Genomic DNA, 121,896 nt, shown 5'->3' with positions numbered 1-121,896 from the left:
TCAAGTACGTTTCCTGCCCCCACCCCTTTCTGGACTTCTATAATGTGCAAGTTAGTACACTTCACACTAACATACAGATCCCTTAGCTTATCCACTCTCCTTTTCTGTTTCTTGTGGTGTTTTTTGTTTTTTTTGTTTTTGTTTTTATGTTCAGCATGGGTGCTTTCCATTACTGTCTTTAAAATTGCTGATCCATTCTTTGGATCCTCCAATCTACTGATGATTCCCTTGAGTGTATTTTTCACTTCAGTTATTGTATTCTTCAACTATGATTGGTTCTCATATAATTTCCATCTCTTTGTTGAAAGGCCACTCATCCATTCTTCTCTGAAGTCCAGTGAGCATCTTTATGATCACTGCTTTGAGCAGAGAGTATCAGGTAGGTTGCTTAACTCCATTTTATTTTTTTCTGAGGGTTTGTCTTGTTCTTTAATTTTTTAAAAAAAGATTTTATGTATGTATTTATTCATGAGAGACAGAGGCAGAGGGAGAAGCAGGCTCCTTGCAGGGAGCCCGATACAGGACTCAAACCCAGGACCCTGGGATCACGACCTGAGCCAAAGGCAGATGCTCAACTGCTAAGCCACCCAGGTGCCCCCATCTCCTCATTTGGTTTGATTTTCTGTATTTCTATGAATTAGGCAGAACAGCAGCTTCTCCAAGACCTGAAGGAATGGCCTTGTGTGGTCATCTCATGCCTAGCCAGTTAACTTTGGTTAGCTGGCTAGAGCTGTAGCAGGTGCAGGCTGGGTCCTAGGGCACTCAGCATTGGGACAGTCCTGGTGGGATGGCTAGAACTGAAGTGGGCAGACTGGGGGTAGTGGTGTCTCAGGGCACTCTGCAGAGAGCGTACCCAAAGCCAAAGTGGGTGAAGACTTGTGCAAAGGGCTCCCAGTGTTCTCCACACTGGGAGTAACTGTGTTACTATGTGTTACTGTAACCAGAACTGAGATGTGCCAGGATGGAATGTCTTGGGACACTCCTTCCCCGAGGTTCTGGCAAGATAACTTGAGCCAAAGCAAGTTCAGGCCTGGAGTGTTTTGGGATGCTTTGCACAGTGGTGAGACAGCTTTAGCTATCGTGGGTGATGTTTAGGGGTGTCCCAGCATATGTTGTACTGGGGCACCTTCTGCAGTGTTCTTTAGGGGATGGTCCAGATCCTTCTTCCATCTGCGCCATCAAGGTAAAGGGGGGATATAAACAGTGGCACTCCCTTGCCTCTCAGAAGACCCCAGAGTACACTCTCTGCAGCTCCCCCACTGTTTAGTAGAGCTCTAGGACTGGTTCCTTTATAGTCTAGTTGCTCTTTAAACCATGTTACGCTTTGTTTTTTTCTGTGCCACAGGTGCCAGGGCTGGTATGGTTTAGGGGCCCAGGGCTCGCTCTGGGCAGTGGAGTGGCTAGGGCACCCAGACTCTGCCCTCTCTGTTGCTATCAAGGTGGAGGGGAAACATAAGCAGTGGCATTCACTAGCTTCTCCAACATCCCACTTTGGGACAGTTAGTTCCTTTATATTCTAGTTGCCCTTTTAAGTCATGACTTTTTTTCTGTCCCCCCTGGGCAGATAAATCTAGTCACAGTCCCTTAGTAGACCTCCTCCCCACTGCAGCTGACAGTATGGGGATTGTGGTTATTGTTAGTCTCCTGCCATTCTCTATGTGGTCCCTCTAACCCTCGTTGTGCAAGAGCTCTCAGTCGGCCCTCAGATGTTTTTCAGGAGGAATTTCTCTATAGATAGGTTGAGACTTGGTGTGTCCATGGAGGGGGTGAGTCAAGGGTCCTCCTGTGCTACCATGTTGGATCTTCCTCCCATTCACTCTTCTACTTCCACTGCTGCCACTCTCACTGCTCTCAGAATGGAAAGGGCTAATTCCTACAAATGTACCCCCCCTCTAGTTTTCTTCTTAAATCAGACTCAAGTCCTATCACTGCCTCCTGCCTCTACTCCAAAGTTCTGAACATTTTGACAAATCCTGCTTGGCTACCAACTCAAGTTCCATTGCTCAGCCTGGTTCCTCAGCCCCAAAGCTACTTTCTTCCTCTCTCCCTAATTTACCATTATTCTATTTGCTCTGATGCTCTTTCCCTAAATATGTTCCCATTTCAAGCCTTTGCTAAGATCTTCCCCTCCAAGTAAAATCCCTTTTCATCCATCCCAACCTTTAGAAATCCCAGCCATCCTTAAGGCTACCTGCTCCCCCTACCATGGGTCCTGCCCCTGCTCTCTTTCTCATTTGCCTACTGCTTGGTTTTACTGTCTTATGATTGGAACCAAATTTGACTTTATGTTACTTGAGTAGATAATTCTACTGAAAGCAAGCTACGCACTCTGCAAATACAATAAGAAATAGTTTTAAGTTAAAACACCAAATTTATTGCATAATATTGAACTATATGCACACACATAGAAAATAAACATTTCATTTAACTGTATATCTTTTTTAATCTTGTATTATAAAGACTGAAAAAACTACCAATTTAGCAATTGAAATAAGTTTTAAAAACAAAAAAAAAAGCAAAAATCTACATCCTTCATTGAGATCTGATGCTGTATCACGGTTCATAAATACTTCATTTTATATAAATAAGTCTTTCCTCTAGTGACTAGGAATTTAAAATTAGGCTGCCATGGATTCTTTGATCATGTAGAATTTTCTTATCCCATGATGAAGAAGGTTGAGCATGTCGCTATTTTTGATACATATTTGCTCTAAACACAATCCCCCTGAAATCCCACTGTAAACAAACATTTCAAATGCAATAAACAAAAGTCCCATAATAAAGAATGTCCTTAAGTGTTAGCAATTAGGGAAAAGGAAAAAAAAAATAGAAATTTTGCAATTTAAATAGAAATTAAAAAAATAGACCGCATGCATCCACTAGGAGAGGAAGGGAGCATTAAGTCAGGTAACAATGGGGCGAAGTGAATAAGAGAGAAAGGGAAGGAGAGGAAGGCAAGAGAAGGTGGCAGAGGGCATAAATTGATAGGGAACAAGAACAAGAAATTTATTATTTCTACTTTCCTTGGAGAAGATACTCTTAAAAAAATTAATGCAACTTGCTCCAAAAGCGAGATAACCGAAGGAGTGGGGGGGGGTCTATCACCTCACCTTATCGTCGAAGGGACTCGGCTGAACAACAAAACAAAATTCGGCTCAGCTGCAAATGCTAAGCTGCTCTGCACATCTTTGAGTAGGTCCAGGAATAGGCAGAGCCAGGGGGAGATTGCTAGTCCCTTGATAACTTCTTTTTAAAGCAAGATATGTTCCTAAAGGCTTCCATAAGTTCTCAAGAGTTCAGCCAAAATAATGGACCCAGATTCAGCTTGCTGGGATTGGGACTTTCTGAAGTAAGTAGTCCTTTCCTCCTAGTCCTTAGAGCAGGGCTGCAACAAGCATGTCCAGGTCTGCAGAGAAAGGAGCCATTCTGCACGTGCAGGTGAGAAAGGACGCATCAGTCCAAATCATTCTTGCAGAGGAATGAGAAGGACGGGAAGCACTGTGAGGAAACAGCAGGGCCGAGAGAGACATTTGGGAAGTGAGAGGTTAAAAATCCACTGCCATTTTCTCCAGCAGAGTGCAACATATTCACAAGTGCAAGCGACACTACTAGGTAATTTGGTTTAAAGACAAAATTGCCAATTTGTCACCCCATCCGCAACCCCTGATTTTTCAAAAAGGTGGCTTTACTGCTCACAAGCCCAGAAACACATCGACCAGGTTCAGGATTCAAAAGTCCCAACCCACTTAGACAATAAAAAAATAGAACTCCCTCCCTGCTGTTTTCTGTGGTGGCCCCCATGTGGACGCTGAGGACGGGAGGGCAATCTGGGGCTGGGGGGGGGGGGGGAGCCTCAAGCCAAGCTAAACCCTTCATAGTTGTCAAGGGCCTGGGTCAGCCGTGCACTCAGGATCTCCTTGCTGCTGTATTTGGGGAGATCAAGAAGGTTGTAGCAAGTGTGGGCCACGGGCAAGTACTCCTCCCCGCTGGCTGTGGACTGAATGACGATCTGCAGGCTGGCCATCCCGTAGATGGGAATCCGATCACTGCCTGTCAGGAACACTGAGAAGAAAGGGAAATGGCATTACCAGCACCGCAGCGAAGGAGCTGCTCTCCGCAGCCCTCTGCAGAAAGGAAAGGAAGGCATGACACCCTGTGGCTCGCCCGAGAAGTACACTGTTATGTACCAATACGTACTGCAAGATTAGTTTATGCTCGTTCTTATAAAGCTGAAGAGACTGCCTTTACAATCCTGTTTTTTGGGTTTATATGGATAAAATGCCTGTTTTTCACTGGCTCATTTCAAACCCTGATTATACATGGACACAAAGAATCCATCAAAAATGTAAGATGCCCAGAAATACCCTCAAATAAAAAAAAATGGGCTCAGTCAAATGTACATCCTCATAAATGTTATGAGCCTTCAAAGGAATCAGAGATAGAGAAAAAGAAGAGCTGACCTCAGGGGGAAAGCAAGAAGGAGACCATCATCTGTGTCCTCAAGGTCTCCTCTTGCCAAAGGTCTAGTGAATGTACCCCTCCTGAGTTAGTGAATATCATTTGGGATCTGTTCACTCCTTTCCCTATTTTTCATTTTAAACCAAAAGAGCTGACAATGATGTTATGTGAGACATTTCACTCTTGTCTTGTAACATGCTGTGACTTGGCAAAGAAAAGAGAGAGACCAATGCAGCTCTCTTTCCATGTTTTCTAGCACTATATAACCTCAGACTTAAACTGCTGAAAATTACTACAAACAAATTGGTGAAGGGGCACTTTCAAAAAACCTATTACCTGAGGCTACGGTATATAACCATTTTTGCCAAAATCTGTAGAGACTGAAAATTTCCACAAGTCTAATGATCTCTGAACAGAAAAATGTCTTTTACGGAAATCTCCATGACTACAAGCAGGCTCCTCTTGGTGGTTACAGCCCTTCAAGCTCCCTTTACAAATTTTCACCTGTCATCTGACTTATATGCCACTCATTTTCAAGAGCCAATGTAATTAGGTGGTGGAGAAGCAGGGCTTTTTTTTTAAGCATCCCTGTGTGGGCCCCCCTTTTCCACTTCCTCTCATCCTTACTCCATGGGAGCTGTAGAATCTGGGGGTAAATCTTGCATTAATATTAATATATGCTCACTCTTATAAAGCAAAAAGGATTGCCTTTCAAATCCCATTTTTTTTTCCCATTGTTTTATATAGATAAAAATCTTATACTGGTCACTGGCAAATTGCTGACCCTGATTATATATGGAACAAAGATTTCAACTATTTTGAAAAGCCTGAATTTTATTCACATAAACCAGGCTTCATTTTCCTTTCCAAATGTATTACCCTTCTCAAATGCCACCAGCCAGTCACAAAGGACCATATATTGTATGATTCCATTTCTGTGAAATGTCCACAGAGCCAGAAAGATTGGTAAGCAGAGGGGGACATGAGAAGTTGGGAGGAAATGGGGAAGGAGTGCTAGTAAGTTCAGGGTTTCCTCTTGCAGTGATGAGCATGTTCTAAAAATTACTGATAGTTTCACAACTCTGTGAATATACTAAAAACCACTGAATTATACACTTTAACTGGGTGATTTGTAGGCTTTGTGAATTGTATCTCAATGAAGCTATTCTAAATCACATCTCCCCAGTTACATCTGTGGCAGACACTGTAAAATTTTCAAAAGCCTAGAGAGATCAAGGGAAGTTAATCCAATTAGATTTTATCAACGGATTACTTCATCACACTCACATATAAAATAACGAGTTTTTTTTTTTTTTTTTTAAGATTTTATCTATCCGTTCATGAGAGACACAGAGAGAGGGAGAGAGACGCAGAGACAGAAGGAGAAGCAGGCTCCTCGCAGGGAGCCCGATGTGGGACTCGATCCCAGGACACTGGGATCACGCCCTGGGCCCAAGGTAGATGCTCACTACTGAGCAACCCAGGCGACCCTTAAATAACACATATTTTTAAAGCAACTGAAAATCAGTGAGATGCTTTTCTTTCTTCTTTCACGCAACACATCCTGTTAGGTAACAAACATGGAAGAACTGTTTGCCTGAGATCTCATTAAGACGTGTAAATATATTTCCCTTACTCTTTTTCACTTAATAGGGTGGGCCTTAACCTAGGGGTATATCATCCTATTTACCACATGCGACACCATTCTAACATGACTGATACTTACAGAGAAACTTCTTCTTCTTTTCCAATGGAAATTCATGAAATGTCTCCCAAAATAGTTTCACAGTGGGATGTGTGGCTGAGTAGTCACCCTTGTAGATGGCAGTCTGCCCACAAAAAACAAAAAGAAGAACACTTACCTTAAAGAAGAATATTACAGAGGACATACATTTATGTACCATCTGCGGTTGAGAGTAAGAACTAAGCTCTGAGACAAGGAGGCCTCCACTTCTGACTCAACCACAGAACACCAGGGAAGAGTGCAGACTCTGGGCAACCCCAGCCTGGCCACCACAGCTTCCTTGGAGGGAAAGACAGGGCCCTTCACACTGACCTCTTCTAGTTCCTGCCAGTTGTAGTTGCTGTTTCCCACCATCATAGCCCGCAGTTCTGAAGGCTGGAAGAGCTCAAGCACCTTGCCACCGCACACCTTCAGGAAGCCACTGGAGAAGGCCGTGTACCACTCATGAACTGAGATTTGGAAGACGTAATTCACGTAAGCGTCCACAAACTCCTGCCTGCCAGAAAACCAAAGAATGAGAATACATTTAGCCTTAAGTCTTGCAGAATTTCTGAGGTTGAGAGAGATGAAAAATGGGATTACATCAAATTCTCATGCCAGGAGGCATCCCGTAGATCGCCACCCAGCCCAAGGGTTCCACTGAGTTGGGTGACTTGGGGGCAGAAGAGAACAGGTTGGATGCAGAGGAGGCCAGAAAGGGAGAACCATACCACTGACTATTTTACCTGAGGAGCTCCAGTTCTCATCTTGCTAACTCTACTTAGACTTCAGTTTAGAAAAAAAAATACAACCTTTTTCTGCTTAAAAGAAAAAGTCTAATATAACAATTGTAGGCCTCTTCCCTTCTCTTCAGAAATGAGTAAAGTTAAATAATCTCCTATTGGTATCCTCGCCTATTCTAAAAGGTAAAAGGTAGAATACTTATCCTTCATAATTCCTTTCTGGAAGGGACTGCCTCATACAATGGGTTCCATCTCACTAATAATCAGTTAAATGCAAATTAAGACAGTAACTTCCTGCAAGTCTGACTCACAGCAAGCTGGCCTCCTGGGCTGCTTCTTGTAGATGAGGGGTTGGCTTCTTGGGCAGGTTTCTGCAGGCTGCAGGGCAGAGTTCTATTTTTATACACTGTCTGGCCATTGTTCACATGCATTCAGCCTCTCACTGGTGGGAATGTCAACTATGAACTGAGACGTAAACATCTGGGAGAGTAAGTTGCCGATATCTAGAAAAGTTGAAAATGTAAATACCCTTTGACTGAGCTACTCCAGTACAGGGTTGGTGGGGGGTGAACGTGTGGCCCAGGGAGACTCTCACATGAGTGCACAAGATAAGTACACAGATGTTCACTGCAGCATTTTCTTGTAATATAGAGAATTGGAAGACACAAAACTAAATATCTATTAATAGGAGAAGGACCAAAAAAAGATGGTATGGTCATATGACCAAAAGCATAAAGCACAGCACTTGAATGGAATTAACTAGGCCCGATTTATCAAAATGAACAGATTCTCAAAAACAACGTTTGAGTGAAACCCAAGTTTTTGAATGTTAAGTACAATATGACAGCATTTACATAAGTTGCATAAAAAATAGTTTTTTAACATTTTTCTTTCCCTGGTATCAGTCCCATCTTGGATCAATTTAACCGCATCATATGCAACCAAACCAACTACTGACTGCTCAATTGGTGGGATGTCATTCAGTGTTTTCAAATATTTATAACAACACTATCTATAGGAGTCAGTGGCTCTGCTACTTACATTTTGTGACCCTTGGGTAAGTTATTTAATCTCTCTTTGCCTCGATCCCTTCAACTGTAAAATGGGAAAAAATAAGAGTATACAACTCATAGGACTGTTAGAAAAATTAAATGAGTTAATACATGTAATGGTCTTAGAACCAAGGCTGCTTGGTAAATACTAGCAATTATTACATGGTTTGTGGCTATAAGATTTTATTTTGAATGTGAAATTGTGTATTTGGTGTATGTAAAAACTGTGGGGTAATTTTTAAAAATAAAAGCAATTAATTGGTCTTAATACACATTATAAAAGTATAAAAACATGAAAGAACAGGCATCAAATTCATCAGGATTTTATCTGTGTGAGAAAGAGTGGAAGAGAGGGAGGGAAGGAAGGAAGGGGATGCATAGGAATTTTGGTCACCGTTTTCTTACATTACAAAATCTAAAGCAAATACTGTTTACTTTGGTTCATAGATACAAAGATGTCTGTCATTTTAGTCTTTGTACTTTTCTGTATTTTAAATTTTTCTAAAAATTAAAATTTGACATTATGAAGACAGATCCTTTCTACTTATCCTTCACTGTAATGGACTACTTCATAAAACTACCCTTGAACATCTTAGGTTTCCTCCAAGCAAACACTTCCCCCATGCTCACCATACACCCATAACTAACCAACAGGTGGTGTCATACAGCAGGTAAGTGAAGCAGACAAGAATTCATTCCAGGCTTTGCCATGTGCTGTATGCTGCCTACTAAGCCTCTCTTTTCTCATCTTTGAAACAGGCTAAATGTTCAATTTTTAAAATAAAAGCCACTAATATAAAAGATTATTGTACATCTTAACCACAGATGCTAAAAGTTTCTTACACTGCATTCAATGCACTACTTACCTAAAACCCATTAGATAAAACTAAGAGGATTTTCCTGGCACAACTGCCTAAGAGAAACACCATCAACATATTTTATTACAGACTGTGATGGTTAATTCTATGTGTTGACTTGGCGAGGCTATGGTAGCCAGTTATTTAGTCAAATACCAGGAAAGACGGTGCTGGGAAGGTATTTTTTACATAGGATTAACATTTAAAGCAGTAGACTTTGAGTAAAGCAGATTAGTCTTCAAAACGTGGGTAGCCCTCATCCAATCAGCTGAAGGCTTTAAAAGACTAAGGATCCTCCGCATCCTCCAAAAAGAAAGGAATTTGACCTCTAGACTGTCTTCTCACTCAAGACTGTGACATCCACTCCTGCCAGAATTTTCAGCATGCCGGCCTGCCCTGACTATTTCCAACTCGCCAGCCTCACAATCATGTGAGCAGATTCCCGAGGATCAGTATCTCTTTCTCTTTCTTTCTTCTAACATACACACATACACACACACACACACGTTGCCTTTGAACTGGGACATCAGTTTTTTCCTGCCCACAGACTGTAACAGAGCATCAGCCATTTCTGTCTCAAGCCTACCTGCCTTTGGACTGGAAGAACCACGACTGGCTCTCCTGGGCCTGCAGCTTGCTGACTGCAGATCCTCCGCCTTGTTTCCTTGTATTTATATACATGAACACACATGTGCATATTTGCACACAAATATGTGCTCCCCACATATTCTGCTTCTCTGGAGAACCCTGACTAAATATATCGTGTAAATATCATCTAAATTAGATATGGACGAGACTCAGAGATGGATTAATCCTGAGGTACAATTTTTCCACAGCTGTGAACCTGCAGAGGAGCGTAGGAGGGTGTGTGTGTGTGTGTGTGTGTGTGTGTGTGTGTGTATAAGTATATATATATCTCCTACTGGTTCTGTTTCTCTGGAGAAGCCCAATACAGATTCTGGTAGGTGGAAGTGGAGTACTATAATAGCAAATACCTATAAATGTAGGATGACTGTAGAACTGGGTAATGGGTAGGGGCTGTCAGAGTTTTGAGGCAGTTGATAGAAAAAGCCTAAACTGCCTTGAAGAGACAGTTGATAGGAACAGCAAAGGAGATCCTGGTGAAGGCTCAGAAAGAAAAGAAGAGAGTGATAAAGAAAACTTTTGTTGTCAGAAAAATAAAGAGACATCATAAACATCATCTGGCTAGAATTTGAATATTAAAATGCTTCTGGTGAAGTCTCAGATGGAAATGGAAAACATGTTATTTATTGGAAATTATAGGCAATTCTGTTATAAAGTGGCAAAGAATTTGGCCAAATTGTGTTCCAGTGTTTTTGGAGAACTTGTAAGTGATAAACTTGCCTATTCTGCTCAGGAGATTTCCAACCAAAGTACTGAACGTGTGGTCTGGTTTCTTGAAACTGCTTATTAGTAAAATGAAAGAGGAAAGGGATAAACTGAAGAAGGAATTGCTAAGTGGAAAGGAATTAGAACTTCAAGGCTTGGGAAATTCTTAGCCTATCCAGATAACATCCTCTGGAAACAGGGCGAAAGGTGTGTCTGAAAAATGGTTTGCTGAAGAGATCAAGCATGTGACTCATGAATCCTATCAGTCATCTCAGGAGAAGGTAGGAATAGAAATGTGGTTATCCAGGAAAGATTTGTGAAGAACGCTCTTGTATGATGGCTTGGACCCCCATGAATTGCCTGGGAAGCCAACAAAGTTTAAAGAAAAAAAATTAGAGCAGAAATACTACCAGTTTGCACCAAAGAGGCAGAGATGGACAGAAGGAAGGAAGGCTGTTGGACTTCTGGGATTCTCCTGGTAAGAAATGAGCATACAAAACTATCTGGCTGCAAACAAGTGTTATCTTTAAGAAAAGAGAAGAATGGCCCAAAGGCAAATCAGAGTCCAGTGAGCCTATCAATGCCACCATGGACATAGGTTGAAGAACCAGGGCCAGTAACTTCTTGGCCGTAGAGGGTGGGGCCACCACTCCTGTGGGCCAAAGGACACAGCCTGGATCCAAAGAGGATTATTCTCCAAGCCTCAAAATCTAGGGAAATTTTCCCTGCTAGGTTTAGGATTTACTTGGGACCTATGACCTCTTTCCTCTGAATGTCTCCCTTTTACAATGGGAATGTTCATCCTATGTCTGTGCTCATGATCATATTTGGAAGCAGGTAACTTGTCTGGCTTCACAGCTGTGGAAGAAGTTTACCTCAGGATTAATCAAACTCTGAGTCTCACCCATACCTGATTTAGATGATATTTATTCAATTTCCTATTCATATCTTAGCCTCATTCAGAGACACTCTCACAGATATACCCAGAATAGTATCTGACCAAATATCTGGGTACCCAATAACCCAGTCAAGTTGACACCTAAAATTAACCATCACAGATGAGACTTTAGCACTTAGAGTTGATGCTGGAATGGGTTAAGACTTTGTGGGACATTGGAATAGGGTGAATGAATTTTATAGGTGAAAGGACATGACTTTTGGAGGCCGCAGGATAGAGTGTTATGAGTTGGATTGTATCCCTCTAAAATTCATGTACTGAAGTTCTAACCCCCATTACCTACCTCAAAAGATGACCTTATGTGGATATAGGATCTTTACAGAGGTCATCAAGTTCAAACAGGATCATCAGGGTGAACCCTAATCCAATATATGCCCTATAAGAAGTGGAAATTTGGACACAGAAACATGCACAGAGGGAAGACAAAGGGAAGAGATAAAAGAAGATGACCATTTGCAAGCTAAGGGGAGAAGCCTCAGAAGAAACCAACCCTGTCAATGCTTTGTTCTTGGACTTCTAGCTTCCAGAACTGAGACAATAAATTGTTAAGGCACTTAATGTGGTGAACTTTGTTATAGCAGCCCTCGCAAACTCATTCAGAGACTCTAATTTCTGTATGTCATTTAGTATTCCTCTCAACACACTCTTTCCTTTAACAATGATTATCAATAGTTATAAGTGTTTAGTAGGTGCTCGTCACAGCAATACATTCTTAGATACACACTAACGCAATGAATATTCAAAACTACCTTTGAGTGAATTTAATGGCATGAGAATTATGTCCCAATAAAAATACACACAAATTAAAAAAAAAAACAGCTTTGTAGGTTGTAGAGATAAATTTTCAGTAATTTTTCATTTTCAAAAATTTTCAGATAAATTGTCATTATTCCAATTTCAGAACTAAATCCAAGACAAACAGCTAGTACATGGGCAGGGGCAGAACTTGAAGCCAGATGTTTGAATACAGACCTGTGCTCCCAACCACCTCATCTAAGTGCCCTCCCTTTCCTCTAACTTGATTCTTTTCATTTCCTTTTTTTTTTTTTTTAAGATTTTATGTATTTATTCATGAGAGACACACACAGAGAGAGAGAGAGAGAGAGAGAGAGGCAGAGACACAGGCAGAGGGAGAAGCAGGCTCCCTGCAGGGAGCCTGATGCGGCACTCAATCCTGATCCCGGGACTGCAGGATCATGCCCTGGGCCAAAGGCAGGCACTAAACCACTGAACCACCCAGGGATCCTGATTCTTTTCATTTCCACTGTGACAGCAACATGAGAAATTATCATATGCTGAGATAAAGGTTTCACAACATGATAGCTCATCTACATTATTCACAATTCTGTGTTACGGCAGCCCCAACTGTACACTAGAGTCCATAAAGCCCACAAGAAACAATCCTCAATGAACTGACATTTTAAGACATAAATTTAAAAGAGCAAGTACTATATCCATTGCCAACGGTTTTTTAAAAGTCTGAATTCAAACTGTAGTAAGGGTCTTAAAAAAATGTTTTTGCTAAGCTGATTGTGAAATTAATATAGATAGGTAAAGTAACTAGACGAGCCAAAACAATTTTGGAAAAGAACAAAGTTAGAGCACTGGCATTACCTAATTTCATGACTTATTATAAAGTTACAGTTGCCAAGTATAGTGTTGGTAAAAGGACAGACACACAAATCAATGAAACAGAATCAGAAAGCCCAGAAATAAACCCACACAAATAAGGTCAATTAATTCTCAACAACTCTGCAAAGCAATTCAGCAGATAGCATTTTCAATAAATGGTGCTGAATCGACACAACATCCATATGCCTCACACCTATATAAAAGCTAATGATCATGGTCTAAAGGTAAAACTTAAAGTTATAAAACTTCTGGAAGAACACATAGGGTGCTTGCTTCAGCAGCACATATACTAAAACTGGAATGATACAGAGAAGATTAGCATGGTCCCTGTGCAAGAATTACACACAAATCTGTGAAGTGTTCATATTTTTCTTTCAATAGTTACTCTGAATGTAAATGGGCTAAATGCCCCCAATTAAAAGACACAGGTATCAGACTGGATAAAAAAGCAAGACCCATCCATATGTTATCTACAAGAGACTCATTTTAGACCCAGACACCTCCAGATTGAAAGGGAGAGGGTGGGAAATCACTTATCATGCTAATGGACATCAAAAGAAAGCTGGAGTAGCAATCCTTGCATCAGACAAATTAGATTTTAAACCAAAGACTGTAATAAGAAATGAAGAGGGACACTGTATCAAAATTAGAGGGTCTATCCAACAAGAAGATCTAACAATTCTAAATATTTATGCCCCTATTATGGGAGCAGCCAATTATATAAACCAATTAATAACAAAATTAAAGAAACACATTGACAATAACACAATAATAGCAGGGAACTTTAACATCCCACTCACAGCAATGGACAGATCATCTAAGCAGAAGATCAACTTGGAAACAATGGCTTTGAATGACACACTGGACCAGATGGACTTCACAGATATATTTAGAGCATTCCATCTTAAAGCAAGAAAACACACATTCTTCTCGAGTACACATGGAACATTCTCCAGAACAGATCATATACTGGATCACAAGTCAGGTCTCAACCAGTACTAACAGATTGGGATCATTCCTTGCATATTTTCAGACTACAATGCTTTGAAACTGCAACTCAATCACAAGAGGAAATTTGGAAAGAACTCAAATACGTGGAGGTTAAAAAGCATCCTACTAAGTAAGGAATGAATGACTCAACCAGGAACTTAGAGAATTAAAGAAATTCATGGAAATAAATGAAAATGGAAACACAACTGTCCAAAACCTTTGGGATGAAGCAAAAGAGGTCCTAAGAAGGAAGTATACAGCAATACGAGCCTTTCTCAAAAAAATAAGAAAGGTCTCAAATACACCATCTAACCTTACACCTAAAGAGGTGGAGAAAGAACAGCAAATAAAGCCTAAACCCAGCAGGAGAAGAGAATTAAAAAGATTAGAGCAGAAATCAATGAAATAGAAGCCCAGAGAACAGTAGAACAGATAAAAAAAACTAGGAGAGAAAAGAGAAAGGACCCAAGAAAATAAAATCATCAATGAAAGAGGAGAGATCACAACCAATACCAAAGAAATACAAACAATGATAAGAGACTATTATGAGCAATTTTACGATAACAAATTAGGCAGTCTGGAAGAAATAGATACATTCTTAGAAACATATAAACTACCAAAACTGAAACAGGAAGAAATAGCCTGAACAGACCCATAACCAGGAAGGAAACTGAAGCAGTCATAAAAAATCTCCCAACAAACAAGCATCCAGGGCCAGACAGATGTCTTCCCAGGGGAATTCTACCAAATATTTAAAGAAGAATTAATATCTATTCCTCTGAAGCTGTTTCAAAAAATAGAAATGGAAATAAAATTTCCAAACTCGTTCTACAAGGTAATACCTCAATCCCAAAATCAGACAAAGATCCCACCAGAAAGGAGAATTACAGACCAATATCCCTGACAAACATGGGTGTAAAAATTCTCACCAAGATACTAGCCAATATGATCCAACAGTACAATAAAAGGATTATTCACCATGACCAAGTGGGACTTATTCCTGGTCTGCAAGCGTAGTTCAGCATCCACAAATCAATCAATGTGATACACTACATTAATAAAAGAAAAGCCCATACAATCCTCTCAATAGATGCACAAAAAGCATTTGACAACGTATAACATCCATTCTTGATTAAAACTCTGTACACTAAAGAGATGGAACATACCTCAATATCATAAAAGCCATATATGAAAAGCCCACAGAGAATATCATTCTCAATAGGGAAAAACTGAGAGCTTTCAGCCTAAGGTCAAGAGCATTACAAGGATGTCCACTCTCACCACTGTTGCTCGACATAGTACTGGAAGTCCTAGCCTCAGCAATCAGACAACAAAAAGATATAAAAGGCATCTGAACAGGCAAAGAAAAAGTCAAACTCTCACTCTTTGCAGATAACATGACACTCCATGTGGAAAACCCAAAAGACTCCACTCCAAAATTGCCAGAACTCATACAGGAATTCAGCAAAGTGGCAGGATACAAATTCGATGCATAGAAATCAGTTGCAATTCTATACACTAATAACGAGACAGAAGAAAGAGAAATTAGGGAATTGATCCCATTTACAGTTGCGCCAAAAACCGTAAGATACCTAGGAATAAACCTAACCGAAGTAAAGTATCTATAACCTGAAAACTATAAAACATTAATGAAAGAAATTGAGGAAGACACAAATGGAAAAACATTCCATGCTCACGGACTGAAAGAACAAATATTGCTAAAATGTCTATGCTTCTCAGAGCAATCAATACATTCAATGTAATCCCTATCAAAATACCATCACCATTTTCTGCAGAGCTGGAACAAATAATCCTAAAATTTTTATGGAACCAGAAAAGACCCCGAATAGCCAAAGGAAAGTTGAAAAAGAAAACCAAAGGTGGTAGCACCACAATTCAAGACTTCCAAGTTCCATTATAAAGCTGGAATCATCAAGACAGTATGGTCCTGGCACAAAAACAGACACATAGGTCAATGGAACAGAACCCAGAAATGGGTCAACTAACCTTCAATAAAGTAGGAAAGAATACACATTGGGGAAAAGACAGTCTCTTCAACAAATGGTATTGTGAAAATTGGACAGCCACATACATAAGAATGAAACTGGACCATTTTCTTATACCATACACAAAGATAAACTCAAAATGTATGAAGGACCTAAATGTGAGACAGGAAACCATCAAAACTGTAGAGGAGAACACAGGCAACAACCTCTGGGACCTGAGCCACAGCAACTTCTTGCTAAACACCTTTCCAAAGGTAAGGGAAACAAAGGCAAAAATGAACTACTGGGACTTCATCAAGATAAAAAGTTTTTGCAGGATCCCTGGGTGGCATAGCGGTTTGGCGCCTGCCTTTGTCCTAGGGCGCGATCCTGGAGACCCGGGATTGAGTCCCACATCGGGCTCCCAGTGCATGGAGCCTGCTTCTCCCTCTGCCTATGTCTCTGCCTCTCTCTCTCTCTCTCTCTCTCTCTCTGTGACTATCATAAATTTAAAAAAAAAAAGTACTTATAAAAAAGAAAGATAAAAAGTTTTTGCATAGCAAAGGAAACAGTCGCAAAACCAAAAGACAACTTACATAATGGGAGAAGATTTTTGCGAATGTTTTATCAGAAAAAGGGCTAGTATCCAAAAATCTATAAAGAACTTATCAAACTCGGGCAGCCCGGATGGCTCAGCGGTTTAGCGCCGCCTTCGGCCCAGGGCGTGATCCTGGAGACCTGGGACTGAGTCCCACGTCAGGCTCCCTGCATGGAGCCTGCTTCTCCCTCTGCCTGTGTCTCTGCCTCTCTCTCGTTCTGTGCGTCTCTCATGAATAAATAAATTAAATCTTTAAAAAAAGAACTTATCAAACTCAACACCCAAAGAACAAAAAATTCAGTCAAGAAATGGGCACCAACAGACATTTCTCCAAAGAAGACACACAAATGCCCAACAGACTCGTGAAAAAATGCTTCACATCATCAGCACAGAGAAATACACCTCAAAACCACAATAAGATACCACCACCTCACACCAGTCAGAACGGCTAAAATTAACAAGTCAAGAAATACCAAATGTTGGCGAGGATGTGGAGAAAGAGGAACCCTCTTACACTGCTGGTAGGCTGGACAGGCACTCTGGAAAACAGAACAGAGGTTCCTCAAAAAGTTAAAAATAGAGCTACCCTATGACCCAGCAATTGCACTAGTAGGTATTTACCCCAAAGGTACAAATGTGATCCAAAGGGGCACCTGCTCCCCACTGTTTATGGCAGCAATGTCCACAATAGCCAAACTATGGAAAGAACCCAAATGTCCATCAACAGAAGATGTAGTATAAATATACAATGGGACATTAGCCATCAAAAAAATGAAAGCTTGCCATTTGCAACGATGTGGGTGGAACTAAATTTCACTATTATGCTAAGTGAAATAAGTCAATGAGAGGAAGACAATTATATGATTTCACTTCCATGTGGAATTTAAGATGCAAAACAGAGGAACATAGAAGAAGAGAGGGAAAAATAAAACAAGACATAATCGGAGAGGGAAACAAACCATAAGAGACTCTTAACCACAGCAAACAAATAGGGTTGCTGGTAGGGGGATGGGGGAGATAGGGTAATGGGTAATGACCATTAAGGAGGACTCATGATGTAATGAGCACTGGGTGTTATATACAACTGATGAATAACTGAACTCTACCTCTGAAACTAATAATACATTATATGCTAATTAACTGAAATTAAAATTAAAAAAAAAGATTTTATTTATTTATTCATGAGAGACACAGAGAGAGAGAGAGAGAGAGAGAGAGAGAGAAGCAGAGACACAGGCAGAGGTTGAGAAGCAAGCTCCATGCAGGGAGCCCGATGTGGGACTTGATCCCGGGTCTCCAGGATCACGGCCTGGGTCGAAGGTGGTGCTAAAACCGCTGAGCCACCCAGGCTGCCCAAAATTAAATTTTTTAAAAAACAAAACGAACAAATCTTTATGATCTTATATCTGGCAAAGATCTCTTAGACATGACACCAAAAGCCCAATCCATAAAAGAAAAAAGTTATCAAAATTTTGAATTTGTTTTTTGAAGAAAAAGACAAACTATGGACTGGTAGAAAGTATTTCACAAGGACTTGTATCTAGAATCTATAAAGCTTTTTAAAAATAAGAAAGCAAAAAACTCAGAAAATGGACAAAAGCTATAAACTGACATTTCATCAAAGAAGATACATGAATGACACATACATCAGAAGATACTCAGCATCATTAGCCATTAAGGATACCATACACAGCTAGCAGATTAGGGGGGAAAAAACCCAACAATACCAAATGCTGTTGAAGATGTGGAGTAACTATAACTCGTACATTGCTGATGTGAAAGTAAAATGGTATAGTCACCTTGGAAAACTGTGGAACTTTCTTAAAAAGTTAAATGTATATTTACCATATGACCAAACATTCTACTTCTAGGTACATAGCCAAGAGAAATAAAAACTTCTGTTCCCTACAGCATTTTTTGTAATCACAAAAAATTGGAAACAACCCAAATGGGAATATTATTACTCAGTAATAAAAAGGAACAAACGACTAATGTACAACATCACGGACGAATCTCAAATGCATTATACTGAGTCAAAAAGGCCAGACTCCAAAGTTCACACACATAGGATTCCGCTTATAGGACATTCTGGAAAAAAAATTTTTTAGAGATGGATCAGTGATCACCAGGGCTGACAGTAAGGGAAGGACTGTGATGGAGTATTTTGGGATGATGTTACTATTCTGCATCTCAATTAATGTAGTGTTTACATGATTGTATTTGCCAAAGCAAAGGATGAATTTTATTACACATCGATTAATTATATTCTTATTATACATGAAATACATCTATTTATAATATATAAATCCTATCTCAATAGAACAGACCTAGCTTAACACGAAATTTTAAGATTTTTAAGACAACATAAAAATCCTGAAAGATGAGCACATCCTATTTGTCTCAAGTAAGTCAAATAGGTCATATGGATTTTATTAAAAGTGGGGCTTTTTTAAAAGTCTGTCACAATTTCTACACTATAGGAGTTAAAAGGCCCACTTTCTGTCTCTGATTATGCCAATCAAGTAATACATATAGTAACAAAATATTTACTTCACTTTAGTTTTCTGCTTCTAAGTTCCTTATCTTTAAAATGTGAAAAGGTATTCCTAACTTCAAGATAACTGCAACCATCAGGAGATGATAAACAGAATATATGGGTGTAGGAATGCTGACAATACTGACTCAGTCTTTGGCTTTCCATCTTTCTCATGTTTGCTCAGTGACCATTCTTGGGGGGCTACATGTTTTAGGCCCCTTGGAAATTAATCTACATACCTTAGAATTCACCACCAAGGCCCAGATGGGGGAGGCTTGTTTTGGCCTCCCATGAGGAGGCCCATGAGGATGGCCCATGAATCTGTTAGAGATAACATGGTTCTTTCCCCTTCATTTTTTTTTTAAAGATATTCATTCGTTCGTTCGTTCGTTTGTTCATTCATTCATTCATTCATTCACGAGAGACAGGGCGGGTGGGGGCAGAGAGATAGAGGGAGAAGCAGGCTCCTTGCAGGGAGCCTGATGTGAGACTTGATCCCTGGACCAGGGTCATGCCTTGAGCCAAAGGCAGACACTTAACCGCTGAACCACCCAGGCGTCCCTTGGTCTTTCCCTTCCTGATGCAAAGGTGGTGTCACAAGATCCAATTAAAGGTGAGCTATCAGGTGCATGCAAGCCCTTTGAGATGTATGCAAACCCTCTGACTCACCATAATGCTCTCCTGTGTGGCTCCTCACTCTCTAGAATCTGGCACTATGGTCTGGATTTTGCAGAGAGTAACTATGCAGCTGCCATGGATCATCCCCCACCCAATCCCCTCTATTAGTAAGTTACCCTGAACAAAGCTCTGTGTAAACTGTTTGGAGTGGCTTGCTTCATCTTCTGGTCTCAAAGTGCCTTCTCAGTTTGGGGAATCATTCTCAGTTTGGGGGATCCTTCCACCTCCTAACAATGGGAGATATATAGAATATGTATAATGTCACCAACTAAATATAGATGTATTATCACATTAAATTCAGTCGGAGCTAAAACGGATATGTCAGCCTTACCAATAAAACCCAGTCACTACAAATGGTAACAGAAAAGGGGAAAGTAAATTACTGGAGCAGAATTAAGAAAGTAAACAGACAACAAGAATCACCAATACATAAACAAAAACACCCTAGAATGTCTGCTAATGGGAATATATTGGGCTTTTTGTAAATGGTTCCTTTCTTTGGGGAAGGGCACAAAAATGTCCTTCTTAAAAGGGAACATTAATGCAGGTTACCTTGCATATTCATGAATGCAATTATTTTGTTAAAAAAAAAAAAACACACCAAGTGGTTGCTACCTGTCAGCATTAAGTGCTTTACATATTAACTAATATTCATAAAAACCGTAAGATAACATCAAATGTACTTTGGGAAGTAATTTCCTAACATTCATACGCTTGATGGAAGAGCTTTAGTAAGTCCCAATTTGGTGAATGAAAAACATTTAAATCAATTCCTGTCGCATTTGAAAACATTCCTACGGAATCCCTGGAAGGATCATTCGTCTTCTTCCATACCTCAAGTATGTGCAGTCATCTTTAATTCAAGAAGCTACATTCGGCCTGATAAAAGCAAGGGGGAAGAAGTAACATAAAGCGACTACTCACCCTGCTATCAGAAAAGGAGACTTCTCTAGTTAGGACCTTTCTGAAAAAGTGTTCTCAGATGCAAATCAGCAGCAAGACCACAAAGCGGACTGAACCGTGGAGTGCACTGGGGACCACGTCTGTGAGCACACGGGGGCGCCCCTACGAACAGCCGCACTGAACACACGCTTTACCCCGGGCGCGGGGGGGCCTTGCCGGTCTTTGGCGGTTCTCCAGCTTTCCTCCTGCCCTCAGGACAAGGATCTGAGGGAACTTCCAGAACACACCCCAGAATACCAAGGGTCCTTAGACTCCCTATCCAAATGGCTGCAAAACTGCTTCCAGGGTGCCTCTCGCTAAGAGACGTGCCGCCAACACACAGGGCACTAAGCTGAGGACGACCGAGGCCGCTGGGTGGGCATCTGCCCGCGTGGGCTGCCCTCTCCGACACAGGCCCCCGTCCCCGAAGGGCGGGCAGAGGAGGGTCCGCTCTCCCGTGCCTCCGCCGTCTGGAAGGGAGGCGGCCGAAGCCACTGACGCCAGACCAAGGCCAGCTGTGCGGTGCTGCAGAGGCCGAGACCGACAGCCCCGAGGTGGGGTCCGAGGACGCGAGCGGGGCAGAGCGGCGGACTCAGGAGGGCGGAGGCCGCCCAAGCGGCTCCCGAAGAGGGGGCCTCGGGCACCTGCTGCCGTTCCCAGCCCAGCTCCGCGGGGGCGAGCGCCTAAGGAACGGGCTTGGACGTCAGCCGCGGTGCCAGGGAGGCGGCGGGCAGCCCCAGGGCCCGCGGGCGCCCGTCAGCTGACGGCAGAGCGCCAGTCGGGGGCGGCGGCAGGGGGGCGGGGCGCGGCGCGGCCGACGTCACCGGCGCGGCCGACGTCACCGCCGCGTGCCGCAGCCGCAGGACCGCTCTGGCGCAGCGCGGGCGCGGGTGTCTGCGGGAGCCACGCTAGAGCTCCGCGGCTGCTGCTGTAACATGGCTGACTCGGAAAACCAGGGGCCTGCGGAGCCGAGCCAGGCGGCGGCGGAGGCGGCGGAGGAGGTAATGGCGGAAGGCGGCGCGCAGGGGGGGGACTCGGACAGCGCGGCCGGTCCGACGGCCGAGGAGCCCCAGACCCCCGCGGACAACGCGCCGAAGCCCAAAAATGACTTTATCGAGAGCCTGCCCAACTCGGTGAAGTGCCGAGTCCTGGCCCTCAAAAAGCTGCAGAAGCGCTGCGATAAGATAGAAGCCAAATTTGATAAGGAATTTCAGGCTCTGGAAAAAAAGTATAACGACATCTATAAGCCCCTACTTGCCAAGATCCAAGAGCTCACCGGTGAGATGGAGGGGTGTGCATGGACCTTAGAGGGGGAGGAGGAGGACGACGACGAGGAAGAGTACGAGGATGAGGAGGAGGGGGAGGAGGAGGAGGAGGAGGAGGAGGAAGCTGCGGCGGAGGCTGCTGTGGAGGCGGCGGCTGCCAAAGATGAGGGTCCCCACTCTGCAGTGCCTGATGACGCCAAGAAATAAGCGGGGCCAGAGATGGAAGAGGAAGAGTGACGACGAAAACAAAACCCCCTATTTTCTTTCTTTTTTTTGAATATTGGTGGACTTCTAAAAATAAGGCTCAGGTTTGGGACCAAAATACAATGTGAATCAATTTTGACATTCCTAAAATTAAGTTCAATTGAAGCAATCAGATCCTGGCCAGCCCGTTTCACATTTTTCATTTTGAACACAATAAGTGTATCAAAAGGTGTTGAAGAAAACCAGTTAAATTTAAAATGATTTTTTTTTTTTTCCATGATCTCTTCTGCACGGACTGCAATTGAGGCTTAAGGGTGTCAAGTAGATGTGAAGAATGTCACTTTGAAACCTATTCATCCCACCATCATCACACTACACACGGAACACCCAGACCAAGACTGAATGAACATGTTCTCAATGCTTAATTCTTCAGTTTCTTTAGTCCGGACATTCTCCAGTGCGGAAAAAGCAGAAGACTCTCATCTTTAAGTCTTTGCTTTTGTAACCCACACATCAGCTTTACACTTCAGAGAAGAGTGATGGAATTGTGGAAGCCTGTGATGGAGATCATGACAGTACTGTTTAATGAGGTCTGGAAAACTGCCACTTCACATTCTAAAGAATGTTCTGAATATTTGAATTTAAGACAAGCAACATGGTTCTGAGAAGGAGGGTGTATAACCTGTATAATATTGTCAACGTATGTGTTCGTTATTTACAGTCTTATGTTTATGTGTGTTCTTGGTAGCGTCTGTTTACAAAGGTGGAAAAAAAAACCCAAAATGTTTTAAGTATTCAATCCCTTTACCTAGCTTTCTAGAAATATTAATTTACTTGAAAAGATGTAGAATGTAGCAAATCCTGTAAAGCATGTGTATTCAGTGTTTTATGTAGTTTGATCCTTGTGAAGTCTTTTTGTCATGTAGCTTTTAGAATGTAGCTGTGAAAATTATCAGAACTCTTCAATGAAGCTAATGTTGGAAAAAATAAATACTTGAAGAACCAATACAAGTGTGTGTCCCCACCCCCAGCTCAGAAGTAGAAGGGTTTAAGTTTGCTTGTATTAGCTGTGCCTTCATTATTTTGCTATGTAAATGTGACATAATAAATTTAAAAAATGGTGCATATTCAAATTTTAATGCTTGAAGACAGACTGGCATACAGTTAAGGATTTTCAGGAAGGACACATTAAATGTAAAGACTCCTAAGCTTCCTTGTGGGTTTTGAATTTTGTGTGATTCAGTGATCTATAAAAAAACATAAGCATAAAGTTGTTTACCACTGTAGTGTTAATAAAACAGTATTTTCAAAAAACAAAAGGACTCGGAATACTCTGCCTGCCTGCCTGGAATCAAATCCCAGCTCTGCCTCTTACAAGCAACGAACCTTACACAAGTCAGTTGATCTGTTTCAGTTTCTCCTTCTATAAAAGGGGATAGTAACAGCCTCTTCCTCACAATTATGGAGAACAAGTCAGCTAATACACAAGTTCTGTAGGATAAGGTCTGACACACACTCAGTGCTCAAGAAATTTCAGCTATTATTATTTAATTATTGTTTTATTATTACATGAAAGATAAAGACACTGATTGGAAATTCAATCTTCCTTCCCTCCCCAGGTACAAAAGGGGGAGAAAACAGACATCATTGTATTCTTAAGTTTATCGATTCCTCCTCAAAGAATGTGGACTTTAATTTGAAAACAGGAAATTCAATAATCTATCTCATTTTGGTTTCCTCAATATATAATAAGGTTTTGATTTCCTCCCAGAATAGATAAAAGACTTTTACATGTGATATTATGCATATGCAAAACAAGGCTACTTCAACCTTAACATCTGGGCATCCTGAATGAAGCAAAATAGTCTAAAAATTAACCCTCCCCCCTAAAACTTAAAAATTCAGATGCATTTCTTCCATTTCACTTAAGGGTTAAAATTACACAAGTGAAATTATGCCACTTTTCCTTAAGGACAGGAAGGCAGCTCCGACCTGTTGCTATTGGCAATAGTAGAGTTAAACCTTAACATAATGTTAATCATCCTTAGGACCAGGCCAGCCGAAAGAGAAAATCAAGGTAACATATTATGCAAGAAGTCAATGATTATCTTAATTATATGATTATTTTAATAGAAGCAAAAACTAATAAAATTCAGTATTTCTTATCTCTAGGGATAAGAGACTCCTTTAATATTTTTCTAAATCCATCTAGTAAAAAAAAAAAAAAATGAATGAAACAAATAAGGAGTCTAACTACCTGGGAAAATTTTTTTTCTAAGCATGTAATTATATATAGAAAACCCAAGAAAAATGACTGAAAATTATTAACATTGACTAAATTCGAGCAGTTGACCAGCTGCCAGATAAATATACAAAACTATTAACTATTTCTAGGTTCCAATATTTAATTAATTTATTTATTTATTTTTAATTTTTTTTTAATTTATTTATGATAGTTACAGAGAGAGAGAGAGGCAGAGACACAGGCAGAGGGAGAAGCAGGCTCCATGCACCGGGAGCCCGCTGTGGGATTCGATCCCAGGTCTCCAGGATCGCGCCCTGGGCCAAAGGCAGGCGCCAAACCGCTGCGCCACCCAGGGATCCCTATTTCTAGGTACCAATAATGATCAAAATATATGGAAAGACTCTTTCACAATAGAAATAAAACATTTATAAAAACCTCAAATAAAAAATAGGTATAACCTATGTGAAAAGTGAAAAAATCAGAAAGAAATGTAAAACAGGGGATCCCTGGGTGGCGCAGTGGTTTGGCGCCTGCCTTTGGCCCAGGGCACGATCCTGGAGACCCGGGATCGAATCCCACGTCAGGCTCCTGGTGCATGGAGCCTGCTTCTCCCTCTGCCTATGTCTCTGCCTCTCTCTCTGTGTGACTATCATAAATAAATAAAAATTAAAAAAAAAAAAAAAAAGAAATGTAAAACGGGCCTTTGGATGGTAAGACTGAATACCACAAAAGTGTCCATTCTTCCCAAATTAACTTTTATCACACTTCAAATCAAAACCCAAACTGAATCTGGAACTTAATGTAATTAATCTAACGTTTACCTATAAGAATAGCTAAGGAAGCTAGCAATATAGGAACAATTCAGATTTTTACCTTAGACTACAAGTTCCACCCCTCCCAAATTTTAAGTGAAGAGAATACATTATGTATTTATCAATCATTGGACAGGGAAAGGCTGAGATTGGTGATAAAAGACCAAAAGAAATAATCAACAGACACAACACAGAAATTCGTAAGTTATAGAGATTTAAACACAAGCACTCCACATTTTCAAAAGCAAACAACTAGGGATACAATTTACAATAAATATGAATGGCAAAGGGTTTAACAATCTTAATATAATAAAGAGTTCCCACAAATTTTAAGATCATTTAGTCTCAATACAGGAATACATAAAGAATGCCAGCAGACTAGTTTAAAAAGAGGAAATACTACAACCCTGGTTGGGGCAGAAAGACCCAGGGGCAGGCAGGGGTCTGAGAGGGCAGACCTAAGTTGACCCAGGCTCCGGTGAGTTCTGCAACACATGCATTTCCAGCCGAGTGCTCTGGCCAGCAGTCTTCCTTCCACTTAGGGTAAGACTTTAGCTGTAGGGTTTTCTAGCTACCAGTCACACCACTGTTGGCCACTTTTCCCAGGACACTGGGACACTCACGATGCCCTTCACAATGTCAGGCAGTTTACAACGTTTCCTAACTGGGTTGATATTTACCCTGTTTCCTGCACTGCTTATTTGATAGTTCCTCAGGCAACCATAAAACCTGCATGTTAATATCTAGCAGGATACTCTGCCTTCAAGGTGGATCAAGCACTATCACTCAGTGTTAATCCATTATATGCCCAAATTTGTCAGCAATACACCAAATAACTGGCAGGAAGAAAAGGAGCACACATTACACATTCAATTTAGTCTCTCAGAGCATTACGCAGAAAAGTGTCGCATTCCTGATGCTCACTACCAAAGCATGACACAGCAGTTCTCCCTGCCTGAGAGTTTCCTCTCAAGGCAGACACAGAGACACATTTGCACGTGCATACACATGTACACAAACACTTTTTATTGAGGAGAAATTCACATAACATAAAATTAGCCATCTAAATGAACAATTCAGTGGCATTTAGTACATTCACAATATTGTCCATTTCTATCTAATTCACAGTCAAATGCATCAAAGCTCTGTAGAATACGAAAAGTAGCCTGTGTGCAAGAAACGCAAAATTTTACAAATGCAACAGAATTTAATTTTTTTTAAGAGAATACTCAGTGTTTATAAGGATTAGGTAAAATGAGTACTCTCATACACTTATAATATACAAGTTGATATATAATTCATTAATAAAATCAATTTAGCAAAAACATCTATCAACTGATTCAAAATGATATACACTAATTCAATTTCACCCTTGAGATCTTATCATTAAAAAGCAATTTTAAAGGCAAACAAAGCTTTTTACACAAAAGATGCTTCATGGGTCTTATTAAAAATTAAGGAAGAGGGAGAGAAATAGAATTTAGAAGCCAAATACCCCAAAGTGAGAGAACAGAACATACACATTCACATGGCAGACTGTGTAGTCATCATGAAGGGTGTCCGTAAATATATGGTAAATATAAGCATTGTCTCAAGCTAAGTTTAAAAATTCCAACATATAATTTTATATATATAGTTTATTTTTAACTATGCCAACTTTGTTTTTTAAAAACTCCGTAGTTGTGCCTGAAAGGAAAATAGCAAACGTTCTAAGTCATTTTTCTTCCTAGGTTGGGGAAGAGGGGTGGAGCACAAGCTCTCACTCACAATGCCTGGCTCTGAATCCTAGATTTCTAGCTGTGTAACCCTGAACAAGTAACATATGCCTCTCTGTGCGTGCCCCAGCTTCTGCATCCGTGAAGTGGGGAGCATTCCGTGTGAAGTACTTAGACAAATATAAGCACTCAAGAAATGTTACTGGCATTTTAATTATCTGCTATTCCGAGAACAGCCCAATGAGAAATACAAAGTAGATCTTAAAGTCCTATAGACTATCTTGAGAGATCAACTCAAGTCTGTCAGCAGTCCTAATTTCAGCAGACCTTAAGGAACTCAAGGTGTCTGTCACGTATGATTTTTTTCCCTCAGGTTCTCACTATGGATTCTGGGTGCCCTTTGGAGCACTTGCATGCCTTACTAGGTGGTCTTTTTATTATTTTCCCCATCCCTTCCTTAATATGGCAGAAATGGGAGAAGACCTCTATTGTATTTAATTTGACTACATTAAATTGAGGTCAATTTGGGGGAATCTAAAATGATATGTGGATTTTTCACTAATGGTAATAATACCATGTTACACAATGTGAGAAATACTTCACCATGAGTAGTCACTATGCAGATGTGATTAGCAGCTGCGGGAAGATTTAGCTATGATGTAGCCACTAGCATTCACCCATGAATGTTCTTTTACTTGGATGCTTGTAACTCATTTGATATCTGCAGCTCTTGTCCAAGGACAGAATGCAATTTTAAGATCAAATGAAATATAATAAATTACGGATATAGAATTAGTATCTTTCTAGCATTTTTCTCCAGGGCAGTGGTGACAGCAAATACTTCACTGTTAACAAAACAGCTTCAATACCAGCAGTATCTGTGTATTCTACTCTCCACAAGTTAAAAATCCAGCAGGCATTATTTTTATAGTTCTTTTATCTAGTTTTCTTAGGTCCATCTAAGAAATTCCCAAAAAGGACCCCAACTCCTAGGGATGAGATTATGACATATACTAGATAAAAGGGAAAAACAGCTGGAATGATTAATCTTTCACAGTTGTATGCATTTCTTACCAGGATCTCAATAGGCTTTGCTGGTAATATTTCTGCTTTTGCAGAACAAAATAAAAAGAAGAGAAATGCACTCATGCCTTTCCAGTTGTGCTTCACCATGACAGTGATACTAAGCAATGTGGCAATAACTATACTAGGTTCTCAGAAGCCTCTCCAATAGGTAACTGTGTGACAGAAATAAGGTCTGCCTCCTGTCACTAGTGCAAAGGCATGTACCACAGTGCCTAAGACAGAATGGATGAGTTCACTGTGTGCTTGCTGAGTGCTAGTGACCCAGAAAAGCCAAAACCTAAATTTCACCAAAGACAGAAGTTCCACGTGTTAATCTCAAACACCGTGTGTTGGCAATCAAAACAGGAGTCCACCACCTTCTGCCTGGCAATTTTTAAAACTACAGCAAGTAAAAAGACTTGAAAACTTTTGAAGCGACTTTTTAGAAGTCATGTAAATAGGAGCTTCATAATACAAGTAAGAGAATGATGCGGGCTCCCTTCTTTTTACTCTTGGATTTAAGTATTGCCTTTCTTTTAAGGAAACTCTGTGGCATCCAAACATCCTTATTGAAAATGTGTTGTAGGAGCAGCCCTGAAGTCAATTAGTAGCAAACAACTGCAAAGTAAGAGAAAAGGAACCCACATGTTTTTTAAAGATTTATTTATTTATTGGAGGGAGGGAGAGAGAGAGTGCAGGAGAGAGGGAAAGAGAAACTTGAGGACTCTGCGATGAGCACAGAGCCCAACAACACAGGGCTCATGACTCTGAGATCACAACTTGCCAGAAAACAAGAGTCCAATGCTCAACTGACCGGGCCACCCCACCATCCCCCTCCCACATGCCTTTTAAACAAAAGCACACTCTTCCACACTAATTCTGAGTACCATTCTTAGGGTTAAGCACTGTCCATGAGTATGTATGTGTCAGCACAGATATAAACAGTGGAGAAAGCATGAAAAAAGAAAGCTTGCCAGGAACCTACTTCTATCATGCAACTCCTCTGCTCACAAATCAACAGTGGCTTCTTATTACCTGTTGAATGAAGTCTAAAATTCTCTAATTTCCAAAGACTTCCACAATCTAATAACCCCCAAGGCTAAGCTAGTATGGGTCCCCCTAGCAATGTCCCCCAACCAGTACTCATACCCCACACACTCACCACTCACTGTTCCCTCCCTAAAATAACAGCCAAGGTTAAGCGATCACTCTTTGGAGCACCTTTCACTTTTTACTGTAATCTTTGTCTCTACTTTCTGTTACTCAATCTTAGGAAGCTTTCCAACTTAGTTCTATGCCGTATCTGTCCTCCCAGTCCAAGTTGACTTCTCTGAACTCTTCAGATTCAATCACCCAATTTAGTCTATTGCACATTTGAAATATGGTTGGCTCATGAGAACAGCTTACTCCCTAAAGAGACTGTGTTATATTTCGGTTTTCCTGCACAGTTTGTCTCTCAACTATGCAGTCAATTCAATTGTTGATACAAAGAAATATCTATTGAATAAGGACAGACAGTGAGTATGATAGGCAAGGAGAAGCAAAGACAGGAAGAGGGAAAAATTCAGACCCAGAAAGAGAGGGGAAAAAAAAGCAGACAAAAAGTACTCAAAGAGAAATACTTTTATGAAGATACAAAAGAATTGTTAAGTCCCAAGAACTGCCTCAACTACAGACTGCATTCCAATGGCCTACATCTGCACTAGATCACTGCACAACCCAGTGTATCAAACACACAGAGCTCTATGATGACTCATCACAGTATAAAGACATTCTGAATGCTCCTTCCACAGGCCACAGGCCTAGCCCATTATTAGCTTCTATAAAATGATGCACATATTATCTTGTATAAAACCTGATGCAAAAGCTCAGACATCCTTTGAATACATATCATATATATAAAAACAACCACTAAAACTAAAAGAGAAATCTTCTGGTTTGAAAAAAACACTCTATGATCTACCATAAATTTCCCAATTCTAAAAACATCAGACTACAAGGAATATAGAAGTCTGTTCTTATTTGAAAAAATAAACATCATTTGCTGTGAACAACATATTAATGCTATGCAGATAAAGACAGGACAGTACGTTTAGCTCCAAGGGATTCTTACTGAGTCTTGGTTGAAACACCTACTGGACACAAGACTAGCCTCTATATTAGGTTCCTGGAATCAAGCTAATTTCATTATCTGAGCCATTTTTGTTGGGTACTTATTTTCCCCAATGCTGAGGCTCCCTGGATAGTCCGGAAGGTTTACATGACAAAGAAGGTTACTGAATATTACATTAGACTCCTCTAGCGGTCTTTAAAAATGTGAAAAGATGCAAGAAGAAGTCTCTCCATTTTTCTAGATCTACAACAGTTATCTCCTGAATCTAGGCCTGGTGCTTTCTCTAATATTAAAAATTAATTAAAATCTGCAAATTCTTGCTCCATCACCCTTGCATCCTCTGAAGAAGGGATTAAGATTTAACTTCTATCTTGGTCTTAAAAGTGCAGAGAAATAATGTAGCAACATCTGCAAGGGTCCAAAGTCAGGACTAACCTGTTATCCTTGCACACAGTTACTTTGTCTCCCCCAGGTATCAGCTTCTTCTGTTCAATCACTCCATAGCTTTCTCGACAAATCTATATTTAAGGAGGAAAAAAGAGACGTTTCAATTCTGTTTACCACTTATCTTCCTAGAATCCAAATGACTGAGAGAAGTTTTAGGAACAAATGTAGCTTAATCATTACCTATTACACAGAAAATTCTTGGGAAAAGAGAACCTGATTCAGAAAACATCAGCACCTTAAAAGATAACCTGTGTTTTAAGGCATGCAATTGCCAATAAATGCAACCAAAGAGCAAACAATATGAACTCTAGAAAAGAAATCTATGTATCAAGAGTAAAGAGGGCTAGTGCTTCAGTGATTTTAAGTTCACAGATGAATCATTCATTTACTCAACATATTTACTTAATTCTTTTAACAATCAATTATAACTAAAATAATACCTGCTCAGAAAAGACCCTGAATTTATTCTTTGATCTGGAGAACAACTATGTTCATTTATGACTTGTGAGCATGAGGAAGGGGAACACCACAATCAGAAGTAAACTGTGGAAATCCTTACCGTGAAATTGAGGCAGAAAGTCTCCTCAATATCTTCCCCAGGGTAATCTAAAAGTTCTTGAAGACTCCTAGTCATAGAATAATAGAGAAAGGAAAAGAGGCGCGTTAGACACTGTAATAGTGTTTCTACCTTAGTCATGTATCCAGATTGTTTGCAAGGAAAAACTAAAAGAAGATTCTAGGATAAACATAAGTCCAGACTGACAGAAAATTGTGTTACTTATACCCTTAAATAAATAAATAAATAAATAAATAAATAAATAAATAAATATATATATATATATATATATGGCAGGGGCTCCTCCTGGGTGGTTCAGTCAGTTGAGCATCCGACTCTTGGTTTCAGCTCAGGTCATAATCTCGGTCCTGAGATCAACCCCGGCACTAGGCTCCATACTCCGTGCAGAGTCTGCTTGTTCCTCTCCCTCTGCTCCTCCCCCTGCTCTCTCTCCCTCAACCCTCTCTAGAATAAATACATAAAGTCTTAAAAAAAAAAATGCCAGATCTGTAAGACATTCGTTAATTGTTCTCTTTTCCCACTGACAAGTCTTACTAAATTTATGAAGAAACTCAGAAAGATTTGTATCCGACACACTTGGGTTCTTTTAACTCTGATATTGCTTGGAAATCTAAATATGAGGATATGGTACTATACTGGCCCTGCAGAATGTCTTCATCCACATGTGTCAGACTAATCCTTCCATCATAAGAAAGCCACAAAGTTACCTTATCCACATAGGAATCTTTTTTTTTTTTTTTTTAAAGATTTTATTTATTTATTCATGAGAGACAGGGAGAGAAGCAGAGACACAGGCAGAGAGAGAAAAGAAGCAGGCTCCATGCAGGGAGCCCGATGTGGGACTGGATCCCAGGACCCCAGGATCACGCCCCAAGCTGAAGGCAGATGCTCAACCACTGAGCCACCCAGGCATCCCTCCACGTAGGAATCTTTTTTTTTTTTTTTTTTAAGATTTTATTTATTCATTCATGATAGACATAGAGAGAAAGAGAAAGAGAGAGGGAGACAGAGACACAGGCAGAGGGAGAAGCAGGCTCCACGCCGGAGCCTGACATGGGACTTGATCCCGGCACTCCAGGATCGCACCCTGGGCCAAAAGCAGGCGTCAAACCGCTGAGCCACCCAGGGATCCCCAAAGCCGTAAAAATATGGAACGCTTCACGAATTTGCGTGTCATCCTTGCGCAGGGGCCATGCTAATCTTCTCTGTATCGTTCCAATTTTAGTATATGTGCTGCCGAAGCGAGCACCCACGTAGGAATCTTAACGGCTTACTTGTCAATGCAAAGGGCTCTGTATGGTAAAGACACTCTATTACCTGCCACACTAATGAACACAAACATATACTCTTAAAACAAGACTTACGTTTATGCGACAATGATCATATCCTAGCTTTTAAGAGAATATGTTCTTGTAATCAAATCTCATCCACACTTCCTTCTTTAGTGAGCTCCAAGTCCAATTCCATTAAGAGGTGCCCAGGAAGAAAATTCTTAGTGTGGAATTTAAATCCACTACCAATTAATCACCCAAAATCACTACTTCAAATAAATTCTTCTCTGTCAGGCTGGCTAAGTAAATCACACACTTCAACCACTCTCTAGCCTTCTTAAGGTACCCCAAAATTAACCCTGCCAGAATTAATAACCCTTGGCTATTTTTCGATATTCCTTCTACATGTTCTTTTCCTCTCTCTCTGGGTCCCCACCTCTCTCATCCTTTATGGTTTCTCAGTATTGGTGTCCTACATGTGGTGTGGCAGTCTCACTGCCAGAGGGGACCTTAGAAACAACCCCTTCTCTATCTCCATCTTAAAATCGGTATTCTTTTTCCATAAAACGGGCTGTTCCTTCCTTTTAAACCCAAAGGATTATACTGTTTACAGAAATCCAAGGATATGGTGTTTCTTATATATCTGATCTTATGCTACCTGAAATCAAGGCAGAAAAAGTCAGAATCAAAGGAGTTTTAAGAGCCAGAAAGAGAATAACATAAAAATATGACTGCACTACTCTGGAAAACAGTCTGGCGGTCCCTCAAAAGACTAAACACAGGACTACCATATGGCCCCAGCAATCCCACTCCTAGGTATACACCCAAGAGGAAAGAAAACTTATATCCACATAAAAAGCTGTACAAGAACGTCCACGGTAGCATCATCTGTGACAGCCGAAAAGTGGGAACCATCAATTTCCATCAGCTATCAACTAATGAATGGATGAACAAAATGTCATACATATGGATATCCAATGGATTATTATTTGGCAACAAGAAGAAATTCAATACTGACACATGTTACAACATGGATGGAACTTGAAACTATGTTGTGCCAAAGAAGCCAGCCACAAAGGAACACATATTACATGACTCCACTTATATGAAATAATCAGAATAGGCAAGTCTACACAGACAGGAAGTAGATTAGCTATTGTCTAGGGCATGGGGGATGACAACTAAGGAGGACCAGGTTTCTTTATCAGGCAAGACTCTAAAACTGTGGTGACAGCTACACAATTCTGACAATACTAGAAGTCACTGAATCATATACTTCAAGCAGGTGGATTGTATGGTATATAAATTATATCTCAATTAAATTTTTTTTAAATGCTCTCTTTTCAGTCCTTCCTTCCTCTGTATTTCTGGATCATGACAAATCTCTGAGTCTTTATCTTTTGTTCAGAATAAGGAAAGCTGAGATTACCTTGTACCCCTGGGCAACCACGACCTGCCTTTCCCTTTTCCTTTGCCCCCTCTACCTTCAGAGTGCCACAGGCAATGCCTCAAGCAAGGAGTAGTGCACCTGCATCTCGAGAGCCTAACCATATGGTTTGATAAACTCAAGCTTATGCATGTGGTATTTCCAACCTTTAATCCCTGTGTCAGAGGCAGCCAGAACAGTTGCCCACACCGGTCTGCCCATCTTCTAGCTCTGTACCTTCCTTCAGTGGGTGACAGCTCCTTTAGGTCTTCCAAGCCAGGCTTTACATTCAGTAACTTCTTGTAGAGAGCCAATGGGAAGTGGAGGTCAACCACAGTGGAGTTGTAGATGGCTAGTCCACAGGTTATGCCAATCAAGTGAAACCAATTGTGCTCTACAAAACACTTTTCAGTACATACACAAACATGTTTAAAAAAAGAAATGCAATGCTTGCAGCCCTCAAAACACTCTGCCATTTGCCTCACAATTTTTTCAGTATTAAAAGAATAAAGACCTCATAAATATTTAATTACCTTCTGAAGCAGAGAAACACCCTGACAAAAGTTCAATTATCCCACCAAAAACTGCAACATAGACAAAGTTAAGCAAGTCACAGCTCATCTACTAACAGAGAGAATACTGTATAATCTTCTAGAGCAACACTGTCCAATAGGATTTTCTGCAATGGTGGAAACAGTCTTCACTGTATGTCATACTGCAGCCACTAGCTATACCTACTGAGCACCTAAAAATGTGGCTAGCACAACTTTGGAAATAAATCTTAAATATTTCATTTTAATTAACTAAAATTTAAATATAAATAGCTACATGTGGCTAATGGCTACCTTTTTAGAAGAGGGCAGATCTAGGGAGAAAACTCCAATAAGAAAAAAAGAACTAAATTATAGTTTGGTTAAAATTAGATGCCATTTAAAGCTTAGCTCTCCTACTGAATTTTCAAAAATAAAGTGTGTACATGTATCTGTGTAAGTATTTACACTCATACCACTATTATTATTAATGTAAGACATACTTGACTACCACTTCCCACATGTCATAAAACTCATTTCTTCACCATGCTGTGTTCTTTTTATCCTTCAAAAAATAATAAAACCTGGATCCTACCTACTAGAAAAGGAAATAGGGCTGATGGGTGACAAAACACATGAGATCTTGGCAACAAGTGAAAAATGAAGACTAGATACATTACTTAGATTGTTTACATTATCTTTGCTATACTCCCCTTTATAAATTCAGAAGTCAAGGGATCGGTGTGACCACAAAAAGAAAGTCTAACACAATCCATCTGTTTAATTGCAGTATCACTAACTTACCGTATCTGAAAACCACAAGAGATTTGAATCCTGATAGTAGGTAAACATTCCATAGATAGGATTCAAAAGTTCTTTTAACAGTAAAAGAAAGAACTCCTTTGTAACACCACCAGCATCCACTGCTTCTTCACCATCAAAGATTACCTTAAAATAATGAAAGTAAAATTAATACTTCAGGAAAATCTTTGATGTTTTATCTTTTTTTTTAGCAAACTCTTTCCAAAGTCAGGACCAAGGAAGAAATATATAACAGAGAATACATTAATGCAATGAAAACTGCAAGGTGTATGTGCTGATTATTAACACTTAAAGACACTTAAAGACACACAAAATTTCTACTAGGTACTCCAAGGAATATAAAGGAAGTTAGAAGTTTACCATCTATTTGGGGCAGTAAGGCAAACATAAGAGAGTCAACTGGAGAATATATTTTCTTTTAAAGATGTTATTTACTTGAGAGAGAGAATGAGAGAGTACGAGCAGGAGGAGGTGCAGAGAGAGGGAAAAGCAGACTCCCTGATGAGCAGGGAACCCAATGCAGGGCTCCATCTCAGAACCCTGAGGTCATAACCTGAGCCAAAGGCAGCAGCTTAACTGACTGAGCCACCTGGGTGCCCCTATATTTTATTTTCAGAGAGTCAAATATATTGAGAGGTTCATGTCCAGACACACAGAGAAAAGCAATGATTAAATTGAGTAAAGGAACACTTTCTTTTTTCTAAAGAAATCTCTCAGTGGGGCTCTTGAAGTAACTGATGCTTATGGAAGGAAGGAGAACATTCTAAGGAGGTAGAGACTTGGGTTCTGTGAGGGCTATAATCAGATCTATACAGGGCATCCTGGACCCACAAGGATTATCACAGTAACAGCTACAGCAAGCCAACGAATGAGACAGAAAGCCAAATGAGATTTATTGAGAGTTTGTTACATGCCAGCACTTAAACTCTATTAATTTAATCCTCAGAACAGCCTCATTCGTAGGGATTGCTATTACCATCCTCACTTTATAGGCAAAGACTCAGACACAAGCTAAAACTAGCATTTGAAAAAGTATATCCTTGTGGTTGAGTTCCCGGCTGCTAAGAACAGGACAGGAGAAAAGGTGGGGACAGACACCAGGATTCTGATGCCAGGGGAATACTTAACTCAGATGTACTGTGAAGCAGTAAGTGTCTCATCTGATTACTGATTGAAAACAGGGGACAAAAAAAGAAAAAAAGAAAACAGGGGACAAAGGGAGGCCCCCTCTTTCTGCAATATCAAAAATCTAACACAGAAGTTCCTGGGAGAACTCCCAGGCAGACTGAGGAGACCAATGCCCTTCACAGGATGTTCTGGAAAGGGTGACAATGGCATGGAGACCATCAATTTCTTGCCTACTACCTTTTGGAAATCAGAGTTTACGATAGGAATGGCAACAGAGATCTGGAAATCATCTGAGGTGAAAAATAAAGGGCTTAAGAAAATTATTTCAAATAATCCATTAAACACTAATCGAACACTTACTGTGCGCCAAGCATTGTGCTAAGCCCTGGAAATACAATAAGTAGTGACACAAATACATAGTCTATGAGGAAAGAAAAAATTTAATTCAGTCATTTCAGGGAACTAAGAGTGTCTATTATGATAGGTCAACAGCTTCCCAGACAATTGCACTACCTTTCCATTCTACATTTTTTCTTCTTTCTCTTCAATGTTTGACAACCAAAGACTTCCTGGATGCTGACTTGATAGTTTCACCTAGTTGAACCTTTAGTTTTGCTCTTGTTTCTGGTAGAGGTGGGGCAGGTACACCCAAGAGTGGACGAAGAAAGCCCTATGATCCCTCAAGTAATCCACCGGCATTCTTAGTGTATGTTATGTTGAGATGTTCTGTTTGATGATTTGACAGAAGGAGGTGATTAAATTCTTTTAAAATGAATGAAATAATGAATGGTTGTACTCCACAGTTTTAGTAATAAGACCTTTGCTGTTTCATTGACACTATTTAAAGAAAACTCTGGAAATATTTAGAGGAATAAAATGAAGGGCTCACTTTGAGAGGCTTTTTCAAATCAATATCAGAATGAATGCTCAGCTCTCTTAGGGCATCTCCAACGAGGTTGTTCCTGCGAACGTGAAGGACCAGGAAGGGGCTTCTGGCCAGCAGAGGCTCCAAGGTGAGAAGCATGAAGACATTCTGCAAGTTAGCTCCGTTGACCGCCACCTGGAACAGCAGACCCAGGAACACAATTACTCAGAGTACACGTGTGAGTGAGGATGGGACAGCAGCCTGCTGTGCCTTCGGACCTGGGATGCATAGGGAGCAGGCGACTGCATCTCCATTTTGTTCTAATTTTTCCCCTTAACTTTTCCAGATTTTCTAAGTTACTCTTGTTTATAAAACACACAAATCTTCCTAATGTGAACCAAAAGAAACTAAATCAAACAGTTTATGAACCATATGACCCATAACCAGTTCCACGAAAATGACTGAGACCAGCTAATTAAGACTGAGGTAATTGTCAGAGTAGAAGAAACATGATGGAGAATTGGTAAAAACCATGACTTTCAAAATGGCACTAAAGAAACCTAATTGTCATTTGTTAAATAGCTTTTGTTCTTTGAAAACTGTTTACTTTCTCTAAAAAACCTCTAAATTAACAATATCATGGATAGGTCACTGTGAAAACGGACATATGTACCGGTGCACACAGAGAGTGAGAGCCAGAGAGAGAGGGATGAATAAGGTAATACACCAACAGGAACTGGTAGATTTGGATTATTAATTCATAAAATGTCTTTGTAGGCTTATTAAAACCAATTATATTTTATAATAAAAGTGTATATTTAAAATAAACAAATCTCTGTAACTTATGTTTTTATTCGATAAAGAATTACCAAGCTCCATTTAATTATTGCCCTATCTCTACCAGGGCAGCAAATGATGGCCTGCAGACCAAATCCAGCCCACTGCCTGTTTTTATACAGCTCTTAAAATAACAATTTTTTTTTCATTTTTAAGTAATTGGAAAACATGAAAAAAAAATGTTCACAAGTGAAAATTATATAAAATTCAAATTTCAGTGTACAGAAAATTATACTGGAAAAATGCCATGCTCATTCATTCACTTATTGTCTATCACTGCTTTCTGTGTTACAACATGAAATAGTTGAATAGTTGAGATAGACTGCATGGTCCACAAAGACTAAAATATTTACTATATGGCCCTTTATGAAAATGCTTGCCAACCCCTGATCCGGGTAAACATGCATTCATGTATGTGTGTTATACTCAACATAAAATTGCTGAAAAAACTTATAATAGTTCTAAAAAGTTACAATGGCCCTGTTATACCCTCTCCTGTTATTAAAAGTTACAACTAAATGCTCAGGATGAAGAAAACACAGTAAGAAGAGGAAATTATTTTTAAAATATGATACCTGCATCTGTAGTTCAGCATCAGTCTGCAACATTTTGGTCTTGGCTTGGGCATCAAAGATGAAAGGGTAGGAACAAAGCGTTACAGTATCCTACAATAAAACATATTATTGGCAATATAATAATGTTCCATAGAGAATACTGCTGGAAAAATATATAAGTAAATGAAAAAAGGATCATTTACCTGTATTATAGATGGTCTAGTCTTCTGGATAAAGAAAAATAAAAAGTTTTCTTACTTGGATTGTAAAACCTGAACTTTCTACCCCTTGCAAATATAAAATATAAGTAACAAAACATATAATCAATCCCACTATTTGGTCATGCAGAGAGTAAACACCATTTGAATGGCTGATTAGATTTTTGATGGAACAGACCAGATGTTTTGATGGGTATAGACTGAGAAAAAATACAAAAACAATTAAAAAAAATTTTAAGAGACCTTTAATGACCAGTTCACTGATTCCATAATTTATAGCATTAATAGAATGCTCTTTTATAAAAATCTAATTCCAAAACAGAAGCTTTACAATCTTTACTTCAGACACTAATTTTGTTGGGTAAAATGGATGATACAGACTGCATTTTACTTGTTACATCTCCTTCTTACACACACACACACACACACACACAATTGTTATGATTAGGAAAAACAAATATTTAGAAACCTGTCCCTGACTTAGCACTTAGACCAGAGCTTAACCTATAGAAGATATTCCATCAATATGTGAATAAATCTAAATAAAATTTTGAGGACAGGAATAACAATCACAAAAGAAACATATCTACAAGGTTTGTTACCATTTCATTTACCAAGAAAAAAACTTTTTTTCTGAAAGTTGTTACATTATGTAACATTTATTGATTTAATAGAAACAAAACCATCAACAATATACATTCTATTGATCTGTAGCAGTATTTCTCAAATAGAAAACTGCAGACTTATTCTCAGAGATTTGAGAGTGCTCAAAGGGTTCTATGAATTTTTAAAAATTCTGTGGGTTCTTTAAAATGACATTCTAAACAAAATTAATGAAAATGCATGAATAACCTCCTTATGATGATATTCACTTATTTTAATGATTGCACTGGTACCACATTATATATACTTGTCGAAGGGAAATGAAAAAGAAGAAAAGCAGTCTTCCTTTGTAAGTGATGCATCTATGCCCAAAAAAAGGCCAGAATAGTCCAGGCCTACTTCATGAAGGAAGGTTTAATAGCTTCTTAAAAGAGAATAGAGCTGAGTCATCCCAGGGCTGACAGGCCGGGGAACTCCGGCACCCAAGGCCTGGGAGCTGGCAGTTCCTCTCCACAATGCAATGGGTTTGAATAAGACATTTCTGCTGCAATATTTAATCATGAGGCGAATATGCATTTTATTGATTTTAGAGTTGTCTGTACTTCAATTTGCAGATTTGGTTTGGTTCTATAATTGTTTAAAGGCTACTGAATAACAAGTGTATAACTACCTCCTTTTGTGTTTGTGTGTATTCGATAAAATCATTTAATAGCAATTTTCATTAAAATCCATCCTGCTAATCCTTTGGAACTAGGTTCCTTTAGAGACCTCAGAACATTTCTGTAAACTAAGAAACCCTAACTGGAGAGATGATTCTAGTCCAGTGAGACAAGGTATGGAATCAAGCATATGTAAGCCAGGCTAATTTGGCTCATTCTCATTATCTATATATCTAATTACTTTGAATTTAGGAATTGAAATCACTAAAATTTTAAGAAGTCCGCACACCATAAAACAGCACTTCACAAAGTTATCTTCTAAGTCTAGGAACCTGAAGTAGAAGCATCCTAGGGAAGGGAGTTTACAAGCTGTGGCAATATGCAGAATTTTCTAATCTTTCTCTCAGAATAGATTATTTAATCTAAGCATTATTTTTTTATTCTCAAGAGAAAAGAGATCTTTAACATGTGTTGGTCTATAAAGCACAATAAAGTTTTGAACACTTCAAATGTAAAAGTGACTGGGAGAGAAATGACCACAGTGACTACAAAAACAGTTGCTGGCATTACAGCATCCCAACATACTTAGTATTCAGAGATACTGGTATTTTTGTTAGAACAATATAGCGATTTCAGACGTCAGTCAGCAGTTCTGTCTGTTGATCCTGGCTCTCGCCAGGCCCACTGCAGTTTTCCAACTATCCTGCTGCCCTATTGCTGAAAACCCCACAACAAGCCCTCCCAGGCCCCTCAGACATCTACCTCCTCAGTCCTGGTCCCTCCCCTCGCCCCTTACCAGATGCCTTCACCCCTGCAAGAGCCCACTTTTGGAAGTAGGCTGATGTCCCTTTTGCAGAAGGACAGAAATTAAATTGAGGGCAAGGTTACTATCCTCTCAGGTAGGGGAGTTGGCTGCAAAAAAGTCCAGAACTGCCTGAGTTAGGAACCAGAGCCAAGGCCAGCTGATGGTTGATAGAACTCTCCTCCCTCCAGGGGAGAGCCACAGTGCCAGGTCTAAAGGAGGCACAGGAAGGAAGGCTCTTCACTCAAAAGAAGGAACAGACCCATATGAAGGTATATTTATTTTTATTTTCAAGATTTATCCATTTATTCTAGAGAGACAGTGAGAAAGTTGGAGGTGGGGAGGGGCAGAGGGAGAGAGAATCCCAAGCAGATTCCTGGCTGAAAACAGAGCCAGATGCAGGGCTCAATCTCATGACCCAAGCTGAAATCAAGAGCTATTTGCTTAATTGACTGAGCCACCCAAGAGCCCCTATAAAGGTCTACTTACATATAGAAAGTCTATAATTTTGTATTAGTCTGTGTGTTTTTGTACTTGAAATATAATTATTTGATTTCACAGATTTTTACTTTGTAAATGCTAAATATTTTAAAAATGTTATTAGTACTGGCATTTCTGTATTACATAACAAAAATGTTCAAAGAGCAGCATTATGATTTTACTCTATGGCTGCTCTCCCTAACCTAGAAGGATGTGTACGAACTGTTAAGATATGAGATCCTGTCAGGGAGGAGGGGCATCCACTCCCCCAAAAACGAGTCTAACAAACATAAAACTAGCAAAGTATTAGTGATGGATATTTCAAGTGTTCCTGCTTGAAACGGGGTTATGCGGCGACCTTATCTCACTTTCAAAAGTGTATTAAACAGGGGATCCCTGGGTGGCTCAGCGGTTTAGCGCCTGCCTTCGGCCCAGGGCATGATCCTGAAGACCCAGGATCAAGTCCCACATCAGGCTCCCTGCATGGCGCCTGCTTCTCCCTCTGCCTGTGTCTCTGCCTCTCTCTCTCTCTCTGATGAACAAATAAATAAAAAAATAAAAAAATAAAAAAACACAAAAGTGTATTAAATAGAAGCACCAAAAAATCACATGGTGCAGAATGGGGTAGTTGCGGTAGTTGGGAATATCCTTTTCTTCTTTTTTTAATTCCAAGTCAACATTTCCTAAGTGTGGCTATGGCTGGGGACAGGAAGTACTGTACAAACCCGTGCGGCATGAGAACAACACACAACTAACACTGCCTTGGGGCCTGCCACCAGGCGTGCCTGCAGGACCACAAGCAAATCTGGCTTCCCAGCATCACTGCATACTGAGGCAAAATAGTTGTGGTGTCTCGCCCATGCACAACCCGGTACCTGAAGCCAAAACACTGTCCCCATGGGACACATCCAGCAAGGTGTCAAGTGGATTCTAGTTTTTGCCTCTGAAGCATTTACTCTGTGTCACTGACTTTCTCCCTTGTGCTGCCCTCTGTGAGAGCCCACGAAGTCACTCATTCTACGTGCTCTTTGGTTTTCAAGCTTAGAAGATGGTGGTTTATTAACTAAAATAAACAAACCACTACCACTTCTTTAAAATGAGCAAATATCAGAGCACCTGGGCAGCTCAATCAGTTAAGTCTCAGGGTCCTGAAATGGAATCCCACATCATGCTCCACACTCAGTGTGGAGTCTGCTTATCCCTCTCTCTGCTCCTTCCTTTGCTTGCTTTCTCTCTCTGGAATAATTTTTTTTTAATCTTTAAAACAAACAAAATCAGGCACTTTAGAATGTTCCTTTTGTACTCCATAGTCCTTTACACATAAGTGTTACACAGTTTTGTAATGCCTTTTTCACTGCTGCCTCTGCACTGAATACCCCACAGAGGTAGCCACCACGTGCTATATATGTTTCCATCCCTAGTGACCAGCAGGCTCATGACATACAGGTGCCCAAGAGCGGCTTACTGAAAAATAGTTATTGAGGGCTTATTATATATGCCACACACTAAGTACTCTGCCAAGTAAAAGGGAACAACTCTCCCTTCCCTCTGCCACATTGCATGCTTTATCCCATCTAATTCTCATGATAGTGTCATAATTCTTATTTACAAATAAGGACACCAGGACTATAGAAATTAAGTAACTTGTTCAAGGTGACAAAGGTAGGCTACCATTGAGATCTGAATCCAGTTCTTTTTGACTATAACATGTGCTCTGAACTATATGCTAGACTGCCTTGGCTACTACCACGCTAAAAATTTAACATGTAAAGCTATTTATTATGGTGTATATACACGCATATGCACACACACATGCAAGCACACAGGAATATTATTCAGCCATAAAAAAGAAGTAAATTCTGCCATTTGCAGCAACATGTGTGAATGTGAAGGGCATTATACCAAGTGAAATGAGCTAAACAGAAAGACAAATACTCTATGGTATCACTTCTGTGTGGAATCTAAAAGAAAGCCAAAGCTGCTCACTTAAGTACTGCCATTCACAGACTGCAATCATGATAAGCTACATTTCTAACACCAGCAACTGCTTTTTCAGTGGCAAAAGGAATTAGCATTCATTAGAGGTATTCTATTCAGCATCCAGTCACAGAAAGGGTAGATTCAAAGTCAGAAGAATTGGCTTTTATGAAGCTAACTAAATTGCTTAAGCAATTGGAAAAATTGTTTAACTTCTCTGGGCCTCCAATTCCTCACCTAGAAACAAAACAGCCTAAATAATTCATAAAGCTTATTTCAGCTCTTATTTCCCATGACTAATTACTTATGAGTTGATAAAACAGAAAAGCTTTTTACAATTTCTAAATTAACAGGTGAAAGGAGAGTTCATTGTTAGCTTGCATGTTAAATTTCCCATGTAAACCTAACTTAGAAGATTCGACCCCATTTTTATTGAAGAGTATTTTGTTTTATCAAAGTTATCATAAAGCTTATTAAAAACACATTATTGTGTCTAGCCCTGATCATCTATTATTTGACAAGGAAAATAATCTTCTAAGTTAAATAAACCTATTTACAGGCCTTGCTATTACATACTGATACTGACCTCCAAAAATGCTACATGGAAAAATACTGCCTCAGTGTTGGTGATGAATCTGTTAAACTGGCAAGGAGTCACATCAAATGTATCTGCCGCATGTTACTTCACTAAATACAGTAACCAAATCATCATTCTGTTTCTTGACATAACTCAATTTTACACTTACTCCACAGATAGAAGGTCCTAAAAACCCTTGCATAGATCCCAAGCCAGTCTGCAATCAAACTGAGCACTTCTTCCCAAGTCATGGTGGCAGGCAGGAATCCACAGCCCCTTGGATGGTATATCTAACATATGGTGACAGCTAGGTCAAGGATATGTGACATCTTCATACCCAAAATCCCAAATCAGAGGTGGCCTTCAGAGTTTAGGAGCCAACATAAGACACTGAAGAAAGCAAGCTATTAGAAGATGGTAATTAGCAAATGATCCTTTCCTCAATGTCAAAATCAAGTGGCAGTGGGGACTGTGCCACATATAAGCCTCGTCTAAAGAGCCACTATTGAACTCCAGCCAATTGATACCATCTGGGAGGACAAGTTAAGTTGCCAGATCTTCCAAGTTTCAAGAAAAGATAGAAATTCATTTTACGCATCTTGACATTTTTGTGGTAAAAGACACACAACATAAAGTTTGCCATCTTTACCATTTTTAGGTATATAATTTAGTAGTGTGAACCGTATTCACATTATTTTGCAGATCTCCAGAACTTTTTCATCTTGCAAAACTCAAGTTCTCTCCTTACTAAACAACTCTCCACTTCCCTTAAGCCCCAGCAACCATCACCCTACTTTCTGCTTCTATAGCTATGACTACTTTAGATACCTTGATTTTTAAAACGTTGGCAACTAATTAAGATTTGTGCCATTCTCACTGACTACCCATTTATGACTCCTTACTGACCGTTTATGATTTCTCAAAGCACTTCCAAGATTCAAGAATGCAAAGCCAAAACACTGTGACATTAACACCAAAATGAAGGACAAACTATAGGGCTCAGATGTGCTCCTCTTATCTTTATTTGTACTCTGAGAAAAGACTAAAGCTTTAAAATATGCTTTACATGAATTCTTACCATGCCTGCTTGATGCAAGAACCACATGAGGTAGTCTTCCTGAATGTCCACAAGGTTGGAAATCTCAGGAATGTAAAATGTATCATATTCCACATGCTTCACTTTGAGATTTACCTAATAAAGAACAAATAAGAAAAACTGAAACTCAGACAACTGAAAAGGGGCTCTCCATGGACAACCTCAGTAGGACATTTGAGCCTACCATCTATTATTCACCCCTCTCCCCACTGGCTCCTCTCTATGCTCACCTTATATAATTTCTCCAGGAGCTTGAGAGCTGCTGTAATATAATTGTTAAACAGTACAGGAATTAAGAATGTCTTTCTTCCTCTCAGTAGATAAACGACTGCACCTTTATAGAGGTTTACCAGCTTCATGAAATATTTTGGGCATACCTGAGACCACCAATTATCTTTAGAAAGAAAGAAAAGACATATTTCAACATGTATCCTTGATCAAGTATTTATGTCTTCTGCCTACTAGCTAAAAACTGCTCCAGCTAGAATATGAACATTAGTCTAAAATACAGTTTCCCAAGACTGATTTTAAAAAGAATCCATTAAAGCATTTCTGGAAAGAGCAGGAGCTGTACAAGAATCCCTAGAGCTTTTTTTTTGGTAAAGCTTGATCTGATTTTTCCTCAAAGACTCATTCAGAAGCTAAAATTTCAATTCCAAAAAGGTCCATGTAAATAAGATGCTAAAGCACATGCTGTGGGCAAAAGCACTCAGATATCATCATCCTTGCTGCCCTCAACTCACCCTCCATTTACATCCTGTACCAGGGATACAAGCAACCACACACCTGTGAAAGCAGCACCAGTATGGCAACTGTGCCTTCCCTTCAAGAAGCATAATTAGTTGAAAACTACTATTTCTGTTATTTCCCCAAACCATGATGTCTCATAACCAGACAAGAAGGCTATACTGGTGTCTACTTGTCAGAAATAAATTCAGCCATACTGAAATACTTAAAGGATGAACTGACAGGGTGCCTACGATTTTTAAAAAACATTTCAGCAAAAATAAAAAGGCGGTGGTAGGGGGGAACACATAAAATAAAAACGGCAAAATATTGATAATCATGAATTTCTGTGTGAGTGGGTACCTGCAGTGTTTTCTGTACTTTGGGATATTCTTTTACATTTAAATTTCTTTATTTAGAAGTTAAAAACAAGTGTAAAGCTGAACAACTCTGATCTCTTTGTGCTAGCCCACCTGGAAAAAATTTAAATTACAAAAAGACCCAAACTTAAATGTCAGTAATATTCCTTTGGAGACTGCCATCTCTCCACCTCATAGTCTACTAGAATACCTGAAAAAATATGCTCCAGTTAAAAAAAAAAAAAAAAAAAGCTCCAAAGGGCTTTGATCTTAAAAAAAAAAAAAGAAAAGAAAAACTAACATATTCCTAGTGCTTTCATTAGTCTTTCTGTTTTTGTATCTTCTGCAAAGGTGGAAACAATACGGAAATACAGAAAAGCTGGTATTCCATCCTCAGGAATACAAGTCTCTTTACTCATGGGGAGACAGACTCAAGTAACAACCCAATCCACATGGGACGCAGAAGTTACTGAGCTACAATGAACACCTAAAAAAATTTACCAGGGGAAAAAAATAGGAAAAAGCCAGGTGACAGATTTTCTGCACTTGATTAATAAAAACATCTCAGGCGCTACTCCCATGAGAGACACTCTCCAATTCACTGAGGAACGGAAGGTTCTTATCTCAGCAAAGTGTCCGTGGCCTGCAAAAATCAGTGTGGACTCAACTGTCCTAAAAAAGAAAAACAGAACAAACATTTGGTAAGTCTCCACTAGGTAATTTTCTTCCTCTCCTCTTTTGGAGACCTGCGCATCACACCAAACTGTTCATTTCACTCCCACCCCCTAAATTAGGTATAGGAGAAAGAGCAACAGATGGACACTACATTTTGAGGCACTATTAACTACTAGCAAACGTAGGAGGTGAAAAAATAAAGCTGGATAATCTAACCTTGTGAATATTTAAAAATCAAGATTAGTCTGAAGTGAATCATTTCAAATAACCTAAATAATGGTTCTATTTGCTCATATTGCAAATATGGCGAGTTAGAAGACAGGAACAAAGAAAGATAAGATTTGAATGTTAAGCATATGAAATGGCAACAGATTCTTGGATCTCAGTCCACTGAGAGCCAGTGGTCACACTAATAAAAGTCCAAAACCACTGGTATTGAGTTTCGCAAATTCACCTAGTACTTTGCTAGGGTTTGTATCCAGCCGCAGAATGGCCATAGCCAGGGGAATAGTCAACGTTATATAATACTTGGAATCCTGGAGCAGAGGGAATTCGGGTAGTATTAAATAGATTCTCATGGCTTCAACATCTGGTGGTGAACTCGACAACTGAGGAATCAGGCAACTTTCAAAGCTGTTCAAGATCTGTATGAGAGAAAAGAATACTGAGAAATTCTAACATGCATAAGATCTAGTTACCTTATCTCTAAATTCACAAGTTCTTTGATAGACTCTCAACTGCCATTCACTCAGTATACACTGAGAACCACACTGGAGGTGCTCAGGAGATACATCAGTGGAATGAAAGGCCAATGCATGCAGACCTTGCTCTAGAAGCATATTTCCTTGGAAAGATTTAAGCTAAGAAGAAAGTTAAAGGTAGGTCAAATTCCCAAAGTGAGTATTTCAGAGTTAAGATTTATACAAGATTTTTGCCTTTGTATCTTACTCTTTTGTTTCTCTTGAAAGCTGTATTACTGCGCACAAAAATGCATTTTAAAAATATACTCTGTAAATGTAAAGAACTTACCTGCTCTAGAATCATTGAGTGCTGAGAGCTCATTAACTTCTCAAATAACACTCTCGTTGAGTTCAGGTCAATCCCAGGGATTTTGGGACTTGTTTTAAAATGTTCATCAATTCTAAACAAAAAAATTTAAAGTGTGTAATAAAAGAAAAACAAAGCAAACACTCTAATAGAAATTAGAAAAGGGAAACAAAATAGTCTGTCCATACTGATTGGATTTAAATTTGACCTGGTAGACAAGCTGCATAAAAATGCCACACTTCAAAAAAGCCCAACAGAATCAAGCTCTGGAACCCTTTTTACAAGATGATCTTAAATTTTTCAAGTGTTTTTTCCCTCAATTCAAAGTACAAGCAACAATCATCATTTCACTTTGAGGTTATCCTGAAATTTAGAAGCAGAGTGTTACTTCCCTGATTTACTCTTGTATTTTTGCCTTTTTCTGTAATTGGGATGCCCTGAACTAGATAGATGTAAATGCTGTACCAAGGTGCAAAAAACATTCCTGGTGTAAACTGGCCCACTCATCAACAAATGGCAGGTAGAACAAACCTCCTTGTTAAAAAGCTTTTCATAATCAAGTATTTTTTTAAAAAATCAGAACTACAACAAAGACAAAGTTAATGTCTCTCTTAGTTTACACAAGGGATACAATTACATACACTCAGAGACTAATTTCACTGCTACTGTTTTTAACCTCCTAGCAACTAATCATTTTTTCTAACCTTAAAATTTTAGCCTTTTAGAGACTTAGAGAATGTCTCTTCTACATTTCCACTCTTGAACATTACTGTATCTATTAATTACAAAAGAACTATCTGCAAAACAGGCTTCTGTTTATGAATAATGGACATATTCAAATAGTTTTAACACCATCTGACAGCAATGTTGTAATTTGTAGAAACAGAAGTAGAGTTTCTAACATTGAAAAAATTATAATTGTATGTATTAAAACCTAAATAGTCAAATAAAGAGATGATTGGGCTTTGTTTGTTGGGTCTTTTGTTGTTGTTACTATAAAAATAAATCTACCCCAAACACACAAATTAATTCTAGTGTCCTTTATGAAACCTTCCATATGCTTAGAGGTATTTTCTGCCATGCTGTTAAGAAAAAACAAAATATTTTATCTAAATGTATTTATGCTTTGTAAAAGTGGTCTTCACTTTAATTGGTTTCCTATGAGGCATTTTGCAATTTTGCATAAGCTACATAAGCAGGAGTCCTGAAGTAGCACAGTTGGTCAGTCAAAAAAAAAAAAAAAAAAAAAAAAAAAGCTTTACCCACATCTCAATGGAATTCATGATACTAAGGATGAATAACCTAACAAATCTGGCCAAGGGCCATTCCCAACCTTCACAAAAGCTATCCTTCTAGAACAAGGTTTCTCAGCCTTGGTGCTATTGACTTTTGGAGCCAAATGATTCTTTGTTGGGTGGATAGGGTAGTGAAGTGCTTAGCAGCATCCTTGGTCTTTATCCACTAGGTGCCAGTAGTATACCTTTCCCCATTGTAATAATCAAAAAATGTCACCAGACATTGCCAAATGTCCTCTCAGAAGATAAATCAGGTTGGTTGAAAACCACTGTTCTAAAAGACCAATGTTAGCACAATCCAGAACACTTTTCCCTGAAGGGAAAGGCTAAATATTAAATATGAAATAAACTGGATGAGCTCATTTCCGCTCCCCTAATGATACAAGTAAATGACTTGGCAATCTCTAGCTGTAACTGAAGAGAGTTTCTGAAGTGACCTCTTGTAACCCAGTTAGAGACAAAAATTTTTGGTGGGGGAGGGAGTGAGATTCACACACAGAATTGAATTCTCAATCTTCTTGGGATTTCATCCACCTAGTCACTGGCAAAAATGGATGAGAAATGGTCATGACTTGGGATCACCAAAGATCAAAACTCATGACAAGAGCTTTGTGCTGCCTGAGATAGATACCTGAGGGAGACATTTACAGAAAAGATAAGGCCAGGCACAGAAACACTATTTACTAGCTAGAAATTCAGCCCAAATGTAATTTCTTGGTGAGCTGGCCTAGATCTGAGTCCAAGAAGCTCCTGAAGCTTCCTTGGAATATCCCCCTAAGCTCGCTCTTTTTGAGAAAAGAAAAACCTATGGGAAAGCAAATCAATGAAACTGAGGAGATTACTTAGAGAATTAAGAATTTAAGAACAAATGCAGTATACATGTTGGGGGTAACATTTCAGAATACCCTAAGAAATCTTTCTATTGATTATTACATCAACTCCTTCTGTGATAGTCTCTCTGCTAATCTGCTTCTTGGCCAACCAGGCATCAATCAGCATTGCCGTTCCTGACATCCTCTCATTCATCATTATTAGGTATTCCAATTTTTGCACATTAACTTAGCCACTGAATTAAAGCTAACCACCATCAAAGAGAACAGAAGTCTTTCACGGCCTTTGCTGAGTATTTGCAATCACATATGGGTATTTTTTTAAGATTCTAAATCACTTACTTTTTTTCAAGAAAACTTCCATTCCAACAGGCTGCAGAAGATAATATCTGAACAACACCACTGCTCAGAAAGAAAAAGGTAGGCAAACCTTTAATAATTACCAATAAATGGTTATTCAAGCCTCAACAACAGGTTAGTCATCTATTCCAGGATTTCATTAATAGCAGCTCTTCCTTACCCAGATAAAGCCTTGGAAAATGTACATTTGCTGTGGAAAAACACTGTATCTCAAAATGGATGAGTACTTAAGTTTTCCATAAGTCATGTTAAAAGTACTACTGAAAGAACAGCTCTTGCACCTGATAATGATCTTGAATATTTTTCTACCATCAACCACCTAAGATACTCCCCAATTCATCTCCAAATACAAAATATAACCACAAAAGAAAAGCTGAGCTGTTATCTCCCAAACACAGAAATTGTCTTTGCAAAATAATAAATGAACAGCCATTTCCTTCTATTGTGTTTCCTATCTGAGAAAGAAACTGAAAATAAGTGAAACAAGTGTTTATTCCTATCACCTAGATAGCAGAGGTTCTGGGGAAACAGCTAGAAAGCAAATGCATATGAAAAGTCCTAAACCCTTTCAGTTAGGATATGGAAAAGGGAAGAAATACATCAAAAACATGGTTAAGGAGGGGGCTGCAGTAACTTCTGGTAATGATAGAATCTGGCTCAAGCAAGTTCTCTAGAGATCATTTCTTCCATCCCCTCATTTTATAAATAAGAAAACTAAGAATGAGTAACTGTCAAGGCCCCAGCAGAGGGGAAGCCACCCTACACCTCCCACAGTGAGTCTAGTTCCCTTCCCTTACCCCTACATCCTTCCAGGCTGAATTCCCCATCAGAGCCACCTAAAGTTAGGGAAACTCTGAGGACCTCCATGAGCTGCTTGAGGTCATTCCCAATGAGCCCCTGGTGCACCCCAAAGTTTACAGCCCTGGTCATTTGCCCTACTATAATCTATGTCGTAAAGCAAAACGTATTATGCACATTTCAGTGTATACCACTGAGTACACATAGTGTGATTCATTCATTCCCAAATATTAGATTCTGTAGAAAAATGGAAATGCTAAGGAAAGTCAATGAGAACGTATTAAAACATGCAGGACAAAATTATCCTTTAAAATAAACTTGATAAAAGATCTCAATCGTTTTTACTTTTATTTTCTCAATCTGACATTAAAATACCATATCAACTAATCATTTTGAATGTGAAAATGCTAGAATTTATTCAAGAATAGGTAAGATAACAGCTGTCTTACTTTTGGGTTGCTTTGTAATATGCATATGCATATGAAATAACTCTTGGGTTAAACAACCATAACACTGAGTTTTTTTAGCAGAAAGGCCAACTCACACCTTCATCAGTCAGGATTTTTAAGATCTGAACAAGGTAAGTTTAAGGCACACAATCTGAGAGATTGGGGGGAGCCACCTATTATGTTATCTGAGACTAAGGACACCAAATTCTCAAGAAATATGTGCAAAAAAAAAAGAAAAGAAAAGAAAAAAGATTCCCTAAAATATAAAACTCCATGTATATTCACAACCTCAAAACGAAAGTAAGGAAAATTACTAAGCTAGAACATTCCAATATTCTCTGGAAAAAACAAAATGAAAACAAGGGGCCACATACTTCATTGTATTTGCATTGTTGTGTTCTGAGAGTTTTTGTCTCCAAACTGCTATGGTCTCATCATTTATTAAACTGGTGTAATGTGCTTGGTTCATCGTCCTGAAGTCAACAGCAGGGGAAGAATTCTGGAGGATTAAATAGAATAGTAAAACAGAGAAATTATGTAGGATGGATTTTTTCTCTTTCTGTTGACATATTCTCCATTTGGGTTTCACAGGAGCTGGGGTGCACTGCCCACATCCCCTTCTTCACTCTCTCAGCTGCTGAGAGTGTCAGCTCCTAAAAGCTCCTAGCTGGGCTGCTCTCTGAGAATTCCCCTGGCTATTGGTTCACTCCATCAACATGGGGGGGGGGGGGGGGGCCGCACGAGGGGCAGGCAAGGTTAGCACAAAGGCCTGGCCCCCTTGTCGCCACTCAGGACTGGCTGAAGGGCCAGCCCAACTTCAGAGCTCTCAAGGAGACTGGCTGAAGCCTGTTACACTGACCTGCAGCTTCCCTTCTGCCCAATCCTGCCTCCTTCATTCCTATAAAAGCCTTTCTAGAGCATGCTACCCTGAAAAACTTTCTCAACATAAATCTGTCTCAGAGACTGTTCACCAGATAAACAACCCCAACATGGCTTCTCCACATTTCTTTCCCCTCTGCTTTGAAGCACTGTAACATCAGTGCATTTAAAGCATTCGTTTGCCTTAACTGTTCACTCAACTCTGACAAAGTATATTATTAAAAAGTTCAGTTATAATGTATAGTGCAAACAATCTATGAAAACTTAATGCCTCTTAATTTCTTATTGAAGGTATATAATTATACATTTATAACAAAGATGGCAGAAAGGACTGTCAATAATAGTCTTGAAAATTCCCAATGCTGCACAGCATTATATATCCTTTATTCAGTGAGCTCTAACAAAAATAAGCACTTTTATTTTCTAAAATTTATCTTATTCAACTGAAATTCCCCAAATCCTGTTCTTGATCTAAAACTAAGGAAAGCCGAAAGTGCTTTATACCCTCTATACCTGCCACGAGAAAAGAGGGGAAAAAGTTCTATTAAACCATTCATGTTTATCAATTCATAAGATGATTCTTTTTTTCTTCTTTGTACCTACACATGAAAACACAACTTCCAAAGTAAATTTTCTTGGTCACTTTCCCATAGTTGTGAGTTAAGGTATCATAATAAGGGGAAAGGAGAAGGGCATTTAACAAATCAGAGATGTTTGCCAACATTTTTGATTGTTTGTGTCTTGATCATTACTTTACTAAAATGGCCACAGACATCTATCAGAGGACAAAAATCATCTTGAATGACACAGAGAAGAATCACAAGACAAAATGGACACTTGAGGGATCCCTGGGTGGCGCAGTGGTTTAGCGCCTGCCTTTGGCCCAGGGCGCGATCCTGGAGACCCGGGATCAAATCCCACATCTGGCTCCCGGTGCATGGAGCCTGCTTCTCCCCCTGCCTATGTGTCTGCCTCTCTCTCTCTCTCTGTGACTATCATAAATTTAAAAAAAAAAAAAAAAAAAAAAAAAAAGGACACTTGAGCACACACAAGCAGGACTGCCTCTTCACCTTGGTCCTAACACCACTGTTATCTACATTTTAATTACTTTCCCCATTTACAGGGGTAGCTGAACAGAAACTCCAGCACATACTTTCAATAAAATATAAACATGGAACTATTTTTTCATTCTTCATTGTATGTCCAATAAACTATAGGTGACTTGAATGAAGTATAATCTCAATCACTTAAAGACTCAAGAAAAGGTTATCAATTTTCTCTACCTTCTAATTATATACAGGCCAAAAAAAATTTCATCTAGGGTCAGTGTTTCTCAACTTTGGATCACCAGAGCTTACAAAATCTTGATAGCTAAGTCACACTCCAGGCCAATTAAATCAGAATCTAAAGACACCAGTGTTGTTGTTCTTATTGTTTTTAAAGTTCCTAGGTGATTTCAATGGGCAACCCAAATTGAGAATAACTGTTGGAAAAAAGAGAATTGTCACCTAGCAGGCTTGCAGGCAGACACACATAAGCACACCTAATATCCCAACCATATTCCCTCTTCAATCCTATCTAGCGAACAACAACATGAAAGCAAAAGGAGGGGCTATGGTTTGCACTCACTAAATTGCCAAGACATGGGATGCAAAGTGGCAAAACAATATCTATACAGAACTCCTGCCCTCTCTGCTATTACCTCAGACCTGGCATTAGTTGAGTAAGTTGCATTTATAAAAATGGAGCCTGTCAATACACAGATGCTTCTCTTAGGTCTTTAAGTGATTCTTCGAGTGTTATGGTGACAGGGGAAACACATTATTTCATCAGTCTCTGTATCTAAACAAATATTTATGCATAAGTAAAAATGTACAGCCTTCGTTTAAAAAGAGCAGTATCTTCCTAGTGATAGTCTATTTTTAGTTTCTTTTTTGTTATCTTACAGTTTTAATGCATACTACTCTTACCAGCTGTTTAACCCTTAACCTGCCCTATTTCTTTAGAATTACATTATTTTATATCCTTTTCATCAATGTTTGTTTTCCAGTCCCAACAGTGCTAATTACAGTAAGTTTTAAATCCAACTACTTAGATCAGATACTGTATTTCTAAAAGTAGTAAAATCGAGTTTTATGGTGGCTTTCACAGGAAAATTAAAATTGGATATTACTCAAGTCAATTTCTTAGGGAAACAAATACTTCAAACTCTACTCATGGACCATAAGTTACCACCTTGCAGAGATTCGGTGTTCTTCATATTTCATTTCATTGGCATTTTGAAGACACAAAAAATAATCTCAGCATTCCTTAGGATTTCTCTGTGAAGCACTAAGCCGGGCCTAAAATAGGTCTAAAGCAGCAGTTTCAAATCACCCCAGATGGCAGCACTAAACAGAACCTTCTCCAGGCTTCTGACCTGGAAAATATCTAGTTGTCAGTTTCCACCATCCAACCTGCAGCCTTGGGCTCCGGCACAATCTCTTCTACCAAATCACAGAATTATACTGCCTGGGAGGCAAGAACATCATGTACTTAAAGACAGCAAAGTAACGGATGAATGGGGAGAATTTCCAGGACTCAAGGGGTCCCCTTGTCTCCACACTTCCTATTTTCTTCCCAAGCAATTCTGATTCCTCCGTCATCATGAACAGCTCTTCCCTGTGCCTCCACAACAGGATAAGGATCAGTGCACCATACATGGCTAGTCCTCCCTCCATTCTTATAGAATAAAAGTAGGTGGGTGAGGAAGAGGAGGAGAAAGCACAATAGCAAGGAAGGGAGTGGAGGGCATAAAACAAATCTGTGTCCCAGGTTTCAGAATGATTCCCCTTGTCCAGGAGGAGGGGAATGGATTACAGCCCTGATGCAACAGATACCTGGACCATATTCTCCTCTACTTTCAACCCTGAAAGATACTGGAATGTCATTCTTCCTTGACTTACCCACTACAGTGATGTAGGAGACGATGTGAAATGTTAGTGTGGTGCTATGAGCAGATGATAAATAACAAATGATATCTGAATATTATGTTATCTCTTTTATATTTAGCATATACTCAAACCCACTAATTTCTCAAATACCTAGCATTTGTTGCTACCTAATGGGGAAAAAATGGAAAGTCAAAAAATGCCAAAGTAAGTACAAATTCCCTAGGCCTCTTTAAATATCTTTTGGAACAAATGTAAACATAAATGATTTTTAAATTATACATTAGAACTCTATGATTAAAATACCAAGAAAATTATTGGCACTTCAAGGTTGCAAAATGGAGAGGACATCAAGGCTTACCTTAATAAGATAAAATTGGTAGCAACAAAGAGTAAAATTGCTCTAATGTAATTACTTGTCAAATATTGGTTCACCATTATTCCACCCCCAAAATAATAGTCGAAAATTTTTTTTACCTCATATTTGGAGCAAAGTACAAAAGTTTGGTCTCCTCCAGAGAAGATCTGCTTAACAATATGATATTTAAAGCGATCTGTCAAAAAAATTTTCAACAGCATATTTTTCAGAAATAAAACTTTTTCCTTGATTCCCCTTTTCTAATACTCCAAACTATGCTTCAGAATGGTCTCCTATTCATTTATGTCAGAGAGAAATCTCTCCTGGCTCTCTGCCCCAAAGTACCCCTACCTCAGTTAAAAATAAATGTAAAAAATGGTATCCTCACTCCAACTCTATCCCACCCCCTCCCCAACTGCAAGCTAATTCTGATGTTGTTTCCAATTTTCACTCTAATCTTTTAAGCCACTGATGTGAAATTTAAAAGTCACTAAAATCAACAGTAACATGCCCAAGAAATAATTCAACATCTGAGTGTCATGTTCTTTAGCCCCTCCAGGATGAAGCCTGTCATATAAGGACCTCCATTTCCTACTCCCTGCATTATCCCCCATCACATCATATTCACAGTGACCCTCCAGTACCACCACACTGCTTTCATTCCTAATATACCAGAATATTCCCTATATCTTTTCCTTCCACCACCCCAGATGCACGCTGTCCTTTCCATGATGGTGCCTTCTAGAGCACAGCTGCAATGGTGCTCCTGGCATCATGTGATTCTGTGCTACTCACCACTGCCCACTCCCTCACAGTCCTCGACCTGGCTAACTCCAAATCATCCTTTAAGACACAGTTCAAACTTCCTCTAGCCAGAACATTCCTTGATGCCTTCCTCTGTGCTCCCAAATTACCATGAAGGGTCCTAAAACCATATCATTTATATAATGAATTGAAATTTACCTACTTGCATTATAAAATCATTTTGGCAAACATCCAAATGCAAATTTATGATCACATAAGTTAGGTTCTAATTAAACTTCAAAAATTGTGAATTCAAATTAACCTATACAACACTTGAATTTATTAAGTTGCTTTATTTCTTAAATACATGCATTCCTGCCAGGTCTACAATGCCTTGGCATGAAAGAAATTCACAAATGACAGAGAAGAGGACACCTAGCCATTCTTTCACTTTTGGGAACATCATCAAAACCAAATCTTATTTATTTTATACTTCAAGTTCCACTACATTTTTAGATGTTCATATATTCATTCCATAAATCTTTATTGACTGAGAAGTCCATGCCAGGCCCTGTGCTGTATGCCAGATTTACAAAGAGGAAAAGAGTCCCTGCACTTAAGTTTCTTATAATCCAGTAGGAAACTTTTGGTAGTTATTGTTTAAAAAAAAATCCTAAATAAATAAATAAATAAATAAATAAATAAATAAATAAATAAATAAAATTTTTTTAAAAAGATTTTTAAAAATCCTAATCAAGCCGTTGTCACTTTATAGTCTTCAAAATCAAGGTTATTATTAAATCACACTTCTTTTTAATGACTCTCTAGCTTCTTGTTAACCGCTGGATTTATTATTCCAAGTCATTCATATGAGTGATTGCCTTATTCTGATTTCCAACAAAGCAGACACTGTGCTATTTAACTACTCTTAAGAGGAAAAAAAAAAGGTATAAATAGAAATCATGTTATGTTATGACCAGAATAGCAAAAGCAAAGGGAAAAGCATTAAGAGCACAGGCTTTAGAAGGAGGCAGATCTAGGTTTAATTCCTGCCCCCAGAATCTATGAGATGTTGGGCAAGTTACTTAACCTCCTTAAGACTCAATTTCCTCATCTCCAACATAGAAATAATAACCACTAATTCTTCAGGTTGTTTTCAGTGCTTAGCATAAGTAATGGAGCTTGGTTAAGCATTCAATAAACATTAACTTTCATTATCAGCAGTAATAATAAACAAAATTTATACACCACTAGCAAGGTCCTTAGCGCCAAAGTAACATTTTTTGCTTCATCTCAGTTGAGATCTCCAGGATCTCAATTATAGAGCCTCATACATAGTAACTACTCAAATAAATGTTGATCAATGTTAAAAGAAAAGATCTCATACTCATTTCCTCCATAAGACTCCAAGGTAAAAAATAGGTATGTGCTAAGTCATTCTTTTGTCACTTAAAATACCATTATATTCCAAGGAAAATCACTCTTACCAGCTCTGGCAGAAAGCTGGCCACTATGAGCGGCCCAGTAGCCTTTCACAGGGGATGGGCACTTAACATTACAAGTGTGTCCCGTTCCTAATTGACCTTTCGCTCCACAACCAAATGCATAGATGAGTCCAGAAGAAGGCACGAAGGCTAGGGTGTGTTGTCTAGGGAAAAATAAATCAACTTATCAGCACAGTTTCTACTGATAGGGATATGCACTCAGACTGTCTTTTAACCCCCACATGTGAGCACAGCAATCCCTATGGATGCCCCCCAGAAATACCACCCCACATTTACACTTGTAACTGTTTTTGCAGTAGTAAGCTCTCTGTAATATCATCCTCTGAGACGCTAGGCAATGACGAAGATGGCAAGACTTGGAAAAGGCTGAATGGCCTGCTGCATTAGGCCTCTGAGATGACAAGGAAGAAGCAGGGTAGACTGGGCAAAATTTCCAACAAGTTCTTTGAGGCTCTCTCACTTTCCTTTCTTCATGTCTTCCCATTCTGCTAATCTTTATCCCAAAAGAAGCCTAATGTCCCCATCTTGCTCTACTCATCTAAACCCCATCTTTGCCGCACTCTGCCTAGGTTGGACTTGCTCCAAACTTTCACTATAGCTGTGTATACAGTTAAGATCTCTTAAAATGCTGGTGGTTGGAGGGACACCTGGGTGGCTCAGTCAATTAAGTGTCTGCCTTCAGCTCAGGCCATGATCCCAGGGTCCTGGGATGGAGCCCCAGGTCAGGTTCCTTGGCCAATGGGGAATCTGCTTCTCCCTCTGCCCCTCCCCCTTGGCTCATGTTCTAAGTAAAAATCTTTTTTAAAAAATGCCAGTGTTAGGTTTAACTACATGCTCTGTCACTACAAAGACAAGATTCATTTCTAGGTCTTAATAGACAGTTGGAAGGTCTTCTAAGCACTCACCTGCCACAAGCAATCTGCGTTACTTCACTGCCCATCAGCTCCAGAACTCTTCTTGGATTAACCTCATCATTCATGGAATCATGGCCAAGTTGCCCACAAGAACCCGCACCAAAGGTAAACACACCTCCACTCTAAAAAGGGACAAACATCACACAACTGCATTTTATCTCTAAGTTTGAGTACTCTCCTCTAAAGCCTCTGTACACAAGATTCATATCACAACAGTCTGTATAAGAACACTACACTCACTTGATCCTTCACCAAAATGACTTCTTTAGATTGTTCATTAAATAGAAAAATAATTTAAAAAGGAAATTAAGGGGCACCTGAGTGGCTCAATTACATAAGCATCTGTCTTCGGCTCAGGTCATGATCCCAGGGTCCTGGGATGGAGCCATATCAGGCTCCCAGCTCAGTGGGGAATCTGCTTTTCCCTCTCCCTCTTGTGCTCTCTCATGCTCGCTCTCTCGCTCTCTCTCTCTCTCATAAATAAATAAATAAATAAATAAATAAATAAATAAATATTTTAAGGAAATTAAGACTACATCTTTATGAAATAAAGACAATACTACTCAAGGGAACATGTGTCATCTGTAAATTTTGAAAATTGTTTAGAAGTACAATGATATACTAGGAAGCAAAACAAAATAAGGAGGAACAGAGACAGGTGAAGTGAGACAATTTTGCACAGTCATTCAGATATAATAAATTAAATGCTCCACAAGCTCCTTGGCAAGTTAGCTACTTTTTAAATAGCCATACGTGAACAAATGCTAAGGAATTTTATTAAAGAAAATCTATAACAGTATTTGTTCAACATAAAAATACATTTTCATTCCCTACATGACAGTTTTAGAAAAATTAGGCTGAAAATTTTAAAACATTAAATACATTGTTCTGTATTTTTCACACATTTGTTTTAAAGGAAAACAGAATGTTGCTATATACTATATTTTAAGGTTATCTATATTGAATATTTATATATTTAAACCATCACTACTCTAAAAGATACTATCAAAAATAAGCAATAATAATCTTCTATGCCATCTCCAACACCAAAGCATCACAGAACAAACCAAAACACTGAGTCCCTTACTTTTGTGAGTACCGCTGTATGTTCTTCTCCACAACTAATATAGACGACTTTTTGCGTTCGTAAGAGTTTCACGTGGCAGGGAGACTCTCGATCTTAAATAAGAGAAAAATCAGAATGTCACTACCATTTGTCTTTGAGATGAAACATACACAACTCTCTTAGCATGAATTTTGGGTCCCCTTGGATTCCTGACTCAGACTCAGCTTCCTGCCTGCACATCCATTTGAATGTCTAACAGACATCTCATTTTTAATACATCCAAAACCTATCTCATTGTTTCCCCACACTCCCCAACTCTGTCCACTCTCCACACCCCCACACACCCCCACAGTTTCCCACATTCCATAAATGGCAACTTTATCCTTCCACTTTTCCTCTATTTCAACCATACACCCAACAATGAGCAAAACCAACGAATTAGTCCCACGGTCAAAGTATATTCAAATCCCACTTTATTCTCACTGCCTCCAAACTGGTCTTCCAGCCTCCTTTCAGCTAGCATAGCTAGCTGTGCTAAGTTAAATTAGATCACTCTTCTCCTAAAAACATTCAGTGCTTTCCCCTTTCACTGAGGGAAGCCACCATCTTACTTTTGCCTTACATGTCCCTACATCATCAGGCCTATATTACCTCCGTGACCTCCAGCTCTGCTACTCTCACCCTCTCTCATCTCACTCTTGAATACACCGCCAAGCTTTCCACATTCGAGACTCTATACACCCTGTTCCCTTTGACTGAAACATTCTTGGTCCACATAGCTACATGTCCTCTTTTTCTAACCTGACCTCCTACAGGGCTCCACTCAAATGTCTTATCAAAAGGCCCTCTCTGGAAACCTTATATAAAACAGGAAACTCTCCTCTCAAACCATCTGACATACTATATTTCCACCCACTAGCATGCAATCTCCACTAAGCCAACAGTATTATCGGTTTTGTTCACTACTGCACCCTTACAACCTAACATGGGGCCAGCACATAGATTCTCAAGAAGCATGTGTTAAACAAATGAACATGCTTTTGAAGCTAAAGAGGTACGTATAAAGTGTCTGCTTACCTTCTTCATCACTGAGCCCTAGCTGCCCTGCATTATTCATCCCCCAGCCAAAAACTGCTCCTGAGAGAGACAGGGCAAAGCTGTGGGCTCCTCCTGCAGCCACCTGAGCCAGGGGGATGCCCTCCAGGGACCTCACCCTCTGCGGGCTGGCTTGGGAGGGGTATTCCTTTCCCAGACCCAGCTGTCCATGGCTGTTCTTTCCCCATGTGAAGAACTGACCATCTGAAATAAAAACAGGATAACTGGTATTACCAGACATGATACAAATTCCATTCACAAAAAGAAACTCATTAGAACAACAGAGTCATCCAGTAGAATTATCTGTTAGTTGCTCTGATTCAACATACCAAAACCTCCTGAGAGCAAGGGACAGAGATACCATTAAGACTGCCAAAACCAAAATATTCACTTGTCCTTAGAACAGAGAAACTGAGTCTTATTTGCCCTTCAAAGGCTATTAATATTTATACAAAGATAAGAAAAAATGAAATGTTTAAGACAATTCAGTTTTGAGGAACGCCTGGGTGGCTCAGCAGATGAGCATCTGCCTTCCGCTCAGGGCGTGATCCCACGGTCCTGGGATCCAGTCCTGCATTGGGCTCCATGAGAGGAGTTCTCCTTCTGCCTATATCACTGCCTCCCTCTGTGTCCCTCTCTCATGAATAAATAAAATAAAATCTTAAAAAAAAAAAATCAGTTTCGAATGGGCCAAACTCCAGGCTTAGATCCACTAGAAGAGCTGAACTATTTCTAACCACACCAAGTTCATGAAACCCAGGGCTCATAAGGTCTAGATTCAACCTGGACTATCCCACAGAGCATCAAGCATGACATGTTGGTACAGACTTCCCTTCAAATTTATTCTAATATGGATAGCAAATCTAATATGGATTTGCTGGCTTTGGTTTCCCTGACTCCTTTTTTTTTTCCCTTTATTTGGGAGCCTGAGTGACTATAGCTAAGAAAAAACAATCTTCCATATGTTTAAGAGCAGTTCTTCCTCCTACTCATTCTCTCCTGAGGGAGCAACAATGACCACCTTCTTCATCATCCACAGCCCAAGGAATGTATGAGCTACACAAAGGCTGCCCAAGAAACGCCACTGTCCAACAGGAGTGTGTAGACGCTAACCAGTTAGTTAAAGGTGTCCAGTTAGATAACATCACATACAAGGCAAAGAGAAATAGTTCCCAAATCAACATAACATTAGCATATATTTCAATGCTACATTACCAGCTGCAAGAGCCAAGCAATGCCAGTTGCCACAGGAAACTTGTAATATCGTCTGCTGGTTCAGCTTTTGTATTAACCTAAAACAGAAAAGGCTTTCTTCTTAAGAAGGTATTCACAAACAGTAATCAGAAATATTCCCAACAGTTGTAATAAATAACATCTTTCCTAAAAGACTTTTTAAAAATAAAATACATAATCTTACATGATATAATTCTATTAGGTCTTTCACTAACTTCCTACCTTCCTACCTCTTATGCAGTTATTGTTTAAAAAAAAACAAAATTAAAAAAACACTTCTGCACTTAAACCCACTGCCACACTCTGTTAATTCCACCTGTCATCTCCAACTGAAGAGCAAACAGAATAAGCTATAGAAGAGAGATCCCTAGGAATGTGGCTGCCTTCTATATGGCTCTCAAAATGAGGGTAATGCCATGATCCAGCAATCCTACTTCTGGGTATAGATCTATAAGAATTGAAGGCACAATCCCAAAGAAATATCTGTACACCCACATTCAGAACACCATTATTCACAATAGCCAAAAGGTAGAAGCAATGCAAGTGTCCATCAACAGACAAATGGAAGGGATGCCTGGATGGCTCAGAGGCTCAGTGCCTGCCTTTGGTTCAGGGCATGATCCAAGAGTCCTGGGATCAAGTCCCACATCAGGCTTCCTGCATGGAGCCTGCTTCTCCCTCTGCCTAGGTCTCTGCCTCTCTCCAGTAGCAAAAAGGCAAATCACTTTATGAGTGCACTTAAGAGAGATATCCAGAATAGTCAAATTCATATACATCAAGTCTGATGCTGCTTGCCAGTGGCTGGGAGAGGAGAAATGGGGAGTTGTTATTTAACGGGTACAGACTTTAATTTTTGCAAGATAAATTTTTGTAATTTTTGGAGATTGTTTACACAACTATGGTAAGGCACTTAACACTACTGAACTATATGCTTAAAAATGGTTAAGATGCAAAATTTTATGTGAGGTGTACTTTACCACAAATTTTTTTTATCAGAATTCTTTTTTTTAAAGGACAAAACCCAAATTCTCTAGAATGGGAAAGAGGAAGATCATAGGAGTACTTTTCAAATCTTACTCCTCTGCTTGCTCCTATGAAAGACAGGGACAAGAACAGTACTTATTTCACATAGCTGTAGTAAAAAATGAATGAAAAAAATCCACACAACGTGCTTGGTGCTGCCCCACAGAACTGGGCACCTGGGAATATCTCCTGCTCTCTATTACAACAGCTTGCAAGTTGCCCCGATCCTCTTCATTAAGTCCATGCCATGGGAACAAAGCAGTCAGATGGACACACTCTCAGGAGAGGAGCATCTTAGAAGATAGATGCCCACTGGCGGAGAAAGAGATTATTTAGGGTGACAAGTAGATACTGCTTTTGTAAATGTTTTATTTTCTCAGATACGCAAAGCTTATAAAACAGAGTCCCAATATGCATATGTACCAAAAAGAATACAACTGTTTTTTATTGACGTAACTACAGATTCACATGCACTTGTAAGAAATAATACAAAATAGCCTTTGCATACTTTGTCCAGTTTCCCCCAGTGGTGACATTTTGTGAAACTATAGTAAAAATTATAACCAGGATACTAACATTAATACAATTTACAAATTTTATTTGTACTTCCCCAGTTTTATCTGTACTCAATTCTGTGTATTAATTTTATCACCTGTGTAGGTTCATGTATCTACCACCACAGTCAAGATACTGAACAGCTGCAATACCATAAGGATTCAACCATGACTGCCCTCCCCCTATCCGTAGCCCCTCACAACCACTAATCTATGCTCCATTTCTAAAATTCTGTCATTTCAAGAATGTCATATAAATCAAATCATATAGTAGGTACTCTTTTGGAGTTGGCTTTTTTTTTTTTTTTTTTCCATCTCAGAATAACTCCCTGGACATTCATCCAAGTTGTTACATGTATCAATAGTTTGTAGAACCCCACTATTTTTTTAAATTGGAAAATGCATTACTGCCTAGGGGACCAATGTTTCAGAAATTTTATGTAGTAACAGCCCTTTTTTTCCTGGCCAGTTTCTACTCAAATTCCCCACAATTCTCTCTTTATGAGTCAGCCATTACCTTTGTCACAACCTTCATCAGTTACAGAAAGGAAGCAGGTCAAAAAAACAATAGGAAAATTACAGCCTTGAAGTGGAGAGGAGATATATATATATATATATAAAGGTATAACATACAATGTGTTTTACCCATGCATCTCCTTATCTCCTCCCAATAACTTCGTAAAGATACATAACTCCACTTTTAAGATAAGAAATCAAGGTTTAGATAAGTTAAACAATTTGCCCAAAGCCACTTACCTAATTAATAATAGAACCAGTATTAGAATGTGAGAGCTGTTTGACTTCAAAGCTATGTTAATTTCCACAATACAAAGGTATGAATTAAGAAATTTACTTCAATTAAGTTATAAAATCATACACAAACCAAAGCCTCAGAAATCATCCATAATCCAGACATAACTAATGAAAATTAAATTACTATAACACAAATTACTTTGTTTTTAGAAATGAACTCTCTGTTCAACTGAAATATTTTTATCATTTATGTTATAAATCTTGTCCTTAATATTTACATAATTTCATTAAAACATATATAGCACCCTTTTTTTCTTCCCAAAAATTCAACTAATTTTTTGAAAAATGAATCCAAGATACTACTTGTTCTAAATCAGGAAATAATTCAAATCACTCATACTTCCATGTTCCTCTTTTCCTTAAAACAGCTTTTGATTAAAGTGACAAAAATCTAAGAGGAGCAAAAAAAGGAAGAGGAAGAAGAGTATTTTGTCCTTTAAAGGGGACAATAATTGGACGGGGAGGAGAGGTTTAAATTTATTATTTAAACAATAAATAAGCAATAAATGTTCTGGACATTCTTAACAATGGTGATACAAAATGAATAATCCAGGTCTCATGTCATCAAAAGTTCCCAGTATTGTATGACAAATAGTCATTAAATACACAGTTATAGAGACTATGACAACTATGACAGTACAAGGTTTATGTTATATGTATATAACAAGTTATATATGTTTATAATTATAAAAGAACAAGAATTAAGTGAAGGAAATAAACTAGGGGCCTCTTTGATCACCAAGAATCCTCTACAAACTGAGACTCCACCCTAAGAAGTCCACCTCAAAGTAACTTCATTATTTTTGATGTTTAGTGGGTGAAGCATCTGTTAGATAATTAAATTATCTAAAAGTCAGAAATTAAGTAAATATTTAAAAGACTCAAAACCACTGTATTGGTATTTCTGTGTAAAAAAAAAAAAAAAAAAAACTTATTTTAGGGCAGCCTGGGTGGCTTAGCGGTTTAGTGCCACCTTCAGCCCAGGTCGTGATCCTGGAGACCGGGGATCAAGTCCCATGTCAGGCTCCCTGTATGGAGCCTGCTTCTCCTCCTGCCTATGTCTCTGCCTCTCTCTCTCTCTCTCTCTCTCTCTGTCTCTCATGAATAAATAAATAAAATCTTTAAAAAAATAAAAAATAAAAATAAATAAATTTAAAAACCTTATTTTAAACCATATGTAAAATAATGCTTATAAATGGCTATTATTAGAGTAACGGGTCAACCTTTTGATTCTACTGTAGAGTTTTTAAATGAGTAATTGATTTAGGCTTATAATTTTAAGTGAAAGGATAGTAAGTCCAGCAAGGGAAAATATGCTTTTTTTATTCAAACATTTATTGAATGTCAAACACCATGCTAACAACTAGGTTACTAGAATAAAGTGCAATTCCTGAACACCTCACAGTTTTTACCTGGAGATAGACACTTCTATAAATAATTACAATTTTTGTGACAAGTGCTATAAAGTATAAGGCACACTAGTGTGGCACAAAAAAAAAAAAAAAAAAATAGGCAGAACCAACACAGAGTCTAACAAAGCAACAGCAGGAGATAGTATTTATAAAACTGACATCTGAAAACTCCGATTCCTGTCTGTGACATTCTTACCTGGGCACTGCCACCGAATCCTCAGTAGTCATGAGTCCTAGTTGACCATCACTCCCAGCACCCCAAGAAAACAGCTGACCCCGGTCACTGAGGGCCAGACTATGTGACTCGCCACATGCCACATGGACAATGTGCTGGTCTGCCAAAGCTCCAATTTGCTCTGAAAGAGACCAAATCAAGGAGGAAAATGTACAGCCTAGAAACAGGAATCACACAAAATTTTCATACACAGAATTATACACCTAGGACCACGAAATCTATATATTCATAGAGATTAAAATTGTATACATTTCTTAAAGCTATCAATTTAGATCCCAGCCTCACTGGGTAGCATATTTGCCTGTAGCAGCACATACATCACAAATGTTCCCTCATCTCACTGGTGCTTCTCTCCAGGGAGATGCCTGAAGGCTTACTACTTGGAGATATTGAACAAAAGAGGCCCAAAATATGAATGGGAATGAGGCATATTACTTAAGCAGTAGGACTGAGTAAAATTCTGCCTGGGAACAAGACTCCCTTCCCAGAGCCCGCCTGCCCTAACCCAGAAAATACCTTTCTTCCCACAGTTCCAGAACACAGCCTCATACACATCTAGCCAAGAAAAAGGAAGATTTCTCTGAGGAAAAAAAAGGCCAAAAGAGAAGATCCCACATCTGTGAGTCCCCCAATGAAAAGTCCAGCTTCCTGTTAGTTAACAAGCTTTGCCCACACATAGCTCTGCTCACATTTTAGAACCACACTCTTAAATATAAAAGGTTGGCCAAGGATTATCACATATGAGGAAAATACTACCATGAAAGAAAAAGAGCAAAATAAACAGAAAATGAATCTGAAGATAAAGATCTTGCTGGAAGCAGAAAAAGAAAGTTATTAGAGAAATAGAAGACAAGGACCATTCAAATGTTTGAGGAACAAAATCATCTTAGCAAATAAAAATACGGCAGCATAAATTTAAAGGAAAAAAACTTTCAAAAGCAGGACAGGAAATCAGAATTGAAGAAATTCCCACAACTATACGGTCAACTATCTTTAACAAAGCAAGAAAGACTATCCAATAGAAAAAAAGACAGTCTCTTCAACAAATGGTGTTGGGAAAACTGGACAGTGACATGCAAAAGAATGAAACTGGACCACTTTCTTATATATATCATACACAAGAATAAATTCAAAATGGGTAAAAGACCTAAATTTGAGACAGGAAACCATCAAAATTCTAGAAGAGAACATATGCAGCAACTTCTTTGACCTTGGCCAGGGCAACTTCTTACTAGATACATCTCCTGAAGCAGAGGAAACAAATGAACTATTGGGACTTAATCAAAATAAAAAGCTTCTGTATAATGAAGGAAACAGAAAACAAAACTAAAAGGTAACCTACAGAACAAGAGAAGATATTTGCAAAGACCTACTTCAGAGCAAAGGAAGAATTTTCAGGCATGTAAGGCTCTCAAAATATTTACCTCCAATGCTGTCTCTCTCAGAAAGTTACCATTAAGATAATGCCTCCAAAAGAAAGGAAGATACAGGATTCAGGAAACAGAAAGCTTACATACGAAGAGGTAAAAAACATTTCTAAAACTGCTATTATGTAGTAGGCACATGAAGGAAAATTGAAGCAATGTCTTCAAGGTGAAAAGTTAAATATAGTCTAATGAGTTTTATATTGTTATGAGTTTACAGTTCTGTCAGATAATACAGAGATTGCTATGCAAAGGATAAAAACAAACAAAAAGATACAATTAACTCCAGGAAACACATAAAGTGTTTTATAGGCAACAATAGCAATCACTGAACACAGAACCATAATAACCAAATAAATATAATTTACATAATCAAAAATTTAATTGTCAATTGATTTAAACAATCAACTATTTGGGAAAGGAGTATATCTAGAGGTGAGGAAGAAGAAAGAGTGGGTGGGGAATATAAAGGAATGCTAATCTTCCCTAGTGGCTCTACATTAGGTACAATACTAGGGGAAAAAAAAATGAAGAAACAGCATTATAAGCATGTCATTTAGAAAAGGTAAATATTAAAAGAAAGAATGAAAGAAAGAAAGAAAGAAAGAAAGAAAGAAAGAAAGAAAGAAAGAAAGAAAGAAAGAAAGAAACGAACGAGCTAAAATTGTTGACAGAAATGGTCTCTGCTAGTAAGACTCCAGGGTGGACACAAGAGAGGCAGGCAGCCACTGTTTGACCTAAACATAATTTGTGTAAATATATTACTTGGAAACAAAAGCTTTTTTTAAAATTAAGCAACTGAAAATATGCTCACATCCGTGAAATCTCCTGAAAGATGCTTTAACTCCTGTAGCTCCCATTGCCCAACTTCTTTAACCTCTATTCATTATTAGACCCTATATCCCAACTCAGCTTTGCCTCATGCACTACAAACAGTACAGTCTTTATTTTGGAATAAGATAACAAACTCCTACCAAAGTACCTCGGTTAATTCGGACTCTATTCCTCTGCCCAAATAACCACCTTTACCACAGTTCCAGGATTTGGGCAGCTTTATGTCCTCCTGGGCCTGGGTACCTGGCCTGACACCTTGGCCATGACTGAGGTCTAGCCCCTAATACCTGACTTCCTATGCCAACTATTAGCCTTTCCTGTGCGGATGTTAGCATTCAGCCTAACATGACATTAATAAGTTTCTCCACTGTCTGACAGGACACTCACTCTCTACCTGATCGGCCACTATTTTCTCGCCTCAAAACCCATCAGTAGCATTCCTCTTGTTTATCACAGCTGAACAGCCTCAAAAGGGCATGTCTAAATTCCAAATACCATTTACTCCCAACCTGGCCAAACCCAAGACAAACCAACTCCTATCCATATTAGCCATCAAAACAGACGTCAAACCACCACTGCCAAAACAAAAGCTACAGCCCCAAAGGCAACATTCAATAAGTAATACAAAAATTTGTGAAGAATCAAATCAGTGACTGTCCTATGTATACAAAGTCCAACGTATTTTATATCTTCTATCCAGAAAACTAAGCTCATCTGATTCAGACTGAGGATCTGTTACAGTGAAATTATAATCCCTCTTCTAGAATTCACTCCCTAGGTCAGGCCAACATGGGAATGAATGCTTCATTCACACCTCTCACTGAACACTCCCTTGCTCCAGTTGGGAGCATTCAGGCTGCAGTGCACATTTTCACATGCAATCTCTCTGGTTCATTTTGTCAAGACTTTATGCTATATTTTGCAGATCATGACAGAACTTCAACCCACACATTAAAATAATTAAACACACTGAAAAACTATTTGGCATTTTTTGAGGCTAAAAGTGTATTTTCTCTCTGATCCTCTCATAGCAACCCTTTAAAGTCTTTAACATCTTTAGCAATATTCTTGACTCTGAGTGAACCAAGGTAATAGGGCAGAACAGTGACAAATGTGGAGTGTTGCTTAGAACAAGTCAGCAGTAAAAAAAAAAAAAAAAAAAAAGAACAAGTCAGCAGTTCAACTGGACTTATAATATTATGATTATTTCTACTTGGTTTTTGAGCCCATCATAATTTTTAATGTATTTTCAAGTTAATGGTGAATTGGGCATTAAACCATCAAAGGGTGGTCACAGCAAAGGATGATATGAGCCTAGGGGATAGACGCATGATGCCAACACTTCCTTAATCCGGCAACAACTCTGTGAGGCAGGGTTATAATAAGTCCCAGCTCAGAAAACATGTAATTTGGCCAAGATTCACAGCTAATGAGTGAAGCTCTAGATTCCAGCTAGAACTGGATTCCAAGTCCTTCTGACTTCAGAGCCCATTATACCCACTAGGCTGTAATATTTCCTGTCATGGAAAAAGATTAGATAGATATTAAACTGGTAAAAGTAACAATGAAGATATGGAAAATGGGAAATGGACGCTTTTTCCTCATTGTTCAGGTGAGAAATATATTCAATAGTTTGCAGTTAGGTGGAAAGTATACAGAATATACAAAATTAGTGATCAATAGTTGCCACTAAACTTTTAATAAAACTATAATAAATTAAATGACAGCAGTTGGTATGATAAAAGCCAATAAATTCTCATTACTGAAATATCTCCTTTCTTAGTTTCCCCAAATTATCTACTCTAAGATTACATTTTTCTTTAATAGAAGAAAACAAAGGGCCATCCTGTGAGAAATTTTACCCTGCCATCCTGTGAATTCTTTTTTTTTTTTAATCCTGTGAATTTTAAGTAAGTCCTCCCATTCACTCAACCCTGGTTCCTGTTCCCCTTGAACTCACCCTAGTGCACATGCTACCTCTTTCTGCTACATTCTGCTCTCCCCTGGCAGTGTTCCCTCAGTACTATCAACCCAGCCTGAGAGATACAGCTGACTTTTCCTGAAAATCTGGGATGGTGGAAGTAAACACTATCTCAGCAAACCACTCAAAATAGAATATAATCCAAATTCTCCTGCAGATCCCAAAAAGAGTACTTCCTACTGCCTGACTCTCTTCCTGGAGTCCGCTGTCTTCCCACAACATGACTATGCTCTCTCTCCATTGCTTGCTTCTGTATCTGTATTGTCTGTCCTAAGCCATATTCCAACTACTTTCTTAATTATTCTCATCTAAACATTTGGGGGAGGGGGAGTCTAGGCTATGCTTAGTGGAGTCTCAACTCTATAATACAACTCACATTTAAAGTGATCCCCCGCAATAAGAGTTATCTCCACAAGAGGAATTATGTCATTTCTGAGTCAAGAGACTCAAACCAGAGTCTGTTTTTCAAAAACAAATGTTTTAATTTACTGTACAGTAAAACTGATCTTTTATTATGTACACGTCTATGAATGTAAGGACATGTCACACAGAAGATATGGGACAGTTCCATCATTCCAAAAAAAAGTTCTGTGAGCTGTCCCTTAGTTACATACTCTCCTCCCTCCCTAACTCCTGGCAACCACTGATCTGTTTTCTAGCACTATAGTTTTATATTTTCAATACTGTCACATAATGGAATCCTATAATATCTTTCAAGACTGAATTCTTTCACTCAATATAATGCCTGGAAGACTTATCCAGGTTGTAGCAAGTGTCTCATAGTGTGTTCCTTTCTATTAGCAAGTAGTACTCCATCATATTATGGATGTACCACAAAGCACTATTTCCAGTTTTACGGAGATGCCATAAACATTTGTGTATAGGTTACTGTGTGAGAATAAGTTTCCATTTCTCTGAAGTAAATGCCAAGAGTATTTTAAACTTCCTAAATTATTTTCAAAGTCAATTTCTTATGTATAGTATATGGTTGGGTTATTTTTTAAAATCTAGTATAAGTTCTATATTTTGATTGTTTTGTTTCGACTGTATTTAATAAAATCATTGATATGTTTGGATTTTTTACCTTTTTATTATTTGTTTTGTTTGTTCCCTCTGTTTTTCATTGCTCTTTCTTTTCATTCTGGCCTTTGTTTACATTTTTAAAATACTTTCTAGTATTCTATTTTAATTCATTGTGGGGTTTTTACTATAACTCTTTGTATAATTACCCAAGACCCAAGTAATTGCTCTAAGGATTACAATATAAATAATTATCTTTTCAGAGCCTACTTAGAATCAATACTATTTCAAGTAAAATGTAGAAACTCTACCACTATATAGGTTCCTTTATTCTACCCAGCCAAGCTACGGCAGTCTTAAATAGTACATCTGTGCACATTGAAAACTCCATCGTAATGTTATAATTTTCACAATCAGTAAATCAAGGAGAGAATAGTTTATTACATTTACCCATATATTATCTACTATTTCTGTTGCTCTTTACTCATTCCTCATGTTCCAATATTCCTTCTGGTATCATTTCCCTTCTGTCGAAATAACTTCCTTTAACAACTGTTCAGTACAGGTCTGCTGGCTATGGATTTTCTGACTTTTCCTTCATCCGAAAATGCCTTTGTTTTACACTGATTTGTAGGGAGTGTTTTTTGCTGGATACAGAATTCTGGGTTGACTTATTTTTCTTGCAGCACTTTAAAAATGCCGTGCTTATGGCCTCCATAGTTTCTGGGGTGAAATCCATAACAATTTGAATGACTATTCCCCTACAGGTAATATGTATTTTCCCCCCAGTTGTTTTCAAGTATTTTCTTTGCTTTTAATTTTCAGAAGTTTGATGATGATCTTCTGGGTGTGGATTTCTTTCAGTTTATCTTGAGTTTATTGCACTTACTGAATCTGTTTATGTCTTTTGCCAAATTTAGAAATTTGTCAGCCATTATCATTTTCAGCACCACATTCTTTCTCCTCTCCTGCTGGGATTCCCATGACATTAACATCAGTTCTTTTGTCCTAGTCTCCCAGGTCCCTGGAATCCTGTTTAACTTTCTCCCTCATTCTGCTCTCTGTTATTCAGACTGGGGAATTTCTACTGTCCTATCTTCAATTTCATGGACTCCTTCCTCTGTCCCCTCCATTCTGCTATTGAGGCCATCCAAAGACTTTTTCATTTTGGCTATCTTATTGGTTCTTTATATTATCTATTTCTTTGCAGAAAATTTCATTTTTCCATTTAGTTCACAAGAATTTGAGCCAGGTGGTTGGAACATTTGTATAATAACTACTTGAAAGTCTTTATCAAATAATGCCAACACCTATGTCATTCCAGCACTGGCATCTACTGATTGTCCCTTATCATCACATTAGTTGAGTTTTCCTGTTTTGTTTTGAACATTTTATTTTTACTTATTTGAGAGGGGAGGAGAGGAGGAGACAGTGAGCAGGAACATGGGAAGGGGCAGAGGGAGAGGGAGAAGCAGACTCCTCGCTGAGCAGGGAGCCTAATGTGGGGCTCAGTCCAAGGACCCTGGAATCATGACCTGAGCCAAAGGCAGACACTTATCTGAGTAGGTGGCCCTTTTCTGGTTTTCATGTGTTGAGTGATTTGGGATAGTACCATAAACATGTTGAGTATTATAAGACTCTGGGGTCTTATTTAAATCTTCTGGAGAACGTTGAAAATTGTGTTTTAGTTTTCAAAGTTTATGCAGTGCCATTCAAATTTGTGCTCTGCGTGTACCACATAGTGGCCAGTTGGGAACACGGGTGGTGATCTATGTGCTAAATAGGATAAGATACACACACACTGTACACAGCTCAGGTGTGAGCCCAGGATTTCATAGATGATTATATGCAGTTGCTGTCTCAAGCTCCTCTTCCCCTGAAATCTATGAAACCTGCTCAAAATTTTCAGGTTTCCTGGGGCTCCTTTGTTGCCCTCTAGCCTATACACCGCACTTCCATAGCTGTACCTGCCTCTGGGGCCAAATGGCAGGAGGACCAGAGCAAGTAAATGGTGAACTCAACGGCAACCCCGTGGTACTCTGAATTCTGGTCTTCTTTCCTAACCTACCTGCCATCATTTTCTTTTTAGAGCCCTCAAATAGCTAATCCATGCATTTTGTTCAGGTTTTACACATGTGCTCAGCAGGAGAGATAGAAAAGAATGTGCTTATTCCATCCTGCCTGAAACTGGAAACCCAGAGCCAGAATTTTATTTTGATTTTTTTAAAGATTTTATTTATTTATTCATGAGACAGAGACAAGAGAAACGGGGGGGGGGGGGGCAGGCAGAGACACAGGCAGAGGGAGAAGCAGGCTCCATGCAGGAAGCCCGATGTGGGATTCAATCCCGGGACTCTGGGATCATGCCCTGGGACAAAGGCAGATGCTTAACTGCTGAGCCACCCAGGCATCCCCCAGAGCCAGAATTTTAAAATAACATGTTTTTTTCCTGTATCTGTGGGCTTTAGGTTTTGCTTTTGCTTTTGTTTTTTGTTGGTTTTGTTTTTTGGTTAATCAGAGAAAGTCCACAAACTATCTTTGTTCAACCTGGCTAAATTAAAAAAACAAAAAGAAAAAAACAAAGGCACAGCTCTCCCAACAAATGCTCCAACTAAAATTATATCTAACCTTCCTCTACAGTGAAAGGCTGGATTCCTGGAGACAAGTGGTGTCTGAGCAGCTGATATTTCATTTAAATTATCCAGGAATATCAAACATTTACTTGCTTAATCCTATGTATGACTGCCCAAGTTTAAACAATCATTAAGCCACCTTTTCAACTAAAGAATGAGAGAAAAAAAATCAGTTATAATAAAGTTCAGAGTAGAATTTCTCAGTTCAGAGAAAGGTGACTTTACCTTGGGCTTTAAAGTTCAACTCTCTACCTACCTAAACAACAACTACAAAAACAATAAAACCACTTACACACTATGAAAAATGCTTCTGAGAATATTTTCTTCTGAAAGCTATAAATTTCAAATTACCATATATGCTTTCGGGTGCAATAAACCAGTTACAGTAAGGCAGTCAGAACATATGGAGGCCTGTCACAAGCAATGGGAGGGGAGAAGACTGTGTTTGTGAGTCATTAGCACTACACTGGTCAGAATAAGATCAGCTGCAGTGACTCAGTTATTTTCAAGAACTCAAAATTGTCAATCATGACATAATCAGACGCTTTAAAAGGACTTTAATAGAGAGGCATGGGTCTGGTCCAAGAAAGCGAGGGAGGAAGACCCTGAACTCACTTCCTCCACAGAACACTCCAAATCCACACTTATTTATAGACTGATTCCTCCTGAAGAACTGAGGGCTGATTCAATAGCTTCAGCATATCAAAAGATGGACCATAGAGAACAAGAAATAGAGGAGACACAGTGACAAGGGGAATGCCCACCCCAACACTGTGAACTGCAGCAGGAAGGTATAGTTCCAAGGGGCGATGGGCAAGTGTGTCCACCAAGGGGCAAAGGAAAAAAGCCTCAGTTCAAAAGAGCAACTAGTACGTAAAAGATCCAGCTCTAGAACTTCACCAAATGGTGAGGGAATTGCCAGGACTCTCTCCAGGTTGGAGGGGCTAGTGAGAGCCATGGTTAATGTTCCCCTCCACTCTGATAGTGCAAACGAGGACAGGATCCAGATGCCATAGCTGGCCTGCCACCTCAGTGAGCACAGGGCCGCTAGCGCACAACACTCCTGGATGCCCTGGGGCCCAGAAAAAAAGAGCAAAGAGAATATACAAGTAGCCCTTAAACCCTGCCAAACAGCAAGGGAGCTGCTGGAACTCTTTCCAGGTCTGAGGGGCTGGAGAGCACCATGGTTTACATTCCCCTTCCACCTTGAAAGAGTGGACGAGAACAAGGTCCAGGCAGCCTAAGTGTTCTTTTTTTTTTTTTTTTTTTTTAATTTTTATTTATTTATGATAGTCACACAGAGAGAAGAGAGAGGCAGAGACACAGGCAGAGGGAGAAGCAGGCTCCATGCACCGGGAGCCCGATGTGGGATTCGATCCCGGGTCTCCAGGATCGTGCCCTGGGCCAAAGGCAGGCGCCAAACCGCTGCGCCACCCAGGGATCCCAGCCTAAGTGTTCTAATGCCTCAGCAAGCCCCAAGCCCCTAGCCCACACCAGCCCCTAGCCCACACCAGCCCAGCCACCTCACTAAGGTGGCCCCAGCAGACACACAGAATGACAGCCCTCGTCAGTGCTCACTATAGCTCCAGCCGATGCACCAAGGTGACACAGGCACAAAGCACCCTAGAACACTCCAGACCTGCACCACTTTGGCTTCAGATGACTTGGCTAAGGTTCCCTCGATGCAGAATGCTCCAACATCCTGGCTAATGCTAGCTTTGACTCTGTCCATCCCACTGGCAGACCCACCACATGGAACACCCCAGAACCCCAGTCCATGCCTGCCTCATTTCCAGCTGCCCTACTGGGGCACCGTCTACAGGAACCCAGAGCCTGTACCCTGCCTTGTCTCCAGGCACCTCACCAGGATGTTCCCTGTGTCAAGTGCCCTGGGAGATCTTGGCCCACATCAACCTTGGCTCCAGTTGCCCCACCAGGGCGCCCCCTAAGCTGAGCATCCCAGAACCCGCCAGCTCACACTCACTTCAGCTTTAGCAGTCCTGCCAGGGAAACCTCTATATAGAGAAACCCAAGACAACACAGCCATACCCAATTCAGCTCTGACCATCCCGCAGGTAGCCCCAGCACAGTGTGCCCTGGAACCTCAAGCCCATGCCAGCCACAGTTAAAGCCAGACAGGCAAGGTCACCAGTACACAGGATGACTACACACAAGGCCATGCCTTCAAGTTCAGGAGAAGGAGCTGTTCTGCTTAATCCATAGAAACAAACACAGAAAGCCAAGCAAAATGAAGAGAGAGAAGAATATGCTCCAAATGAAAGAATAAGACAAAACCTCAGAAAAAGAACAAAATGGAAATAAGCAACATGCCTCATAAAGAGTGTAAAATAAAGGTCATAAAAGGTGCTCACTGGACTAGAGAGAAGAATGTATGAACTCACTGAGAACTTCAACAAAGAGGTAAAAATACAAAAAAGAACCAATCAGAGCTGAAGAATACAATAACTGAAATGAAAAGCACACTAAAGGGAATCAACAGTAGATTAGCAGATGGAAAAGAATTCATGTTCATGAATTGCAACAATACTGTTAAGATGTCCATACCACACAAAGCAATTCCTATCAAAATACCCAACAACATTTTTCACAGAACTAGAATTTTTGTGGAACCACAAAAGACCCCAAATAGCCAAAGCAATCTTAAGAAAGAAGAACAAAGCTAGAGGTATCACAATTCCAGATTTCAAGATATAGTACAAAGCTGCAGTAGTAATCAACAACAGTATGGTACTGCCAAAAAACAGACACACAGGTTAACAGAACAGAATACAGAGCCCAGAAATAAATCTATGCTTATATGAAGTCGATTTAGTCAAAGGAGGCAAGAATATAAAATGGGAAAAACACAGTCTCTTCAATAAATGGTGCTGGGAAAACTGAACAACATTTGAAAGAATAAAAAACAGACCACATTTTCTTACGACATATATAAAAAAGAAACTCAAAATGGATAAAAGGCCTAAACATGAGACCTGAAACCATAAGACTCCTAGTAAAAAACACAGTAATTTCTTTGGTATTGGCTTTAGTTAACATTTTTCTAGATAAGTCTCCTAGGGGGATCCCTGGGTGGCTCAGCAGTTTAGCACCTGCCTTTGGCCCAGGGCGTGATCCTGGGGTCCTGGGATTGAGTCCCACATCAGGCTCCTGGCATGGAGCCTGCTTCTCCCTCTGCCTGTGTTTCTGTCTCTGTCTCTCTGTGTGTGTCTTTCATGAATAAACAAATAAATCTTTTTTTTTTTTAAGGATGAGATCTTGCCATTTGTGACAACACTGATGGGCATGGAGGGCATAATGCTAAATGAAAGAAGTCAGACAAAGACAAATACCAAATGATTTCTCTTATATGCGGAATCTAAAAAACAAAACAAATGAAACAAAAAAATAGAAATCAACCCATAAATACAGAGAACAAACTGGTGATTGCCATGGGGAAAGGTAGAAGTATGGGAAATGGATGAAGGGGAATGGGAGATAACAGGCTACTAGTTACAGAATGATTAAGTCATGGGGATAAAAGGTTTTGTACTTTTACAAATGTATCCTAAAAGAACAGCGTATATTACATTACTATTAACAGAACAAAATAGAATTATATTAGGATTATATGCTATGAATAGAAATATGTAGTCATTAAAAGATCAGTATAAATAATCATCATAAAAATATTTATGAGACAAGTGAAAAAAAGTTACAAAGTAGTAGTACGATACGACTTCATTTTTTTTTTTTTTCGACTTCATTTTTTTAAATTAATGTTTTAAATACTGGAAGGATATATTTCAAAGCAATAACTGTTTTCTGTTCAGAATGGTAGAATTAAAGAGTATTTTCTATTTGCTTTTTTTATAGGCAATTAAATTATGAGCAATATACATGTACTACTTATATAATATGAAAAAAAGCTTAAAGTGTTTTAAAGACTCTACCACTTCTCTGTCCTATTCACACTTTCTTCAACAATTCAAATTCTTTTCAGTTAATGCAATTTAACAATAGGAGACCATTTTCAAGCTTGCAGGTTATTTTTCCAATTTTAGAGTGTGTGCTACCTTATAAAGTATAAATGTAAAAATCTACAATCATAACGCAAGATCAAATGCTTCTTGAGGGGCTTCCTAAAGATACATAATCCCACTGATGCTTATAGCTTTGGATAAAATTTTATCACAACAGGCAAAACATCTCTGTATTGAAATTCATCTACTTTAGGTTGGTAGTTTTCTGTCCATTTTTTCTTAAAAATTGTGTGTGTGTCTGTGTGTGTAAAAACTCCAAACAAAGGTAGACTGTACTGATGTGCAAGACCCAACTATATTCTGCCTTCAAAACACCCACTTCAAATATAAAGACATAGAAAAATGAAAAGTAAATGGATGGGAAAAGATACATCATGCTAGCTACTAATCAAAAGAAAGCTAAAGCTATTATATTCATATCAGGCAAGGTACACTTCAAAGTAGTGGATATTATCAGGGATAAAGAATGACATTTCATGACATTAAAAGGAACAATTTGTCAATAATCTTTAATGTGTATATATCTAATAATACAGTCTCAAAATATATGTAGCAAAACCTATCTGATATTTATAAAACATTCTACCCACCAATAGCAAAACACATTCTTTCCAATTGCACACAGAACAGTCACCAAAATAGACCATATTCTGGTCTACAATACAAATCTAAATAATTTTACGAGGGCTGAAATCATACAAACTACGTATTCTGACCACAGAGTACTGAACTAGAAATAAAATGAAAAATTTCAGTAAAATCCCCATGTATTTGGATATTAAACTACATACTCTAAATAATCCAAAGGTCAAAAAAGAAATCATAAGGGAAATTATTAGAAAGTACTTTGAGTACTAAGAACAGATCCAGTAAGAACTGGTAGACTGCTAAATAAAGTGAAGCTTAAAAGGAAGTATTTAGCATGAAATGCTTATTAGAAAAGAATAAAAATGACAAATCAGTGATTTGAATTTCCACATTAAAAAACTGAAAAAACATAGTAAATTAAGTACAAAGTAAATAGAAGAAAATAGCACAAACCAATGAAATAGAAAACAAAAAGAAAAAAAAAGAAAAATCACTGAAACCAAAAACTTACCCTTTGAAAATATTAGTAAAATTGATTAACCTCTACCCAGTCTAATCAGGAAACAGAGAATACACAAATTATTTATATCAGAAAAACAGATCTTACAGACATGAAAAAGGTAACAAGGGGACATTACAAAAAATTTTATGCCCCAAAATGCGACAACCTAAGTGAAATGGACAAGTTCCTTGAAAGACACAAGCTATAAAAACTCACCTAAAATAGGTAATCTGACTATTCTAGATCTTTTTTTAAAACTGAAATTGTAACTAAAAATATCCCTAAAGAAATCTCTAGGCTCAGATGGCTCCAGTGGTGATTCTACCAACTACTTAAAGAAGAAATAATAACCTATAATAAGCCTAGATAAAATATAAATAAACTCAGAAAACAATAGAGGGAATACTTCCCAACTCATTGTTTGAGGCTGGCATTACCCATAGAACAAAACCAAAAACATTAAAAGAAAATCAGTAATGCTGATGTACAAACCTTGCCAAATTTTTAGAAATCAAAACAACATGTGAAAATCATCAAGTGAGATTTATCCTAGGAATGCAAGTTCAATTTAACATACACAAATAATCCATGTAATTTACCACTCAACAGACTAAAAATGAAAATCTGTTCAATCACTTCAATAGTTTGAGAATAGCATTTCACAAAATTCAACACTCATAGTTTTAAGAAAAATTAGTAAGTATTAGGGATCTTGATAACTTGATAAAAGGAATCCAAGAAAAACCTTTCAGTGTGAACAAAACACATGGTTAAAATGAATATTTTTCCACTAAAATCAGGATCAAGACAAGGATATCTACTTTTATCACTTCTATTCATCACTGTACTAGAGATCACTCAGTAAACTAAGGAAGGAAGATGAAATAAAACACATAGGGTCAGGAAGGAAGAAATAAAACTGATTTGTAGACAACACTATCACTTATGTAGAAATTCATAAGGACTGCACAAAAAAAATACTACTAGAACTAGTAAGAGACCTTAAAAAGGTGATTTAAGATCAATATACAAAAAATTAACCATATTTCTATATAATATTATATAAAATTCTATATAATTTCTACAGAATACCAAAGAAATTGAAACTTAAATTGTTTTAAAAATACCATGTATAATTACATCAAATATATGAAGTATTTAGAAACGAAATATGTGCAAGACCTATTTCTTGGGAAGTACACAATATTGCTAAGGAAATAAAGACAGCCCAGAAAATGGAGATGTATACCATGTTCATGAATCAGAAGATTCAATATTGTTAAAATGTCAATCTCCCCAAATTGATCTAGAGACTCAAAGTGATCCCAATGAAAATCCCGGTGGACTTCTGGATAAAAACTGAAATGCTGACTCTCAAGTTCATATGCAAAGCCAAAGACCTAGAATAGCCAAAATATTTTTAAATTTTTTTATTTAAATCAATTTAAGTAACATATACTCTATTATTAGTTTCAAAGGTAGAATTCAGTGATTCATCAGTTCTATACAACACCCAGGGCTCATTACTTCAAATGCTCTCCTTAATGCCCATCACCCAGTTACCCCATGCATGCCCCTTCCTACTCCCCTCCAGCAACCCTCAGTTTGTTCTCTATAGTTAAAGTCTCTTACGGTTTGCCTCCCTATTTCCATCTTATTTTATTTTTCCTTCCCTTCCTCTATGTTCATCTGTTTTGTTTCTTAAATTCCACGAATGAATGAAATCATATGGTATTTGTCTTTCTCTGACTCACTTATTTCTACAATAGCCAAAATATTCTGAAAAAGAAAAACAAGGTCAGATTTAAACTATCTGGACTACGTACTTTAAAAGTTTACTGTAAAGCTACAATAATCAATACAGTGTAATACTGATTAAAGACAGGTATGTAGATTAACAGAACAGAATGTCCAGAAATTGATCAGTACACACATCGATCAGTACAACTAATTTTCAAAGGTACCATGGTAATTCAGTAGGAGCTGATCCATATGCAAAAAATAAACTTTGACCATTATCTCACAAACATACAAAATATTAAATTGAAACAGAACGTAGACCAAAATTTAAGAGCTAAACTATAAAATTTGATGGAGGAAATTTAGGAGAAAAAGCACTGTAATCTTGGGCTAGGTGATATTCTTAAAACACAAAACACAGGGCAGCCCAGGTGGCTCAGCGGTTTAGCGCCGCCTTCGGCCCAGGGTGTGATCCTGGGGACCTGGGATCGAGTCCCATGTCAGGCTCCCTGCATGGAGCCTGCTTCTCTCTCTGCCTGTTTCTCTGCCTCTCTATCTCTCTCAAGAATAAATAAATAAAATCTTAAAAAAAAAAAAATGAATCCTAAAAGTAAAAATTGATAACTGGATTTCTACAAAATAAAAATTTTTGTTCTTCAGAAAAAAAAATTTCTTTGCTCTTCAAAAGATACTTGTCAAAAAAATGAAAAGGAAAACCACAGATTGGGATATTTGCAAAATATCTGATAAAAGTCTTCATCCTGAATATATAGATAACTATTATATCTCAAGAATAAGACAAGCAGTGGAATGCCTGGCTAGTTTAGTCATAAGAGCAAATGGCTCTTGATCACAGGATTGTAAGTGTGAGCCTCACACTAGGTGTAGGGATTCTTAAAAATAAAATCTTTAAAAAAAAAAAGATTAAGGAAAGCATTTTTATTTTTTTTAATGGGAACATACTCGAATATTCATTTTGCCAAAAATAAGACACATGAACAGCTAAATATAAGCACACAAAAAGTTGCTCAAGATCATTAGTCATTAGTGAAATGCATACTAAACCCACTATGAGATTCTATTCCAATGGCTAAAATTTAAAAGATGGACAATAAATACTAAGTGATGGTAAGGATGAACTGCTGGTAGAAATTTAAAATAGTACTGTCACTGTGGAAATCTGGCAGTTTCTTATAAAATTACCATATAAATCAGCTCCTATGAATTTACTCAAGAAAAATTAAAAATAGGTCTACCAAAAGAAATTGTACTCAGATATTCTTAGCAATTTTACTCAAAGCAGCCCAAACTTGGAAAAAAAAAAAAGTCCATTACCTGAAAAATGGATAAACATTATATCCATAAAATGGAAAATGGAGTACTATTCAGCAACAAAATATGACAAACATATGCAATAATATATGAATCTCATAAGCACCATTTTAAAACGCCATAGACAAAAGATTATATATGATTCCACTTATATAAAATCCTAGAAAAGTCAAAACTGTAACAATAAAAAGCAGATGTAGGGAAAAAACACAAGAAAGGTTAGGATAAAAGAAATGTTCTCAATCATGACTGTGATGGCCACCTGATCCTCTATGACTGGTAAAACTCCTTATGGGAGCCTGATGTGGCACTTGATCGCAGGACCCCAAGATCATGACCTGAGCCAAAGGCAGGTGCTCAACCACTGAGCCAACCAGGCACGCCAAGAAAGCTGGTTTTAAAATGCAATACAGGGGATTCCTGGGTGGCTCAGCGGTTTAGTGCCTGCCTTCAGTCCAGGGTGTGATCCTGGAGTCCCGGGATCAGGTCCCGCGTCGGGCTCCCTGCATGGAGCCTGCTTCTCCCTCTGCCTATGTCTCTGCCTCTCTCTCAGTCTGTGTCTCTCATGAATAAATAAATAAAATATTTTTTAAAATAAAATAAAATAAAATAAAATGCAAAATAAATAAATAAATAAATAAAATAAAATAAAATGCAATACATCCATCAAACTAAACTACAAGTTTATCATATACAAGATTCTATATATATTAGAAATCAAAGACAAGATATAATTCTATTTTCCCATATTTTTATTTAAATTCTAGTTAGTATAATGTGCAATATCAGTTTCAGGAGAATTCAATGATTCATCAGTTACATACAACACCCAGTGCTCATGACACATGAGCTCATGAGCTTATGACAAGTGCTCTCCCTAATACCCATCCCCCCACCTCCCTCCATCAACCCTGTTTGTTCTCTATCATTAAGAGTCTCTTATGAAAAAAATAAAAAAAGTCTCTTATAGTTTGTGACCCCTCTCATTTTTTTCCTCCTCCCATGTGTTAATCTGTTTTGTCTCCTAATTTCCACATGAGTGAAATCATATATTGTCTTTGACTTATTTCACCTAGCATTATACACTAGCTCCACCCTTGTCATTGCAAATGGCAAGATTTCATTCTTTTTGATGGCTGAGTAATACTCTAGTGTGTGTGTGTGTGTGTGTGTGTGTGTGTGTCACTTCTTTATCCATTGATTACTCAATGGACATTTGGGCTCTCTCCATAGTTCGGCTATTGCTGATAATGCTGTTATAAACATCTGGGTGCATGTATCCCTTTGAATCTATATGTTTGTATCCTTTGGATAAATATGTAGTAGTACAATTACTGGGTTGTAGGGTAGTTCTATTTTTAACTTTTTGAGGAACCTCCAGGCTGTTCTCCAAAGTGACTGCACCAGTTTGCATTCCCATCAGCAGTACAAGAGGGTTCCTCTCTCTCTGCATCCTTGCCAATACTTGTTTCCTGTGTTTTGAATTTTAGCCATTCTAATAGGTGTGAGGTGGTATCTCATCATGATTTTGATTTGCATTTCCCTGATGTTGGACATCCTTCCATGTGTCTCTTAGCCATCTGGATGTCTTCTTTTGAAAAATGTCTATCCATGTCTTCTGCCCACTTCTTAACTGGATTATTTGGTTTGGGGGTATTGAGTTTCATAAGTTTTTTTATACATTCTGGATACTAACCCTTTATCAGATCTGTCATTTGCAAATATCTTCTCCCATTCTGTAGGTTGCCTTTTAGTTTTGTTGACTGTTTCTTTCACTCTGTAGAGGTGTGGTTGTTTTTGTTTTGTTGTTTTTTTTAAGATTTTATTAATTTATTTGAGAGAGCGAGCACGTGCGTGGGGGTAGCACGGGAGAGGCAGAGGGAGAAGCAGACTCCCCACTGAGCTAGGAACTCAACTCAGGGCTCAGTCCCAGGACCCCAAGATCATGACCTGAGCCGAATGAAGATGTTTAACCATCTGGGCCACTCAGGCTCCCCTGTGCAGAATTTTTTATCATGATGCTCTCACAATAATATATGTTTGCTTTTGTTTCCCTGGCCTCCAGCAACGTGTTTAGTAAGACACTGCTGCGTTTTCCTCTGGATTTTGATGGATTCGTTTCACATTTAGGTCTTTCATCCATTTTGTGTATTCATTTTGTGTATGGTGTGAGGAAATGATCCAGTTTCATTCTTCTGCATTGTTGCTGTCCAGTTTTCCCAACACCGTTTGAAGAGGCTATCAAATAAAATATGATTCTGCATTCAAGTTCCCTCTAACTGAAGAAGAAAACAGGGCCTATAAACTGATGTTATAGCACACTGTAATGAAAGGGGCATGTGCAGTCTACTAAAGGCAGCCCATGTGACAGGCATCTAATCCAGCCTATGCATGGGGGAGAGAGAGTTAAAGGAGGCTTCTTGGAAGAGGGAACATCCCAGGTGTGCCCTGAGTGATAAACTGCCAGTTATTAATTCACCCACCTACCCATCTATCCATCATGATTGAAAAATCTCTAACAGAAGACAGACTATTATAGTGAGGGAAATCCAATGACAAAATTGTGCACAGCATATTATGAAGACAAAGGATGAATCATCAAATCAGCCTGAAAGGGCCTAGAGACAGCTTCATCAGAGTCAATATTCAGAAGGGAGTCTTTTCTGAATACATACATCTGGCTCCATCCTAGCCCTTGAATCAGCAAATTTAGGAAGACCACATGCTTTCTGGTTTTTTTAATTGTCCAACTGATTCTAATATTAAGAAATATTGCATTAAAAGTCTTCATGACACTGGATTTGGCACTTGGATTTCTTGGCTATGACACCAAAGGCACAGGCAAAGAAAAGAAAGATGAATTGGACTTTGTGAGAATTCAAAAAAATTTTATGCATCAAAAGACACTTTCAATAGAGTCAAAAGGCAACCCAAGAACAGGGAAATATGCTGCAATTTGCATATCTGATAAGAGAATAAGATAAAAAAAAAGAAGAAGAGAGAGAATAAGATCCAGAATATATAGAAAACTCCTAAAACTTAACAAAAAGACAACCCAATTCAAAAAGTAAAAAGGACTTGAAAACACATTTCTCCAAAGAAGATACTTAAATGGCCCATAAGCACATGAAAGGATGCTCAATATCATTAATCATTAGAGAAATGCAAACCAAAATTATAGTAATATACCACCTCACACCCATTAGGATGGCTACTATCAGAAAAACAGAAAATAACAAGTGTTGATGAGGATGGGGAGAAATCAGAGTCCCTGTGCACTGTTGATGGGAACGTAAAATGGTACAGCCCCTGGGGAAAACAGTATGATGCTTCCTCAAAAGATTAAAGATAGAATTACTATATGATACAGCAATTCTACTTCTGGGTAGAAAAGAACTGAAAATAGGGTCTCAAAAAAGTATCTGTACATTCGTGTTCTTAGAAGTATTATTCACAATAGCAAATACATGGAAGCAACCAAAATGTCCATTGACAGGTTGATTGCAGTCGAGTCGTTGCCTCGGCCTGACCTGGACATTGAGGCCCACAATGCTGGCTCTTTGTACACTGTCGCTCCTGCCAACCCGCAGGATGGCCCACAAGCAGATCTACTACTCAGACAAGTACTTCGATGAGCACTACAAGTACTGGCATGTCATGTTACCCAGAGAACTTTCCAAACAAGTACTGAAAACCCATCTGATGTCTGAAGAGGCGTGGAGGAGACTTATGTCCAACAGAGTCTAGGCTGTGTTCATTACATGATTCATGAGCCAGAACCACATTTTCTTCTCTTTAGATGACCTCTTCCAAAAGAGCAACAAAAATGAAGTATAACTGGGGATTGTCAATTAAATGTTTTTCAAATTTAATGTATATGTGTATAGAAGGTAGTATTCAGTGAATACTTGAAAAAATGTACAAATTGTTAATCCATACCTGTGCATCAGCTGTATTCTTCACAGCAACAGAGTTCAGTTAAATGCAACTGCAAGTAGGTTATTGTAAGGTGTTCAAGATGAATTTTTCCTCTTAATATAAGTGCCTGTTTGACTTTGCCTGTTACTTTTTAAAATAAGGTTTGTATGTTGCATTAAAAAAAATGTCCACTGACAGATGAAGGAATAACAAAATGCAGTACATCACAGTATGCAATATTATTCAGGCTTAAAAAAGAAGGAACTCTGACACATGTTACAACATGGATAAAACTTGAGGCAATTATGCTAAATGAAATAAGACAATCACAAAAAGAGATATATTATATGATTCCACTTGTATAAAGTAGTTTAGAACAGTCAAAATCAGAAAGCAGAATGGTGGCTGCCAGAGGCCTGGGGGAAGAGGGACATGGGGCATTACTGTGTCAGTTTTACAAGATGAAAAAAGTGTTAGAGGCAGATGGTGTGAATGGTAGCACATTTTAAATGTATTTAATACTACTAAACCATACCCTGAAAATTGGTTAGGATAGTGAATTTTGTGCATTTTGCCACACAAAACACTGCATCGATTCTGAACTTGTTCAACACATGGAGCACCCATTATATCAATAATGCTAAAATTTCTAGCATTTGTTCCCTGCTTTCTACATACCAAGGACTCTTTGAAGTACTTGATATGCTTTCTCTCACTTAATATTCACAATAACCCTGAGGTAGGCACTCTTATGGACAGATCTGATTTTCTAAAAAAAAAATGTCTCAGACCCTCATACTCTGCTAACAAGAATGCAAAATGGTACAACCACTTTGGAAAGTAGTTTGCAGTTCTTAGAAAGTTAAACCCGGTTACACTATGACCCAACAATTCCACTCCTAGGTATATACCCAAGAGAAATGAAAACATATATCCACACAAAAACTTGTATACAAATGTCCATAGCAGCATTATTAATAATATCCTAAAAGACCATCTACTGCCAAGTACACACAAAATGTGGTATATCAATGCAATGAAATATTTGGCAACAAAAAGGAGTGAAATAGAAGCTATAAATTTTAAAAACATGCTAAATTAAAATCAGCAAGTCACAGAAGACCACATACTTATGATTTCATTTACATAAAGTATCCAGAATGGGCTACTCTATAAAGACAAGAAGATGAGCAGTTGCCCAAGGCCAGTGGTTGGAGAATGGGAGAAGAGCTGGATGACTGCTAATGGTAAGAGGTCTCTTTTGGGGTGAGGAAAATGTTCTAAAATTGATCATGGTGATGGGTGCATAACTGTGAATATACTAAAAAACCGCCAAATTACATACCTTATATGGGTAAATTGCATGGTACGTGAATTATACCTAATAAAGCTATTATTAAAAATAAAGAGGTCTCAGGGGGAAGAATAGGTACAAACCTAAGTCAGCAACTGTCACTGCAATGCAAGTGTAATTACCTACCACAGAAGTAATCATATGGGTTCTCATTCTGGAATACTTACAGCTTTAAGATACAAAAGAAACTCAACACATATTTGGGTAAAGAAACTAAGACATATAGGATGTCAACACTCAATATACTTGGGTCCTCTGCACCAATAATATTTAGTTGACCTCTGAATAACATAGGTTTGATCTGCATGGGTCCACTTACATGTGGATTTTTCTTTTTTACAAATACAGTATGATACTATAAATGTATTTTTTCTCCCTTATGATTCTCTTGACATTTTTCTCTAGGTTTCCTCTTTATTCTAAGAATACAGTATTGAATACATATGACATACAAAACATGTGTTAATCGACAGTTTACGTTATCAGCAAGGCTTCCAGTCAATCACAGGCTATTAGTAGTCAAGTTATAAGGAAGGCAAAGGTTATACACAAATTTGAGACAGCACAGGGGTCAGTACCAAACTCCTGTGTTGTTCAAGAGTCTACTGTAATTCCAACTTATTTCATAAATACTTCCCAAAAACAAATCAGGCAAATCTCCTGGAGTGCCGGCAGTATTTCTTAGAGTACCTTTCTTTCTCAGTTTCACACCTGTAGAAATGGAGATCACTACAGGCCAACAAGCAAATGCCTGACTGCTGAAGCTACATAAGCCTGTCTAGAAATAAATTCCACATAAGAGTCACAGGAAGGAAAAATCAAACGGATGTAAATTTTTTTCGATAAAGTTTTGGCTTGACTTTTTTTTTTTCAGGGAACTGCACTGAACTTTCTTGATTTCAGGAATATTTGATACACATTATATACAACATAATGACTCAATATTTGTACATATTGTGAAATGATCACAATAAATCTAGTTAATATCCATCACCATACCTAGTTACAATTTTTTTCTTGTTATGAGAGTTTTTAAGATTTACTCTCTTAAAAAAAAAAAAAAGATTTACTCTCTTAGCAACTTTCAAATACACAATATTGTTACTGAAGGCTGTACTTACATATGCCAAACACTATTCTAGGTATTGGGAAATACAAAACAGCCCCAAAGCTCATGGGGGTTAAATAAAAGAGAGACCAGATAGAATGCAGTATAACAGATATGCCAAAACTATGAAGAAAAATAAGCAAGGAAGAGAAACAGGAGGTCTAGGACCAAGTAAGGGGAGAAATTCACAGGGCAGTGAAGTGAGGGAGATGGGTTCAGGGATGGCTTCAAGGTTTTTGACCTGAGAGCTGGAACTGCCATATACAAATATAGAGAAAACAAGGTGGAGAACAGGTTTAGGGGAAAAAAAATCAGGTTTGGCTTGGGATGTTAAATTTAAGATGCCAATTACACATCCAAGTGAAGATCTTAAATGGACACCAAGTTTGAAATTCAGTTAAAATGAGGCTGGAAATAATTTGTGAGTCATCAGTATAAAGATGGTACCCAAAGCTTTAACTTGTGACTATCCATCATATTTATTCAACCTCTTCCCTAGAGTATGAGCAAGCTGTTTCCATTACCTTGCCACTGAAAACACTGCTGCAGTAAGCATCCTTAGAAGTATTTTCTTCTGCTATATATTAACACTTTTATTTGTGTAAGGAAGCTTAAAAATAGAACTGCTTATTCAAAAGGTATAACCATTTTAAATTTTACTAACCACAGTTGATTTACAAAAAGACTGCAGTAGCCCACACTGCCTCAATCAGCACATGGCAGTAACCATTTTCCAAAACTAGTGAGCAGTTGGATATTACTAACTGAAATTTTTTGCCAATCAAATGGATGAATAAAATGGTATCTCATTTTAATCTTCATTTCACCGAACATATTTGCATATATTCATTTGCCATTTACAAGTGCTCCTCTGTAAAATGCCCATTTTATTACAGGGCTGCTTATCTTTTCCTTATCAACTTGAAGATGCTTTGCTATATTTGAGATATGAAACCTTTATCTGGTAATTCGTGACACTATTTCTCCCAACTTAGATTCATCTTTTGTTTTTCTTGCCTTAGATCACAAAAAAATTAAAAATCTGCCAATCGCTTCCTTTATGGCTTCTGGACCACCTGTCTCACTTTAGAATCCCCAAGGTTCTAAATGCATTCCTCTAAGTTTTTTTTTAAATTTTTTTTTGTAGTTTTACTTTTTACATTTATGTCCTTCATATATCTGGAAGTTACTTTTGAATATGGAATGAGCTAGATGGTCTAGGTCTATTTGCAGATAAAGAGTCAACTCTATCAATTTCACTTATTAAGTACACCATCCTGTCCCACTGAAATACTCTGGGATCATATGCCCAAGTCACCTGGGCAGCCATACAATCTTGACCAGAAAGAAATTCTGTATACAAGTGTAAAGAAAGTCAAAGCACCCTAGTCCTTAATATAAATATACAAACTACACAAAACAGAGACAAAATTCAGAGTCATAAATTCCATAAAGAAAGAGAACAGAAGTGAAAGAAGAGTGGAGCCTGGGTGTCTCAGAAACTGATCATCTGCCTTTGGCTCAGGTCGTGATCCTGGGGTCTTGGAATGGAGTCCCACATCAGGCTCCCTGCAGGGAGCCTGCTTCTCCCTCTGCCTATGCCTCTGCCTCCTCTGTGTGTCTGTCATGAATAAATAAATAAAATCTAAGCAAAAGAAGACCAATCTTCTTGATTTGTGGCTCTGGCCTGATCATGATGACAACTGGAGAGGAGGCACTTAAACTACAACAAAGAAAAGAATTCATTTCTCTTTAATTCTTTGATTACCTCCAGTCTTTCCTGTCACAGAGCTTTTAGTGGTTGGTTTCATCCACATGCACTGAAGCCTGAAGCTCCCCAACTGGACACACGAGGGTCAGTCCCAAGAAGGTCTCTAGAAAGCTCTGTTTGGCTGGAACACTGCAAAAGTTAATGGTTCATTTTAACTGTGGACAAACTTTAAATAATGTTTTTCTGACCCAAAATAACTCCATCAAGGCAGTTAAATGGTAATTCATAAAGTGATGTAACAAAGGGATGGGGAATGATGAGATGGATTAAGAGTTTGGTTTTTTTCTTGAGCTCATAAAATGACAAGGAAAAGAAACTCCATGGGCCCAGTGGCCCTACCTATTCCTGGGTGAAGTGTACAGGCACTCTCCCCCCCCCCCGCATTCAACCCATGCAGCTGATACAACCCATGCGTGTGTGTGTGCGTGTGCATGTGTGTGTGTAACAGAAACAGAGAAGTCAGGATAGAGAGAGGGAGAGAAATATTGCTCATTGCTCTCTGGGGGCCTGGCCCACCACTTCCTACTCCTAATTACATTGTGTCAATTTAGAAATATAAAAAGTAGCTATTTATAAAACCTTTATAAAGGCTATAAATGAGTCCTCCTCCATATAAGAGGGTAGCCCATCCTTTATGACAAGCTAGAATAGTAAAGAAAGGATACAGGCATCCAGTCAATTTGTATTATATGCCACAACCAAAAGGAGAGCATAAAATAGCCGGAGTATATATACCCATATATTGTTCACCACCAATGTCTCTACAGTGCAAATACGAAATACATTCACCAAAACTTCTGTGCTTCAGTGAAGAACAAAGAACAGAAAGATGGGTAAAGCGTGAGCTAACACTCATAAAGACATCTCAAAAAACTTCCAACTTCTCACACAGGACTAGCTGGTTTGGGGTATCTCTATTATATACCACCTCACAGTAAACAAAAACATTCCATAATTACCTCAGCCTACTTTTCTCCATATGAAGAAAAAAGCATTTAACTTGTGCCTCCTGGTGAGCTCAGCATGACTGCTAGCTATCTCTGCTCTTCTAGCTTTCCTTTCTCTTCTCCTGGTTGCCAATATTCTTACTTCCAGCTGGGCTTGGAGGAGAACCTGCATGGCCCATCAAGCAGCCTTCACCTTCTTAAAGGAAACCAGGGCACTTGCGTCCAAGGCATAATGCACCGCCCCCTCCCCCCCCCCCCCCCCCCCCCGCGTTTCTGCACTATTTTGATTCTGTGCCCCACAGCCTCTGAGCACAGGCAGAATGGAGAACTTGCTGTCTCATTCAGCACATCTATTTAACCATGATCATGCAGCACTAGGCTGATTCCAAATCAATCAATGAAAAATTTTTTTCACAGTATAAAGTGTATTGACCACGAATCCATGCAAAGTGGGAAACAGGTTCTTTAAATTGTTAAGAACTCTCTGCAAGCTCTCATTAACAAGACTTGTAAAGAGGGGGGAAAAAAGAGCCCTAAATTGGTGCCGCTGCACCAAAATGGTATGGAAGCACCTCAAAAAATAAAAAACAGAAACTTCATTCATTTCACTTGTGGGTATTTACCCAAAGAAAGCAAAAACACCTAATTAGAAAAGCTATATGCACCCCTCTATGTACTGCAGCATTATTTATGATAGCCGAGTTATGGAAGCAACCCAAGCGTCTGTCCATATATAAATGGGTAAAGAAGATGTGGCATATATGCAGACAGTAAAATACTACTCAGATGTAAGAATGAGATCTTGCCATTTGTGACAACATGAATGGACCTAGAGGGTATTACACTAAGTGAAAGAAATCAGAAAAAGACAAATACCATATAATATCACTTATATGAGGAATCTAAAAGCCATATGAATAAACAAGCAAAAAAAAAAAAAAAAAACAGAAACAGACCCATAAATACAGACAACTGGTGGCTGCCAGAGGGAAGGGGGAGTGAGCAAAATGGGAGAAGCAGAGTAGGAGGTGTTGGCTTCCAGTTACAGAATGAATAAGTCACAGGGATGAAAAGTACAGCACAGGAAATACAGTCAACTGTTAGTGCAATAGCATTAAAGAAAAACAAAAAGAGCCTTATGATGCTCTTCCTAGCAATATGAATAACCCCAAACAGTTGACAGCTGAAATGCTATTGTGACTAAACCTCATGGAAAGTTCTCACTCTCAAATTTTAATGAGGTAAATCATATTCCTTTGAAAATCTGAGTCCACTGCAAATGTTTTCATTTCAAGAGCTGATAGAGTATCAAAGGAGAAAAATATCACAAGAAAGAAAATTAAACTTTCCATATAACAGGCTAATTCTGGCATCTAAAAAAACCCCCGCATAGTGGCAAAGCAGACCCTTGCTGGCAAAGCACTTGGGGATAAATGTAGGCTCTAAGTCAGGCTCAAAAAATCTTACAACCACATCAGTGAGCTAGAGAATCAGCAAGGAGCATAAATCTTTGCATCACTACAAAATTCCACTCCCATCCATCTACCATTGCCTTATACATAAACTCATACCCACACATTCTGTTTTCTTTTAAAAAAAAAAAAAAAGCCTATCAGTGGAAGGTATTTATATCAATCATATTAACAAATGGATATTCATAGTCACCTGGAAATTTACTTACAGCTGGGGAAAGGTGTGGTGGTAAGGGCTGGGAAGCATTGTAAAGGATATATTTTAATGTTTGCTTCATGATTTTAAATTTGACAGTTAAATGCAGGAGGATCACTAATAGATGAATGCCTGATTCATGGCCCAAGTGATACTACTTGCTAAAGACACTATTCTCAGACATTCATGATCTTTGCAGACTTTCTAAAAATGGGTTAAACTGATAAAGGTTACTGAGCTGAAGTAGCCATGTCTACTGCAGCTCCCTTTAGAGAAGTTCTGCTGTGTGATACTAAATCCAATGTTAGTTGGAAACATTGTTAGTTGTGAAGCCTCATAAATGGAAATATTGACCATTTAAGTCACTCTTTTATCCTCCGTCCTTAAAATTCTCTGATCTTCTTAAACAAACATCACTCTGATCTTTGTTGATCTAAGTCCAGGAACCTCCCAGAACCCATACAGAGCACAGGCAAAGTGACAAAATAGTAAAACCTATGAGACATGTATTTACTTAACACATTTCCTACCCTATGTGCCTACCACACTGGGCCTAGCACTTAAATACAAAGATACAAATTCTTAAGAAATACACCATTCCGGGGTACCCCTGGGTGGCTCAGCGGTTTAGCGCCTGCCTTTGGCCCGGGGCGCGGTCCTGGAGTCCCGGGATGGAGTCCCGCATTGGGCTTCCGGCATGGAACCTGCTTCTCCCTCTGCCTGTGTCTCTGCCTCTTTCTAGGTCCATCATGAATAAATAAATAAAATCTTAAAAAAAAAAAAAAAAAGAAATACACCATTCCAAATCATATATTAATAAACACTACAAAATCATTAGCTCATAATGGTAGCCATCAGTTTTGTTCGAGGTCAATGTGAAGGTGTTGGTGTTGATTTCATAAAATAACTATAGATTATAACATGGAGCAATAATAAGACCCTATGATTCCACCTTAAAGCATCAAAGACCCTAGACTGCAAGCAATAGGAAATTGGCCTTGTGGAAGATGCTCTGTGTTGCTTCCCCATTAGCCATCACCTACTTTCTCCTTGCACTAGAACCCTTTAACCCTAAAGGTGGGACCCCAGTCCTAGGGGATGAGCCTTGAACTATGCCAAACAGGTATTTCCTATTTCACTTACTCAGGCACACCAGTGACTGGTCTATGATAGGCACGAAACCCAGGCCTGGCCAGTGAGTCAAAGGAAGATGTGGTAGAGGGGGTTCCTAGGCAAGATTTTCCCCATTCTTGAAAGGTAACACAAAAGCAAACGCCCCTTCCTGTCTGCCTTTGAATATAGCTTTGTGAGAATGTGATGCCTGAAACTGTGGCAGTCACCTGGTGACCACGAAGGGACAAGCCCAAGGAAAAAAGACAACAAAGTGAAGATGGCCAAACAGAAAGATGGGAAGCACCTGCATGCTTGATGGTGTCCTTGTGCTGATTTAACCAATCCTAGAATGCTCTATAAAGAGATATTAAGATCTCTTTTACTTATTGTTCCCGCAGAATTTAGCTTAGTACTCTGTTACCTGCAGCTGAAAGCATCCTAACACATGCCCATTTAAATAAAAATTTAAAAAGCAGGGATCAGACCGGTTCAGACTCCAAAATGATTTCTTCTTAAAAAAACAAACAAACAAAAAAAATGATTTCTTCTTAAGCAACTGCAAAATGCAGAAAGGAAAACCACTTACCTTCTTTCAGGTCATTTAGATCCCTGCTCAAAAGATTCACCCCCATCAAAGCTAACAAGAAGCCTAAAGTAATGACACACAGATATTCAGGTGGGCTCAGCATAAATTGATTGTACTCTATTTTCTTGACCTGTGGCAAGATCAAATCACCTGGCTAACTGTTGCCAAACAGTCCCAATCCTGTAGGAGCATCATACAGTAGCCCTTCCTGTACTATAATGTCCACAGTGGCCTAATTCACTCCACTTCCTTTTGTAATTTTGCACCAGAATGCTGGAGGCAATGTTAACCATAGCACACAGAGAAGATATATCTATCTTCTGTCCGTATGTGGATAACTCATTTTTACAGAGTGCCCAATATATATATGCAAGGTATTTTTCTTGGGACCAATAAGGTAAAAGACCCCAAGAAGCTGAAAATAAAGAGTATCTTTAAAAGTCTAAATGTAAGAACTGGCATAATGTGTGAAGCCGCTCTTAACAACCCTAGCTTATAGCATCTCCCTCCCCTGTATGCACACACAGACCATTCATCAAATTCTACAGTGTTAAGGGAACCTACAAAAATGATCAAAGTACTTATTTTTGTGTATATATATGTAATGAATTCATTCATTTAATATGCTAGAATAGTAAGATCAAAAAAATTGTAACGTATACTACTACTGGGAACACCTGAGTCCTTACTTTGGGCCAGGCATTATTCTAAACACCTGAGATAAACTCATTAAATCCTCGTGAAAATCCTAATATGTAGATATTATTATCCACATTTTACTACTAAGAAAACTGGGACACAGAGGTTAAGCAACTTTCCCAGAATCACACAACCAGTGAGTGGCAAAACCAGGATTACAATACAGGAAGTCTGGCTCCAGAGTCCATGCTCTTATTCATTATACTGTCTCCATAATTAGCTAATATTCCAAATTAAAATCATTCACCATAACAATTTCAACTGCTCTGAGTCATTTAATAATTGTAATAGAAATTGCAATACATGTCTTAAAATGAGTGAAAAACAAATCCAAAATCCACAAAGATAGGAGAGCATATATATCTGCTGGAGAGTTACCAAAGATTTCAAACATTTCATGCTATGAAAGGGTATTTACTCAGATTCCGGTAGATCCTAAAGAACTGTAAAATACCAGTTGAATACACATATACCATCCAGACTGGTAAATTCCTTAAAAACATTCTACCTATCCTACATCTATCAAGATCACAGGTCACCAAGGTATAAAAAAGAGAGATCATCAAAATGACAAAATTGTTACTGCAACACAAAAATTCAAAAGTAAAGGGTATCGTTCTCAGCCTTTTGGCTAAGATCAAGTGCAAAAGTAAAGGGTGGACTTACCCACTAATATCACGGAAAATCCCAGGAGAATGACACCATTCCCAAAGCTACCCCTTCTCTGAACCGCTAGATTTCACTCTTCCCACAACCTCACAAACCTAAGATAAACTTGAACTTTCTATGTGTGTGGTTGTAAAAGATGGCATTTGTTAGAAATCTGAATGTAGCACTGTTGGTAATCTAACTCAGACCTGACTCTTCACTACAACTCTTATTTTGACACACTTAGAACCCTGATCACTTGCTCAGCAAATGGTGAAGTAGATTATGTAATCTTTAAAGGAACAACAGGAACACATCTAACATTCCCACCTAGCCTGTTAACTCCCAGAGGGGTAGGATCTACATGAAATGCGCTGTGTTCTGACAGTAACTATAACAAATGAGGAACCTGGTAGTCTAGTCACTCAGTAAACATCTGCTGAATCAATGACTGAATGATAAGTAAATAATTCAAGGAATTAAAGGGACAAAGAATAAGAGGCAAATTGCAAGGAAAATAAGATCTATCAACCTGAGAAATGAATTATCATGTGTGTTTTTTCCCCCAGATTATCTGGCACTCAAAAGAGCATAACTCAAAAGACTGGCAGTCATCTGATGGTTTTAAAGATGAAAAGGGAATTGTTTCTCCATAACTTTAATCAAAACACGTTGAATATATCTGGCATTTAACCAGTAAATTAAAGAATAGAAGCTTCTTGGTGGCCAAATTTATATCCTTTTTGTTTCTTTTGTATGCAATGAGCAGAAATTAAAAGTAAACAAGAAAACCAGTAAGAGAATAAAATTCTACTGTGCCTTTCCAAGCAACCTGAAGCAAAAAGATGTCCATCAACAAAATTCTAGGATTACTAAAACCAAACTGTCAGCACCCAAGCAAAACTGAAACTCAATTCCCTTTCCTGTTCTCCTTTGTGTGTATATATATATGTATATATATACACACACACACACACACACACACACACACATGCCTGGGATGATAATATTGACCTATTTTATAGAACTATCATGAGGATTAATCAGCTTAAAAATGTCAAGCTCCTCCAGAGGAAGAGAGATTATAATACCTATATAACCACTTCTACAATTAACAAATGACCTGAGTCTCCTGTATCATGATGCAAAACACCATTAGTTACTTAAAAGTAACATGGTAAATTTTTAAGTCACAAATAACACCTCACATTAAAGAATATGCATAGGGCACCTGGGTGGCTCAGTCAGTTAAGTGTCTGCCTTTGGCTGAGGTCATGATCCTGGAGTCCTGGGATCAAGCCCTGCATCAGGCTCCCTGCTCAGTTAGGAGCCTGCTTCTCCCTCCGCTTGTGCACACTCTCCCTCTCTCTCTGTGTCAAATAAATAATAAAATTTTTAAAATCTTCAAAAAATTTTAAAATAAATATGCTCATTAATAACATTTTCTACAACTTTCAAGTATCTTTAAAGAAAGTAGGTTGAGTACTGACAGGAAAAAGTAACTTTTGATGAACCACCCCAGAAAATAAAATCATTAAATAACAGTGGCTCCTGAGCTCCAGGTCTCTGAACAGAAAGTTGTCCACTCAGCTAAAAAGAATTCACCACATGCCATAGGGTTTGAGTACTACTGCCGTCACCATCATCAGAAAGGGTTGTGCAGCCTCCTAAACCACCTGCCACTCCTAATGAGGAAGGGACGCGGCTCCTAACAGTGCAATGCTGAGATCTGAACATTTCTGCCTTTTATATCAGAGTTACGCCCATAGAAACATGCATTTCAGTAATAGGAAGTCATTACAGGATGTCTTCTATTTCCTTTCAGCTCAGCTAGTTTTGCTTTTCGGCAAAAGCTGATTAACATGACAGTTACCGTGTCCTTCAGACGCCCGAGAGGAACTTGATAAGCTAGCTGAAAGTGTTACTTCTACCAGGGTTAGCAGCAACCATAGCTCTGGGAATCGATGCTTTTGAGATATTCTGCTTTATAAACCTCATTTATCAAACAGCGGGAGAGCTGTTACATATGGTGATGGGCATTATGGAAATGCTTAGGTTGAATACAAAATGTGAATGTGAATTGGATTAAATTACCTGCAAGAAAGAGAAACTAACTCAGGAGGAAGTAAAAGGAACCAATCATAGATATGAATCAAACAGGGCTGCACAGAAATGTTAAGTCTGCTTATAAATGGTTACCCTTGAGGTTTCCTATGAAAAGGTTTTCTGGAATGTCAATGAAGAATTTTAAAAATTTAACATAGTGAAGTTAGATTAAATAATTGCACCTACCACAGTCCTTGCCTACTCAAAATAGGAAGGAAGGTTAGAAGAGGTCTACATAAATTCAGACAACCCTAATAACACAAGGATTAGCTGATGCTAAAATCCCAATATGAAAAATCAGAGTATGCATGAGGAAAGGAGACTGCTGAAGAATACAGTGCTGACAATGTGGCTGGATGGGAATAAAAGAAGCAGAGTAAACTAAGGTAAAATTCTTGAATTTTTTTTCCTATGGGCAACTAGTTTCTATTTTAGTTTAACAAAATATTTTAAGATGTGCTTAATGTTCAGTTATAGTTTAGGTACTTCACTTAAAAAATCATATTTTGGAAAAATACTCATGCTTTGTTTGCTTTATTAAAAAAAGGAAAAAATTAAAAATAAAAAAAATTAAAAGGAGAGGAAGCACACAGGTCTTCTTATATAATGTAGTTTTGTAACTCTAGGTCTTTAAAAATTATGAGATGAATTCCTAGGCAAAAACATGAGGAAATTAGTAATAATCCTACAATGCCCTCACCACTGAAACTAACACTGATTTTGGGGAAGATTCGGTAAAGTTGATAATTACAATGTGATGGGGAGAATGAAAGAGAGAAAAGTCATATGGGAGAGTAATATGCAAAAGTTAGAACCAGTACTTTTATTTTTAAAAGCTGGACATTGAGTTTAGGTGGGACTTTCATATTCTGTCCATAAAAAAAAAAAAATGCTTCTGGCAGTCATAGGACTCCTTTCCTTTGGACAAAGCACAAATGAATGAGTCAGAGACACACCTCAGCTAGAAGCCCAGACTACCCAACACGCTGGGAAAATATCCCCATCACACACAGAGACATGTACAAAGTTGGTCACATAAGGGCAGTACAAAGAAGAGAAATGAGAGTACCTCAGGAACAGCAAAAGTAATGGGTAACTATTAGATGCTCTCAAGGAAGAAAAAAAGAAACCCTTCATAATAATTGTGGAGTGCTTTATAGCACTGCTATGTCAAAGGTATAGGATTCCTCCAAAAAAATGAATGTGTGTACCTTGCAACCATGCCAGTTAAGAGACAAAGTAAATAAACTGATCAACTGCCAGGACAGACTCACGGCGCATGTTCTAACAGAAGACTCTCATCCCATTGCATCCCCTACCTCCTCGTTTCCACCTTTCCCTCACTCTTTTTAATCCCTCATATGACAAAGTTTTTTGGTCTGGCCAATGATATCAACCTAAAATCACAAACCTGCCTACTGCCCCCAGAAGCATCCTGAGAAAGTGGTCTTCTCTCAAGTCCCACCCAGCCCCCAAAACAGCACAGGGTGGGGGGTAGCATTCCTGGGAGCTAGAGCCAGCACATCTCACAAAAACAGGGTCTGTCTGTCACTGACATTCCACACCCCCCCCACCCCGCCACCATTCCTAGCTGCTCTCCAGGTCACAGTTCTCAATAAACACATGTAGAAAACAAGCTCATTCTTTTTCCCACTCATTAAAAATAAACCCAAATGGTCCCCAATTTAGAACACATCTACCAATGAAAAAAAGTTAAAGAGAGGGAGGTGCCCACCCACATAATCTTTCCATTCAAAGAGGCACTATTTCACAGCTGCTATGGAGTTTATAATTAACAGACAAGCTTAACCAACAACAGAAATTTCTGGAATCTACTGTAATTTACACTAGGGTCTTGCTTATTACAAATTTAGATTACAAACACAGGCTGGATTCTATGATTGAATCCAAAAGCCTTCTTGACACACCTCTAGCTCAAGTCTCTTGTTATCAGTCAGCCTTGCCTACAGGGAGTGGCTGCAGGCTGAGGCGTTGGCCTGACCCAATGTGCAGGCAGAAGCAATGACTGCTCCTGCTCACTCATTCCTAGAGCCCATAAACCACCCACCACTCGCTCCACGGAGCTGTCAGGAGGCTCCACTGGAACAATGTCACATTGCACTGAGATGCGTTCACCATGGTGCCTCCCACAGGTCTTTGCTCTGGCTGGACTGCAAGCTTTCTGTTTCCTTTCTCACCTGCCACCCCAGGTTGAATCCTCTCACCGCAGGTTCTAAGACATAAATGGGGAGTGGGAGGAGGGACTGAAGGGCAGGCGACCATGGAAGGCAGAGTAAAAGAGCAGACAGACAAGAGGGTGAGAGCAGGGCAGCCTTCACAGGCCACAGGTAGCTTTGCGAGTAGTCTTTACCATTTGAATCTATTGCATCAAGAGCTACACTACAATAGAAAGTCTCTCTCTCTTTTTTTAAAAAAGATTTTATTTATTCCTGAGAGACACAAAGAGAGAGAGAGGCAGAGGCAGAGGGAGAGGCAGGCTCCATGCAGGGAGCCCAACGTGGGACTCGATCTCGGGTCTCCAGGATCAGGCCCTGGGCTGAAGGCGGTGCTAAACCGCTGAGCCACCCGGGCTGCCCAGGAAGTCTCTTTTTTACAGGAAAGGGAACTGAGGCTCAGAAATACAGTCAGAGACAGGTAATGACTCCACTAGGATTCTCTGACTCCAGAGTTCACCCTAACTGTGTTGTCTCCGCCTTCCTGGAAAGATCTCCTTTCACCCTACACCACCAGCCTTGCCACACTACTCGACATTCCCTGAACAACGATTGTGCCTTGATACCTATACCTTTAAAAATAAACAATCACAGGGTACACTCAGGTGTGTGCAATAAGCTGAGTGTTCCTGCCACATTCATACACATACACACTTGGTGAAGTTCTACTCATGCTTCCTACTTGACCCCCAAAGGCAGAATGAATCCCCTCCCCCAGGTGCCTCCAGCATATTCTTCAACTTACTTCACACATCCTTCCACAGGGGTTCTCTGAAGCCATATCATCACTACCTCCCTTTCAACTAGTTCTTCGAACCTAGCACAGTGCTTAGCCTAAAATGCTAAACACAACCATGCTGCCAAAATTGGCAAATGAACACCCAATGAGGAGGAAAAATTAGGTGAACATGCTTCCGATATTGACTGCATGAGGATTACAAATCCACAAAGCGATCATAATACCTTAGCATTCAATTACTGGGGAAAATCTATTTCTCTTAACTCTAAACTAACTAGTCAACCTCCCTCCCCTGGCCAGTAATATTACATATGTTAACTAATAAGACAAAAAATGAAAGTCTGGTTTTCTGACAAAAGATTTGAACTGGGGGGATCCCTGGGTGGCGCAGCGGTTTAGCGCCTGCCTTTGGCCCAGGGCGTGATCCTGGAGACCCGGGATCGAATCCCATGTCGGGCTCCCGGTGCATGGAGCCTGCTTCTCCCTCTGCCTGTGTCTCTGCCTCTCTCTCTCTCTCTCTCTCTCTATCATAAATAAATAAAAATTAAAAAAAAAAAATTTAAAAAAGATTTGAACTGGGGCACATGAGTGACTCAGTGGTTGAGGTCATGATCCCAGGGTCCTAGGATCAAGTACCATCAGGCTACAGGCAGGGAGCCTGCTTCTCCCTCTGCCTGTGTCTCTGCCTCTCTCTCTCTCTCTCTCTCTGTGTCTCTAATGAATAAATAAATAAAATCTTAAAAAAAAAAAAAAAAAAAGACTTGAACTGAATACGTAAGTTCCAAAGAGTAGAGGATCCCTGCACCAGGCCAAAGCCTCTCAAAAGATACAAACATTCTGTGAGATCATCTCCAACCAGCTTTCCCTCTTTCTCACCAACCATGGAAGCAGACTAGGTGTACTCACCTGGCTTATTTCCTTCTCTCTCATGGCCCAGCTGCCCCTTGGTGTTCAAACCACACGTATAAACTTCCCCATCCTCCAGTAGGAACACGGAGTGGTTCCCTCCACAGGCCACTTCCTTGACACTCCTATCAGATATGAATCCACACACCTGTGGCTCAGCCACAATCCCTTGCAGGTTGGTGCTGATCCCAGGTTGGCCCAGAGACCAATATCCCCAACATAACATTGTTCTTTATCCTTCAGGGAGTCATGTAGCCTAGAAGAGAGTTCTGTAAAAAAGGTTAAAAAAAAAAAAAGGTCAGAGAAAATCACTTTTAAGTAATAATCAACTGAAAAAACAACATTCCCCTTAATATTCTTCAGATAATCTGCATCTCAAAATAATACATATTAATATCATTGAAAATATTTATAATGATGCTATTTATATGTTTCAGTAAGAGTTTAAATTTTTTTAAATTTTAAAATATTTTTATTGGAATCCTTTTAATAAAAACAAGTATTCACGTTAAATAAGTCTAATTGGTCTGAAAGTATTTAAGCATCTCAAAATTTCTGGGCAGTTTCTTTCCTCCAGTAAGTTGACAGCTGCTCACATAGGTTAATGCAGGGAAATTAGATGGAAGTTCCTAGGATCTGCCCAACACCAACCAGATAGGAGGTATCCTCTGCATGAACAAAACCCTTGATTGAAGGGTAACAGCGGCGGAAATCTTCAAACACCCTGGTGGCGCTGCAGATCAGCCTGCGAGGACCAGGGGTCTGGGAGGACACCAAGGTCAGTGGAGGGGGGGGGGGGCAATGGCAGCCGAATGCCCCCTTCGCGCCCTGGGCTGGGTCAGCTCCCAAAGGCGAGTCACGGGCACATTAGAAACTCTAGTCTGTAAGGGCAGCTCATCCTGCTCAACCCGAGGCTGCCGTCCCCTCACCCAGCAGGGCCCCGGTATAGGAGAGCAGGCGCCGCCCCGAGCCGCCACAGCACCACCGCATGATGCCAGCCGAACCAACCACCACGCAAAGAGTTTAAAATTTTTTAAAACAAATTTTGTTGGGCAGCCCAGGTGGCTCAGTGGTTTAGCGCCGCCTTCAGCCCAAGGCGCGATCCTGGAGACCCGGGATTGAGGAGTCCACATCGGACTCCCTGCATGGAGCCTGCTTCTCCTTCTGCCTGTGTCTCTGCCTCTCTCTCTCTCTCTGTGTCTCTCACGAATAAATAAATAAAATTTCAAAAAAGACAAATTTTGTTTGTATAAATGAACAGTAAAGACAGAATGCAAGTTTTATATCAAGTACAGGAGACTCACTAAAACAATCTTTGCAAACCATTATGGCAGCAAGATTCTGGAAATTATCCTTATAATTTCATCTTGTCCTTTCTCCTTGCATATTTTGAGTTTTCTGATTTCATGTTTTAAATTTTTTTGAAATAATTAACTCTTTTAGGTAGCCTACTGTTAGCACGGATAGTAAATAATTCACCACTTCAAACAAAAATGCAAAGTGGGGGAAAAATGTTATCTTCTCTGCCATTTCTTCTTACACACCCTTCTGGCTCAGTCAAGCTTCACTTCCTACCTAAAAGCGTCTCGGGATCATTCCAGGCACAATTAGCCTGCATGCCTCTGACAAGTCTAGTATATTGCCTTGTCTGGAGACTTCCTCTGTATCTTATAACTTAACTTCTCAGCCAGATTTTAACTGCCTCAAATAGGGACCACAGTATAACATATCTCTTTGATTTAGCAGCTACTCAATCAACTTCTGGCTGATTACTGCTGACTCCAGTCCAAAGTTTCACTACCTTTTAGAATTTATGCTTCCCTTTCATAAAAACAGAAACAAAATCTCATCACTCTCTACCAGTTTACACTCACTAGGATGGCTATAATCAAAAAGGACAGCTAATAACAAATGTTTGTGGGGATGTGGAGAAGTAGGAGTCTTCCACACTGCTGGTGGAAATAAAAATGTGCAGGTCCTTTGGAAAACATTCTGGCACTTCGTCAAAAGGCTAAATATATAGCTACCGTATGATCTGGCAATTTCACTCCTAGGTATATATCCAAGAGAATTGCAAATATACGTCCACACAAAAACTTGAACCAATGGGGGCCTGGGTGGCTCAGTCAGTTAAGCATCTGCATTTGGCTCAGGTCATGATCTCAGGGTCCTGGGATGGAGCCCTGCATCCAGCTCCCTGCTCAGTGGGAAGCCTGCTTCTCCCTCTGTCCCTCCCCCCTGCTCGTGCTCTGTCTCTCAAATAAATAAAATCTTAAAAAAAAAAAATTGTACATGAATGTTCACAGCAACATTACTTGTAATACCAAAAGGCAGAAATAAACCCAAATACCCGTCAATTGAATTGATAAACAAAATGGAGTATTTCTATACAATCGAATATTATTTGGTTACCTGTGATAATGTTATTTTATTCTTTCTGGAAAGGCATGGAAAACCCAAAATAAAATATAAAACTGAATCTCAAAATGCTTTCTTAACCAAAAAGTTCTGTTTCTTCCCAAGATTATTTCTTGTCTAGACTCTAGAACTAAAAGGACATTAAGCTTAACTGTTATTCTTTGAGTTAATTATAAAATGCAAAGTGGAGCAGGGGGCATAGGATACACATTTTAAAAGACCAGCAGGGATGCCTGGGTGGCTCAGCGGTTGAGCCTCTGCCTTTGGCTCAGGGCATGACCCCGGGGATGGAGTCCCACATCAGACTTCCTGCATGAAGTCTTCTTCTCCCTCTGCCTGTGTCTCTGCGTCTGTGTCTCTCATGAATAAATAAATAAAATCTTAAAAAAAAAAAAAAAGACCAGCAAACTCACATGATCTTTTCATAAGATTTCCCTAACTTTTCTCATCATTTGTAATGTTTCATACATTTCTTACCCCATCTACCAATAATTACATAAGCAGCATCACAGAGCTTACTATACAAGTCACTGCGCTAACGAACATTTTATATCATTATCTCGTTTCATCTTCACAACAACCTTGTACCATAAGTACTACTTTTAGCTTCATTTTCAGATAAAGCGAACCTCAGAGACTGAGAAGCATGCCCAAGGTCACACAGCTAGGAGTCAGAACCAGGCTATGAATCTAGGCCTGGTGCCAAGGTCCATGGTCTTACTCACTGAGGCTATGCTGCCACCCAAGCAGATTTACAGGTCACCAACAGGAGCAAGAACACAAAAATTACTTGCGGAATAACTAATTGTAGTCAGTATACAATACAGGATGCCCTGCAAAGTTGAAAATAAATTTGCCCTCTGAGGGTGAAACTAATCAGAATTAAGAGATGATGGGTGAGATTAGGCAGCTGTAGCATTAAGCCATTCCCTTAACCAGCCAAGTACAACAGTGTGTCTAAAAATATGACATCAAGAAGCTATGACTGTATGTCTGCAAAAAGATCTATAAACAACGCTCACAGCAGCTTTATTCATACTAAACAAAAATGGCAACAACCCAAATGTCCATCAACAGGAGGCTGTATAAACAGACTGCAGTATATTCATACAAGGAACACTACTCATCAATAAACCAGGGGGCAGGGGGCATGGCTGAAATGTATTTAGTATAAGAGAAAGCTGCAACTCAATGTGTCCAGTATTTCTGAATAATAAAGGTGAGTTTGAAAAAAATTCCTCAAGGGTGTTATCAACTGCTCTTTTATCAATGTCCCGAAGTCCCTCTTCATTTAATAACAAACTCGCCCCTCTCTTGCACAAGGGTGAACATGACCCTGGCCAAGGCAATCAGAGAATAGCCCCCAAGCCATACACATAACCCTGACTAAGCCAGTCAGAGAGGGTCACCCCTAAGCTACAAGACATGACCCACAGCAAACCAATCAGAGAACGTTCGTTCCCTAAGCCATTGTGATTGGTTCAAGGATAGGTTCACACTCCCAATGGGGCCAGAGTCCTTCCCCATGAAGCTGACTAGATAGAGCTCTGCCTTTTGCCTTTGAAGGATAACTGAGACTGCTGGAAGCTCTGTTTCCTGCCACATGAGGGTACCTGTAAGCCATTATAACTCTCCTAGTCACAGAGTTTCAAAGACAAGGGACAGAAAGAGCTCCAAGAGTGTTGCTTAGCTGGGGATCTTTTCTTGCCTGGTGCCAGCACCCACCTTCACTTTTCCTAACTGCATTATTTGTGGACTCCATACATGTGAATTTACTTACTCACTAAAATGTATGAGTACCCCAAGGGCAATACCTGGAGCATCTCTGCAGTCATTCTCAAACAGAAGCAGAGAAGTGAAACTTTTGAGTCACCCTACATGCAGGTTTCCCAGCAAAAGTTAAACAAGTGGACATTCTGCCTTCTTGTAATTCAATTCTCATACTGTAAATAAGGGGTCTTTCTGCAGTCTATTTAGTGCCACACTTTTCAGATTTTTATCATTTTTGTTGATGATTTTTGTTATTTAAAATGCCCCAAGGGGCGCCTGGATGGCTCAGTGGTTGAGTGGCTGCCTTTGGCTCAGGCCTTGATCTCTGGGTTCCAGGGTCCTGAGATCGAGTCCCACATCGGGCTCCCTGCAGGAAGCCTGCTTCTCCCTCTGCCTTGTGTCTCTGCCTCTCTTTCTGGGTCTCTCATGAATAAACAGATAAAATATTTAAAAAAATAAAATAAAATGCCCCCCAAGCACAGTGCTGGTCCTGTCCAGTGTTAAGTACAAGAAGGCTGTGCTGTGCCTCACAGAGAAAATACATGTGTTAGATGAGCTTCACTCACCCATGAGTTATAGGACTGTTAGCTGTGAGTTCAATGTCAATAAATCAATAGGGTATATCTTAAGGAAGAAGAAATTCACTGATCTACACATGTAGCAGCTGTGGAAAGTGCTCAAGTAGCATCTATAGTGCGTAATGAAGCTACAGAAAAGATGGAGAAGTAGTTGAATCTGTGGATTCACGAGATGATTATGGTGTGTAGTGGACAGCACTGCTGGAAGGCATAGCCAAAGAAACACGCTGTCGCATTACTGAGGATCAGAAAAATGTTGAAAATTCTCTTGACTACTGTTTTGTCATAAAGAAATATTGTATATGATTAATCACTTGTAAAAAGTATATATTAAAATTTTTAAGATTTTATTTATTTATTCATGAGAGACAGAGACACAGGCAGAGGGAGAAGCAGGCTCCATGCAGGGAGCCTAATGTGGGACTCGATCCCGGATCTTTAGGATCAGGCCCTGGGCAGAAGGCGGCACTAAATAGCTGAGCCACCCGGGCTGCCCTAAATTAGGTGTCTAAACAGAAAAACACATAAACACACACAGAACGAGGTTATATACCGATTGGCTAAGCAGAGACTCTTAGCAGGAACCTAAGCCTGTATATCTTTTTTTTTTTTTTTTTTTAAGCCTGTATTTCAATAGGAGCAGTAGCTCAGTGTTTGCAACAACTTTACAGAACATAACTACCATGAATAATGAAAATCAACTGTATATAGTCTAGGTCTCCCTTTTCTATTTATTTAAGATGGTTCAAATTGTATTTGTCACTTGAAATTTTAAAAAAGTCCTGACTGACATTATTAATGACGTTATTAATAATAACAGCAGGTAAGACTTAATTTGAACTTTCTCTGAGTCTGGCACTTTTTCTATGTGCTTCACAGATATCAACTCATTTAATCTCCTATGAGGCAGGTGCTGCTATTATCATGTCTAATTTATAGATTAAAAAAAGTGGAACTGGGACACCTGGGTGGCTCAGTGGTTGAGCGTCTGTTTGGCTCAGGGTGTGATCCCTGGTCCGGGGATTGAGTCCCACATCGGACTCCCTGTGAGAAGCCTGCCTCTCCCTCTGCCTAGGTCTCTGCCCCTCTCTCTGTGTCTCTCATAAGTAAATAAAATCTTGAAAAAAAAAAAAAAAAAAAGTGGAACTGAAAAAAAAGGATAAAAGAAAGAGATAATGAGACAGAGAATGAAAGGGCTTAACTAAATCACACAACTAGGTAATAGCAGAGTTTGGCTTTAGGCCCAAAGTCTGTGCTCATGACCATTATGCCATATAATAAGGAACCTATAAAACGGATAGCCAAAGGGTCAGAACTCCCCAATGTCTCCAGCACTGCCCAGGAAGAACGGGTACCATTACAGTCAACCTGTGAAATGCTAAGTAATCACGGCCCAACAGTGGTGGTGGGTAGATCAGACTCCATAATATTAGTCATTAAATTCACCCAGCCACTTGCCTTGCTTATATTCCATGATTAACAAGCAACCTTAAATAACTTGGTTTCCAAGGTAGCTTCTACGGGGAAAGAACACCATGACCAGCTGACCCAAACGTCCCAGCCTTCTTGGCATTTCTATTGCTCATTATTAATTTGGCATCCAGGATGTATTAGCTTCTTGTAAGTTTGTTTAGCATGAGTCAGTCCTTGAGAGTCAGCCGAACTCTGGGTGCTCTGGCCAATAGCAAGCCTGAGTAAGCAGCCTGATGTACGGCCTCATCCTGATTTAACTACCATTCATTTCCAAAAATACAAATAGAACTATTGTTCATGAAAACTTCAAAAATCCTTCCCACCTGAGTGATAGTAATGGAATTTTCAAGTAATCAAATAACAACTACTTACTAGAAGTAACAAAAGAGCAACCACAAATAAAATGTGTTCCCATGAATGGATTAGTAACTCTAATTAGAAACGTGATCTAGGTCATTGTGATGCTCTGCCAAAACTATAGCAGGAGGTACTAAAATCATCTAGCTTTCAGGAGAGAAGTTCAGTGCAGTGAAGAGAAGCAGCCATTAACACAGCTTTCACCTAAAAAAGCACACCCTAGAAAAGCCCTGAAACACAGGAGCGACTGGAGTGGAAGGTCTAGCTTCAGCAATGTTCTTCATCACTTGGCATTTTGCTCTCCCAGGTCCTCCCCTACCCGCTTTTCCTCACTCACTGTCTCTTCCTTACTCCTAGAGGAATTGACTCTTTTTCTTCCTTTCAGAACACACACTTCAGAACAATGCTGCAGAAGACAGGACCGCACTCTGGCTCAGCTCAGCACCTACGCCAGCCACTGCAGTCCCAGCCCCTCCTTTTCCTGCCTTACTTCCCCATCACAAAGCAAAAGGAAGAAAGACATTCTGTTCCGTTCCCTCGATGTCACACCTGGTACTTTTCCCAGCCTTTCTCCTCATCTATTTTTGGTAAAAGATTCAGGGTAATCTCTGCAGGGTTTAAGGGTCAAAAGAACTAAAGTTCAAGCCTGAGTTAACCACATGCAAGCTGTGAAACCCTGGGGAAGATATTTTGCCACTGTTTCCTGTTTCTTGTCTCTAAAATGGGGAGAAGAAAGAGTGCTTAGCCTGATGCCCAACATACAGAACTAAGTGACTAACAAATGCTAACTGCTGTACCACTGTTACTCCCTAGTCCTAGTGCTCTTCCCTGAGACCCTCTGCAAACAGGACAGTTCCCAAAAGAGGGTGGGGGTGCGACTCCTTTCTTCCTCCCTGTGGTTAGCATTAGCTGTGTTCCGCCAAATCTGTGCCACAGCAAAGCAGCACTACCACCATCTGCCATAACTTTCATGAAGGGGATTTGAGGTTGCTAGGAGAAAGTTTTTTGCATGCCTTTTCTTTTAAATTCTGGGTGGGGGACTGGGGGGTGGGGTGGAGGTAGATAAAGCTCTTTTTTATCAGTCCTAGTAAGCTGAATGCTAAAAGATAAGCTGCAATTCCTAAACTTTGTCTTATTAATCAGGCTATGCACACAGCAGCCTAATGACTGATTCTTATTCCTTGTCTGAAAGTCACAGAAACCTAAATAACACTCGGGCAGGACTTCTAATCTCATTTATAATAGGGATAAGCGTCCTTTCAAATAAGCTTAGAAGCCATTACCCGAATGGTGTACGGGGAGAAGAGGGGTCTTTTTCAACAGCAGGAAAAGGCAATGTCCAAGGCTTCAGTGCTCTGCAGGCCCTCCCCAAATCCAAGCTTGAAATAAATCTAGAGCCAAAATTCAAATGCAGAATTAACTCTGCAACAAAGAAGATTGATTCTGATGACACGCTTTATTGTTTAAAATGTTACTACCAGACAGAAATGGCACAGAAAGCAAAGAGAAGTTTTCAATAATGAGAATCCACTCCTTGCTGTTCACTCCACTTTGGCTGGACTTTGTTTCTCTGACTCTTTAAAATTTTTTTTTTTTGTAAATTTTTATTTATTTATGATAGTCACACAGAGAGAGAGAGAGAGAGAGAGAGAGGCAGAGACGTAGGCAGAGGGAGAAGCAGGCTCCATGCACCGGGAGCCGGACGTGGGATTCAATCCCGGGTCTCCAGGATCGTGCCCTGGGCCAAAGGCAGGCGCTCAACCGCTGCGCCACCCGGGGATCCCTGTTTCTCTGACTCTTTTAGCCAACACAGGAACCATTTCTACCCCTCCCCAGAAGATCCCATTACAGGTGGTACCTTCTTCACTACCTGGTGCTGGGCTTTGTGAAGCTAAAAGAATGATCTCTCCGCTGTCTGTGTAAGCTGTGGGCTGCCTTTAAAAGACATTTGACCAGCCTGGCAAGAACTGAAAAGTCTGACAGTGCCAAGCCAAAAATATGGAGCAACCAGGACTCTTACACACAGCTGGGAGGAGCGTAAATTGACATAACCACTTTGGAAAACAAGTTGGCATTATCTAGTAAAGGTGAAGATGTGAAAGGCCCCCAGCATGGCAATTTCACTCCTACACATATACCAACACTCTCCAACTTACCAAGCATCTACAGGGCTCCTCCACTATGCGGAGAACTGGAGATACGAAGTTGGGTGAAACCTACAAACTGATCTTTCTGCAAAGATGGAAATGTGGCATACCTACACTGTCCCATATGGTAGCTACTAGCTGCATGTGGCTACTGAACATGTGAAATGTGGTTAATAACAACTTGGGGACCGAAATTATTTTTAATTTTAATGTTTAAGTCATTTAGGGCTAGTGGCTACCTTGGTGTACAATGAAGCAAGAATCCCATAGACATGTACCTCAATATACATGCACAAGGATGTCCATTTTTTAGCCCTGTTTGAAACAGATAAAACAAAGACAACCCAAATGTCCATCAATAAGAAAATGGATAAACTGTGGCACAACAGTGAAAAATAAAGGCACTCTACAAGCACCAGTGAAGCTAACCCTTAAAAGCAATGTTGAGGGGAGAGAAAGAGCTACAGAAAAATTTAGAAACTGATGTATTTTTACAAAATCCAACACAAGTATAACAAACATTTGGAGATAAAAGCATCAGTGTTGGCAAAACTAGGAAGAAAAGCAAAAATAAATAAATAAATAAATAACCTAATTAATTAATTGATTAAATATAAAATACAAGGTAATGATTATGGAGACAGGAGAGTTGGAAGGTACAATCTGTAAGAAGCACAATGGGAGCTTCGATAGCTTGGCTGATGTTCTGCTTCTGTCCTTTTTTTTGTTGTTTCTTAGCACACATATTACATATACTATCTTATACCTACAACTATACTTCACAATAAAAGAAATGCAAAGTACTACTGAGGTAGTGTTGCTGCTTCTTGCATCTCACCCATCAATCCTCTACCCATGCAAAGGCTGGGAGCCTCTCCATGGCAGGGATAGGTTTCACTCAACTGTGTCTCTAGTTTTCAGCACAGTGCAGGAGCACAGCAGACGGTTGGTAAGTGCCTAGTGAACTGAACCCAAATCAGGGAAAACCAGCACTCCTGAAACTTAAGCTTGTTAACTGTTCTGTTTTCTAGGTAACGCTAGAGAAACATTCCTTGTGCAGTAACAAAAAAATAATAATATTTTTCCTCCATTCTAAAATGCACCCTCCTCTCACCACGTTTTAGCAGATCTGAAAGTAGAATGCTTTCTACGATTGAAGCTGTCATTAAACGGTGGTGTTTCTCAATATTGCCAGCATGCAGGAATTCAGGAATGTAAACTCTGTGAGGGAAGGACTAAGCCTCTTTTGTTCATTTCCCTAACCTTAGAGAAGTCTCTGCCACACAGTCAAACCTCAATAAATACTCGCTAAATAAAGAAAAGTTACTATTACTGCAAGCCCACGATGTGTCTGAGTCTTGCTAAAAACCTTACATAGATATGTAGTTTGCCCTTTACAATAACTTCAAGGCTTAGGTTAAGTGCCCAAGACACTACATGTAAATAAATAGTTGAAATGGAAACTTAGTAAGTGCGAAAGGCAGGGTTCAAATCTCATCTAGATTCCAAAGTCCATGCTCTTAAACATGACACAATACCATCTCTCAAACAGAATGAAGCCAGTTCCACCCCTTCACCAATTTTGAAAATAAATGTTTAAAGAAAACTGCCCACGGTTAGTGAGCATATATTAGCTGAATCACTGGTGACGTTTATAGGCAAACAGAACCTATGTTAGCCAGAGACCTGGGGAGAGGTGAGCGAAACAATCTCAACAGATAACCAGACTTTCCCCCCATATCCATCCTGAGTTATAATAATATTAATCCACTTACTGGTTCAAACATGGAAATATATGCCCCTGACACCAGTAAGTACTATTTCCAAAGGCAGTAAATTTCTAAAGAGAGCAGAGTTATATCACCAAAAGGATAATCTTATTAAAAAGACCTTAAAAGTCCATTTGATCCAACCTCTAGGCAAGAGGCTTACACTCCTAACCTCATTTTAATGGCAGCTGAAGCCTTCCGAGGCCAAGTAACTTCGGTCCTCTGAGAAGTAAGTTGTTGAAGCAGAGACCAAAAACTAGGTCTCCTACTTCCTGGGCTCACCTTGTTCTCTTCACTACATCACAGCAGAGGGAAGTCACTAAGGATTTGTTAAGGTCCCTTTCTTTCTAGGCGGCACGGGAGTTCTTTACATAGTTCATTTTATTTAATCCTGTCAATTCTGTGAGTTATCCCAGATAACTGTGATATTATCTCCATGTACAAGATGAGGAAACTGGATTCAGAGAAATAAGGTAACTCACCGCAGGTCACACCCTTGGCATTTGGAGTAGATGCCAGAATGGTTTTCCCTCCCCTCACAGACCTGAAAGTTAAAGAAATCAGAATTACCATTATTAGCACAGTGCCGCAAAGTGCTGTCATGTTACTGAAAAGAAAACGAGAAGTAAACTTCTGAAAAATAAGAACCTTCCTATCATGCAGCTTGAATATTCCCCAAACACTGCATCTCCACACAGGAGTCTGGTTAAATACCAATAAGATAACCTCTAACCAACCTCAAAGATGTCGCCTCTAAAAGGGAACTTGAGACACAGATACCACCTTTAAAAATGACTGGCATTTGCAGTAGATATAAAGGAAAAATAAAATGATTTTTCTATCTCCCATTTAGGTTAAAAAAGAAAGAAGTTCGAAAAATAATTCCATTTTGTCTATCTTCCTCCATGGTTTCCATGTACTGCACACATCATAGCTTATTTTGCCAGAACTGTGTTCTGAAGACTTTCTCTTTCATTCCTGTCATCACCACATCCTCTTTCATGCAAAACAAGATGAGACTATCGGAGAGGCACGGTTAAGTCTCTCAAAAGTCCTTCATAATTTTAATATATTACCATCATAACCGTTTCTATCTTCTTCGGTAGAAAATCCCAATCAACTTGGAGGAACATTACTTTTATTTCTGAAACTGCAGCAAAACTATCTCGTACCTCCAAGAGGAGTTCAACTCTCAAGTTTTCAAAGATGTTTTTAATTATTATGCAAATCTTAAAGAGATCTAAATTTGTTACTCAGAATGAAATGCTATAACCGACGACTCCCCACACCATTTGGAACATTTTAGAATCTCTGTTTCTTTTTTCAAAAATAAAAACCCAACTACTTCTACTTACAGAACAAGCAAAACTGTATGCTAATCAACTGTTTCTTTTTTACATGCCAAAGGAGGCATTTTGCCAAAGAGGCTTCAAGCCTTCCTCCTTGATTCCTGCATACGCTCTCCAGAAGGTTCCTAGCCTCTAGTGTGGTCAAGACAATAATGTGTAATTCATCTGCTTTGCTTTCAAAGGAGGTTAAACACATTACTCCCCTTTTCTGATTAATAATGCCATTCCCCTGCCCCCAGAGTAAAATAAAGTACAAAAGAGAGAGAGGGAGCGAGCTTCACAGCAATCTGCCTACTGAAACAAGGCATCTCTCTCCAGAGTCACTGCATTTAAAGAGGCTGCCAATCCTCATTTCACTTGTCTCTCTTCTTCTCGGTCTGGAGTTAAAAATCAGCTCTCTTGATGTTATCAGATCATCAAATGAAAGGTTCTAGAAATAGCTTCCTATTTGTGGAAGGAGCCAGAAGACACACAAAAATGGAAGAGGGCTCTCGAATCGTCTCTCCCCAGGCATTCCGCGTGTAACGAATGCGAGCACATCCTGAAAGGCTTGCCCGGCTGTGAATTCAAGGTACTTCCTTCCTAATGGGCAGGATTTAAAAGCTGAAGTACAAGGTAACCCGACAACAGCGCCCAAGCCGCGAACAGGCCAAAAGCAAAGTTCAAAGACACGTTCCCCGGATGCCCGGGCGCATCCAGCGGCTTCGGGGGCCGCTCCCCGGCTGCCCGGCTGCCCCGCGCCCGCGCCCGCGCCCGCGCCCGGCTCCGTCAGCGGCCCCGCCCCGCCCGGCCCGGCCCGGCCCCCTGCACACGTCCGCGAGCGGCTCCAGGTGCCTCCGGCCCCCCGCGCCCGCACACACACGCACGTGTCCACACACACCGTCCCCGGCCCCGCCCCGCCCCGCCCCGCCCCGCAGGCGCCCCCGGGCGAGGCGAGCCGGCACGGCCTCCGCGGGGCGGGGGGTGCCGGGCGCGGCGCCCCCCGAGCCAACTCGTCGCGGCCGCCGGGGCTCCACCGCACCGCCGAGGCCCCGCCGGCTCCCGCGGCCCCTCACCGCGAGGCTGGCCCCGCAGCCCCGGAATGCAAAGCGGGACCGGCGAGGAGGAAGGGGAGGGTCCTCCCCGGGACTTGCTGCGTCGCAATCCCTCCGGGGCCGCACGCAGCCGACCTGGGGCGGGGGGCGCTCCCAGTCTCACGGCTGCTTCCGGCCTTCCCGGGCGCGGGGGCTCTGTCGGTCGGAGCGCAAGCCCCGAGAACCGAGGCCGGCGCGCCCGGCCGCGGCCACCCCGCCGCCCGCGCCCCGACCCGACCTGCCCGCGCGCCCGGCTCCGCGTCGCCGCCGGGAGCGCCCCGCAGCCGCAGCCGCAGCCGCCCCTCCGGGAGCCGCGCGCCGACAGCCGAGCCCGCGGAACGCCGCGCGCCCTCCCCGGAAGCCCGGCCCCGAGCCGCGTACCTCGGCGACCGCGAGCACAACGCGCCGCCCGGGATCCCGCCCGTGACAGCCCCTCCGGCCCCGCTCGGGGTTTCTCCGATTCGGCGTCACAATAATAAGGAAGTTTCCCCGCAAGCCTGCGGGCGGCGGAATGCGCCGGCGAGTGACTCCGCGCCCGGCCAATGGGCGCGCTCCCGGGGCGGACGGGCACCAATGGCAGCCGCGGCGGGGCGGGAGGCGGGGCGGCGCGGGCTGCGAGCGGGAGGCGGGCGGAGAGAGGCCCAGGCCCGGGCGGGGGGCGGGGGCGGGGGCGGGGGCGGCCCGCGGGGACGGGACCCGCGCGCCCCGCGAGGGCCCCGCGGCGCGGCCGGGAGTCGGCGGGGAGTCGGCCGGGCCCGGCGGCGAGACGCGGGGCGGGGGCGGGGGCGGGGGCGCCGCAGCCGGACCGCCCGTCGCCGGCGGGGAAGCGCGGGGCGGCTCCGCGCTCGGTGGTTTTCGGGTTCTGGCTCTTCGGGTTGATGCAGGGGCGACCCAAAGCCGTGAGCGTGGGAGGAACATCTAGAGGGTGACGCCTGACGGTGAGTTACGGAGCGTTTCGCTGCCCGGTGGCGGAGTCCTCGGGCTCATCCCTCTTCCGAGGACTGGAGGCGGCGCGGCCGAAGCGGGCTGCGCGGTGGGCGAGCGGCTGGGCGCGGAGGGCCCCCCTGGAGACCGGGGCCGGGCGGAGAGGCGCTGCGGCGGCCGGGAGGGCTGGCGGCTGGGGGGCGGCGCTGGAGCGCAGGAAGGCAGCCACTGAGCGGGTCTTCAGTCCCATCCTCTGAAGGACGCCGTGTGGCTGCTTTCCCGGATAAAGAAGTTTGCCCTCCCCTACTGGCCCTGGCACCGAATCTAGGAGCTTTCTCCTCCTCCCCAAGGTCACAGTGCTTTCAGAGTTCCCCTGGTTCTTGTCCTTTTGAAGAAACCATTCTCACAAAGATGACTTCGTGTGTCTGCGCCCCCCCCCCCATACACACACACACACACACACACACATCCTTACATTTGAAGCACAGGAGCAGAACACTAACTCAAAAAGAACGGATAAATTTCTGTAACCTGTCATGTGAACTGGAAAGGTCCTTTGAGGTCAGATTCTTCCCAAGGACATTCACATGAGGTCAAATCTGCAATTACCTGTTCTGGAAATCTAACAGATCGACCAAATTCCCCCCACCCCCCCCAAAAAAAAAAAAAGTTTTGAGGAGTGATGTATCCTGAGGATGGGTCATTGTTGTCTGGCCTCTGGACGCTCAATGATATAAAGCCAGTTGTCAAATGCTCCTGAGACAAAGATAAGAAAAGCAAAATCTCAAATGATCGGGTAGCTAAGGTCACCTAAGAAAATTCCACACTGGACACCCTCAAAAACACTGGAGACAAGATTAACAAGAATCCATTATGCGGTTTCACCAAAGTCTAGATATCTCACAAAGACATAATCCCAATTTAGAGATGGTATCACAAAAAGGAGCGAGGAGAATAGCCAAGAGGAGTCAGGGTAGGAAGGGAGGTTCCCCATGGCTGAGGAGAGAGGGAGATCCTATCTTCAAGTACGAAATGTGAGGTTTGTAATCAATCAGCATTTAGGTCAATATATTTGCCCATGGCTTAAGTGTTTTTCATGTGAAATTTCATCTTGAGGAAAAAGTTGGTTATCAAAGACTCAAGCCTGGAGGGAGGATAGGATGTATGTATGTCTAAATTACAACCTGAGATACCGTAAGCTTCCTTACCAAATAGACATCCAGAACCCTAGGAACTTACTTATATGTAGAACAATCAGTGAAGATCCTCAGAGTACTTCATTTTATTTTCTTAATTGAACCAACATACAGTGCCAATTTCCTTAGCAATCATGTCCTGCTCCATTTACCAAAATGGCTTTAAATGGCCCAACAGAAACAACAGTCATAATAACAGACATTTAGACTGGCTTGAGAGGCCATAGTTTATTTCTCTTAGCATTTCTATAGCTTCATCCTTTATCTATTTCTTTCTGGCTTTTTATATGTTGCCCAACAAATATACAGTATACTGAACATCTACTGGAATACTAGCTCCTGTGGCTATCTTGGTAAGCAAAATGGCATAGTCCCTTGTTGCCTTGAAGGGAGAGGCAAACATCAACCAAATATACATACCAAAAAGTACATAGTTGCTAACCATGATAAATGTTAGGAAAGAAAAACATTCATGTTAAAGATTAAAGATTTAACCTAGGGTGCCTGGGTGGCTCAGTCAGTTGGATGTCTGCCTTCAGCTCAGGTCGTGATCCCAAGGTCCTGGGATGGAGTCCCACATCACATCGCTGGGCTTCCTGCTCCGTAGGGAGTCTGCCTCTGCCCTTCCTCTTTGTTCTCTCTCAAATAAATAAAATATTTTTAAAAATAAAAGATTTAACCCAAAAGACAACTGTAAGCAAAATTGACCTCCAGTTAATGCTATACACACTGAGGTATTTAGGAGGAAGTATACTAATATCTGCGACTTCTTTTGAAATGTACGTTCTAAAAGATTGAAGGATGGATAGAGGGATGGATAGCTGGATATACATGTGACCAATCCAGTATACCAACGTGTTATAGACTCTACATGGTAGGTAGATGGGTGTTCATTGTACATTACTTCCAACTTCTCTGTTTAAAAAACATTAAAAAATATTGGAAAACAAAAAATAAATAATAAGAGATGTGATAAATTGTAACTGTAACCTTTGACAGGCAGAAGGGATCGTGTGGACCAGCTCTAATACTGGACAGATGAGGAATCCCAGTGACAACGGGATGATACCCAGTGCTGCTGTGCTTCCATCTGAACAGATACCCATTTGCCCCATTGTTTATAGCTCACTTCTTGAAATGCATATGCCTATTTCAAATTGAAAGAAATTCTCAATACAGTAGGAATGCTGTTCAATGATCATTGTTTTCTGTGTTTAACTTACTTGCCCGGCAGACAAACATGAACTTGGCAAACTTAGAGACAGCAAACTTGTGGGGACAACACAGGTTGGCCACAACACTCTGTCTTTCAGGTATACTTTTGAAGAATTAAGTATCTTCACCTCTGGGAAAGGAAAGTACTGATTATTTGACAGGTAATTCATGCACACCCTGTAAAGCTACCTAACAACAAAGGTGTTTCTCAGCCCTGTGCCCCAAATACTCATTTTGTCCATCTAGTCAATATTCAAAGGAAAAATTGGTTGTAAAACATTTTTTACATTTTTTTAAAAAGATTTTATTTATTTATTCATGAGAGACACACACAGAGAGAGAAACAGAGACATAGGCAGAGGGAGAAGCCGGCTCCATGTGGGGAGCCCGATGTGGGACTCCATCCTCAGGACTCCACCATCACACCCTGAGCCGGAAGGCAGACGCTTAACCGCTGAGCCACCCAGGCGTCCTTTTTTTACATGTTTTCACTATTTTTTGTTCTTTAATACAGTTTACCCAAGAGCCTATATATTTGCCCAGGCTGAATTATCTAAGCTTATTGAAAACTGTCCTATAACACACGGCATTGATTTATTAATGTGAAAAATAACTTGGAAGGAGAAAACCATGGTAAATCATTATTGCCATCAATCAAATAATTATTAAATTTTTAGCCAATGTCTTCTATATGTATTGCTGGACAAGAAGCATTATTCCTGACTACAAAGAGCTTACAGCCTTTATGACTATTTTTGTGTTTCTTAAAACTATTCATAAATTAGTTCTGCATTTGTAAAAATCAATCTATTTGGATAAAGCACAACCACCTTAAATATAAGAACCTCAGTAGTATCATATAGGTTAAAAAGATTGGATGGTTGAACATTTCCTAAGAAAGCCTTTGGAATGAGCTTTGCTGTGTCCCTGAAGATGCATGCAATAATGTCTTTAGGAAGTGACATCTTTCATGAAAATTTCTCTTCTCACAAGGTCCCCAAACTTGTACCCTAGAAGTGCCATCCAACCCACCACTATGACTGCACTGACAAAACAAGTCCTTGGGGAAATACAGCAAAGAGCATGTCTGTTTCTCTGTAGCTGCAGAGTGTGCACATATTTTAACTGCCAAAACTCAGGCAACTTTACCCTTCTCGAAGCAAAGAACCAAATTCTCCAGAAGTTCACTTGTGTCAAATCAAAATAAAATCATCAAAATGAAAAACCCCTTTTCTTTGAAGTTAAAGATTAAATCTAGGTCAAATGAAACTTAAGGAATTTTATTATATCCTAGAAAGGCTAAAGTGACCCTATGGAATTACAAAGGGGTGTGCATAAAACAACATTAGACAGCTTTATAACTTGACCATAAATTCAGGAAACTCAGGTGAATATGCATAATAAATGGTTTCTTGCTTTACCATTATGTTATATGATACGTTCCATGACATTACCTGGCATGCTAAGTGCGTTATCCCTTCTACCGATGTATAGTTTGTGTTGCAATCAGTGTGGTGCAGTAATACATTTTCCTCAATCCTAGCAGAAGCATCTTCAATATGTTGTCTCAGTTGACTTCTCTCACTTTTACTAAATAAATCTCGGGGTGCCTAGGTGACTCAGTAGGTTAAGCTTCTGCCTTCAGCTCAGGTCATGATCCCACATGGGGCTTCCATCCTCAGTGGGGAGTCTGCTTCTCCCTCTTCCTCTTTCTCTGCCTCACTCCCCAGCTAGTGCTCAAGCTCGCTCTCTCTCAAATAAATAAAATCTTTAAAAATAAATAAATAATTTATTTTTAGCATACTGCAGAAGAAGCAAGTAATCAGAGGGGTTCTATCTGTAAAGTTGATACATAATGTAACATAAAATAATATAAATCTGTAAAAAAAATAAAATTGTTTGTGTTTCCCAACTTTATGGTTACCCTTTATAGAAAAGGGAACTGATAACTGGTACTTAACTTTCCATTGGTCTTCAGCGTATGTCTTCATCCTACATGTAGTTGTAAAAGCCCAGGGAAATCAGCCATTCTATTCACTTTAAAATTGTTGACTTACAAGTTGTTCTTACCTTAGAGATATTTAAGACTCTATAGTATCCTATCTTATGGATACTATGACTATTTCTGTTTCCCTCTTTCCATTGGCTTTTGAAAGCCTGGAATAAAATGTATGTCCCATCTGCACAGAATCTTATTGCATACATTTTGAGGAGTAACCTCATTTCTAGGTTCATTTTAACTTTCATATGACATTTTCCTGTTGTATTCATTTTACCAACTTAAAGAAAAACAAACTTGCTTTTCTCTTGACAAAGGTAACAAATATTCAATACATAAGATATGTAAAATACATATAAGAAAAAAATTTTAAATGATCAGTCCATTTACCACGCATTCTTAGTTCTTAATATTTTGTCCTTTTCCCATGCATGCATACACATTTCTAAAAGTAGCTCATTTTATACATTTTACATGATGCTTTCTGAATTTAAGAATATATTTAACATCTTCAATAGAACTAAATACTATTCTACAACATCATTTTAAGTTGCATGTAAATTACATTTATCTACAAAATGGATATACTGTAATTTAACCAGTTTCTTATTGTGTTTATTTTCCATTCTTTACCATTATAAATAATAGTGCGACATAGCTACACATAGTGAATATAACTAAATATTTGCCTTCATCCTTGATTATTTCCCTCAGATAAATCCCTAAGAGAATAATTGCTAGGTCAGACAGATTAGAGACCCTTCAGGCTTTATAGTGTATTGCCAAAATTCCCTAACAAAAGATGGCATCATCGAAATACACCCACAATGTCTAAGTATCCCTTGTTCAACCCCCTTACCAATAATGGGGTTGTTTAGGTTTGGTTTTCATTTTCTCATTTTTACTGTATTAATTGTATCAGTCACCTTATGTCTTGACTAGAATATGTGGGATATAAACATAAAAATAAAACAAAAAAATTCTAGTGAAATAAAAAGCCATGTGGCACATATCTGAAAATTAGCTTTAAGTGATGTTTCTAAACATTCATATCAAAAATTACCTAAATGCATAAAACTGTATGATTAGGGTTGTTGGTCCTTTGCTGAAATTGCTTCATGTCGTGTGACTCCTCAATCTTCCCACACACCTGCCAAAAATAAAAGATTCCAGGAAGGAAGTTCTGTACAAACTCAGACTGTTGTTAATCATATTCTTATTCGCAATGCACATACCAATAACAATCAGTTGATGGTTCACCAAGTTCCATAGCAAACAAAAAGCAGACAAAGTAGGGTGCCTGGGTGGCTCAGTCACTTAAGCAGCAGATTCTTGATTTTAGCTCAGGTCATGATCTTAGGATCGTGAGACTGAGCTTGGTGTCAGGCTTACACTGAGCATGGAGCCTGCTTACGGTTCTCTCACACCCTCTCCATCTTCCCTCCCCACTCGAATAAATAAATCTTAAAAAAAAAAAAAAGCAGACAAGTGTCAGAATTTATTTCATCCATCAATAGAATGGCAGCCAGAGAAGGTATTTTATTGTCCACCTCTCAAAAAAAAAAAAAAAAAAAAAAAAAAAAAAAGTCACGGCTTGTAATAGCCATTGTGGTCCAATAATCACTTTTACCATCAATCACCTTATTA

The 121,896-nt window shown here is 39.6% G+C and overlaps 2 protein-coding genes, 1 long non-coding RNA gene, 2 other non-coding genes and 1 pseudogene across 11 annotated transcripts; 4 read left to right on the top strand and 2 right to left on the bottom strand.

Moving 5' to 3' along the window:
• Window positions 1-2,351: 2,351 nt before the first annotated feature.
• HERC3 (HECT and RLD domain containing E3 ubiquitin protein ligase 3) lies at window positions 2,352-115,449 on the bottom strand. 7 transcript variants are annotated; one of them, XM_077882844.1, is made up of 26 exons: window positions 115,297-115,449; window positions 112,976-113,037; window positions 101,982-102,250; window positions 66,052-66,211; window positions 62,036-62,112; window positions 60,803-61,024; window positions 59,747-59,838; window positions 58,651-58,781; window positions 57,728-57,888; window positions 55,616-55,692; window positions 51,704-51,828; window positions 50,065-50,124; window positions 47,580-47,691; window positions 47,005-47,194; window positions 45,021-45,184; window positions 44,773-44,886; window positions 38,582-38,605; window positions 38,400-38,489; window positions 37,012-37,182; window positions 34,977-35,120; window positions 33,880-34,046; window positions 30,928-30,994; window positions 30,357-30,439; window positions 6,515-6,698; window positions 6,185-6,287; window positions 2,352-4,062 (listed from the first exon to the last, which is right to left on the bottom strand). In XM_077882844.1, the coding sequence occupies exons 3-26, from the start codon at window positions 102,205-102,207 to the stop codon at window positions 3,854-3,856; spliced, it is 3,153 nt and encodes a 1,050-aa protein (XP_077738970.1). In that variant the 5' UTR covers window positions 102,208-102,250; window positions 112,976-113,037; window positions 115,297-115,449; the 3' UTR covers window positions 2,352-3,853. The 7 variants fall into 7 exon arrangements, 6 of the variants coding, with proteins under 6 accessions (XP_077738970.1, XP_077738971.1, XP_077738972.1 ...); XM_077882845.1 differs by lacking the exon at window positions 38,582-38,605; XM_077882846.1 differs by lacking the exons at window positions 112,976-113,037; window positions 115,297-115,449 and adding an exon at window positions 90,333-90,464 and having other exon boundaries at window positions 101,982-102,122.
• Window positions 13,039-13,145, top strand: LOC144304416 (U6 spliceosomal RNA). The gene has a single exon (XR_013371330.1). It is a non-coding gene; the product is annotated as a U6 spliceosomal RNA (small nuclear RNA).
• Window positions 21,333-23,290, top strand: NAP1L5 (nucleosome assembly protein 1 like 5). The gene has a single exon (XM_077882850.1). The coding sequence runs from the start codon at window positions 21,438-21,440 to the stop codon at window positions 21,972-21,974; it is 537 nt and encodes a 178-aa protein (XP_077738976.1). The 5' UTR covers window positions 21,333-21,437; the 3' UTR covers window positions 21,975-23,290.
• Window positions 32,088-32,194, bottom strand: LOC144304407 (U6 spliceosomal RNA). Its single transcript, XR_013371320.1, has one exon. It is a non-coding gene; the product is annotated as a U6 spliceosomal RNA (small nuclear RNA).
• On the top strand, window positions 85,774-86,014 carry LOC144304143 (cyclin-dependent kinases regulatory subunit 2 pseudogene; annotated as a pseudogene).
• Window positions 115,450-115,631: 182 nt separating the features above from the next.
• On the top strand, window positions 115,632-118,234 carry LOC144304330 (uncharacterized). The gene is made up of 2 exons (XR_013371229.1): window positions 115,632-115,853; window positions 118,035-118,234. It is a non-coding gene; the product is annotated as an uncharacterized LOC144304330 (long non-coding RNA).
• Window positions 118,235-121,896: the final 3,662 nt, after the last annotated feature.

The sequence above is a fragment of the Canis aureus genome, chromosome 33, assembly GCF_053574225.1.
Source record: "Canis aureus isolate CA01 chromosome 33, VMU_Caureus_v.1.0, whole genome shotgun sequence".
Lineage (NCBI taxonomy): Eukaryota > Metazoa > Chordata > Mammalia > Carnivora > Canidae > Canis > Canis aureus.
The sequence above is the reverse complement of the archived record's forward strand: the minus strand, read 5'-3'. Positions and strand labels throughout refer to the sequence as shown.

Coding starts and splice junctions, on each gene's coding strand:
- NAP1L5 (XM_077882850.1), top strand. CDS start 21,438: ATGGCTGACTCGGAAAACCAGGGGCCTGCGGAGCCGAGCCAGGCGGCG.
- HERC3 (XM_077882844.1), bottom strand. CDS start 102,207: ATGTTATGTTGGGGATATTGGTCTCTGGGCCAACCTGGGATCAGCACC. Junction 50,125..51,703: donor AACAATGCAAATACAATGAA/GTATGTGGCCCC, acceptor CTTTCTGAGCAG/TGGTGTTGTTCAGATATTAT. Junction 30,440..30,927: donor CTTTCTGCCTCAATTTCACG/GTAAGGATTTCC, acceptor CCTTAAATATAG/ATTTGTCGAGAAAGCTATGG.